The sequence below is a fragment of the Apodemus sylvaticus genome, chromosome 2 (genome assembly GCF_947179515.1).
Source record: "Apodemus sylvaticus chromosome 2, mApoSyl1.1, whole genome shotgun sequence".
Lineage (NCBI taxonomy): Eukaryota > Metazoa > Chordata > Mammalia > Rodentia > Muridae > Apodemus > Apodemus sylvaticus.
The window spans coordinates 73,285,212-73,418,491 of record NC_067473.1 but is presented as its reverse complement, the minus strand read 5'-3'; the positions used below and the strand labels follow the sequence as shown (position 1 = coordinate 73,418,491).

Below are 133,280 nucleotides of genomic sequence, written 5' to 3'. Positions count from 1 at the left end.
CACATGCTTGTACATTCAACGTGTATAACCACTGCACCAGCATCTTCCAGGGACAACTGCTTTCTTAGCACTCTTAGGTTTTCTTGATTGTTCTTGTCTGTCTACTAATTCTCCCTGGGAAGAGGTGGAATTGGTGTTCTGATATTCAATTTGAAGTGGTCTGGATTCTCCCTGTTAACTTTTTTCAAAATGTAAAAGGTCTTATTTTGTGCTGTATACTATTTTGTTCTTTAACATTTTCCTCAACTTTGGTTCTTTTTTCCTTCTTTTTCTTTTTTTTTCTTTTTCATAACAGGGTTTCTCTATGTAGCCCTGGCTGTCCTGGAACTCACCCTGTAGACCAGGTTGGCCTCAAACTCAGAAATACACCTGCCTCTGCCTCCCAAGTTTAAAGGTGTGCGCCACCACCGCCCGGCGGTTCTTTTTTTCTTTAAGCAGCTGTATCTGTTATTCCCATCTGGAATAGCCTGCCGCTGTGCATGCCAGACCTTATGTGCCTTGCCTCCACTCCACTGTGGAGAGGATGGTGGGTAAGTGCATGTCAGCATTGCACTGTTAGGAAACAACCCAATGTACTTCAGCCACGGGATTCCTCACAACTCAAATGAATAACCACATGTGCACTCATTTGTATATACCTATTCCATACAGAACATGAACTCATGTATAGAGAAACTGCTTAGTAACCAACTAAACTAAGACGTAAGGTTTTTAAAAAAATATGTGTTTCTTTTATCTTAAGTATAGGAGTATAAGTATTTGCTTGCATGTCTGTATGTATATCACATGTGTGCCTGGTGCGCAGGTTGGTCAGAAGAGTGTGTCAGGTCTCCTGGAACTGGAGTTCAGGACAGCTGTGAGCCACCGTGTGGAACCAATATGTGTTCTCCGCAAGAGCAGCCAGTGCTGTTAAACAGCGGAGCCACCTCTCCAGCCCCAGAAACAAGCTTTTAAAATGTGAACCTAGTCAGGCATGGTGATGAATTCCTTAAATCCCAGCACTTGGGAAGCAGAGACAGACAGATCTCTACAAATTTGAGGCCAACCTGATCTACATAGTGAGGGCCAGGAAAGTCAGGGATACAGAACTAGAGATTTAAAAACAACTAACTAAATAAACAAATGTTTATTTATGTTATCATATGTTCTAGAACAAAGCAGTCTAAAGCAGTGTGGACCAGTGCGCACAGCTGGGTGGATATAGTGTAATGACAATCTGATGGGTCCTTGAAGCTTGATAATGTAAGACCCGGGATCGATGCAAAAAGCAAGAGGATTTTTATTTAATATCCAGCACACTGGGGCCGCCCTGCACATGGAGACAGAACAACCACAAATGCCCCTGGCTGTGTGGGCCTTTTATACAGTTCTCAGGGAAGCCACCATTAGGCACAATGTGATTGGCAGAACAGTGTCACCTTTAAACAGTGTTAATTTAAACCTTTAAACAACGAATTGGTTGTTAGGGGATGAGGTAGGTGGTCAACAGACTTTAGCCTTTCCTAGCCGCAGGGACCTTCTTGTGGGCTGAGGAAGTAATTTAGCCTCTCTTCTGGGAGGGGGGAACACCTGCCTTTCTGGGAGGGGCAAGTGTTCCTGACCTTTCCAAAGTTCCTGAGTTAACCCTTTCAATAACAGGTTTTCGATCAATGATCTTTGTGCCTTGCGTCTTCCTCTTAGAACTATGGCTCTTGTTTGTGTTGGAGAAAATTACAGCTAGGGAGTTAGAAAATTGAGTCATGGCTGTTTTGTGATCCATCAGCCAGCACAGGGAATCATTGCTCACCTTAGAGCAATGGATTTCCAAGGGTAGATGTTCAAATGCATAGAAGGTAGATTTAAAGGCATGTGCACATGCACACATAAACATGCATTCACATATACAATGTGTATTTTGTGAGAGTATGTAGGGTGCTGGGAATAGATCCCAGGGCCTTGTGATTGTTTGCCAAGTGCTCTACCACCGTGCTTCATCTGCTTCCAAGAAAATACATTTATAACATTTTAAATATTAGAAATATTAAACACTTTTAATGTTGGAAATATTTTTACTATTAGAAACTCTATACTTGAAAGAAGCCTTAGTTACCAGTGGATTTATGATACGTTAAAAACAAACATGGAAAATATATGTCTTAGTTTTCTCTCTCTTGCTGTGATAAAATGGTCTGACTAAAATCAGCTGGGGCTAGAGAGGTATTGAGACTACAAGAAATGGAGGAATTCAAGCAGGAACTGAAATAGAAGCTGTGGAGGAACACTGCATACTGGCTCGCTCTCTAGCTCCTGCTCAGCTAGCTTCTCAGTACAGCCCAGGACTTTCTGCCTAGGGATAGGTACCCCTCAACAATGGAATTGGCCTTCCTATATCAATTAGCAGCTAAGACATTTCCCCACAAGCTAATCTGGTTGAGGCATTCCCCAGCTGAAATTGCCTCAGATAACTCTAGATTGAGTCAAGTTGACAGCTAAAGCTAGGAGACTTCACACCTTGGCAACCTGATACATGAACACATCACCTTTCTTTTATTTATCTCCAAGATGTCATATTAACATCATGATATAAAATACAAGTTTAAGAGTCCCAGAGTATTTAAAAATTCCAATACCTTAAAAGTCTGATGTATCTATAGGTATTAGAAGTCATTAGAAGTTGGTTTAATACTAAATTTATTTAGCAATATAATAGTAGCAAGTTCTCCCTTAGGCCTATGACCTGTCTAGCTAGCTAAAGGCAGTTGGCCAGTAATGGCACTAGTTACAGGTTTCATCTTGTGGAGTGGAACTTACATTCGAGGAGAAAGTGGTTGGTTCCCCATGACATCATGCCCCCACTGCACCAGTGGGCACCTCATCAGGCTGTTGGTACTGTAGTTCACACAATTCACAGATGGGTAAGACTTATGATTACCTTCCTCTTCCAGGAGCTTGCAGAGGACCTTCTAGCATCCAATAGAATGAAGCTTCCAGGTGAATACCAGGTTGATTTCTCCATGTTCTGTAACTAAGAATGTGGTATTCAGTCAGAATGGCTAATATCAAAAACTCAGGTGACAGTAGGTGCTGACGAGGATGTGGAGAAAGAGGAATACTTCTCCACTGATGGTGGGATTGCAAGCTGGTACAGCCACTCTGGAAATCATTTTGGAAGTTCCTGAGAAAATTGGTGGAGAATCCAGCTATACGACTCCTGGGCATATACCCAGAGGATTTCCCAGCATGTAATAAGGACACATACTCCACTATGTTCATAGCAGCCTTATTTATAATAGTCAGAAGCTGGAAAGAACCCAGATGTCCCTCAACAGAGGAATGGATACAGAAAATGTGGTACATTTATACAATGGAACACTCAGCTATTAATGAATTATGAATTTATGAAGTTCTTAGGCAAATGGATGGAACTAGAAAGTATCCTCCTGACTGAGGTAACCCAATCACAAAAGAACACACATGGTATTCACTCACTGATAAATGGATATTGGCCCAGAAGCTCAGAATACCCAAGATACAACTCACAGACCACATGAAGCTCAAGAAGGAAGATCAAAGTATGAATATTCTGGTCCTTCTTAGAAGGGGGAACAAAATACCCACAGGAGAGATACAGAGACAAAGTGTGGAGCAGAGACGGAAGGAAAGACCATCCAGAGACTGCCCCACCTAGGGATTCATCCCATATACAGTTACAAAACACAGACACTATTGTGGATGCCAACAAGTGCATGCTGACAGGAGCCTGATATAGCTGTATCCTGGGAGGCTCTGCCAGTGCATGACAAACACAGAGGGGGACACTCTCAGCCAGCCATTGAACTGAGCACAGAGTCCCCGATGGAGGAGCTAGAGAAAGGACTGAAGGAACTGAAGGAGCTTACAGTCCATAGGAGGAACCACCCAGTATTCCCAGAGCTCCCAGAGACTATACCACCAACAAAAGAGTGCACATGGAGGGACCCATGGCTCTGGCTGCATATATAGCAGAGGATGACCTTGTTGGACATCAGAGGGAGGAGAGGGCCTTGGTGTTGATGTCCCAGTATAGGGGAATGCCAGGACAGGGAAGTGGGAGTGGCTGTGTTGGTGATCAGGGGGTGGGGGTGGGTTAGGGGGTTTTGGGGGGAGGTAAGCCAGGAAAGCAGATAACATTTGAAATGTAAATAAAGAAAATATTTAATAAAAACAAACAAAAAAGAATGTGGTGTCTACAGCAATAGAGTTTTACCATCAGATAGCATTGGTAAAGACTTTTAATGGAATCCTAAAGCAATTAGATGCCTTCCTGCATCAGTTAGCAATCAAGAAAATGTCCCACAGACATTCCCAAATGCCCATGTGACTGATGCACTCTCCCACCCGAGACTCCCCAAGGTAACTTTGTGCTGGGCCCAGTTGACAGCTGTTGCTACCCAGAAGTAAGTACAGACAGATCCACGTTTGTTTGGGCTGAGTAGCTTTCTGGTAGTTTAGTTTTCATTAAGAGTAAGGCAGTTCACAGATAATGTTGCCTCGTGTTTTGTTAAACAGCCGTCGCTTTGGAGAAATATGTTTCTTAGAGGTTAGGATTCTTGCTTTCAAACTTTACATTAAATATTTATGTATTATAAGAAACTACAGAACTATTTTGATTAGTCTGAACGTTTTCATTGAAATAAATCTTGACTGTGACCAAAAAAAAGACAAAAACCAAAATAAAATAAAAACAAACCCAGATGAGACTGTGTAAATAGTCTTCTGAGGGTCAGTGAAAGGGCAAGGGGGGGCAGGAAAGGGGAAATCATTTGAAATGTAAATAAAGAATATATCTAATGAAAAATGTAAATAAAGAAGAAAAAAAAAAAAGAAAGTCCATGTGGAGGAAAAAGGCCAAAAGATGCTGTTTTCCATGTGGTAGACTTTTTATAATATTAGAACTTTCTGAAACAAATTTCAGTTCAGTGGGTATGGATTTCAAGAGTGGTTTTGCAATGTGACTCAAATGGTATTTATTATTTGGTTCCAGAGTAACAGTGTGGGGCCCAGGTTGTCACAGGTACAACATTTGACTACAGGACAAAAGATTTAGCTCCAGGAACCCTCTGAGGAACTGGTGTCCTGCAGTAAACTCCAAGTGTACCGTCAGCTTGATTCATTATATCTCCAGGTTCAGGGGTATAGAAATATTTTTTGGGGGTTCTTTTAGTGCCCTCTTTGCTCCCAAATACCTGTAGGCAGCTTCTACACCCATTTAGCTCACATAACTCCCAAATAAAAGACACAGAGATATGGTATTTTTCTTAACCAGAGTGCTTCTGGCACTCTGCTGGGCAGGTTCTAGGCGATTCTGATGCTCTAAGGCTCTCAGTGCCCAGATAAATGCCCTGTTACTTGCCGTCTCAGTCTCCTTGGCTCTCTCTGCTCCAGATGTGTCCTCAGGGCTGCTCTCTCATCGGGACCTCATGGTGAGACGTCCTGGTGGCTCCACATGGTCTTTCTCCACCTTCTCTCTCTTCTCTTCTCTTCTCTCTAGCTGGGACCCTCTTGCTGGGATCTGATCCGCCTCTGCTGTCCTCTTCTGCCCAGTCATAGAGATGATGGAAAACAATTTTTACATGACATTAACACCAGAGATGCCTGACCATACCATCGTCTGTACTGTAACCATATGTCTGGTTATAAAAATCAACATCTGAATATATAGTGCACAAGGCCAACCTCCGGCAGAGGGACCCTCACAGAGAGCGGTGCGGGGGAAACAGGCAGAATAGATGGGCAGTGGTCTAGTGGATCTTCTTAAACAGTGGAGCGTTTCAGAACAAGAATTGTGGTTTTAGAACATGGTCATGGTTTTTTTGTTTTCTTTTATTGTGTGGTTTTTTTTTGCTTGTTTATTTGAGATAGGGTTTTACTATGTAGTTATGGCTGTCCTGGAATCCACTATGTAGACCACTTTGTAGAAATCAAAGAGATCCACCTGCCTCTGCCTCCCTTGTGCTGGGATTAAAGGCAAGTGCTACCATGTCTGGTCAAGTTCATATTCTAAGCATAGTGTGGACTAAGGCAGGCTTTCTTTTCTAATCATTTTTTCCAAGTATATAACATGGAAGTATAGACTAAAAAGGAAAGTTGTCAAATGTGTGTGAATTCCAGAATGGTTTGGGGTGTGATGGCTGTGCTTATTCCCTGATCCGGATGTCTCCAGACATCCTGAACTGTCTGGGTCTGAGCTGGGGCCTGAACACTTGACTTTTACAATGGCACCCTTCCTTCTCCCCATGCTCTCACCACCGTGTGCTGAGGGGGTTTAACTGAGGTGGGAAGGCTCGTCTTGAACGTGGGCCACACCGTAGTGAACGAGCATCAACATGCTTCCTTTCTGCGAGATCATATGACCAGCTTCTTCCTGTTTCCTCCGCCTTGTCGTCCCCAGCAGGATGGACTGTGTCCTCCTAGACTGTAAGCCAGGACAAACCTGTCCTTCTTTGACTTGCTTCTGTCAGGTACTGTGTCATAGTGAAGTAAAAGTCACTAATACAGGGAGAGAATTCAAAGAGTACAGGAAGGTGAGGCTCAAAACAGGGATATTGTGGAGTCTCTTCCTGACAGCCATGGCTGAAGCCTGCCAGCATCTTCTGATGTCATTGCTTAGGAGTTCAGACTTTAAGACAGGGCTTATGTAACCTTACTGTGGTTTCAGAAATATTAACAATCTCTCAGAGCTCTAAAAATCCCCTTCTGATCAGTGAGTGTCCTCCCCACATGTCCCACACCACTCGCCTGTGTTCACTCATCATTTCAACACATTAATTTCTGCCTTTTTTTTATTCTTTCTTAAATGCATGTGTTTGTGCAGAGGACAGAGGGAAACATCAGGTGTTCTCTTCTCAGGTTCTTTCCAGTTTGCATGTGCATACCACACAGGCACACACACACACACACACACACACACACACACAGACTAGAAATGCAGAAAAGAGAGAATTTCACATAGAAGAGATAGAAGCAAAAATGCCCTGGTAAGGGTGAAGGAACATGGGTTCTACTGAAAAAAAGCAAGAAGAAAAATAAAAATGTTCAATATCTGATGACCCACATGTGGAAAATTATTCTGAAAGATATTTTAGAGAGAAATCAAAGTTTGTAAAAAGAAAAAAGGATAGATATTTAAAGAAAATAAAGCAGCTGGGCAGTTATGGTATATACCTTTAATCCCAGCACTCCAGAGGCAGAGGCAAGTGGATCTTTCTGACTTGCAGGCCAGCCTAGTCTACAGACCAAGTTCCAGGACAGCCTGGACTACACAGAGAAACCCTGTCTTGACCAAAAACCAAACCAAACCAAAGCAAAATGAAAGAAAGAAGTATTGTTACTACCCCAGGAAAAGCAAACAGTTCAATACAAATTCTTAGGCCTACTTAGGCAGGACATTCATACTCACTATTACACATTCATCATAACAACACAAAGTATTGAAAGTGACACACTTCTCTACAAAAGGATGCTAATAGTTTCTAAACTTGATTACTTTCAACTTAGCTGTACTCACTCAATCCCACAGTACCAGAAGAAACAACCAAAACTATGGAAGAGCAGCCTGTGCATGACAGGAAGACTATACGGAAAATTGCAGGGTTTTATTATAAGCCTAAAACAATGTTTGACTCTGAACAATAATTGTGGACCATACTTTGGTATAAGGACAAACATATGCAACTGTGGACACATTCAGGATAAAGGTCACAGTAGGGCTGTCTCCATAGAGGCTCTTTGTGGTCCTCAGTCTATGTTGTCCTCATGATGGTTCACAGAACTCCTTCATTGTCCAATCAGGATCTGGGAAGTCCATACTTCTTCTCCTGCCCACACCCTTAAGATATAATCACAGATACTTGGGCTGGAGAGATGTGTTCAGATATAAGTACTTGGGTATCTCAAAAACTTAGGCACAGTTCCTTCCACTGAGACTTTGTGGTATATAACATAAAGTGTGGCATGTAAATCCCAGAGTCCCTGTAGTAGTAGTAATAGTCGTGAGTGTATGTGTGTGTATGTGTGTTTGTGTGTGTGTGTGTTTGTGTGTATGCATGTGTGTGTTTGTGTATGTGTGTGTGTGTATGTGTGTTGTCTGTTGCTCCCACAGCCTATAGAAAGGAGGAAGAATGTGAGCAGGTAGATCTGGGGACTGACAAGGAGTTCTCTAGGTTGAGTTTGCAGGAGAATTAGTGCTTGTCTTGTCAACTCTCTAGAAATAAGTATAAACTTCCAGTATATTGTAGGAATGCTATATATGTGAATATAAAAGGTAACTATTGGACCCCTGACATAGAGCAGAGAGCTCAGGGGTAGAACATCTGGCTTCAGGGCATGTAGCTTCTAAACCAGTAAGGTCCTGGGTTAAGTCTGGGTGCTTCCTGCTAAGTGGTTTTTTCCCTTCAGAAGCTGTTGCTCAAACTCATTTCTGCTTCTTTCATTTATTCAATTCTCCTTGACGTTTCAAAGGCAGAGCAGATAGCTACAGAAAGAACTGAATCCCAGGAATGAGCCAACAGAGGACTCACTGTGAAGTCCATCCAGGTCACAGTCACTCTATTATGACCCTGACAGTCTCTCAGGAAGTGACCCTGAGACTCTCTCAATGCAGGAAATCCAGTCTGAAGAAGCCTGAAGGGTCAATGAGGCTTGAATAAGAACACCTCCCCCATAGACCTATATATTTGAAAGCTTAGTCACCAGGGTATATTAACTATTTGAGAAGGATTATGAGTTATGGCCTGAGGGAATAGGTGTGGCTTTGTTGGAAGCATGCCATTGTGGGTAGGCTCTGGGATTTAAAAAAAGTCCACATCAGGCCCAATCTCCCTGCCTCATCTGTTTGCCTGAGGATCAAGGTGTAGCTCTCAGCTACTGCTCTAGCACTATGTGTGCTGCCCTAGTAACTACCATGATGGCAATGGACTAAGCCTCTGTAAGCAAGCCCCCAATTAAATGCTTGCTTTTTTATAAGTTGCTTTGATGGTGGATCATTGTTGGCTTAGATTTCTCAAAACCTGCTTTTAATGAGGGTTCTTAAATGCTTTAACTGCCCCTGTAGCCTACCACCCACCAGAGGTAGTTGAAAGGAAAGGTGTGGATCTATTTAGAAATATTAAGAAACATATATTTTTGGAGTAAATCCAATCTGCATTGTCAGGATATCAGCAGTTCAGGTCACAGGAATCAGCAGTGGCAGCTCTATCCACTCACAAACCATTCATTCATTCATCCATTCATAAATCAGCAATGACAGGTTGATCAAGAAGAAACTTGGCCCAAGTCAGTGGAAGCAGTAAGAAGCTGCCAGAATACCACCAGAAGTCTTTTGGTGTGTTTCTCTCTATGAAGTCATAACAAATGATGAACAACAAAGAATGGTAAGGCGAACCAATACCACTCTCCAGAAATTTCTACTTCAGATCATGGTGTTTCTTCACAGCAGTAGAACATGACTAAGGCAGGGGTTGAGTTGGCTTCTTCCTCAAGCAACCCTTCTCACCTCTCTAAGAATCTCCGTCTCACCCCCCAGCTTGGGCACACTGTCCTCCACTCGCCTCCTGCTACTTCTATGGCAATATGACTCCTGGACTGGTCTTCTATTTGTAAGAAGTCTCTTTGAAGGATTAAACAATGTCCATGAGTTCTATCTGTGTTTAAACCGATGGCCAGGGTGTGATAAACTCCTTGAGTGTTCACTCCTCATTTCAATATAATTGAATGAATGAATAGTGAACAGCAGAGTAAGCTCCCTTCTGAGCCACTGGAGTTATAAAGATCCTGTGACCTTTTAGTCACAGGAGGCTGCAGGTCCAAGACCGGTTTTCTTACTCCTGGGTTCCCACTGACCCCATCCTTAAGACTTTAGCTTTTCCCTCTTCCTGCTTACTGCCAGCGATGTCTGAGGCTGTGGCCTAGGAACTGTTTCTCATCATGCTGCTGATGTTCAGCCACCAGGCTGCAGAGACCAGGGGAAAAATGAAAAATGAAAAATGGCTATTGGGAGTAGAAGATGGTTTAATTGCTGTGGAATACTGTTTCTCAAAGAGTTAAGTAGGGAGCTGGGGAGATAACTCATTGATTAAGAGAAATGAGTTCTCCAGAGGACCTGAGTTTGATTCCCATATGGTGGCTCACAACCACCTATAACTCCAGTTCCTCTTTGGGTCTCCACTGGCACCAGGCATATAATGTGCTGCATAGATTATCTATCCATGTATCTATGTATCTATCTATGTATCTATCTATCTATCTGCAGGCAAAGCACTCATACATATAAAATAAAAGTAAAACAAAATCTTTAAGTAGAATTATCATATAATCCAGCAAACATACTCCCTCGCACATCTGTAAAAGAATTGAAAATAGGCACTCAAATACTTGCTCATGAATGTTCATAGGATCAATACTCACAACCATGGCCACTCCATGGAAGCAACCTACGTGGCCATCACAGACATTGTTTTCATTCTTCAAAGAGAGTTCTTTCAGATAGAAGACCAATCTAGGAGTCATACAAAACCTGAAAATGTTATGCTTCAAAAAACTACATAAATAAATACATACATAGTTACAGTTATGTATAGTATGACTTTGTTTTTTAAAAAAAACAAAACACTTGAAATCGAAATTCACACAGACAGAAAACAGATTGGTAGTTTCCAGGACATTGCATGTAAGGGAACGGGAAGTGATTACTAATAGTGCAGGTGTTCTTGGTTGAAGAAAAGCATTGAAACTAGGGATCACAGGTGGTTGCCAACACCATGAATGAACTAACCATCACTGAACTGTACACTGTAGAAAACTTAGTTTTATATCATGTGAATTTCCCCTTGATTTAGTTTAACAGACAAGATGAGGCTACTGAAGAGACCTTAATCCTGTTGGCAGAGTGGGGCACAGTGCCTGTATGCAGGCTAGCTTTGACTAGGAGATGACCCTTGGTCACTGGAAAGAACAAAATAGCTGGGCCTGGATACTGAGAAGTGGGCAGATGTCCTAGAGTAGGTGGGCACAGCTCCTTGCATTGCCCGTATTTTCTCAGTGCAGTCAGAAATGAATTGAAGATGTGAAGGAGCTGTGGCAGGTTTGGGGAGAGAGGGAAAGCAGGAAGCATTGCTCCAAGAGAGTAGAGATGTTGTTGGGAGGCTGGTCAGCAGGCAGCACTGGGCCCCTGCAGCTCTTTTGCAGGTGTAGGAAGTAAGCATTATCAAGACTGGTATTTTTAAAGAGACAAAACACAGAGATTGACTTAGGGAAAGGCTTGTTGAGTAAAGGGCAAGGACATCAAGGGGAACATGGGAATGAGGTTATGGTGATGGACACTGGATGCATAAAGAACAAATAGGAACCTGAGTGGACAGGGATGGTGCTAAGGAGATGGACTCATAGTTACACTAGAATCCCTTTCTCACACCCAACAGAAGCTTGTATGTGTGCAGAGGTCTTGACTTCTCTCTCAGCCTGTGGGATGGCTGTTTGCTGTTTGTGGCTGGGTCATCTTGAGACTCTAGCTGGGAACCATGGCCTTGGATGTTCCTCTGTTTCCTTCTGGTGCTTAGAAGTCATGCATGCTATGCTATGAGAAAGTTAAAAGTTTTTAAAACTCCACCTCGGCCTTGGAACCCCTGATGTCAGCATGTCTCCTGTGGGGTGTGTAATGCCCACATGGCCCATGTGTATATTCTCTTCTCTGAGTCAGGACTTGTCCAGAAAAAGAAACACTTCTGGTATTTATTGCTCTACCTGGGCTGACCTTCTGATCTATGACCCTTTGGGACAGTGTGCCCGTCCTGTGCTTCAAAGTTAGAATCCTTTGCCTCAAAGTCAGATACTTTTCGCTAAGGTTCCCTGAGTTCAGTTCTTTCCCCAAACTATGAAATATCTTTGGAGAGAATTGGACAGAACAGAGGGGAGAAAATGGGCAAGGAAGACCCCAAATAATATGGTGGCGATAGGGATGGGGAAGAAGAGAATGTTGTAACAAGTTCAGTGCCATTGAAGCTTATTGAAGATGAGGGAGAAGGAATGGAGGGAAGAGGAGGAAGAGGAGGGAGACTTTTCAATCAGATGCCTCAAAAGAGTCCTAAGAAAAATGAGATGTAAAGATTATGCAGAGAAACCTTCTGGGAACCAGTATGAAGATGGGGGCTCTGTGGAAGAAAAGGTCCAAAAGTCACTGTGAGGTCATATTTCCTTATCACCAAAACTTTCTTAGGATTCATAAAAATTCTGTTCACAGGAGAGATGGTGTTTCAATGCAGATAAAATGGTATTTATTAGATACCCTTAACAAGAATGATGGTAAGGCTTAGTGGTGAGGATCCTGACTGTAGATCAAGTGGTCTCTAGTTCAAATTTAGGTGCCCCCAGTGAAATTTGCTTTTAGTGTCCTACAGAATAGACAGTACTTTAGATTACCTTGTGTCATCACCCAGTCAAGAGCACTGATAGAAGGTGGTAGGAAAGAAATAGGGGCAGGCTAGGCAAGAAGGAGGCTAGTCTATTGAGCTGGAGTGGTGGAATGTTCCAGAACCAGAAATGTGGTTCTAGAACATGACCATGTTACTAAGCATTATGTGAATGACTTGGGTAGACTTGCTATGTCATGCTCTTTTCTTTCAGGAATACAACATGGAAGTGTGTTGGGGTTGATCTGATGGTGCTATGTACTCAAATGCTAAATACTGGCCCACAAGATCTGGTTGCAGTCCCAACAAGCACACATAGAAACCAAATGATATAGCATAAACTTTGCTTGCCAATCTCTTTTAACTGGTTAAATAAAAGTGGCTGACAGCCAATTAATGAGGAGAATAGAGGTAGACAGGGCTTCGTTTACTGGGATGGGGTTGCAGGTAGGAAACATAGGAAACATGAGAGCAGAGGAGGGGAGGGGAAAGGAGGGGAGGGGAGGAGAGGGAGGGAGGGAGGGAGGGAGGAGAGAGAGAGAGAGAGAGAGAGAGAGAGAGAGAGAGAGAGAGAGAGAGAGAGAGCGCAAAAGCAGCCTAGGGAGACTCAAACAGTAAGTAAGTTGGGAAGCACAGCTGGGAAATAGCCAGTCTAGCATAGAAAAATAGATTAGGGGTAATCACCTAGCAAATGTGATAAAGCTGTTTAAATAAATCAATAGGTCTCTGTCCTACTGTGGGACTGACTGGGTCATAATAATTAATAAGGGGTGGCAGGATCCTTTCAGTTTCCTTCTGTACCATGGAGCTGACCCTGTGCCACAGCTCTCCATACCCAAATTCCTCCTGGAAAGAACTGGTCTCCCAGGAGTACCAACGTTCAGGCTTACAGGAGGGACAAGCCACACTCAGAGACAGCAAGACCAGCTAACACCAGAGATAACCAGATGTGGAGAAGCAAGGGCAAAAACATAAGCAACAGAAACCAAGGCTGCTTAGCATCATCAGAACCCAGTTCTCCTACCACAGCAAGCCCTGGATACCCCAACACATCAGAAAAGCAAGATTGATTTAAAATCACATCTCATGATGATGATAGAGGTCTTTAAGAAGGACATAAATAATGCCCTTAAAAAATACAGGAGAACACAGGTAAACAGGTAGAAGCCCTTAAAGATGAAACATAAAAATCCCTTAAAAGAATTACAGGAAAACACAACCAAACAGGTGAAGGAATTGAACAAAACCATCCAAGATCTAAAAATGGAAATAGAAACAATAAAGAAATCATAAAGTGAGGCAACCCTGGAGATAGAAAACCTAGGAAAGAGATCAGGAGTCATAGACACAAGTGTCACCAACAGAATACAAGATATAGAAGAGAGAATCTCAAGTGCAGAAGATACCTTAGAAAACATTGACATAACAGTCAAACAAAAAGCTCCTAACTCAAAAGATCTAGGAAATCCAGGACACAATGAGAAGACCAAACTTAAGGATAATTGGTATAGAAGAGAGTGAAGATTCCCAACTTAAAGAGCCAGTAAATATCTTCAACAAAATTATAGAAGAAAACTTCTCTAACCTAAAGAAAGAGATACCCATAAACATATAAAAAAGCCTACAGAACCCCAAATAGATTGAACTAGAAAAAATAATTCCTCCTGTCTCATAATAGTAAAAAACCAAATACACACAAAAAAAGAAAGAATATTAAAAGCAGTAAGGGAAAAAGGCCAAGAAACATATAAAGGCAGACATATCATAATTAAACCAGACTTCTCACCAGAGACTATGAAAGTTAGAAGATCCTGGGCAGATGTCATACAGACCCTAAGAGAATACAAATGCCAGCCCAGGCTACTATACCCAGCAAAACTCTCAATTACCATAGATGGAGAAACCAAGACATTTCATGACAAAACCAAATGTACACAATATATTTCCACAAATCCAGCCCTACAAAAGATAATAAATGGAAAACTCTAACACAAGGAGTGAAACTACACCCTAGAAAAAGGAAGAAAGCAATCTTCTGTCAGCAAACCCAAAAGAAGGTAGCCACACAAATGTAATTCCTCTAACAACAAAAATAACAGGAAGCAACAATCACTATTCCTTAATATCTCTTAACACCAATGGACTCAATTTCCTAATAAAAGATATAAACTAACAAACTGGATATGTAAACAGGACCCAGCATTTTGCTGCATACAGGAAATGCCCTCAGTGATAGACACTACCTCAGAGTTACACTCTTCCATTGCTGGTGGGATTGCAAGCTGGTACAACCACTCTGGAAATCAGTCTGGTGGTTCCTCAGAAAATTGAACATAGTACTATCTGAGGACCCATAAAATAATCAAGGGAAGTAGAGGGTGGGAGGGACTTGGGAGGAAGAGAAGACAGGGAGGGGAAAAAGAGGGGAAGAATCAGGTATGGGAGGAGATGTACAGAGGGCCAGGAAACTGAACAGAGGAAGTACAGGGACAAAGAGTGCAACAGAGACTGGAGGAAAGGCCATCCAGAAACTGCCCACCCCCCTCCCCGGTCCATCCCACATACAGACACCAAACCCAGACACTATTGCAGATGCCAAGAAGTGCTTGCTGACAGGAGCCTGATACAGCTGTCTTCTGAGAGGTGCTGCCAGTTTCTGACCAATACAGATGTAGATGCACAAAGCCAACCATTGGACTGAACACAGGGTCCCTAGTAGAGGAGTTAGCGGAAGGACTGAAGGAGCTGAAGGGGCCTTATCTGGCATCAGTGGGAGGGTTGTGAAGGTTCAGTGTCCCAGTGTAGAAGAATGCTTGGGTGGTGAGTCAGGAGTGGATGGGTGGGTGGAGGAGCACCCTCACAGAAGCAGGGTAAGGGGGGGTGGAATAGAGGGTTTGCAGAGGGGAAACCAGAAAGGGGATAACATTTGAAATATAAATAAATAAAATATCCAATTCTTAAAAAAGAATTAATAGGGTTATTAAATATCCAACAACAACAGAAGTGTAGACTAAAATAAATGTTTTCAAATGTGTCCGAGTTCCAGAATGATCTGAGAGTGTGGCTTGTGCAGATTCCCTAATCTCATCTCCAGACTTTCTTTCTTTCTTTCTTTTTTTAATTTTCAGTATTGTTTGTTTACATTCCAAATGCCTTCCCCTTTCCCAGTTCCCCTCTCCCCTTAAGTCCCATAAGCCCTCTTCCTTCCACCCATTCCCCCAATCACCCCTCTCCCATTTCTCTGTCCTGGTAATCCCCTACAATGCTGGTTCAAGCCTTTCCAGGACCAGGGCCCTATCCTTACTTCTTCATGGGAATCATGTGATATGTTAATTGTGTCTTGAGTATTCAGAGCTTCTGGGCTAATTAATATCCACTTATTAGTGACTGCATTCCATGTGTATTCTTTTGTGATTGGGTTACCTCACTTAGGATGATATTTTCCAGTTCCAACCATTTGCCTAAAAAATTCATGAATTCATTGTTTTTAATAGTTGAGTAGTACTCCATTGTGTAAACATACCACATTTTCTGTATCCATTCCTCCATTGAGGGATATATGGGTCCTTTCCATTTTCTGGCTATTATAAATAAGGCTGCTATGAACATAGTGGAGCATGTGTCCTTATTGCATGCCGGAGAATCCTCTGGGTATATGCCCAGGAGTGGTATAAAAGGGTCCTCCTGAAGTGTCATGCCCAGTTTTCTGAGGAACTGCCAGACTGATTTCCAGAGTGGTTGTACCAGCTTGCAATCCCACCAGCAGTGGAGGAGTGTTCCTCTTTCTCCACATCCTCACCAACACCTGCTGTCTCCTGAGTTTTTAACCTTAGCCATTCTGACTGGTGTGAGGTGAAATCTCAGGGTTGTTTTGTTTTGCATTTCCCTAATGACTAATGATGTTGAACATTTCTTAAAGTGCTTCTCAGCCATTTGAAGTTCTTCAGGTAAAAATTCTTTGTTTAGCTCTGTACCCCATTTTTAATAGGGTTATTTGGCTCTCTGGAGTCTAACTTCTTGAGTTCTTTGTATGTATTGGATATTAGCCCTCTGTCGGATGTAGGGTTGGCGAATATCCTTTCCCAATTTGTTGGTTGCTGTTTTGTCCTTATGACAGTGTCCTTTGCCTTACAGAAACTTTGTGATTTTATGAGGTCCCATTTGTCAATTCTTGATCTTAGAGCAAAAGCTATTGTTGTTCTGTTCAGGAACTTTTCCCCTGTGCCCATGTCCTCAAGGGTCTTCCCCAGTTTCTTTTCTATTAGTTTCAGTGTGTCAGGTTTTATGTGGAGGTCCTTGATTCACTTGGAGTTGAGCTTAGTACAAGGAGATAAGAATGGATGATTTGCATTCTTCTGCATGCTGACCTCCAGTTGAACCAGCACCATTTGTTGAAAAGGCTATCTTTATTCCACTGGTTGGTTTTAGCTCCTTTGTCGAAGATCAAGTGACCATAGGTGTGTGGGTTCATTTCTGGGTCTTCAATTCTATTCCATTGATCTACCTGCCTGTCACTGTACCAATACCATGCAGTTTTTCACACTATTGCTCTTATCTCCAGACTTTCTGATTCATTAGGTCTGAACTGGGGTCTGAGAAGTTAACTTTTCAGTAGCATCCTTCCTTATTTCATTTTGAAACCTTTCTGAGATGCTACATGATTTTTTTTTGGGAAACAGATTTAGATTTACTAGTTAAGTAGAATTACCACACATGGTTATCAATCTGAAATTTCTAACTATTACATGCCTTTAATGACTGAATGTTCCCACAAGTTAAATAACACAAAGCAACACCATTCTTCCTAGACAGGCAGCATCGAATAACAGAACTCTAGGATTCATGGTGAGCAGATCACCCAGGGTTCAGGAAACCTGCCTAGAGCAGATGGAATCTCATTTAGGCATTCTCTACTTTACATCACAGTGGCAGGAGCCCAAGGGCCCTCGATTCCAGGGCTGTCCCTGTGGGGTTTGGGATCACTGAGTATTACAGAATGTACTGTTGTAGGAGAGATGGAAGCAGAGCCCACGATGTTCCAGATAGTTTCTCATCATCTCCTCCCGAGTGCTGATCCTTACAGCCTCCCGTCTCAACACTCATGGCCAACACACATAGGGTCCTTCGCTTCCTTCAAATTTCCATTCACAAGGACATCTTAGCCTGTATCTGTGTCTGAAGAACTCACTACTACAGTTTCTACCTCCTGAATGTTTCTGTAGAGAGTGAAATGGAGAGTGGAGGGTATTTGAAGTAGCGCCATGACTTCTGGGAAGCCACTGTGACCTAGCGTGCTGTGTAAGGCACTCTGAGGCAGGAGGTTTGTAACCACTCTCTGTGGCTACACTTGGCCATGTGTTCATGACCAGCTTCTGTAGCATGAGTGTTGGTTAACAACTACATGCAAATATACCTTTGGGTTTCCCTTTCATTGTGTCGTTCTAACAATGAATAACAGCAGACTCTCTCACCCCTGTGAACACTTTATCTCTCCTATAAAAGAGACTTCTGGAGGCCAGCAGATGCTGGTCTCTCAATCCCAACTTAGGGCAAGGCAGTGGGCAAGGCAGTCCATGTGTACCCTGAAATACATCTTGCCTTAGCTGGACAATTGTAGATTTTTTTTTTTGTTGTTTCTCCTGTGATTCTCAGGTTTAACAGTGTCTGTAAGAGTATTTTCTAAAGCCGGGCAGTGGTGGCACACGCCTTTAATCCCAGCAGCTGGGAGGCAGAGGCAGGTGGATTTCTGAGTTCGAGGCCAGCCTGGTCTACAGAGTGAGTTCCAGGACAGCCAGGGCTGCACAGAGAAACCCTGTCTCAAAAAAACAAAAAAACAAAACAAAAAAAAATAGTGTTTCCTGAAAGGTTTAACTGAAGAGGGATCTATGTGGCATCGTCCCAAGGGCTTGGTCCCCAGACTAAAAGTGGAGATGGGCACAAGCATTCCCCTCTGGTTTCTGACTGTGACGCCATCTGGCCATCTGCCTCACACCCCTGCTGTCATGTCCCCACCACCGCATGATGTCCTGAATGTCCTCAAATTATAAGCTAAAATTATAAGCTAACTTTGCTTCTTGTCAGGTATTTGGTCACAGCAGCAAGAGAAGTAAGACATCCAGGAAACTGGACCAAGGCTTGGGGCTGTGGCACGCCTGGCCATGCCATTCACAGGCCTTAGAACTGGTTGGCAGGAGGAATGTGGAAGTGTTTGGAGATGTGGCCCAGAGAAGCCCTGTGATGCTCTAGGCCCCAGTTAAGAGGAGCAGAGATGGTGGGGATGCTGAGAACCATGCGAAGAGAAGCCCAGGTTGTGAGGTTTCAGAGGAGGACGAGGAGGACAAGGATTCTCAGAAGCTGGCTAGTGGCCATCCCTTCATCTGGGAAATAATCTGGCTTTGCTCTGTGTCACCCTGGCCTGAGAACTTGAATGATTGCTGGATTCAAAAGTAATGACTAATGGGATTCAAGCTGTGTCAGTGTTTCTGTCCATTGCTGTCATCAGGCGCACACTAAGAACTGGAGCAGAATAATAAAAGCATGCAGTGAAGGGCAAAGGTGCGGGGACGTGGAAGCTGCAGATGGGTGGAGCAGAACGCAGGTGAATGGCATCGCACCCCTGACAAGGGCCCAGAGTTCTGCAAAGGGACAACTGCACAGGCGCTCTGAGTGCAGACCTCACTCAGCACAGGCTTCAGCTTGGGCAGATGCAAACTCAATTCAAAAGAAAGGGCCTAAATTGAGAACAGTATCTGTGGTTTCTTATTTAGAAACAGAGACTGGAGCAACTTGTGGTCCCAGGGGAGCAGACTTCACCTCAGGCTGGCAGCAGAACTTGGAACCATGGCTCACGTGGTACTGGTTTTGCAGATATGAAGGATGCAAAAATGAGATGGCTACTTAAGTTTGCACCAAGGTTGCAAAGAGAGCAGTCACTGTATGGTAGGTTCTCTGTAAGGAGGCCCAGAGACAACATTGCATAAAGCTGGGAAGCCAGAGCTTGAGCTGGCTCAGCAGTTAAAAACACTGCCTGCTCTTAGAGAGGCCTCTGGTTTGATTTATAGCACGCACATGGTAGTTCACAGCCACCTGTAACTCTGTCTCCAGGAGATCCAATGACATCTTCTGGACACTGTGGACATTGCATATGGTACACATGCATACATACATACATACATACATACATGTAAATATTCATACACTTAAAAATAAAAGAAATCTTTAAAAAAATTAAGCTGAGAAATTAAAGTCTAAATTGCAATGGAGACCCTGAGGTGTAGAGAAACTAGGACTATGAAATGATTCCTCAGGAAAGCAGGAGGCAGAGACTGGAGCCAAGCAAGACAGAGCTTATGTGTGCTCCGGGGAGCAGTCAGGAATATAATGTTGTTCAAGAGTATTGGCACATAGTGTCCATCATGAGCCTGATACCAGTGAGAATGTCCCCATAGGCCCATGTGCTTGATCCCCAGGTGGCAGAACTGTTTGGGAATGATTTGGAGGTGTGGCCTTGTTGGTGTGTCACCGGGGATGGGCTTAGAAGTTTCCAAAGCTCACATCATTCGCTAGCTCTCTTTCCTTCTTTATCCTTCCCTCCCTTCCTCTGCCCCTCCTTCCCTCCCTCCTTCCTTTCCTTCCCCTCCCTCCCTACCTCATGTTGTGGACTGAGATGTGAACACTTGGCTACAGCTCCTTCCATGCTTGCCTTCCTGCTGCCGGGCTTTTCACCGTGGTGTTCATGGACTAACCAAACCTCTGATACCATAAACTCCCAATTAAACGCTTTCTTTCATAAATTGCCTTGGTAGAGGTGTCTTTTTACAATTGAATAGTAAGACATTGTAGAGTGGAAATATGTAACTTCATTTTTTTAAAATTTTATAGTTACTCCTAGTTAAGAGATTACCTTGATTCTCCAAAGAAACATTGAACTTTTGTGTAGTGTTGACAGTGTTCAGGCTTTAGAGACTGACTAAAGCTGCTGTGCATTATGAGAGAGGCATGAGATTTTGGGAACCAGGGTGTAGTGTACAGTTCACAGAGGGTGCAGCAATGTTACTTAATCTTGATTGTCAGCTTGGTTAGATTTAAAATCAACATTGAAACACAAATCTAACAAATCTAGGTGTATCCATGAAACTGTTTAAGTATGATGTCATTGTCTTTTTTAAAGCAAAGCTTCTACCCAAAGTTGTCGCCCCACTTAACACTGTCTAGATGATCCATGAATACAGTTACCTAATCATCATGATAGGAACATAGAAGACAATTCAAACACAAGTTGAGATGGAAATGTGTTTGAAGAAATGAGTATAGCAGAAGGCACATGACTTACAATCGTAATCTACAGAAGCCGGTCAGCTACCGATTTCTAGACTGGATTAAATCAGATGAACTATAGAATAGTGAATTTATTTCAGGGCACACAGACAGACTAGAAAATAGAGCCAGAATGGATCCATCACGGAAACAGGAAGGACATACAGAAAAGAGGGGAGATTTTTTTTTCTTGATAAACTTTAAAAAATAGTTCACTTCTAAATATAATTGTACAAGATCTTTTGGCAAATACAAAACCCAGTGTCATAGTTACTGTTTTATTCCTGTGAGGAGATACCATGGCAAAGGCAGCTTATAAAATGAAACATGTAATTGGGTGCTTGCTTACATTTTCAGAGGATTAATCCATGATCATCATGTAGGGAGGGGGTGACTGGTAGGCAGGCTTGGTGCTGAGAGCTTACATGATCTACAAGCCTGCACCTTCATCAGGCCTTAGAAACCTCAAAGCCTGACCCCAGTAGCACACTTACCTCAAAAATTCAATACCTTCTAATTCTTCCCAAACAACTCCAGTCACTGGGGACCAAGAAGTCCAATGTTTGAGTTTATGGGGGCCATTCTTCCTGAAACCATCACACACGTCAGATTAAAGTCATGCATGCTTTGGGGTTAGATCTGAGGGGCAAAGTGGGGCCCATAGCTTCAGCATTACCTAGTTCTAAACCAAAGGCCCTCTTTATCCACCTGTTCTGCTATCTTCCTGATGCTTCTCAGAGCTCTTCAACGAACCACTCCTGCCGGAAGAGACATTTTCACTAACTATCTGACAACCCACCTTAGAGTCTAACATGCAAACCATACATGGGCTGGAGAGGTGTTCTCACATGCAGGTACCACATGTGGCCCAAAATACATCAGGGCCCCTTCATACCAAGTGCTTGTTGCTTTACTGAGAAGTCAGACATATAAATGTAAAGAGCCTTGTAATAGCTTGTGTCCCTCATGTCTCCACGGAGAGTGCTCACATGACGACGGCAGAACTGGAGACACTGTGGGCAGGAGACAACCTCTCTGGGCTGTTGTGGTGGCAGTACTACAGGTTTTGCCAAGTCCCATAAGACAACAAAAAGCATAATAAGTTTTAGGAATGTAAAAGGTGAAAGACACTTATTAGACATGCCTGAGAGGGAAGGGACATAGCTCAGGTGTAGAACATTTGACTGCAGATCAAGAGGTCCCTGGTCCAAATCCTGGTACCCCCTACCATATATTTATATCGCACACACTATGTTTCTTTCATTCACTCCTCAGTAGAGCGAGGAGCTCCAGGCTCCATTGAATACCTGTCATGTAGATGGATGGTCTCCTCCAGTCTCTTCCTGCAGGCTGAGCGTCCTTCTTGTCATTAATGTCTGTTTCCTTATTCCAGCACATATCTAGCTTCTTTGGTTCTCTTGAGTTCATCAAGACAAGACAAGGACTAAAACAGAAAATTCTTCTGCAGTTTTCCAGGCACAGGAGTTGTAGAGGCAGACAATGGCCAGGGACCAGAAAGGAAAGCTTAATTACAAAAGCATTTCCCTCCTTAGCTATCTGGTAAACCTGTGGCCAAGACTAAGGAGACAAAGCAGAGAACTGGGCAGTCTGTGTAGAGTGGGCATCTCCTCTGTGGGTCTCTCTCCTTCCGGAGCCCAGTGCTCGTGTCCTTCATCCTCAGAGGCTAGAGCCTGCTCAGCTGCTGTGCCAGGCAGAGAGATCATGTAGGGTTGCAGGTGATGGTGTCAGCGATGGCCCTGATCAAACTATTGAATGACAGCCCATCTGTCAGGGCTGTCTGGGGGCTGAGGTGGAAGATAGTTGGGCAGTTCAGAGCTACCCCAGGACAGCAGAGTGATGTGGGCTCAGGGTCTGCTCCGCTCCTTTTCTTGGTGATGATGCTATTCAAGGACGGACCTAGAAAGCTGCAGAGCTGAGGAAGGCATCTCACCAGTCAAGTCTGGCAGCTTCTGGAAAGTGGGTCTGTGAGCATCTGTAATTTCACTTTATAGTCAGTCATAATTTATCACCACAGAGATGAAGATTATTAGCTGTGTACACTTGTACCAGTGGGGGTATAGCTCAGGGGTAGAGCATTTGACTGCAGATCAAGAGGTCCCTGGTTCAAATCCAGGTGCCCCCTTATTTATGTCTGGTTACTGACTTACCATTCATCTTAGGCAGGCCACCATGATGTTAGAAAGCCTTCATTAGCTGAGCCCTCTGGAATCAGTGTTATTGTGCCCCCATTTACTGCCATTGATTACACTTATAAGCATCCACTGGCTCAAAGGCTGGAACCCCAAGGTACGTGGTTAGTCCACTGCACACTGCAGAGCTCTTATCTCTGCCGAGGCCTGTCCAGCCGTCTGTATTCTTTCCCTCATCCTCACTGGGATAGTTAGTTTTAATTGTCAATTTGACACAATGTAGACTCACTTGGAAATAAAGTCTCAATGAGGGATACAGTGCTTAGTTTAGGTTGGCCTCTGGGCATGTCTGGAGGGGATTGTCTTGAGGACTAAGGCACTGGATGTTTGGAGACGCAGCGCTATTCCCTAGGCAGGGATCCTGGAGTGTGAGTGTAGAGAGTGAGCGTAGCCCTGAGAAGCATGCATGCACTCATTTTTCTCTGCTCTTAACCATGGAAGTGACGTGACTCACTGCTTGAAGCTCCTGTTGTCCTCACTTCTCTGAAATAAGGGACTGTCACCTGAAATTGTGTGAACTTTCCAATTTTTTCAAAGCCTACTTTTAATGATGGTTCTTAAACACTTCATCCTTACTGTAGGCCCTCCACCCAGCAGAGGTACTGGGAAAGAAAGGAGATGGTGGAAGTGGACCTGCTTAGAAATGGTTCTTTGGAGCAATGCCCATCTGTGTTATCTGGAAATCGGCAGTTCAGTTCACAGGTCAGCAGCAGCAGCTCCAGCCACTCAAAAATACTTTATGGATATATCAGCAGTGCAGTTCAGTAGACCCAGGATAGCAAACAGGAATCAGCAGTGGTGGCCCTATCTAGCAGAGACAGCCAGGCCTCACTCAGCCTTAGCATGAATCGGTAGAAGGTACCCGCAGGAATGCCAGGAAAAGTTGTCCCCTGTGCCTCTGTCAGGGAAGTAAGGATCAGCAAAGATGTGAGACCAAGCATCGCACAGCTAGCCATCCCAGCAAGCCAAACTCAGACTCCATCGCTGTCTGTGGAGTCACATTTATACCCTCCAAACATCCTGTGTCCTCCACGGGTCTTGTCTCAGCACCTGTCTGTCTTGATGACATCACGGTCAATCAGCTTGAGTCATCAATCAAGCTGCGGCACACCATCAGAAGGTTTCTGGTGCTTTTCTCTATGGAGTCCCAACAAATGCAGCTCCAGCTACACAATGTAAGGCGGAGCAATCAGCAGTGGATTGCTGAACTTTTTAGTCACTAACTCGATAATATCAGCTGTTGAGATGCCAGAGGAGTGTCTGTTTAGGAAAATGATTTGTTCCTTTTGTAAGATTGGGACAGTAGGATGTCACTGAAACATCTACTGGATTGACTGGTTCGATTCCAAAGTACAGGACCTACAGATGCTCACTACTGGAAAGATAATGAGGGAATAGTATTTAAAGTGTGTAAAGAGACTGTCATGGTGACAAATTAGGATGGATGGAGAAATATATATATGAACTTGCAGAGCTGAAAGTCTGTTTCAGAGTAAAGCGATGACTCTGTGAGCTATTTGTGACAGGCTGTTCTTGTCATAGATTCTATGAGAAAAGTTTGACTTCCCATGAGAACTGAGTGGTTCAGAAAGAGAATTCAGAGGCAATGCAGATAGCACTTTACTGCTGAAAAAAGTGAAACAGATCTCTCTCCATGGCACGAGGCCTTGACTAAATCAGTTCAAGGAGAGTAGAGAACCCAGATCCCAGAGTCTTCCCATCAGATACATCTTGGCAGTGTAGCTTGGATGCTCCTTCTGAAGACTGATTTGACTGATGCTTGGTAAATTCTCTTACATGGAAAAGAGCATCCCAGAAAAACGAAGCCTGTCCACAGGAGCCCAGTATGCCCAGACCTGTGTCCTCAAGCAGCACTGTGGTCATGGCTCTTGAACAATAGTCACATCACTGGATCCTTGGGATTCTTTGGGGAGCTCTGCTGACAAGCCTTGAGTCCTCAGCCTGCTGCCTACACACACAGGTCCTGAGTGAGGAGAAGGTGGGGCCCCTGGCTTATTCTAGGAATTCAGATTGTGATCCATGGTGGAAAAGAACCTGTGAGATGAGTGAGGGGCCTCTGGGGATTGAGCAGGAGACACAGAGTCTGAGTCAGCTGGTGATGGGTCTGGTTTAGGGACATGTACAATATATTATAGGAATCTGCTCAGGGTCACACAGGTGAAATGCACTAGGGAAACCTCACACAGGGGTGTAACTTAGTTGACTGTTGGACTATAGACTCAGGTTCTGAGTTCTAATCCAGTTGACCCCTACTGCTGCTTCTCTTCATCTGCTAGCCTGTAATTGTCATCTCTCTATAGAGTTCTGCTTACAGGTCACCTCCAACACTGTCCCTCCTAGGACCCTATCAATGTGCATTGCAAACATCAGATATCAATCATAAGTGAGAGTCCCATCAATGTTTAATGATCTGTGTCTATTTCAGGAGTTCTTAATTAGTTGCTCCATAAACCTGACATTGTGGGGGGATATCCTGATCTGAGACTGTTGAGCTATTCTGAGGTGGGTCACTTCGTCCCCCTCTCCCCACTGTGCAGCACCAAACCCCGTCCTTTAGTCTTTTTTTTTTTTTTTAACATTTTCTGTGTATGACTGTTTAGTTGGCATGTATATCTGTACAACACATGGTTTCCTGGTGCCTAAGGGAATCAGAAAAGCATTTCAAATCTCTTGGACCTGGACTTAGAAATTATTGTGAGGTGCCAAGTGGGTGCTAGGAATCAAACCTGTGTCCTCTACAAAGCAACATGTGGTCTTAAGCATCAAGCCATTGCTCCAGGCTCCAGCCCTTTGGTCCTGTCTCACGGTTCCCCCTTTAGTTTTATCTCTGTTTTCTTGGTGGACAATTCTCTTACATTGGTTTCCACTTTGTTCTTCAGTCTACAAATCCTCTGTTCAGGGTTTAAAGTCCCCAGTGATATGACTGTATGACAAAATGAGTCTGCTTGTAGCCTCAGACACCAGAATAAAGGCCACGTTCACTTTGTCCTGCTCACTTGTGCCCTACCAGGTTCCCCTCATATCACATACAGTGTGCGTGTGAGAAGACACCCCAGTGGCTGGGGTTCACCACACAGAGGGAGGAGATCTGTTGTCACTCATCCCCTCAATCTCCAGTGTAAGATGCATCCCAGCTGGTGAGTGTGCTCCTTGGATCTCTAATCTTTCAGGTGACCAAGTCTTCAGGCTTATTTAGAAGAAGTGATTTCACTAATGCTTGGCCATGGCAACTTCAGTGGAAAGAACCAGTTTCTGCATCTAGAACCCTGCATGGAAGGAAGGCAGCGCAGCAAGTGCAGTGAGCAGCAGGCAACGTCCCTAAAGGAAGTGGGATAAAGAGTGGGCTGATTTCTGCATCAACTGCAACCTCCAGTGGATTACTCAGAGCTGGGGATTGTGGGTCCGAGGCTGCTCGTTGGCCTGGTGGGCATCCACTGGTAGTTGTTGGCTGGCACCTGCTCTATATGGTCAGGATCTGTGCTGTGGCAACAATGCTCCAGTGTTTGAAGTTTCACTCCACAGAACAATATTCCCAGCAAAGACCCCAACTTTTCACAGACAGCATTTGCTACAGTGCTGTGTGAAGAGCTGAGCAGAGCCTGACAGGGCTGGAGCTCCTTCACGTACCATGGACAGCTCCACAGTCAGAGGCATTTGCTGGAGGCACAGAGAGAGAATGCAGACCCTGTGTCCTCAGCTATTTCTGCAGGGTGCATAGGATTGTATAACACCGAAAGTGAAAACAATCAAATTACCACAGTGTTGCCTGGTGTGCTGCTCAGCAGGCGTTAGCACTTGCTGCGCAGTCCTGAGAATCTGAGGTGGATGTGTATCTGTATGTATTTTTTCTAACCCACATGAGAAGGACAGACATGTAGGCAATCATATGTGATCCAAGCAGTGGTACAGGAAGATGGGAGCTGAAGACAGGAGAATCTTTCTGGAAGCTCATGGAGAGTTAGCCTGGACTGTGCACCCCTGTTTAAGCAATATGGGGGACTCTGCAGAAGGTGAGGTCTGACACCTCAGACTTTCTTCACACACAATCCATGGTAAACACATGCTCTCATGTACAAACACATCATACATGCACACACACACACACACACAGGAACATATATGCTCATACCTACATACCACACAAGCAATTGTAAGCATACACACACAGATCACCAGTGTTGGGAATTTGCCGTGTCCCTGTCTCCCTTTAATACTAATTTTCATTAGTGGTGAGTCAGGTTTCCTAGGGCACTGGAGATGGGAAGTCACAGAGCATCCCTGGTGAGGCAGGGCATGGATGTGGTGCTAATGAGGGGAGTCTACACAGGTACCAGGGCGTACGTCACTGGCAGAGCAATTGCTTACAGTTCATGCAATCCCTGACTCAGACTGTACCCTGCCGGCCACACTGCTGGCCATGTCACTCTCCTGAGACCATCCACTCTCTGATTCTCACTTCTCCACAATTCTGAGGACGGAAGCCATTCTTCAGGTTATTTCTTTTGCTGATACATGGAGGGATTCTGTAAATGGAGACTGAGAGGGAGGAAGATGGGAGACAATGGAGGCTGCTCAGTCCCTGCTCAGGAAGGCCCATACGAGAGTCCCTGAATCATTAATGTGAACTCTGCTGTGGCTTGGTCATTACGAGTTGTGTCGTGGTTGGGCCTGATTTAGCCAATGTTTTTTCACATCTGCAGTGTAAAGTTGCTTGTATATAATTAATAGGTATAAACGAGTGTATGTGAAACATCCCTAGAGCTTTTTAGAGAACAGGTAGGTCATCCTAAGGGTTCCCAGAGAACCTGGTTTAGGTTTTCTTGAGTGGGAACTAAGGACATTTGCTTCTGGCCTACCCTATCCCACCTGCCGTGTGTTCTTAGAACCAACAAAGGGGTGTTTTGAACCAGCAAAGGGACTTTCAGCTTCATAGCCTGCCATGCTGGTCATTATTGTGGTTCACAGAGTCCTCAGCTGGGCAAGACTGTTGGTGACTTTACAAAGTACCTGCCAGTTCCACCAAAGGAGGCCGACAAGGGAGACGCTTCCTGGGCAGAACCAACTTGGTTCTCCATGTCTGGTGACTAACATGTCTGGTGTTTTTTAGCAATCACATTTTGTCAGCATGTTCTGAGGGGCAACTGAGAGTGATGGCAATGCCCTGTATTGTACTGGGGTCTTGGGACACCAGAGCTTAATTGGAACTGCCCTACTCAGGGGATTATGCTCATCCAAGAAGCCATAGATTGCTGAAGAAGACGCTTCTGTGCCAGGTGTGGGACATTTCCCTTTGAGTTTTAGGTCAAGGGTGTCCTAGAGCCCCAGACATGTTTCTTATTATCTTCTAGTGTCAAGTACTGCTGTTGAAAAGTTGACTACCACGATGATTTTCTTTTCCTATATCTATCATCTGCTCCTTGTAGCCTAGGGTTTTAAGATTTTCCCTTTGGTGTTAAAATTCTTTGATACTCCCTGAGTCATTTATCCATTGTGCTGAGTACTTGTAGAAATTTAGGATGGAAGCCCACATCTTCCTTTATGGGAAATTTTCTTTTATTTTGTTCTTCTATCATTTTCTGTTTCTAATCATTGTGTGCACCAGTGTTGGGGGAGGGGTGTGTAGATTCAGAGGCTTGTAAGTTTGTCCCTTTGTGTGAGAATTCTGTTAAGTTCTCCTAAGACTAAGTCATAGTCCTGGAAGACATCAAATTCCCTTGTATTATGCAGCCCAGAGAGCAAGGCTATGCAATTTATTCAAGAAACATCAACTAATGGAGATCTCCTAGCTTCACTGAGGTTTTGCCTAAGGTGGATGTGGTAAGTTAAGTATTAAAATCATATTTAAGCAAGGGGGCACCTGGATTTGAACCAGGTACCTCTTGATCTGCAGTCAAATGCTCTACCCCTGAGCTATACCCCCCCTTTACAGGCAAGGTAGCCTCTCATTAGCACATCTTCTAACTTGGCACCACACCCATGCTTGCTCTGTGTTCATGATCTACTGCTTCCTCTACTGATCTTGATCCTCACAGGATTTTTTTATTTAACTCTGCCCTTCACATTTCTCCTCTCCACCTTTGATTAGCGTGCCACAATGCATCCCCCTCTCTGGGTGTGCTGCAGACCTCAGCTTCAGATCTAGAAATATACTTAACTGTGGTGTTTTTCTTAAGTCCGGAATTAACTTTCCTTAAATGGCCTAGACAAGAGCCGCAGGTTCTGGGTCTTTCTTCATTACCCCAACCTGCAGCCCAGAGAGCACTTCATCCTTCAGGACATGGGGGGCGGTGCTCATTACTTCACTCCATCATTTATTCACTCAATAACACATGGAGCTCATTAGCCCTTATTTCTTATCAGCCATGATGAAGACGCAAAGAGAGATTAGTTATTTTCCTTGTTCCTCAGAGTCTTAGTATAGTCAAAGTCTTGGATTGGTCTTTCTCAGAAGTAGGAGAAGCCAAAGTTCAGATTAGGGGAAAGTGGAACTAAGGAGGCTCTAGAGGGCCTTCCTGAGGGGACAGCTGTGGAGAGTTTCCAGAGGAAGAAGACACTTCTCAACCTCATAGGACTCTTCTCTGTGGCCTTCTGCACTAAGTGAGCATTACAGAGCCATGCAGTGCAGCTTGTGCCATAACATGTGACCTGGATGGGCCTCACAGTGGGTCCTGTACTATCTCCTCTCAGAGAGAACAGAGGCCTGAGCAGAATACAGAGCACACGAGAACAGTCTGTGTTAACTAACACTTCACATTTGGTCATATAAAGAAGACAATAAGAAGGGAGCACCTGGATTTGAACCAGGGACCTCTTGATCTGCAGTCAAATGCTCTACCCCTGAGCTATACCCCCATCTGCTTCATGTATATCTCATAAACATCTCTGAAGCTGTATGGCCACTCCCCAACATGTGTACTTTCCAGTACTCTGAAATCATCAGCTTTGTCCTGTGAGGCCCAGCCCTAAGTCAACTCTGCACACCTGTTTGTCACCACCTCATGACCAGCAGCACCCTCCCATCCTATTCTACAGCTGAGACAGAACACAAACACCTGGAAGTCTGCGTTTATCTCATCCTGCAGACCCACCTTTACAGGCCACACTCAGAGGGCTAGGTGTCAAACAATTGATGGCTTTTGATGGAGAGAGAACTGTTTTCTTTAAGGGAGTGGCTCCTGGTAAGTCGATCTAATTGCAGTGGAACACTTCTGACCCAGAAGCATATGGACAGCACAAACTGGAGGACACAGAGCCTGGGGCACAAAGGTGGGATGGCTCTGTGAAGAGGAGTTAAAAGAAGGAGTTGAAGGTGAATATGATCAAAACACACCATATGACATCTCAAAGAATTAATGAAAATATATATTTTTCCCTCAGCAATAGGGTCTTACCATCTGGTTGTGGAGAAGAAACGATAGCCTTGGGAATAGCTGGTAACACATATGTTATGGGTTCAATCATAACTTTCAAAAAAAGTGGTAGAAAGGCCCACTCCATTAGATGGTGCCCCTATCTAATCCTGCTAACGTGGCCTTGAACCTGGGACTGGCTAGGTCATGGGCCCTAGGAGAAAGACTATTACTATTTTTCTAAAGGAACACAGCAATAAGATGGCCCCTAATGATGGACTGCTACCCCCACAGACCAGCGCTGTGGCCAGCTCACATTGGAGGAGCTTCCCCTGCAGTAGATGGAAGTTGACATGGAGACCCACAACTGCACAGTGCACAGAGGGTGAGAGAGTGCGGAGCACTCCGTGCGATGCCGTCCTCACACCCTACACTCAGGGTCAGCGTGCTGTGGGGAGAGGAGGCAGAAAGGCTGTAAAGCCAAAGCTGCTGGATGGCTCCCAGGAAACGCGCCATCCGTGTTGTATTTCATTTTGCCCATCTTTTCCTTTCCACTTCAGATCTGCAAAAGAGTGATCAGTGATAACCGTATGAAACAGTCGACACTAGGTTGTCTTGAAATCTCAACTGCTAACAATATTGATTGAAAACTCTATTTAGCCCATTGTAGATATTTAAAATAAGGACATATTTGCACTTATATTTTGCCAGAATTTGTTAATAATGCTAACATTCTTCCCCTCTGACACATTTTGAACTCTATTACACAATCTCATTGCTTTGAGCACTCCTCTTCCCCAGCTCCTGTTAGTATGGCCCATTACATCTCAAGTAGAACATTCAGCTGCTATTTATTACTTTCTTACATTTTTTACTTATTTACATTTTGCTCAGTGCCCCCTCCCAGTCACCCCTCCTACCATCCTTTCCCTCAAATCCCATTCTCCTCTGGAACAGGTGGGGTCCCTTCTATGTCCCCCACCCTGGCACTTAAAGTCTCTCCCAGGCTACATGCACCGTCTCCCACTGAGGAGAGACATGGCAGCCTACCTAGAAGACTATATCCCTCGTACAGGTAATAGATTTTGGGATATCCCTGTCTCCACATGGAGAACAAGCTGCACATCTGCTACATATATGAGGGGAGGCCTAGGTACAGCCTGTGCGTTCAACTGCTTTTCTAATGTAACGTAGAGTCATCTCCCATATTCCTCTAAGAAGCAGCAGCAGCAGGTCCCATTGATAACACCGGCCCCAGTATCAACTTTTCTCTTACTATTCTGTTACTATAGTGTCACATACATGGTTACTATACTACACTATTCCCACGAACACACATGATCAAGGTAAATTATTATAATAGAAAGCACTTAACTGGAGGATTACTCACACTTTAAGTTTAGTCCCTGATGGCCATGGTGAGAGTCATGGTAGCAGGTAGGCAGCCTTGTCACTACAGCACTAACTGAGAGTTTACATCTGACGCACGAGCAGGAAGCAGAGGGTAAGACTCATGGGCCTGATGGAGATTTTGAAACCTCAAAGTACACCCTCAGTGACAGATTTCCTCCTACACAGCCACAGCTCCCAAACATCCCTAAACAGTTCCACCAGCTGGGGACCGAACATTCAAATATATGAGCCTATGGGGGCCATTCTCATTCAATCATTTTATTGTATGAAAAATATTTAAATCACATGTACAGACTATCAGTATAGCATGTTGGAAGAACTAGAGGCCTTATCACATATACAAAAGCTAGACATTTTACTTCATTCACATCTTATAGGAAGGGTTCCATTCCCAAAGGAAAATATGTCATTTTGACAAGAAATGTTGAAGAACTTGAAATCTGAAAAGAGACACTTCTGCACAGAAGAGATGGTGGACAGGGAGAATTACCTGGTGAAGGAGGAGGGATCCAGAGTCTTGTCTGTGCATCTGCTGTGTGGGCAGCCAGAACAAAGGGAGCAGGAACCTGGGCCACTACAGGAAACAAAGTACAGTTGTTCATTACTGATGATCTGTGCATGGAACATTGTTCAGAAAGGTATTTTGTAAAGAACTCAACATGTATAGAAGACGTTGAAAGAAATGAAAAGGTTTAAACATGAGGCTGCCATGAAATTGAGGAAAAAGAAAAGTTCCACCAGATATCTTCCTCCTGTTTAGAATGACTGACACCAATCGTACAGTGTTAACAAATCATCATGATATAAACATCGAGTCATCCAAACAAAATCTGGGACATGACTGTAACGGGAAAGTCAGAATGGAAGAGGATATGAAGTTATGGTCTCATCCACAAGTCGGTTAGTTACTGATATGTACACATGATGATATAAGAGACACCACGTTCACTAAGTACACAGGACAGACTAGCAGAGACAGCTAACCCTTTGGGGAAGGACTCCTAATGGATGACAGGAGCAATCAACTAAACCAAAGAATTTGGAGTACATGTGGTTGGTTTCTTAGTAACCTTTTAAAATTAATGTTGAGTTTTCAAAATAATTGAATTGTGCATACATTTTGTTTTTAAAATAGATGAAAACAAGTTTGTGTAGTGGTGACAGGTTTGAAGGCTCAGGGAGAGGCCATAGTGTCAGGATTCTCTGTCCCCTGCTGTGCTGATGCAGCTCCACCAGAGGCCAGCTAGGAAGCCGTTGTGTTGCATGTGGGTTGTAGTTGAGTTGAAGGTTGAAGCAGCACCAGCTGAAGCCTCCTGCCTCAGATAGGACCTCAGCAGGAGAATGCTGGTCATTCCTGAGGACATGACAGTCAGATGTGCAGAGGCAGCTCAGGGCTGGGCCTCAGAGGAGGAAGAAGATGATGGCAGAGCTCTGGCAAGTGCACGTCAGATGTTAGCAGCCTTGGAGTGGCCATGCAGTTCAGAGTGCCTGTGAGGCATTAATGAACAGGTGGGGGTATAGCTCAGGGGTAGAGCATTTGACTGCAGATCAAGAGGTCCCTGGTTCAAATCCAGGTGCCCCCTACCACAAGGTTGTTTTTACTCCTGGACATATCGCACACAAGGCTGTTTTTACTCCTGGACATATCGCGCGCGCGTGCGCGCGCACACACACACACACACACACACACACACACACACACACACACACACACTTCTGTTTCTTCTATTTATTCCAGTCATGGACCTCAATAGACTTGGGATCTACAGACCAGCCTGTCATGTGTGTATAGATGGTTGTCTCCCATCTCTTTCTACATGCCGACTGTCCCTCCCACTCCTATTATGTCTCCCCTGTTCCTGCATATACCTAGTTTCTCTGGTTCTGTTGGCCGCTAAATGGCACAGCAGTTACAGTGACAGCCAGTGTCATCCAGGGACCAATAAGGAAAGCCTATCCATAAAAGGATGTGCCTCTGTGTGTCTCAGGTAAACCTATAGTCAGAACAAGGGATACAAGTCACAGAATCAGGTTGTCTGTGTAGGGTGGATGTTTTCCCTGGGACCTTCTCTCCTCCTTCCAGAGTACACTGCTCACTTATTTCACCTTCAGAGGATAAAGGCTGTGTGAGCTGCTATCACAGGCACAGAGGGATCCTGCAGTGTTGCTGCTGACAGTGCTAACTAGGTTCTGTGACAAGTCTGAATTACAGCCCATCGATCTTCAGGGAAGGAAGAGAGGTGTGTCTGGGAGCCCAGGTATAAGGCAGCTGGCCATCTCAGGGCTACCCCAGGACAGCAGTGTGACATGGACTCAGGGTCTGCAGGCTGCTCCTCTCCTTTTCTTGGTGATGATGCTATTCAGGGATGGACCAGGAAATCTGCAGAGCTGAGGAAGGCATCTCACCAGTCAGGTCTGGCAGCTTCTGGAAAGTGGGTCTGTGAGCATCTGTAATTTTACTTTATAGTCAGTCACCACTCAGATGAAAATTATGAACTGTGCATGCTATTAGTAGTGGGGATATAGCTCCGGGGAAGAACATTTGACTGCAGATCAAGAGGTCCCTGGTTCAAATCCAGGTGCCCCCTTTTCATGTGTTTTTGGAAACTGCCTGACCACATTCACAGTATAGACCTACTTTCTCTTTTGACTCAGGTGGCTTGACACTCACCTCCGTGAGACCACAGCTGTGTTATCGCACACCAGATCCCTTTTGTGGCAGGCAACTGTGTCTGGTCACCCGGTGTCAGCTTTTCTGGTGAGCAAGTCTCCACTTTTTTTTATACTATATATTGAGTTCCCAAAACCTAGAAAAGCTAGGTTTTATAAGAAAGCACCTTCAGTGGTTCTCAGAATATAGAATTCAACACACAAGATGCACTGGGCAGCCTCAAAGTACTGTAAACTAAATGAAGAAGGGGATAGAGGGATGGTATTTTCCTAGAGTTGGAGACATTCAATAGGTGCATCAGAGCTGGAAATGTGGGATTCCAGGCTCTCATGGGGAGAATAAAAGCCTTAGATTCTATAGATCACAGAGTTTCCAAACTGCTCATGGGCGTGGTTTGTATCCAGTGGTGACTCGTGACTGGCAACTGTTCCACAGGCTCAGCATCTGTGTTGTAGCAGCCATGTCTCCCTATGTAAGTGTTAGTCCTTAGAATGAGTTTCCCACAGAAGATCCTGACTTTCTTGGCAGCTCTTGCTACAACTTAGTGTAAAGGGCCAAGCAGAGCCTGACCCTGCTGCAGCTCTGTTTTGTGACACGGGCAGCTCCTCTGCCTGTCCTTTTCCTGAAGACACAGGGACCATGCAGACCCAACTGTCCTCCACTGTGCCTCGGCTCTTTCTACAGTGACAGAGATTCTAACCCAAACACAGACTCAAATGAGCACAGTGCTGAGGTCAAATCAGCACAGTTTCTCTGTCTCTGGTGTGTATTGTCATGTCAGTGACAAACTCCATTGATGGTTTGGAGGATCCTGGCCCTTTGCCAAACTTGAAAAAGAAGTTCTGTGAGTCACATGAGTCTTTATTGGCATATTTTCTTGTTACAAGTAACAGAAGCTAAGAAGATCCAGTGTTGAATTCACGGATCGTCTTAAATATTCATCTGAATCCTTGTAGTGTGTTGGTGGTTAGTAGTCACAAATACTAATTGTATATTTTGAATAATACAACCATATTTTCCTAAAAATAGGTCCTTTGAACACCTCTACCTCCCCTATGTACACACTGTAGTTTTCTCTCACAACTGGATATTGAGGTTTTTCCTGAATTGAGCAATGGAACCCTCCTGCTCTGTCTCTGCAGTGCTGTGTGAACCTCCTGATATCTGCCTATGTGTCTGTAAGAACTTACCAGTGAGGCTTCTAAGCTTGTCATTTTTGTGTGTAATGTTGGACTACTCTGCAAAAATCCTTGTTGTATGAGGAAAGTATTCCATGGAAGTATATTTCCTAGATGAATTCTGAATGAAAATTTTTCCATGAAGATGCATTCTGTGATTTTCCTCATCATCTTTTGCAAATCACAGAAATTGAGCTAGGGCCTCTCTGAATCCTTTCCATGTTCTCCATCTCCAGAGACTCCATTTTGTGACTATGAATCTTTCTTACATCTTTGTTATCTGTGTGGGTATGTGATGGTTTCTAGAAGGATTCACAGGGCAGAAATGCCTGTGAACTAGAAATTTCTCATTTCTTTGGGGACTCAGTTATGTCCTGTGATGTCCTGCTGAAACAGACAAATGAGTGGATGCTTTGCTGAAGAAGACAGGTGAAGGATGTGTGATGATTAGATAGGGTGTTAATCTAACCCCACAGTCTGTGTAACAAAGCTTTTGCATTGGTTCACCTTGCACCACATTTCTGATCTTTGCTTCTTGTGACTTCACACAGAGTTACTTGCCAAAGAACTTCTCACAGTATTTCAGCTGCTTCTGCAGACTCATGTTGATTTTGCGGAGCCTCTCGGTTTTTTCTGGATCCAACTGCCACTGCTGCTTTGTGTTTTATATTTCCAGAGTGCACTGGACTGGTGACAACAAAGGTTGAAGTTGTCCCCAAATAACCACTTCTAAGCAGGACTGCAACCCCTGTTCTCTATTGTTGTTTTCCACTAGCTACAGTAGGTGGTCTAGAAAGGAGGTTGAAGCATTTAAGAACCCTCATTAAAGTGGGTTTTGAAAAACCCAAGCCTACATTCTGCAGGCTACGCTCTGACTGTTTGAGTAACCAGTCTTTGTACTTGGTTCATGCTGAGGCTGAGCTGGTGGTTTAGGGTCAACATGTAGTTAACTCTTTCTCAAATTTGGAGGACTTCATTCAAATTTTGGACCAGAAAATAATAAGACAGGAGACCAGAGGGTGAAGAATCACGGAAGGGATTCCCAAGACAGGAATGTGCTGATGGCTAGAGTGGAGCGGGAAGTGAAACAGGGTGGGGATTTCATCCAAAACCCCAGGTGGAAGCAGAGCAGGACTGCAGCTCTGTCCTTGATTCTCCACCTGAGGCCACAGATACTGGCCAGCAAAGGGTAGAGCGTGCTGTGCATGAAGGGACTCTGGGTGCCCTGTGGTAGGTGTGTGGGGAAGGATATGGAAATTCAAACCTGGTAGAGTCCAGTCTGTAGGAGGTGGGTCAGGTGCTCTTGCACATTGGAGATTAACCATCAGCAAGTGTAATAGGTCCTTGTGTGAGGCAGTGCAGGAGACCTGTGCTAATGAGAAATTATGCATAGTTTTCAAGACACAGGAGCTTTGTCTCAGTGTGCTCTGAGACTCTGACTCCTGCTGATCATTGGATATCACCCAGGATCTTGTCTCATATTTCAGTGACCATAGTCTGAAGATGTCTTAAGTCATATCTATGGACTCTGCTTTCCCTTAGTTATTTTTTATTAGATATTTGCTTTATTTACATTTCAAATTGTATCCTCCTTCCACATTACCCCTCTGAAAACCTCTATCCCATTCCCCCTCCCCCTGCTTACCCCTCCCATTTCCTGACTTGCATTCCCCTATACTGGGGCATCATCAAGTCTTCACAGGACCTATGGCCTTTCCTTTCATTGATGTCTGAAATGGTCATCTTATGCTACAAATGTGGCTGGAGCAATGGGTCCCTCCATGTGTATTCCTTGGTTGGTGGTTTAGTCCCTGGGAGCTCTGGGAGTCTGGTTGGTACATATTATTGTTCCTCCTGCAGGGCTACAAACCTCTTTAGCTCCTTGGGTCATTTCTCTAGCTCCTCATTTGGGGACCCTATTCTCATTCTCTTTGTTGGCTGTGAGCCATGGGTTCTAATAAGGATCAAAGTATCCATAGTTTAGTCTTCTTTCTTCTTGAGCTTCCTGTGATCTTTGAGTTGTATCTTGGGTATTCTGAGCTTTTGGGCTAATATCCACTTATCAGCAAGTGCATACCATGTGTGTTCTTTTGTGATTGTGTTACCTCACTCAGAATGATAGTTTCTAGCTCCACCCACTTGCCTAAGAATTTCAAGAATTCATTGTTTTTTTTATTCGATATATTTTTTATTTACATTTCAAATGATTTCCCCTTTTCTAGGCCCCCACTCCCTGAAAGTCCTGCAAGCCCCCTTCCCTTCCCCTGTCCTCCCACCCACCCCTTCCCACTTCCCCATTCTGGTTTTGCCGATTACTGCTTCACTGAGTCTTTCCAGAACAGGGGGCCACTCTTCCTTTCTTCTTGTACCTCATTTGATGTGTAGATTATGTTTTGGGTATTCCAGTTTTCTAGGTTCATATCCACTTATTAGTGAGTGCATACCATGATTCACCTTTTTGAGTCAGGGTTACCTCACTTAGTATGATGTTCTCTAGCTCCATCCATTTACCTAAGAATTTCATGAATTCATTGTTTCTAATGGCTGAATAGTACTCCATTGTGTAAATATACCACATTTCCTGTATCCAATCCTCTCTCAAGGGACATCTGGGTTCTTTCCAGCATCTGGCTATTATAAATAAGGCTGCTATGAACATAATAGAGCATGTGCCCTTATCACATGTTGGAGCGTTTCTGGGTATATGTTCAGGAGTGGTATAGCTGGGTCCTCAGGTAGTGCTATGTCCAATTTCCAAGGAACTGACAAACTGATTTCCAGAATGGTTGTACCAGCTTGTAATCCCACCAGCAGTGGATTGAGTGTTCCTCTTTCTCCACATCCTCTCTAGAATTTTCTGTCCATTGAGTTTTTTTTATCTTGGCCATTCTGACTGATGTGAGGTGGAATCTTAGGGTTGTTTTGATTTGCATTTCCCCCTTGATTAAAGATGTTGAACATTTCTTTAGGTGTTTCTCACCATCAAGTATTCCTCAGTTGAGAATTCTTTGTTTATCTCTGCACCCCATTTTTAATAGGGTTATTTGGTTCTCTGAATTCCAACTTCTTGAGTTCTTTGTATATATTGTATATTAGCCCTCTATTGCAGTAGGATTTGTAAAGATCTTTTCCCAATCTGTTGGTTGCTGTTTTGTCCTATTGACAGTGTCCTTTGCCTTACAGAAGCTTTGCAATTTTATGAGGTCCCATTTGTCAATTCTTGATCTTAGAGCATAAGATATTGGTGTTGTATTCAGGAAAAGTTGCCCTGTGCCCACATGTTCCAGGTTCTTCCCCACTTTCTCTTCTATTAGATTCAGTGTGTCTATGTTTCAGTGTATATGATTTTATGTGGAGATCATTGATCCACTTGGACCTTAGCTTTGTACAGGGATATAAGAATGGATGAATTTGCATCCTTCTACTTGTTGACTGCCAGTTGACCCAGCATCATTTGTTGAAAATGCTGTCCTTTTTCCCACTGGATGGTTTTGGCTCCTTTGTTAAAGATCAAGTGACCATAGGTGTGCCGGTTCATTTCTGTGTCTTCAATTCTATTCCATTGATCTACCTGCCTGTCACTGTATCAATACCAATGCAGTCTTTAAAACTGTTGCTCAGTAGTATAGTTTGAGGTCAGGCATGGTGATTCTGCCAGAAGTTCTTTTAATGTTGAGAAAAGTTTTCACTGTCCTGGGTTTTTTGTTATTCCAGATAAATTTGGAAATTGCTCTTTCTAACTCTATGAAGACTTGAGTTGGAATTTTGATGGGGATTGCATTGAATCTGTAGATTGCTTTAGGCAAGATGGCCATTTTTACTATATTAACCCTGCCAATCCATGAACATGGGAGACCTTTCCATCTTCTGAGAACTTCTTCAATTTCTTTCTTTAGAAACTTGTAATTCTTGTCATAAAGATCTTTCACTTGCTTGGTTGGAGTCATCCCAAGGTATTTTACATTATTTGTGCTGTTGTGAAGGGTGTCATTTCCCTATTTTCTTCCTCAGCCGGTTTATCCTTTAAGTAGAGGAAGACACTGATTTGATTAAGTTAATTTTATATCCAGGCACGTTGCTAAAGTTGTTTATCAGGTTTAGGAGTTCTCCAGTGGAATTTTTGGGGTCACTTAAGTATCCTATCCTATCATCTGCAAACAGTGATATTTTTGACTTCTTCCTTTCCCATTTGAATTCCTATGACCTCCTTTGTTGTCTAATTTCTCTGGCTTGGATTTCCACTACTAACTGAACAAGTAGGGAGAGAGTGGACAGCCTTGTCTAGTCCCTGATTGCAGTGGGATTGCTTCAAGTCTTAGTTTGATATTGGCTACTAGTTTGCTGAATATTGCTTTTTCTATGTTTAGGTATGGGTATTGAATTGCTGATCTGTCCAAGACTTCTATAATGAAGAGGTGTTGGATTTTGTCAAAATGTTTCTAAGTATCTAATAAAATGATTATGATCTAATGATCTAGACTTAGGAAAGCTACTTGTTTCAACTGTTTAGTGGCGGTGGCGACTCTGCAGCAGTGGCTGGTCCAGCTGAAGGGCCATCAGCAGTGGAACCAAGGCGACACAGGGTCCAGTTAGGCCCTGAACCCACGACCACTCACCTTCGCTGACCAGCCGGGCTGCAAGCAGCTGCGGATTTGTGGCGCCTTTTGCTGCACGGAAGCCACTTCAGAACTCGGCCTCCCGCCTGTCAGGAGAGGCTCACCTCCATCTTGGTTTCGGACTCCAGAGAGATCGGACAGACTGAGGTACACAAACATAACCTGAGGCCAACACCACGGGGGTCTGAGCCCGACGGGCGTTGGCCTGCACCCAGGCCCTGGGCTGTTCAGGGGGCCATCGGGGTGCCAACTCAGCCAGGAGGTTTTTTTGCCCGGGCAGGCGCGCGCCGCCATTTTGCCTACAGGACGCCAGAGAGCTCTGGCAGGCAGAGCTAGCTAACAGGCATAGCCTGAGGCTAACAAAGCGGGGGTCTAGGCCCCAACAGGCCCTGGACTGACCCCAAGAACTGGGTGGCTAGGTGGGCCATCTGTGTGTCAACCCGCCCAGGAGGTTGTTAGCACAGCAGACTCTCCAGGTGCTTTCGGGGAGCGCGAGCATGCACACCCGCCATCCTTGTCACCTGGCTGACCCAGTTGACAGTCATAGCCTGAGGGGAACTTTGCTCGGACCTTGGCCTCCCAGGCTTTTGCCTCGATCCAGGGCCTGGGGGGCCAGGCTAACCTTGTGTGCACCAGCCCGGTTGGGGGATCGGCTGCCCAGCGGAGTGATTAGCACACAGGGGAGGTCCTGGCAGCATACACCATCGGCGCTCCCTGGGGGTGCACACGGGCTCCATCTGGTCCACAGACACAATCTGGGGCAAAGCACACTAGACCTGCAAGGGCACCCAAGAGGAGGACAGCACAGCAGCAATCTGCTACAGGGGAAACCCAGCCATATAGTGTTGCAGTAATAGCCCCAGAGTCCATCATGAGGCCCAAACACCAGCCAGGGACAAGACCAACTAAATCCAGAGAACAAAATGGCAAAGGGCAAACGCAGGAACGCTACTAACAGAAATCTAGGCAATATGGCAGCATCTGAACCAAACTCTCCAACATCAGCAAGTCCTGGTTATACCAACACACCAGAGAAACAAGATTTGGATTTAAAATCACTGATCATGATGCTGCTAGAAGAACACAAAACGGACATAAATGAATCTCTTAAAGAAATACAGGGGAACATGAATAAGCTAGAAACCCGTATAATGGAAACAGAAAAATCACTTAAAGAAACGCAGGAGAATAAGGCTCAAGAGATAGAAGCCAATAAAGAAGAAAGGCAAAAAAAAAAAAAAAAAACAAAAAACAAAAAAAAACTTAAAGAAATGCAGGAGAACTTGAGTCAAGAGGCAGAAGTCATGAAAGAGGTAACACAAAAATCTCTTAAAGAATTACAGGAAAACACAAACAAACAAATGATGGAACTGAGCAAAACCATCCTGGATCTAAAAACAGAAGTAGAAACAATTAAGAAATCACAAAGGGAGACAACTTTGGAGATAGAAAACCTTGAGAAGAAATCAGGGGCCATAGATGCAAATATAAACAACAGAATACAAGAGATGGAAGAGAGAATTTCAGATGCCGAAGATACCATAGAAACCATTGACTCAACAATCAAAGAAAATGCAAAATGCAAAAAGCTTGTATCCCAGAACATCCAGGAAATCCAGGATACAATGAGAAGACCAAACCTAAGGATTATAGGTATACATGAGAGTGAAGATTTACAACTGAAAGGGCCAGCAAATATCTTTAACAAAATTATGAAAGAAAACTTTCCCAACTTAAAGAGAGAGATGCCTATGAATATACAAGAAGCCTACAGAACTCCAAACAGACTGGATCTGAGCAGAAATACCTCTTGCCACATGATAATTAAAACCCCAAATACACTAAACAAAGAAAGAATATTAAAGGCAGTAAGAGAAAAAGGCCAAGTAACATATAAAGGAAGACCTATCAGAATTACACCAGATTTCTCACCAGAGACCATGAAAGCTAGAAGATCCTGGGCAGATCTCATGCAGACTCTAAGAGAACACAAATGTCAGCCAAGACTACTATACCCAGCAAAACTCTCAATCATAATAGATGGAGAAACCAAGACATTCCATGACAAAACCAAATTTACACAATATCTTTCCACAAACCCAGCATTACAAAGAATAATAGGAGGAAAACTCCAATAGAAGGAGGGAAACTACACCCTGGAAAAAGTAAGATAGTAACCTTCCTTCATCAAACCCAAAAGAAGATAATCACTCAAATATAAAAATAACATCAAAAATGACAGGAAGTAATAATCTCTATTCCTTAATATCTCTTAACATCAATGGACTCAATTCCCCAATAAAAAGACATAGACTAACAGACTGGATAAGGAAACAAGACCCTACATTTTGCTGCATACAGGAAACACACCTAAATATCAAAGACAAAAACTACCTTAGAGTAAAAGGCTGGAAGACAACTTTACAAGCCAATGGTCTCGGGAAACGAGCCGGAGTAGGCATTCTAATATCAGATAAAATTGACTTTCAACCTAAAGTCATCAAAAGAGACACTGAGGGACACTTCTTGCTGGTCAAAGGAAAAATCCACCAAGAAGAACTTTCAATTCTGAACATCTATGCGCCAAATGCAAGGGCACCCTCATTCGTAAAAGAAACTTTACTAAAGCTCAAAGCACACATTGCACCTAACACAATAATTGTGGGGGACTTCAACACTCCACTCTCCTCAATGGACCGATCAAGAAAACAGAAACTTAAACAGGGACACAGTAAAACTAATTGAAGCTTTGGACCAATTGGATTTGACTGATATCTATAGAACATTTCACCCTAAAGCAAAAGAATATACCTTTTTCTCAGCACCTCATGGTACCTTCTCCAAAATCGACCATATAATTGGTCACAAGACAGACCTCAACAAATACAAGAAGATCGAATTACTCCCATGCCTCCTATCAGATCACTATGGTGTAAGAGTGGTTTTCAATAGCAACAAAAACAACAGAAAGCCCACATACACATGGAGGCTGAACAATACTCTACTCAATGACACCTTGGCCAAAGAAGAAATAAAGAAATTAGAGACTTTTTAGAATTTAATGAAAATGAAGGCACAACATACCAAAATCTTTGGGACACAATGAAAGCAGTGCTAAGAGGAAAACTCATAGCCCTGAGTGCCTCCAAAAAGAAAATGGAGAGAGCATATATCAACAGCTTAATGACACACCTGAAAGCCCTGGAACAAAAAGAAGCTATTTCACCCAGGAGGAGTAGAAGACAGGAAATCATCAAACTCAGGGCTGAAATCAATCAAGTGGAAACAAAGAGAACCATACAAAGAATCAACGAGTCCAAGAGCTGGTTCTTTGAGAAAATCAACAAGATAGATAAACCCTTAGCCAGACTGACCAAAGGGCACAGAGAAAGTATCCAAATCAACAAAATCAGAAATGAAAAGGGAGATATTACAACAGAAACTGAGGAAATCAAAAAAATCATCAGATCCTACTACAAAAGCCTATACTCAACACAACTGGAGAATCTGGAGGAAATGGACAATTTCCTAGACAGATACCAAATACCAAAATTAAATCAGGACCAAATAGATCATCTAAACAGTCCCATAACCCCTAAAGAAATAGAAGGGGTCATAGAAAGTCTTCCAACCAAAAAAAGCACAGGACCAGATGGTTTCAGTGCAGAATTCTATCAGACCTTCAAAGAAGACCTAACACCAATACTCTTCAAACTATTCCACAAAATAGAAACAGAAGGAACCCTACCCAATTCCTTCTACGATGCCACAATTATGCTGATACCAAAACCACACAAAGATCCAACTAAGAAAGAAAACTTCAGACCAATCTCCCTTATGAACATCGATGCAAAAATAGTCAACAAAATTCTTGCCAACCGAATCCAAGAACACATCAAAACGATCATCCACCATGATCAAGTAGGCTTTATCCCGGGGATGCAGGGTTGGTTCAATATACGGAAATCCATCAATGCAATCCACTACATAAACAAACTGAAAGAAAAAAACCACATGGTCATTTCAATGGATGCTGAAAAAGCATTTGACAAAATTCAGCATCCTTTCATACTTAAAATCTTGGAAAGAACAGGAATTCAAGGCCTATACCTAAACATCATTAAAGCAATATACAGCAAACCGGTAGCCAGCATCAAACTAAATGGAGAGAAACTTGAAGCAATCCCACTAAAATCAGGGACTAGACAGGGCTGCCCCCTTTATCCTTATCTTTTCAATATTGTACTTGAGGTACTAGCTCGGGCAATTAGACAACATAAGGAGGTCAGAGGGATACAAATTGGAAAGGAAGAAGTCAAACTATCATTATTTGCAGATGACATGATAGTCTACCTAAGTGACCCAAAAAACTCCACTAGAGAACTCCTACAGCTGATAAACAACTTCAGCAAAGTAGCAGGTTATAAAATCAACTCAAGCAAATCAGTGGCCTTCCTATACTCAAAGGATAAGCAGGCTGAGAAAGAAATTAGGGAAATGACCCCCTTCACAATAGCCACAAACAGTATAAAGTACCTTGGGGTGACTCTTACCAACTGTTTAGAATAATAGAGAAATATAAGTTAGGAGTCAGTCATTTATAAACACACCTGCAGTAATGTTAGGTACTAGTTAATTACAGAAATAAGCTGTATTTAGCCTCCTGCATATAATTTCAAAGTTAAACACAAAGTAAATATCTAGAAACAAGCAAAGTTTGTCTATTCAGATATACTTCATAGAGCTGAAGGTTCTGACATGTAATATTTTAATAATTAAAGGCTTCTCAGACAGACAGACAGGCAGACAGACAGACAGAGAGACAGACATATGAATTTTGGGCAGCACCCCAATTCATCTTCAATCAGAATATATACACAGAACTTTGAACCTCAGTTTGCTTGAATTGTGGCAAAAATGACAAAATGAACTATTTGTATGAAAATGTGGCCATGCTATCAGAAATATAAACCTGCAGTTGGCCAACAGCACAATGGAGGAGGGTGGGATCAGCATGGTTACTCTGTGATTGTAGAACTAGGGACTGACACAGGAACTGTCTATGGTAAACAGACACATGGCTATATGTTTCCATGGTCACAGATCCAGCATGGTTAGGCTCTGGTTGGCCCGTCATGCAGAGCTGTAGCAACCAACATCTGTCAAGAAAGTCAGGATCTTTATTGGGAATTTATGCCAAGAGGTAACACTTAAAATATGGACACACGGCTGCAATAGCACAGATGCAGAGCCATTAGGACAGATGTCAGTCATGAACCACCATTGGATACAAGCCAGGCCAATGAGTACCTTAGGAAAAGTGTGATCTATGGAATCCATATGATCTTATGTTCCCATCCCCTGTGAAAGCCTGGATTCCCACATTTCCAGCTCTGATGGAACAATTGGACATTTCCAACTCTAATGTATAACCATTGTAGTATCCCCTACTCTATTTCATTGAGTGTCCTTTGCTGATGCCCAATGCATTCATTCATATGTTGAATTCCATATACTGAGAACCACTGTTTGTTTTCTCTAATAAAATCTAGCTTTTATAGGTTTAGGAACCTCACTATACATTCTAAAAATGCTAAACACTTGCTCACACGGAAGCCTTGAGATTCAATGAACACACAGAACCAACTATCATATGAAAGTCATATGATATGATGGTAAAAGCACAGCTGTAGTTTAAATGAGTTGAAAGTCCATCCATGTGGCAAGAGAGAAAGTGCATCTATATCAAGTATGTGGACAGTTTCCAAAATCACATGAAAAGGGGGCACCTGGATTTGAACCAGGGACCTCTTGATCTGCAGTCAAATGCTCTACCCCTGAGCTATACCCCCATGGACACCAGTTTACACAGTTAATAATTTTCATTCTCAGTGGTGATATAATATGATGGACTATAAAGGTAAATTACAGATCCTCACAGACTATATCCCAGAAGCTCCCAGACCTGACTGGTGAGATGCCTTCCTCAGCTCTGCAGATTTCCTGGCCCATCATTGAATAGCATCATCAGGCATGGAAATGGAGAAGAACAGCCTTCAGATACTGAGCTCCCTTCACACTGCTGTCCTGGGTTAGCTCCTGAGCTGGCCAACTGCCTTCCACCTGAGCCTACAGACACCCCAAATATTGCTTACCAGCAGACAAATGTACTATCACTCAGAGTTCTCACAGGACCCCAGCTGACATTGTCAGTTCAAACACTGTAGGATCCCTCTCTGCCTGGTACATGAGCTCAGTCAGTCTTTGGCGTCAGAGACTGAAGTGAGCAGTGTGCTCTGGAAGGGGGAGAGAAACTCACAGGGGAAATGTCCACCCTTTACACACAGTCCAATTCTGTGACTTTCATCCCTAGTTCTGACTACAGATTCACCAGAGAGACACAGAGAGAGGCACATCCTTTTATGGTTTGGCTTTCCTTATTGGTCCCTGGACGCCAGCTGTCTCTATAACTGCTGTGCCTAAAAAGTCCCTAAATTCTCCCCTATTGTACACACCTTCTATTTAGAGGCCAACAGAACCAGAGAAATTAGGTCTATGCAGGAACAGGGAAGACAGATAATGAGAGTGGGAGAGACACTCAGCATGTAGGAAGAGATGGGAAACAGCCATCTGCACACATGACAGGCTGGTCTGTAGATCCCAGTTCTATTGAGGTCCATGACTGGAATGAATAGAAGAGACCGAAATCTCTCTCTCTCTCTCTCTCTCTCTCTCTCTCTCTCTCTCTCTGTGTGTGTGTGTGTGTGTGTGTGTGTGTGTGTATGTGTGTGTGTGTGTGTGTGTGTGTGTGTGAGTGAGTGATATGTCCAGGAGTAAAAACAACCTTGTGGTAGGGGGCACCTGGATTTGAACCAGGGACCTCTTGATCTGCAGTCAAATGCCCTACCCCTGAGCTATACCCCCACCTGTTCATTAATGTCTCATGGGCACTCAGAACCTGCATGGCCACTCCCAGGCTGCTAACATCTGGTATGTTCGCCCTTACCAGTGCTCTGTCATCATTGGCTTCCTCCTATGATGCCCAGCCCTAAACTGCCTCTGTGTATCTGACAGTATGTCCTCATGAATGACTGGTGTTTTTCTGGCTTAAAATATAGCTGAGGCAGGGGCATTAAATTCAGGAGGCTTCAGCTGCTGCTACTTCAACTTTTAACCCAACTAAAAGAGCCATTTGCGTGTGAGGCACTGACACACTGCTTTGTGTGTGAGGCAGGAGTGGACAGAATAGAAAGTTCTCTGTCTGCTGAGAACTCCTTGGTTAGATTTTCTAGGAGGGACAAATAAAACATTCCTGATTATTAACCAAGGGAAATTGGTCTAAAGTTCTCTTTCTTTGTTGGGTCTTTGTGTGGTTTATGTATCAAGAGTAATTGTGGCTTCATAAAACGAATTGGGTAATGTTCCATCTGTTTCTATTTTGTGCAATAGTTTGAAGAGTATTGGAATTAGGTCTTCTTTGAATGTCTTATAGAACTCTGCATTGAACCCATCCTGTTCTGGGCTTTTTTCCCCCTTGGGAGACTGCTAATGACTGCTTCTCTTTCTTTAGAGGTTATGGGATTGTTTAGATCATTTATCTGATCCTGATTTCACTTTGGTACCTGGTATCTGTCTAGAAAATTGTCCATTTCATCTAGATTTTCCACCTCTGTTGAGTGTAGGCTTTTGTAGTAGGATCTGATGTTTTTTTTTTTTATTTCCTTGGTATCTGTTATGTCTCCCTTTTCATTTCTGATTTTGCTGATTTGGATATTCTTTCTGTGCCCTCTGGTTTGTTTGGCTAAGGGTTTATCTATCTTGTTTGTTTTTTTTTTTTTCAAAGAACCAGCTTCTGTTTTTGTTGATTCTTTGTATAGTTCTTTTTGTTCCTACATGTTTGATTTAAGCCCAGAGTTTGATTATTTCTTGCTGTCTACTCCTCTTGGGTGTATTAGCTTCTTTCTGTTCTAAAGCTTTTAGGTGTACCGTTAAGCTGCTAGTGTATGCTTTCTCCAGCTTCTTTTTGGAGGCACTCAGAGCTCTGAGTTTCCTTTTAGCACTGCTTTCATTGTGTCCCATAAATTTGGGTATGGTGTGCCTTCATTTTTATTAAATTCTAAAAAGTCTTTGCTTTTTTTCCTTATTTCTTCCTTGACCAAGGTATCATTGAGTAGATCCTTGTTCAGTTTCCATGTGTATGTGGGCTTTGTGTTGTTTTTGCTGCTATTGAAGACCAGCCTTAATCCATAGTGATCTGATAAGAGGCATGGGATTATTTCAATCTTCTCATATCTGTTGAGGTCTGTTTTGTGACCAGTTATATGGTCAGTTTTGGAGAAGGTACCATGAGGTGCTGAGAAAAAGGTATATTCTTTTGATTTAGGATGAAATGTTCTATAGATATCTATTAAATCCATCTGGTCCATAACTTCTGTTAGTTTCCCTGTGTCTCTGTTTAGTTTGTGTTTCCCTGATCAGTCCATTGATGAGAGTGGGGTGTTGAAGTTACCCACAATTATTGTGTGAGGTGCAATGTGTGCTTTGAGCTTTAGTAAAGTTTCTTTTATGAATGTGGATGCCCTTGCATTTGTAGCATAGATGTTCAGAATTGAGAGTTCTTTCATGGTATATTTTTCCTTTGATGAGTATGAAGTGTCCGGCCATGTCTTTTTTGGTGACTTTTGGTTGAAAGTTAACTTTATCCAATATTAGAATGGCTACTCCAGCTTGTTTCCTGGATCCATTTGCTTGGAAAATTGTTTTCTAGTTTTTTATGCTGAGGTAGTGTTTGTCTTTGATGCTGAGATGGGTTTCCTGTATGCAGCAAAATTCTGGGTCTTGTTTGCATTTCCAGTCTGCTAGTCTATGTCTTTTTATTGGGGAATTGAGTCTATTGATGTTAAGAGGTATTAAGGAATAGTGATTGTTGCTTTCTGGTTTTTTTCTTTTTTCTTTTATGATATTTTTATGTTTGTGTGGTTATCTTCATTTGGGTTTGTTGAAAGGTGATTACTTTTGTGCTTTTCCTAGGGTGTAGTTTCCCTCCTTGTGTTGGTGTTTTCCATCTATTATCCTTTATAGGAATGGATTTGTGGAAAGATATTGTGTAAATTTTGTTTTGTCATGGAATACCTTTGTTTCTCTATCTATAGCGCTTGAGAGATTTGCTGGGTATAGTAGCCTGGGCTGGTATTTGTATTCTTTTAGGGTCTGTACCAGATCTGCCCAGGATCTTCTTCCTTTCATGGCCTCAGTTGTAATTCTGATAGGCCTGCCTTTATATGTTACTTGACCTTTTCCCCTTACTGCTTTTGATAGTCTTTCTTTGTTTTGTATATTTGGTGTCTTGATTATTATGTGATGGTAGGAATTTCTGTTCTGGTCCAGTCTATTTGGAGTTCTGTAGACTTCTTGTATGTTCATGGGCATCACTTTAGGGAAGTTTTCTTCTTTATTTTTGTTGAAGATATTTACTGGCCCCTTAAGTTGAGAATCTTCACTCTTTTATACCTATTTATTGGTATTTTCCTTAGGTTTGGTCTTTTCATTTTTTCCTGGAAGCTGTTTGCATTTCCTTTGAATGTTGTGTCAATGTTTTCTGTGGTATCTTCTGTACCTGAGATTCTCTTTTTTATGTCTTGTATTCTGTTTGTGATGCTTGCGTCTCTGACTCCTGGTCTCTTTTCTAGGTTTTCCAATTCCAGGGTTGTCTCACTTTGTGATTTCTTTATTGTTTCTTTTTCCATTTTTAGAACCTCGATGGTTTTGTTCATTTCCTTCGCCTGTTTGATTGTGTTTTCCTGTAATTCTTTAAGGGATTTTTGTGATTCCTCTTTAAGGGCTTCCAGCTGTTTACCTGTGTTTTCCTGTTTTATTTTGAGGGAGTTGTTCATATTCTTCTTAAAGGCCTCTATCATGGTGATGAGAAGTGAGTTTAGATCCAATTCTTGCTTTTCTGGTGTGATGGTGTACCAGGACATGTTGTGGTGGGAGAACTGGGTTCTGATGATACCAAGTAACCTTGGCTTCGGTTGGTTTTGTTCTTATGCTTGCCTCCTGCAGTCTGGTTATCTCTAGTGGTACCTGCCCTCATTATATCTGACTGGAGCCTGTCCATCCTGTAATCCTGTCATGTCAGAACTCCTCAGAGTCAAGCTGTCTCTGCGATCCTGTGATTCTGGGATCCACTGATTTGAGATCCTGGGTGTGTCTGAGTTCGTGGGAGTAAAGCTGCATCTGGGACCCTAAGATCCGGATGTAACCAAGCCCCAGGGATCCTGTGATTCTGTGTTCCTGTGTATGTAAATGGGCCTGGAAGTGGAGCTTCTTCTTGGTGTTGTGGGACTGGCTATGAAGTTTGTACCCAAGGTCATCTCAGAGCACAGGCCCAAACAGGAGGGAATTAACCTGTCCCACAGTGTTCCTGTGTCCCTGGGTCCCTCTGTTCCAAGTCACTCCCAGTATTAGGACAAATGTTGTATCCTCCTCTCCTCTGATCCTATGATTCTAGGCAGGTTAGGACCTGATAAACCTTTTGTTACATCCTAAAAAAGTATATTCATTTCATTCTACCCTGCCATCCCATCTACAGCAATAGAAATCAGAGCTTCATTATGACAAGCCCCATATCTGGCACCACCTGAAGGAATGCTTTCCTTGGCTCCTTTCACCCTTCCAACCTTCATTCTAGCCCAATCCATTCCAATCCCCAAACACTAGGTAGGAAGGAAAGAAGGTTAGAGGGGAAAGGGGGAATAGACTCTTTAGCCTACCACCTACTGATTAGGGCCATCTAATTCCTGGAAATAAAAACAATCAGTGTCATCAGAATATCTTTAACCAGCACACCAGAAATAGCAAAAGCAACAGCACAAACCAGCAGCAGCTGGGGCATCAGCCGCTGCAGGCCCTCTCTGAGCTCATATATTTGTAGGCTCCAAAGATTCCCAGATTTCCAAACATAAACTCTCTGCTGCTGTTTGTTTGCAATACAAAGCTCCTCCTAGAACCTGAGACAATTATATTTAGTGGCTGTGGACAGGCTGAAGTAGCTCCAGATCCCACATCTGGATTAAAACAAAAACATAATCACATAAAAATGTTTTGGAAATTTTTGGTAAGAAACCAAACTCTCACTACACTGAGTATCCAAGTCTGCATCCTGCTAGGCATGGAGGGATTCTGCGTGTCCTAGGGTAGATATATGGGGCAGAACATGGTAAATATAAACCTGATAGAGTCCAGCCTGCAGGAGGCAGGTCAGGTCGTCTAACTCATTGGAGATCAAGCATCACCATGTATACTATACCCTTGGGTGAGACAGTGCCAATGACCTGTATTAATGAGGGAGTCAGCTTGGGTTCAAGAACAGCACTCAAGAACTTTATTTCAATCAAGCCATGCCCCAAAAGCTCTGACACTGTCTGATCATGTTATCAACATCTGTTCTGTATCAAACTTCAAGGATTACGGTCTCTAGATTTTCATCATTGTATCTGTAGACTCTTCATGATTTATTTAGTAGGAGATTTTTGTTTGTCTATCCTAGAGAGTCTAACCAAGGAGTTCTCAGTGGACAGAGAACTTTCTATTCTATCAAATCGTGCCTTGAACTCACCTGTGAAGATCAACAACGCAGCCACTGTGGTTATAGATGTCTCCTTTAGTTGGACTGAAGGAGGCTGAAGCAGCACCACCTGGGCTCACATGAATTAATGTCCTTGTCTCAGCTAGAATTAAGGCCTGGAAATAATAGTCATTCATGAGCACATGGCAGTCAGATGTGTAGAGGCAGCTCAGGGCTGGGCCTCAGAGGAGGAAGCAGATGATGACAGAGCTCTGGCAAGTGCACGTCAGATGTTAGCAGCCTGGGAGTGGCCATGCAGTTCAGAGTACCTGTCAGGCATTAATAAACAGGTGGGGGTATAGCTCAGGGGTAGAGCATTTGACTGCAGATCAAGAGGTCCCTGGTTCAAATCCAGGTGCCCCCTACCACAAGGTTGTTTTTACTCCTGGAGACTTCATGCACTCAGTCCTGTTTCTTCCATTCAGGCCTGGGAGCTCCAGACCAGCCTGTCATGTGGATAGATGGCTGTTCCCTATCTCTCTCTACATGTTTACTGTCCCTCCCCTTCTTTTTATCTGTCTCCCCTGTTCCTGCATGCACCTCGTTTTCTGGTTCTATTGGCCTGTGGATATGTAGATATCATGTTAAGTAGAAGACAAGAACTATAACAGAGAATTAGGGACTTTCTAGGCACAGCAGTTATAGTGACAGCCAGTGTTCAAAGACTAGAAAAGAACGCCCACCCACAAAATTATGTGCCTGTATGGCTCTCTGGTGAATCTGTAGTCAGAACTAAAGAGGCAACTCACAGAATTGGGCTGTCTATATAAGGTGGACATTTCTTCCACCTTATATAGAGGAACTTCTCTCCCCCTTCCAGTGACAAATGGTCACTTACTTTAGACTCAGAAGCTAAAGTCTGGCTAAGCTGCTGTTCCAGGCAGAGGATGCTGCAGTGTTGCTGCTGACAGTGCTAACCAGTGTGTGTGACAACTCTGAGTCATATCCCATTAGTCTTCAGGGAAGGAAGAGAGGGTGTCATGGAGCTCAGGGGGAAGGCAGTGGGCTAATTTAGGAGCTAACCCAGGAGCCTGAAGTGGCCCAGGGTCTTCAGGCTGCTCCTATCTATTTCCTTGGCTGATGGTGCTATTCAAAGATATGGGTGGGAAGGTGCGTATACCTAGTTTGTTGTGCTATAGGGAAGATACAGCGCTGATGAAGGCATCTCACCAGTCAGGTCTGGCAACTTATGGAATATAGGTTTTTGAGGATCTGTAATTTAACTTTATAGTTAGACCTAATATATCATCACTCACATGAAAAGTTTTAACTATGTACCCTAGTACCTGTGGGGGCATAGCTCAGGGGTAGAGCATTTGACTGCAGATCAAGAGGTCCCTGGTTCAAATCCAGGTGCCCCCTTTTCATGTGATTTTTGGGATTTCTTACATGTACTTCTACTGTCTACATCCATGGTATAGCCCTATACTTTGGAGCCACGCAAGTCTTCACATTTTGAATGTATAGTGAGTTTATTCAACCTGTAAAATCTAGGTTTTATTAGAAAGAATGATCAGTGGTTCAGCATATGGAATTCAATACACTGATTATTAGGCATCAGCAAAGGACACTCAAGAATATGGAGTTGGGGATCCTGGGCTGGTAATAAACCAAAGTGGTGATGTCCAGTTGTTCCATCAGAGCTGGGAATGTGGGAAGAGGCTCTCAGAGGGAAGGGAACATGGGATCCTATGGATTTCATGACTCACAGGGTTCCTAAGCTGCTCATGGGTCTGGTCTGTATCCAGCAGTGGCCATGACTGGCATTTGTTCTACAGGGTTAGCATCTGTGCTGTAGCAGCCATGTGTCCCTGTTTTAAATGTTACCTCTTGTAATACACTTCCCAACAAAGATCCTGTCTTTTTGGCAGCTGTTGCTACAGCTCAGTGTTAGGGCCAAGCAGAGCCTGACCATGGTGGATCTCTGCCTCACACCATGGACAGCTCCTCTGCCTGGCCTTCTTAGGAAAGAAGCAGAGAGCACAGGCAGTATTGTCTCCCAACTGTGCTGATGGCCTCAGTTGTTTCTAGTGTAGTGACAGAGTGTACAATGTGACAGACATTCCATCCTAAAACCAAACACAGACTCAAATCAGCACAGTGCTGGCGTCAGTGTCCCTGTCTCTTGTGTGTACTGTCATGTGTCCAATGGAGTGACAGACTCCATTGGAACTTTTGAGGATGTTGGCTCCTCCCCCAACTTGAAAGAGAAGTCCCACATGGCCTTTATTGGCAAATGATAGAGCCTAGGAAGTGATAGAGCCTAGGAAGATACTATGTTGAATCCAGAGATCTTCTCAAATATTCATCTGAAACCCTGTTGGTGGGTTATATTAGCAGCCACCAAATAACAACTGTATCCTTTATATTTCTAATAACATGACAGTGCTTTCCTAATAATAGTTCATATGGACACACACACACACACACAATTTTTCTTAAAACTTGATGTTAAGCCTGTGCTGTCTCAGTGGTGAATGAAGCAATGGTAACATTATGCTCTGTCTGCAATCCTTGTGAGAACCTCCTGTTTTTGCACACACATCTTTAAGAATTCACCAGTGACGCTCCTAAGCATTTTTGTGTGCAATGGTTTAGGTACTTGCACAAGTCTTGTTCTATGGGTGAAATATACGGTAGAAGTATATTCACTAGATAAAATCAGTGAATGAAAAGTTTCCCAAGAAGAAGCATTCTGTGATTGCCCTCATCATCTTATGGAAATCACAAAAGTTGTGCCAGTGCCTTTCTGAATCTTCTCCCTTTTGCAGTCTCCACAGTGTTCATCATTTGGCTGTAGTCCTCCCTTACGTCTTTGACATCTCTGTGGTCTTTTAGAGTCATTGTGATGGCTTCCAGTGTCTCTTATTGTAGGAAGTGTGTCACTGTGGGTTTGGAGACCCTCCCCCTCCCTGCAAGGCCATCTCTCCTGGCTGTAGTCAGATCAATATGCAGAGCTCTCTTCCCCAGCACCATGCCTGCCTGCTCACTGCCATGAGTGTCTTCATGAGGATAAGAAACTGAACCTCGGAAACCGTGAGCCAGCCCCAAGTAAATCTTGTCCTTTATAGAGGTTGCCTTGGTCCTGGTGTCTCTTCATAGCAATGGAAACTCTAATGGATACTCTCCAGTTGAGTTCCCGCAGATGGTGAGCTATAAGCACAATTTTCTTTATTAATTTATTGTGTTCTATTATCTGCCACCTGTCAACCATTATTCCACACCAATCCATTCCTACATCTTAACATTAGGTAGAAGAGAAAGTTTGAGGGGAAAGGAGGTTAGACCTCTTTAGACTACTTCCTGCTGATTAGGAGTGTTGAGTTCCTCAGTGGGGGGGGGGCAGTCCAGTCTTTGTGTCTGAATATCTGCACCAGCAATCCAGCAAACCAACAATCAGCAGTCCTGCAATCCAGTAATATAGCAGTTGAGTAATCCAGAAATCCAGCAATCATTAGCAAAAGCACCAACATGAATCAGAAGCACCAGGGGAAGCAACAGCTGCCAAAGACTCTCTCTGAACTTTCATATTTATACCCTTTCAAGAATCCCCAGAATTCCAAACATGAAATATTTGGAGCTGATGAAAATCATGCCCCTCTTTGAGCTCAAGACAGTTACAGTTAACAGCTATTGACAATTAGAGACATTCCTATATCCCACATCTGAGATTAAAACAAAACTATATTCATTAACCTAGTTGGGTTTTTAAGAAACCAAAATTCTCAATACGCTCACTGCAGTCTTCTGTATATGGAGGGATTCTGGGTGTCTTGTGGTAGACTATGGGGAAGAACATGGCAAATCCAAGCCTGACAGAGTCCAGTCTGAAGGAGGTGGGTCAGGTCCTCTAGCACATTGGAGATGTCACCATGTATGTCACCTTGGGTGAGGCAGTGCAGGTGACCTGTGCTAATGAGGGAGTCTACATAGGTACAAGAACAAGACTCAGGGACTTGATGTCAATCCAGCCTTGCTCCAAGACTGTCACCTGCTGATCACATGTTATCAATGACTGCACTGTATCGCTCTTCAGTCACTGTGGTGTCCAGATGTCCTTCATCATTTCTGTAGGTATGATTTACTTGTGATATGGAGATATGAGTGAATGACTTGGTTATTAAGCAGGAGTGTTTTATTCGTCCCTACTAGAGAATCTGACCAAGGAGTTTGGAGCAGACAGAGCACTTTCCATTCTGTCCACTCCTGCCTCCCACTCACCTCCAAAGGCTAGCTATGAAGCCATTGTGTTGCATGTGGGTTGTTACCCCAACCTGCAGGGGTTTTCAACGGGAAAACTAAGAGAGAAGGGAAGAGAATGGAAAGGGCCGGAGACGCGAAGAACGAGGCCAAGATGGGTTTTCTGCTCAAGGTCTAACAAATTGAATTGTATGGAATTCATACAAGCAGGGGAAGAAATAAGGCAAGTGGGATTTTCCACAAAGCCTGGGCATTGTGCCAAGTGTAAGATATTTTCCTCTGGCAGGGCACAGAGACCATCGACCACCAGATTTCTCCAAGGCCTGTAGCTGAGGAGAAGTCAAAACCTAAGTCCATGTTTAAAATGGAATCTGAACATAAAGTATAATCAGTTTGGCACCAGTCAGGTTGTAGTTGAGGCAAGTTTGAAGCAGCACCAGCTGCAGCCTCCTGCCTCAGATAGGACCTCAGCAGGATAATGCTGGTCATTCATGAGGACATGACAGTGAGATGTGCAGAGGCAGCTCAGGGCTGGGCCTCAGAGGAGGAAGCAGATGATGACAGAGCACTTGTAAGTGCCCATGCCAGATGTTAGCAGCCTGGGAGTGGCCATGCATGTTCTGAGTGCCTGTGAGACATTAATAAACAGGTGGGGGTATAGCTCAGGGGTAGAGCATTTGACTGCAGATCAAGAGGTCCCTGGTTCAAATCCAGGTGCCCCCTACCACAAGGTTGTTTTTACTCCTGGAGATATCACACACACACACACACACACACACACACACACACACACACAGAGTGGGGGAGGGAGAGGGAGAGAGAGAGACAGAGGGGAGAGGGAGAGAGAGAGAGAGAGAGAGAGAGGAGAGAGTTAGTTCTGTTTCTTCCATTTAATCCAGTTGTGGACCTCAATAGACTTGGGATCTACAGACCAGCCCATCATGTGTGTAGATGACTGTCTCCCATCATTTCCTACATGCCAACTATCCGACCCATTCTTCTTATCTAACTCCCCTGTTCCTGAACATGTCTACTTTCTCTGGTTGTGTTGGCATGTAGATACATAGATATGATATTAAATAAAAAGCAAGAACCATTAGGGAGAATTAGGGACTTTCTAGGCACTGCAGTTATAGTGTCAGCAAGTGTCCATGGACCAATATGGAAAGACTAACCATAGAAGTATGTGATTCTGTGGCTCTCTGGTGAATCTGTAGTCAGACCTAAGGAGGCAAGTCACAGAATTGGGCTGTGTGTGTACAGTGGACATTTTGCCTGTGATCCTCTTTCCCTCTTCTAGAGCCTACTTCTCACTGACTTCACCCTCAGAGTATAAAGGCTGTGTGAGCTGCTGTCCCAGGCAGAGAGGGGTCCTGCTGTGGTCCTGCTGAAAGTGCTAACTCGGTTCTGTGACAAGTCTGAATGACAGCCCATCTGTCTTCAGGGAAGGAAGAGAGGTGTGTCTGGGGGCCTAGGTAAAATGCAGTTGGCCATCTCAGAGCTACCCCAGGACAGCAGTGTGACGTAGGCTCAGGGTCTGCAGGCTGCTCCTCTCCTTTTCTTGGTGATGATGCTATTCAGGGATGGTCCTGGAGAGCTGCAGAGCTGAGGAAGGCATCTCACCAGTCAGGTCTGGCAGCTTCTGGAAAGTGGGTCTGTGAGCATCTGTAATTTCACTTTATAGTCAGTCATAATTTATCACCATTCAGATGAAGATTATTAATTGTGTACACTTAATGTGGGGGTATAGCTCAGGGGTAGAGCATTTGACTGCAGATCAAGAGGTCCCTGGTTCAAATCCAGGTGCCCCCTTTTCATGTGTTTTTGGAAACTGCCTGACCACATTCACAGTATAGACCTACTTTCTCTTTTGACTCAGGTGGCTTGACACTCACCTCCGTGAGAGTACAGCTGTGTTATCGCACACCAGATCCCTTTTGTGGCAGGCAACTCTGTCTGTTCATCCGGTGTCAGCTTTTCTGGTGAGCAAGTCTCCACTTTTTTTATACTATATATTGAGTTCCCAAAACCTTGAAAAGCTAGGTTTTATAAGAAAGCAACTTCAGTGGTTCTCAGAATATATAAATTCAACACACAAGATGCACTGGGCAGCCTCAAAGTACTGTAAACTAAATGAAGAAGGGGATAGAGGGATGGTATTTTCCTAGAGTTGGAGACATTCAATAGGTGCATCAGAGCTGGAAATGTGGGATTCCAGGCTCTCATGGGGAGAATAAGAGCCTTAGATGCCATAGATCACAGAGTTTCCAAACTGCTCATGGGCGTGGTTTGTATCCGGTGGTGACTCGTGACTGGCAACTGTTCCACAGGCTCAGCATCTGTGTTGTAGCAGCCATGTCTCCCTATGTAAGTGTTAGTTCTTAGAATGAGTTTCCCACAGAAGATCCTGACTTTCTTGGCAGCTCTTGCTACAACTCAGTGTAAAGGGCCAAGCAGAGCCTGACCCTGCTGCAGCTCTGTTTTGCGACTTGGGCAGCTCCTCTCCCTGTCCTTTTCCTGAAGACACAGGGACCATGCAGACCCAACTGTCCTCCACTGTGCCTCGGCTCTTTCTACAGTGACAGAGATTCTAACCCAAACACAGACTCAAATGAGCACAGTGCTGAGGTCAAATCAGCACAGTTTCTCTGTCTCTGGTGTTTATTGTCATGTCAGTGACAAACTCCATTGATGGTTTGGAGGATCCTGGCCCTTTGCCAAACTGGAAAAAGAAGTTCTGTGAGTCACATGAGCTACAAGTAACAGAAGCTAAGAAGATCCAGTGTTGAATTCACGGATCTTCTTGAATATTCATCTGAATCCTTGTAGTGGGTTGGTGGTTAGTAGTCACAAATACTAATTGCATATTTTGAATAATACAACCATATTTTCCTAAAAATAGGTCCTTTGAACACCTCTACCTCCCCTATGTACACACTGTAGTTTTCTCTCACAACTGGATATTGAGGTTTTTCCTGAATTGAGCAATGGAACCCTCCTGCTCTGTCTCTGCAGTGCTGTGTGAACCTCCTGATATCTGCCTATGTGTCTGTAAGAACTTACCAGTGAGGCTTCTAAGCTTGTCATTTTTGTGTGTAATGTTGTACTACTCTGCAAAAATCCTTGTTCTATGAGGAAAGTATTCCATGGAAGTATATTTCCTAGATGAATTCTGAATGAAAAATTTTCCATGAAGATGCATTCTGTGATTTTCCTCATCATCTTTTGCAAATCACAGAAATTGAGCTAGGGCCTCTCTGAATCCTTTCCATGTTCTCCATCTCCAGAGACTCCATTTTGTGACTATGAATCTTTCTTACATCTTTGTTATCTGGGTTTGTATGTGATGGTTTCTAAGAGAAGGATTCACAGGGCAGAAATGCCTGTGAACTAGAAATTTCTCATTTCTTTGGGGACTCAGTTATGTCCTGTGATGTCCTGCTGAAACAGACAAATGAGTGGATGCTTTGCTGAAGAAGACAGGTGAAGGATGTGTGATGATTAGATAGGGTGTTAATCTAACCCCACAGTCTGTGTAACAAAGCTTTTGCATTGGTTCACCTTGCACCACATTTCTGATCTTTGCTTCTTGTGACTTCACACAGAGTTACTTGCCAAAGAACTTCTCACAGTATTTCAGCTGCTTCTGCAGACTCATGTTGATTTTGCGGAGCCTCTCGGTTTTTTCTGGATCCAACTGTCACTGCTGCTTTGTGTTTTATATTTCCAGAGTGCACTGGACTGGTGACAACAAAGGTTGAAATTGTCCCCAAATAACCACTTCTAAGCAGGACTGCAACCCCTGTTCTCTATTGTTGTTTTCCACTAGCTCCCGCAGGTGGTCTAGAAAGGAGGTTGAAGCATTTAAGAACCCTCATTAAAGTGGGTTTTGAAAAACCCAAGCCTACATTCTGCAGGCTACGCTCTGACTGTTCGAGTAACCAGTCTTTGTACCTGGTCCATGCTGATGCTGAGCTGGTGGTTTAGGGTCAACATGTGGTTAACTCTCTCTCAAATTTGGAGATCTTCATTCAAATTTTGGACCAGAAAATAATAAGACAGGAGACCAGAGGGTGAAGAATCACAGAAGGGATTCCCAAGACAGGAATGTGCTGAAGGCTACAGTGGAGTGGGAAGTGAAACAGGGTGGGGATTTCATCCAAAACCCCAGGTGGAAGCAGCGCAGGACTGCAGCTCTGTCCTTGATTCTCCACCTGAGGCCACAGATGCTGGCCAGCAAAGGGTGGAGCGTGCTGTGCATGAAGGGACTCTGTGTGCCCTGTGGTAATGAGAATTTCTGCATAGTTTACAAAAACAAGATGCAGGAACAGCAGACTGAGAATTTTCCATTCCATCTACTCATCCCTCATACACACCTCCAAAGGTTTTGCATATGGCTCTTTTAGTTTGGTTAAAAGTTGAAGTAGCAACAACTGAAGACTCTTACATTTAATTCCCCTGCCTCAGCTAGCATCAAGCCAGAAACATGCCAGCCATTCATGAGGACATCTTGTCAATGTGCAGACGCAGCTCAGGGCTGGGCCGCACAGGAGGAAGCAGATGATGACAGAGCACTGACAAGTGCACATGCCAGATGTTAGCAGCCTGGGAGTGGCCATGCAGGTTCTGAGTGCCCGTGAGACATTAATGAACAGGTGGGGGTATAGCTCAGGGGTAGAGCATTTGACTGCAGATCAAGAGGTCCCTGGTTCAAATCCAGGTGCCCCCTACCAGGTTGTTTTTACTTTTGGAGATTTCACACACTAAGTCCTGTTTCTTCTATTGACTCCATTCATGGACCTCACCAGGCCTGGAAGCTACAGACCAGCCTGTCATGTGAACAGATATCTGTCACCTATGTGTTCCTATATGGTGACTGTCTCTCCCATTCTCATTATCTGTCTCCCCTGTTCCTGCATATACCTAGTTTCTCTGGTTCTTTTGACTTCTAAATAGAAGGTGTGTACAATAAGGGAGAAATTAGGGACTTCTTACGCACAGCAGTTATAGTGACAGCCAGCGTCCAGGGACCAATAAGGAAAGCCAAACTATAAAAGGATGTGCCTCTCTGGCTATCAGGTGAATCTATGGTCAGAACTATGGAGGCAAGTCACAGAATTGGGCTGTGTGTGTAGGGTGGACATTTGCCCTGTGAGCTTCTCTCCCCCTTCCAGAGCACACTGCTCACTTCAGCCTCAGAGGCTAAAGACTGGCTGAGCTGCTGACCCCGGCACAGAAGGATCCTACAGTGTTGCAGCAGACAATGTCAGACAGTGTGAGCTGGAGCCCTGCGAGAAGTCTGTGTGGCATCGCATTTGTCTTCTGGCAAGCAAGAGAGGGCTGTCTGGGGACCCAGCATTTACCTCCAGAGCTAACCTAGGACAGCAGTGTGAATTGATCTCAGAATCTGAAGGCTCTTCTCCTCCACTTCCTTGCCTGATGATGCTATTCAAGGATGGGCCTGGAAATCTGCAGAGCTGGGGAAGGCATCTCACCAGTCAGGTCTGGCAGCTTCTGGGATATAGTCTGTGAGGATCTGTAATTTAACTTTATAGTCCCTCATATTATATCACCACCAAGAATGAATATTATTGAATGTGTACACTGGTGTCTATGGGGGTATAGCTCAGGGGTAGAGCATTTGACTGCAGATCAAGAGGTCCCTGGTTCAAATCCAGGTGCCCCCTACCACAAAGTTGTTTTTACTCCTGGACATATCACACACACACACACACACACACACACACACACACAGAGAGAGAGAGAGAGAGAGAGAGAAAGAGAGAAAGAGACAGAGGGAGGGATATATATATATATATGGAGAGAGAGAGAGAGAGAGAGAGAGAGAGAGAGGGAGAGAGAGACAGAGGGAGGGATATATATATATATATGGAGAGAGAGAGAGAGACAGAGAGAGAGAGAGAGAGACAGAGAGACAGAGAGACAGAGGGAGAGAGAGACAGAGGGAGGGATATATATATATATATATGGAGAGAGAGAGAGAGAGAGAGAGAGAGAGAGAGAGAGAGAGAGAGAGAGAGAGAGAGAGAGAGAGAGAGAGTATTCTGTTTCTTCCATTCATTCCAGTCCTGGACCTCAGTAGACTTGGGATCTACAGACTGGCCCTTTAAGTTGGAAATCTTCGCTCTCATCTATACCTATAATCCTTAGCTTTGGTCTTCTCATTGTGTCCTGGATTTCCTGGATGTTTGGGTTACAAGCTTTATGCATTTTGCATTTTCTTTGACTGTTGAGTCAATGTTTTCTATGGTATCTTCAGCACCTGAGGTTCTTTCTTCTGTCTCTTGTGTTCTGTTGTTGATGCTTAGATCTATGACTCCTGAATTCTTTACTAGGTTTTCTACCACCAGACATACATCACTTTGTAATTTCTTTATTGTTTCTACTTCTACTTTTAGATCCTGGATGATTTTGTTCAGTTCCTTCACTTGATTGTTTGGGTTTTTCTGTAATTCTTTAAGGGATTTTGTATTTCTTCTTTAAGGGCTTCTGCCTGTTGTTCCATGATCTCCTTGTATTTCATTAAGGGATTTTTGTGTTTCCTCTTTAAGGGCTTTTACCTGTTGTCCGATATTTTTTTGTATTTCTTTAAGGGAGTTATTTAAGTCTTTCTCAAAGCTCTCTATCAGCATCATGAGATATGATTTTAAATCCAACTCTTGCTTTTTCTGTGTGTTGGGGCATCCGGGACTTGCTGTGGTGGGAGAACTATGTTCTGATGTTGCCATGTCCTATATTTCTGTTTGTAGGGTTCTTGTGCTTGCCTTTCACCATCTGGTTATCTCTGGTGCTGGTTGGTATTGTTGTCTCTAGCTGGAGTTTGTTCCTCCTGTGGGCCTGTAAGCTGTGTCCTTACTCCTCTGAGCTCAGAAGTGAAAGCACTGCTGGGAGATCTCTCTCTCCTGGTGGGCTGTGCACAGAAGACTGTGGAGTCTCCTGGCTCCCTGGTGCAAATGGTGGTGGAAAGACTTCTGTCCCAGCTGCTTCACTGATCTTATGCCCTGTATGCTCCTGGCTGTTCCCCTTCAGAGAGAAGGTGGAGATCTCACCTCTGCACTCAGAAATGAAAGTGCTGCTGGGAGATCACTCTCTCCTGTTAGGCTGTACACACAAGGCTGTGGAATCTCTGTGATGCAACCTTTGCATTGGTTCACCTTGCACCACATTTCTGATGTTTGTTGTGACTTCACACAGAGTAACTTGCCAAAGAACTTGTCATGATATTCTATATGCTTCTTGATGCTTCTACAGACTCATGTCAATTTGGCAGATCCTCTCATTTTTTTCTGGATCCAACTGCCACTGCTGATTCATGTATAATATTTGCTGAGTGCACTGGACTGCTGACAACAATGGTTGAAGTTGTCCCCAAATAACCACTTCTAAGCAGGACTGCAACCCCTGTTTCCTATTAAGTGTTGTTTTCCACTAGCTCCAGTAGGTGGTCTAGAAAGGAGGTTGAAGCATTTAAGAACCCTCATTAAAGTGGGTTTTGAAAAACCCAAGCCTACATTCCGCAGGCTACGCTCTGACTGAGTAACCAGTCTTTGTACCTGGTCCATGCAGATGCTGAGCTGGTGATTTAGGGTCAACATGTGGTTAACTCTTTCTCAAATTTGGAGGACTTCATTCAAATTTTGGACCAGAAAATAATAAGACAGTTGATCAGAGGGTGAAGAATCACAGAAGGGATTCCCAAGACAGGAATGTGCTGAAGGCTAGAGTGGAGCAGGAAGTGAAACAGGGTGGGGATTTCATCCAAAACCCCAGGTGGAAGCAGCGCAGGACTGCAGCTCTGTCCTTTATTCTCCACCTGAGGTCACAGATGCTGGCCAGCAAAAGGTGGAGCGTGCTGTGCATGAAGGGACTCTGGGTGCCCTGTGGTAGGTGTGTGGGGAAGGATATGGAAATTCAAACCTGGTAGAGTCCAGTCTGTAGGAGGTGGGTCAGGTGCTCTTGCACATTGGAGATTAACCATCAGCAAGTGTAATAGGTCCTTGTGTGAGGCAGTGCAGGAGACCTGTGCTAATGAGAAATTATGCATAGTTTTCAAGACACAGGAGCTTTGTCTCAGTGTGCTCTAAGACTCTGACTCCTGCTGATCATTGGCTATCACCCAGGATCTTGTCTCATATTTCAGTGACCATAGTCTGAAGATGTCTTAAGTCATATCTATGGACTCTGCTTTCCCTTAGTTATTTTTTTATTAGATATTTGCTTTATTTACATTTCAAATTGTATCCTCCTTCTACATTACCCCTCTGAAAACCTCTATCCCATTCCCCCTCCCCCTGCTTACCCCTCCCATTTCCTGACTTGCATTCCCCTATACTGGGGCATCATCAAGTCTTCACAGGACCTATGGTCTTTCCTTTCATTGATGTCTGAAATGGTCATCTTATGCTACAAATGTGGCTGGAGCAATGGGTCCCTCCACGTGTATTCTTTGGTTGGTGGTTTAGTCCCTGGGAGCTCTGGGAGTCTGGTTGGTACATATTATTGTTCCTCCTGCAGGGCTACAAACCTCTTTAGCTCCTTGGGTCATTTCTCTAGCTTCTCATTTGGGGACCCTATTCTTATTCTCTTGATTGGCTGTGAGCCATGGGTTCTAACAAGGATCAAAGTATCCATAGTTTAGTCTTCCTTCTTCTTGAGCTTCCTGTGATCTTTGAGTTGTATCTTGGGTATTCTGAGCTTTTGGGCTAATATCCACTTATCAGCAAGTGCATACCATGTGTGTTCCTTTGTGATTGTGTAACCTCACTCAGAATGATAGTTTCTAGCTCCACTCACTTGCCGAAGAATTTCAAGAATTCATTGGTTTTTTTTATTCGATATATTTTTTATTTACATTTCAAATGATTTCCCCTTTTCTAGCCCCCCACTCCCCGAAAGTCCTGCAAGCCCCCTTCCATCCCCCTGTCCTCCCACCCACCCCACTTCTCCGTTCTGGTTTTGCTGAATACTGCTTCACTGAGTCTTTCCAGAACAGGAGCCACTCTTCCTTTCTTCTTGTACCTCATTTGATGTGTGGATTATGTTTTGGGTATTCCAGTTTTCTAGGTTAATATCCACTTATTAGTGAGTGCATACCATGATTCACCTTTTGAGTCAGGGTTACCTCACTTAGTATGATGTTCTCTAGCTCCATCCATTTGCCTAAGAATTTCATGAATTCATTGTTTCTAATGGCTGAATAGTACTCCATTGTGTAAATATACCACATTTCCTGTATCTAATCCTCTCTCAAGGGACATCTGGGTTCGTTCCAGCTTCTGGCTATTATAAATAAGGCTGCTATGAACATAATGGAGCATGTGCCCTTATCACATGTTGGAGCGTCTTCTGGGTATATGTTCAGGAGTGGTATAGCTGGGTCCTCAGGTAGTGCTATGTCCAATTTCCAAGGAACTGACAAACTGATTTCCAGAATGGTTGTATCAGCTTGTAATCCCACCAGCAGTGGATTGACTGTTCCTCTTTCTCCACATCCTCTCTAGAATTTTCTGTCCATTGAGTTTTTTATCTTGGCCATTCTGACTGATGTGAGGTGGAATCTTAGGGTTGTTTTGATTTGCATTTCCCCCTTGATTAAAGATGTTGAACATTTCTTTAGGTGTTCCTCACCATCAAGTATTCCTCAGTTGAGAATTCTTTATCTCTGCACCCCATTTTTAATAGGGTTATTTAGTTCTCTGAATTCTAACTTCTTGAGTTCTTTGTATATATTGTATATTAGCCCTCTATTGCAGTAGGATTTGTAAAGATCTTTTCCCAATCTGTTGGTTGCTGTTTTGTCCTATTGACAGTGTCCTTTGCCTTACAGAAGCTTTGCAATTTTATGAGGTCCCATTTGTCAATTCTTGATCTTAGAGCATAAGATATTGGTGTTGTATTCAGGAAAATTTCCCCTGTGCCCACATGTTCCAGGTTCTTCCCCACTTTCTCTTCTATCAGATTCAGTGTGTCTATGTTTCAGTGTATATGATTTTATGTGGAGATCATTGATCCACTTGGACCTTAGCTTTGTACAGGGATATAAGAATGGATGAATTTGCATCCTTCTACTTGTTGACTGCCAGTTGACCCAGCATCATTTGTTGAAAATGCTGTCCTTTTTCCCACTGGATGGTTTTGGCTCCTTTGTTAAAGATCAAGTGACCATAGGTGTGCCAGTTCATTTCTGTGTCTTCAATTCTATTCCATTGATCTACCTGCCTGTCACTGTATCAATACCAATGCAGTCTTTAAAACTGTTGCTCAGTATTATAGTTTGAGGTTAGGCATGGTGATTCTGCCAGAAGTTCTTTTAATGTTGAGAAAAGTTTTCACTATCCCGGGTTTTTTGTTATTCCAGATAAATTTGGAAATTGCTCTTTCTAACTCTATGAAGACTTGAGTTGGAATTTTGATGGGGATTGCATTGAATCTGTAGATTGCTTTAGGCAAGATGGCCATTTTTACTATATTAACCCTGCCAATCCATGAACATGGGAGACCTTTCCATCTTCTGAGAACTTCTTCAATTTCTTTCTTCAGAAACTTGTAATTCTTGTCATAAAGATCTTTCACTTGCTTGGTTGGAGTCATCCCAAGGTATTTTACATTATTTGTGCTGTTGTGAAGGGTGTCATTTCCCTATTTTCTTCCTCAGCCGGTTTATCCTTTAACTAGAGGAAGACACTGATTTGTTTAAGTTAATTTTATATCCAGGCACGTTGCTAAAGTTGTTTATCAGGTTTAAGAGTTCTCCAGTGGAATTTTTGGGGTCACTTAAGTATTCTATCCTATCATCTGCGAACAGTGATATTTTTGACTTCTTCCTTTCCCATTTGAATTCCTTTGACCTCCTTTGTTGTCTAATTTCTCTGGCTTGGATTTCCAGTACTAACTGAACAGGTAGGGAGAGAGTGGACAGCCTTGTCTAGTCCCTGATTGCAGTGGGATTGCTTCAAGTATTAGTTTGATATTGGCTACTAGTTTGCTGAATATTGCTTTTACTGTGTTTAGGTATGGGCATTGAATTGCTGATCTGTCTAAGACTTCTATAATGAAGAGGTGTTGGATTTTGTCAAAATGTTTCTAAGCATCTAATAAAATGATTATGATCTAATGATCTAGACTTAGGAAAGCTACTCGTTTCAACTGTTTAGAATAATAGAGAAATACAAGTTAGGAGTCAGTCATTTATAAACACACCTGCAGTAATGTTAGGTACTAGTTAATTACAGAAATAAGCTGTATTTAGCCTCCTGCATATAGTTTCAAAGTTAAACACAAAGTAAATATCTAGATGCAAGCAAAGTTTGTCTATTCAGATATACTTCACAGAGCTGAAGGTTCTGACATGTAATATTTTAATAATTAAAGGCTTCTCAGACAGACAGACAGGCAGCCAGACAGACAGAGAGACAGGTATATTAATTTTGGGCAGCACCCCATTCATCTTCCAATCAGAGTATATACACAGAACTTTGAACTGCAGTTTGCTTGAATTGTGGCAAAAATGACAAAATGAACTGTGTATGAAAATGTGGCCATGCTATCAGAAATATAAACCTGCAGTTGGCCAACAGCACAATGGAGGAGGGTGGGGTCAGCATGGTTACTCTGTGATTGCAGAACTAGGTACTGACACAGGAACTGTCTATGGTACACAGACACATGGCTATATGTGTCCATGGTCACAGATCCAGCATGGTTAGGCTCTGGTTGGGCCTTCATGCAGAGCTGTAGCAACCAACAGCTGTCAAGAAAGTCAGGATCTTTATTGGGAATTTATGCCAAGAGGTGACACTTAAAATATGGACACACGGCTGCAATAGCACAGATGCAGAGCCATTAGGACAGATGTCAGTCATGAGCCACCATTGGATACAAGCCAGGCCAATGAGTACCTTAGGAAAAGTGTGATCTATGGAATCCATATGATCTTATGTTCCCATCCCCTGTGAAAGCCTGGATTCCCACATTTCCAGCTCTGATGGACCAATTGGACATTTCTGACTCTAATGTATAAGCATTGTAGTATCCCCTACTCTATTTCATTGAGTGTCCTTTGCTGATGCCCAATGCATTCATTCATATGTTGAATTCCATATACTGAGAACCAATGATGGTGTTCTCTAACAGAATCTAGCTTTTATAGGTTTAGGAACCTCACTATACATTCTAAAAATGCTAAACACTCGCTCACACGGAAGCCTTGAGATTCAATGAACACACAGAACCAACTAAAGTCATATGATATGATGGTAATAGCACAGCTGTAGTTTAGATGAGTTGAAAGTCCATCCATGTGGCAAGAGAGAAAGTGCATCTATATCAAGTATGTGGACAGTTTCCAAAATCACATGAAAAGGGGGCACCTGGATTTGAACCAGGGACCTCTTGATCTGCAGTCAAATGCTCTACCCCTGAGCTATACCCCCATGGACACCAGTTTACACAGTTAATAATTTTCATTCTCAGTGGTGATATAATATGATGGACTATAAAGGTAAATTACAGATCCTCACAGACTATATCCCAGAAGCTGCCAGACCTGACTGGTGAGATGCCTTCCTCAGCTCTGCAGATTTCCTGGCCCATCATTGAATAGCATCATCAGGCATGGAAATGGAGAAGAACAGCCTTCAGATGCTGAGCTCCCTTCACACTGCTGTCCTGGGTTAGCTCCTGAGCTGGCCAACTGCCTTCCACCTGAGCCTACAGACACCCCAAATATTGCTTACCAGCAGACAAATGTACTATCAGAGTTCTCACAGGACCCCAGCTGACATTGTCAGTTCAAACACTGTAGGATCCCTCTCTGCCTGGTACATGAGCTCAGTCAGTCTTTGGTGTCAGAGACTGAAGTGAGCAGTGTGCTCTGGAAGGGGGAGAGAAACTCACAGGGGAAATGTCCACCCTTTACACACAGTCCAATTCTGTGACTTTCATCCCTAGTTCTGACTACAGATTCACCAGGGAGACACAGAGAGAGGCACATCCTTTTATGGTTTGGCTTTCCTTATTGGTCCCTGGACGCCAGCTGTCACTATAACTGCTGTGCCTAAAAAGTCCCTAATTTCTCCCCTATTGTACACACCTTCTATTTAGAGGCCAACAGAACCAGAGAAACTAGGTCTATGCAGAAACAGGGGAGACAGATAATGAGAGTGGGAAGGACAGTCAGCATGTAGGAAGAGATGGGAAACAGCCATCTGCACACATGACAGGCTGGTCTGTAGATCCCAGTTCTATTGAGGTTCATGACTGGAATGAATAGAAGAAACAGAAATCTCTCTCTCTCTCTCTCTCTCTCTCTCTCTCTCTCTCTCTCTCTCTCTCTCTCTCTCTCTCTCTCTCTCTGTGTGTGTGTGTGTGTGTGTGTGTGTGCGAGTGAGTGATATGTCCAGGAATAAAAACAACCTTGTGGTAGGGGGCACCTGGATTTGAACCAGGGACCTCTTGATCTGCAGTCAAATGCTCTACCCCTGAGCTATACCCCCACCTGTTCATTAATGTCTCACAGGCACTCAGAACCTGCATGGCCACTCCCAGGCTGCTAACATCTGGTATGTTCGCCCTTACCAGTGCTCTGTCATCATTGGCTTCCTCCTATGATGCCCAGCCCTAAACTGCCTCTGTGTATCTGACAGTATGTCCTCATGAATGACTGGTGTTTTTCTGGCTTAAAATATAGCTGAGGCAGGGGCATTAAATTCAGGAGGCTTCAGCTGCTGCTACTTCAACTTTTAACCCAACTAAAAGAGCCATTTGCGTGTGAGGCACTGACACACTGCTTTGTGTGTGAGGCAGGAGTGGACAGAATAGAAAGTTCTCTGTCTGCTGAGAACTCCTTGGTTAGATTTTCTAGGAGGGACAAATAAAACATTCCTGATTATTAACCAAGGGAAATTGGTCTAAAGTTCTCTTTCTTTGTTGGGTCTTTGTGTGATTTATGTATCAAGAGTAATTGTGGCTTCATAAAACGAATTGGGTAATGTTCCATCTGTTTCTATTTTGTGCAATAGTTTGAAGAGTATTGGAATTAGGTCTTCTTTGAATGTCTTATAGAACTCTGCATTGAACCCATCCTGTTCTGGGCTTTTTTTTCCCCTTGGGAGACTGCTAATGACTGCTTCTCTTTCTTTAGAGGTTATGGGATTGTTTAGATCATTTATCTGATCCTGATTTCACTTTGGTACCTGGTATCTGTCTAGAAAATTGTCCATTTCATCTAGATTTTCCACCTCTGTTGAGTGTAGGCTTTTGTAGTAGGATCTGATGTTTTTTTTTTTTTTATTTCCTTGGTATCTGTTATGTCTCCCTTTTCATTTCTGATTTTGCTGATTTGGATATTCTTTCTGTGCCCTCTGGTTTGTTTGGCTAAGGGTTTATCTATCTTGTTTGTTTTTTTTTTTTCAAAGAACCAGCTTCTGTTTTTGTTGATTCTTTGTATAGTTCTTTTTGTTCCTACATGTTTGATTTAAGCCCAGAGTTTGATTATTTCTTGCTGTCTACTCCTCTTGGGTGTATTAGCTTCTTTCTGTTCTAAAGCTTTTAGGTGTACCGTTAAGCTGCTAGTGTATGCTTTCTCCAGCTTCTTTTTGGAGGCACTCAGAGCTCTGAGTTTCCTTTTAGCACTGCTTTCATTGTGTCCCATAAATTTGGGTATGGTGTGCCTTCATTTTTATTAAATTCTAAAAAGTCTTTGCTTTTTTTCCTTATTTCTTCCTTGACCAAGGTATCATTGAGTAGATCCTTGTTCAGTTTCCATGTGTATGTGGGCTTTGTGTTGTTTTTGCTGCTATTGAAGACCAGCCTTAATCCATAGTGATCTGATAAGAGGCATGGGATTATTTCAATCTTCTCATATCTGTTGAGGTCTGTTTTGTGACCAGTTATATGGTCAGTTTTGGAGAAGGTACCATGAGGTGCTGAGAAAAAGGTATATTCTTTTGATTTAGGATGAAATGTTCTATAGATATCTATTAAATCCATCTGGTCCATAACTTCTGTTAGTTTCCCTGTGTCTCTGTTTAGTTTGTGTTTCCCTGATCAGTCCATTGATGAGAGTGGGGTGTTGAAGTTACCCACAATTATTGTGTGAGGTGCAATGTGTGCTTTGAGCTTTAGTAAAGTTTCTTTTATGAATGTGGATGCCCTTGCATTTGTAGCATAGATGTTCAGAATTGAGAGTTCTTTCATGGTATATTTTTCCTTTGATGAGTATGAAGTGTCCGGCCATGTCTTTTTTGGTGACTTTTGGTTGAAAGTTAACTTTATCCAATATTAGAATGGCTACTCCAGCTTGTTTCCTGGGCCCATTTGCTTGGAAAATTGTTTTCTAGTTTTTTATGCTGAGGTAGTGTTTGTCTTTGATGCTGAGATGGGTTTCCTGTATGCAGCAAAATTCTGGGTCTTGTTTGCATTTCCAGTCTGCTAGTCTATGTCTTTTTATTGGGGAATTGAGTCTATTGATGTTAAGAGGTATTAAGGAATAGTGATTGTTGCTTTCTGGTTTTTTTTTTGATGATATTTTTATGTTTGTGTGGTTATCTTCATGTGGGTTTGTTGAAAGGTGATTACTTTTGTGCTTTTTCTAGGGTGTAGTTTCCCTCCTTGTGTTGGTGTTTTCCATCTATTATCCTTTATAGGAATGGATTTGTGGAAAGATATTGTGTAAATTTTGTTTTGTCATGGAATACCTTGGTTTCTCTATCTATAGTGATTGAGAGATTTGCTGGGTATAGTAGCCTGGGCTGGTATTTGTATTCTTTTAGTGTCTGTACCAGATCTGCCCAGGATCTTCTCCCTTTCATGGCCTCCTTTATATGTTACTTGACCTTTTCCCCTTACTGCTTTTGATAGTCTTTCTTTGTTTTGTATGTTTGGTGTCTTGATTATTATGTGATGGTAGGAATTTCTGTTCTGGTCTAGTCTATTTGGAGTTCTGTAGACTTCTTGTATGTTCATGGGCATCACTTTAGGGAAGTTTTCTTCTTTATTTTTGTTGAAGATATTTACTGGCCCCTTAAGTTGGGAATCTTCACTCTTTTATACCTATTTATTGGTATTTTCCTTAGGTTTGGTCTTTTCATTTTTTTCCTGGAAGCTGTTTGCATTTCCTTTGAATGCTTTGTCAATGTTTTCTGTGGTATCTTCTGTACCTGAGATTCTCTTTTTTATGTCTTGTATTCTGTTTGTGATGCTTGCGTCTCTGACTCCTGGTCTCTTTTCTAGGTTTTCCAATTCCAGGGTTGTCTCACTTTGTGATTTCGTTATTGTTTCTTTTTCCATTTTTAGAACCTCGATGGTTTTGCTCATTTCCTTCGCCTGTTTGATTGTGTTTTCCTGTAAATCTTTAAGGGATTTTTGTGATTCCTCTTTAAGGGCTTCCAGCTGTTTACCTGTGTTTTCCTGTATTTTTTTAAGGGAGTTGTTCATATCCTTCTTAAAGGCCTCTATCATGGTGATGAGAAGTGAGTTTAGATCCAATTCTTGCTTTTCTGGTGTGATGGTGTACCAGTACATGTTGTGGTGGGAGAACTGGGTTCTGATGATACCAAGTAACCTTGGCTTCGGTTGGTTTTGTTCTTATGCTTGCCTCCTGCAGTCTGGTTATCTCTAGTGCTGCCTGCCCTCATTATATCTGACTGGAGCCTGTCCATCCTGTAATCCTGTCATGTCAGAACTCCTCAGAGTCAAGCTGTCTCTGCGATCCTGTGATTCTGGGATCCTCTGATTCTGAGATCCTGGGTGTGTCTGAGTTCGTGGGAGTAAAGCTGCATCTGGGACCCTAAGATCCGGGTGTAACCAAGCCCCAGGGATCCTGTGATTCTGTGTTCCTGGGTGTGTAAATGGGCCTGGAAGTGGAGCTTCTTCTGGGTGTTGTGGGACTGGCTATGAAGTTTGCACCCAAGGTCATATCAGAGTACAGGCCCAAACAGGAGGGAATTAACCTGTCCCACAGTGTTCCTGTGTCCCTGCGTCCCTCTGGTCCCAGTCACTCCCAGTATTGGGACAAATGTTGTATCCTCCTCTCCTCTGATCCTATGATTCTAGGCAGGTTAGGACCTGATAAACCTTTTGTGACATCCTAAAAAAGTATATTCATTTCATTCTACCCTGCCATCCCATCTACAGCAATAGAAATCAGAGCTTCATTATGACAAGCCCCATATCTGGCACCACCTGAAGGAATGTTTTCCTTGGCTCCTTTCACCCTTCCAACCTTCATTCCAGCCCAATCCATTCCAATCCCCAAACACTAGGTAGGAAGGAAAGAAGGTTAGAGGGGAAAGGGGTAATAGACTCTTTAGCCTACCACCTACTGATTAGGGCCATCTAATTCCTGGAAATAAAAACAATCAGTGTCATCAGAATATCTGTAACCAGCACACCAGCAATAGCAAAAGCAACAGCACAAACCAGCAGCAGCTGGGGCATCAGCCGCTGCAGGCCCTCTCTGAGCTCACATATTTGTAGGCTCCAAAGACTCCCCAGATTTCCAAACATAAACTCTCTGCTGCTGTCCATTACCAAGCCTCTCCTAGAACCTGAGACAATTATATTTAGTGGCTGTGGACAGGCTGAAGTAGCTCTAGATCCCACATCTGGATTAAAACAAAAACATAATCACATAAAAAATGTTTTGGAAATTTTTGGTAAGAAACCAAACTCTCACTACACTGAGTACCCAAGGCTGCAGCCTGCTATGCATGGAGGGGTTCTGCGTGACCTAGGGTAGGTATATGGGGCAGGACATGGTAAATATAAACCTGATAGAGTCCAGCCTGCAGGAGGCAGGTCAGGTCGTCTAACTCATTGGAGATCAAGCATCACCATGTATACTATACCCTTGGGTGAGACAGTGCCAATGACCTGTATTAATGAGGGAGTCAGCTTGGGTTCAAGAACAGCACTCAAGAACTTTATGTCAATCAAGCCATGCCCCAAAGGCTCTGACACTGATCATGTTATCAACATCTGTTCTGTATCAGGCTTCAGTGATTACGGTCTCTAGACTTTCATCATTGTATCTGTAGACTCTTCATGACTTATTTAGTAGGAGATTTTTGTTTGTCTATCCTAGAGAGTCTGACCAAGGAGTTCTCTTCAGTGGACAGAGAACTTTCTATTCTATCAAATCGTGCCTTGAACTCACCTGTGAAGATCAACAACGCAGCCACTGTGGTTATAGATGTCTCCTTTAGTTGGACTGAAGGAGGCTGAAGCAGCACCACCTGGGCTCACATGAATTAATGTCCTTGTCTCAGCTAGAATTAAGGCCTGGAAATAATAGTCATTCATGAGCAAATGGCAGTCAGATGTGTAGAGGCAGCTCAGGGCTGGGCCTCACAGGAGGAAGCAGATGATGACAGAGCTCTGGCAAGTGCACGTCAGATGTTAGCAGCCTGGGAGTGGCCATGCAGTTCAGAGTGCCTTTCAGGCATTAATAAACAGGTGGGGGTATAGCTCAGGGGTAGAGCATTTGACTGCAGATCAAGAGGTCCCTGGTTCAAATCCAGGTGCCCCCTACCACAAGGTTGTTTTTACTCCTGGAGACTTCATGCACTCAGTCCTGTTTCTTCCATTCAGGCCTGGGAGCTCCAGACCAGCCTGTCATGTGGATAGATGGCTGTTCCCCATCTCTCTCTACATGTTTACTGTCCCTCCCCTTCTTTTTATCTGTCTCCCCTGTTCCTGCATGCACCTAGTTTTCTGGTTCTATTGGCCTGTGGATATGTAGATATCATGTTAAGTAGAAGACAAGAACTATAACAGAGAATTAGGGACTTTCTAGGAACAGCAGTTATAGTGACAGCCAGTGTTCAAAGACTAGAAAGGAACACCCACCCACAAAATTATGTGCCTGTATGGCTCTCTGGTGAATCTGTAGTCAGAACTAAAGAGGCAACTCACAGAATTGGGCTGTCTATATAAGGTGGACATTTCTCCTGTGAACTTCTCTCCCCCTTTCAGTGACAAATGGTCACTTACTTTAGACTCAGAAGCTAAAGTCTGGCTAAGCTGCTGTTCCAGGCAGAGGATGCTGCAGTGGTGCTGCTGACAGTGCTAAGAAGTGTGTGTGACAACTCTGAGTCATGTCCCATTAGTCTTCAGGGAAGGAAGAGAGGGTGTCATGGAGCTCAGGGGGAAGGCAGTGGGCTAATTTAGGAGCTAACCCAGGAGCCTGAAGTGGCCCAGGGTCTTCAAGCTGCTCCTATCTATTTCCTTGACTGATGGTGTTATTCAAAGATATGGGTGGGAAGGTGCGTATACCTAGTTTGTTGTGCTATAGGGAAGCTACAGCGCTGACGAAGGCATCTCACCAGTCAGGTCTGGCAACTTATGGAATATAGGTTTGTGAGGATCTGTAATTTAACTTTATAGTTAGACCTAATATATCATCACTCACATGAAAAGTTTAAACTATGTACCATAGTACCTGTGGGGGCATAGCTCAGGGGTAGAGCATTTGACTGCAGATCAAGAGGTCCCTGGTTCAAATCCAGGTGCCCCCTTTTCATGTGATTTTTGGGATTTCTTACATGTACTTCTACTGTCCACATCCATGGTATATTCCTACTTTCTCTCTGGAGCCAAGCAAGTCTTCACATTTTGAATGTATAGTGAGTTTATTCAACCTGTAAAAGCTAGGTTTTATTAGAAAGAATGATCAGTGGTTCAGCATATGGAATTCAATACACTGATTATTAGGCATCAGCAAAGGACACTCAAGAATATGGAGTTGGGGATCCTGCGCTGGTAATAAACCAAAGTGGTGATGTCCAGTTGTTCCATCAGAGCTGGGAATGTGGGAAGAGGCTCTCAGAGGGAAGGGAACATGGGATCCTATGGATTTCATGACTCACAGGGTTCCTAAGCTGCTCATGGGCCTGGTCTGTATCCAGCAGTGGCCATGACTGGCATTTGTTCTACAGGGTTAGCATCTGTGCTGTAGCAGCCATGTGTCCCTGTTTTTACTGTTATCTCTTGTAATACACTTCCCAACAAAGATCCTGTGTTTTTGGCAGCTGTTGCTGCAGCTCAGTGTTAGGGCCAAGCAGAGCCTGACCATGGTGGATCTATCTCTGCCTCATACCATGGACAGCTCCTCTGCCTGGCCTTCTTAGGAAAGAAGCAGAGAGCACAGGCAGTACTGTCTCCCTACTGTGCTGATGGCCTCAGTTGTTTCTAGTGTAGTGACAGAGAGTACAAAGTGACAGACATTCCATCCTAAAACCAAACACAGACTCAAATCAGCACAGTGCTGGCGTCAGTGTCCCTGTCCATTGTGTGTACTGTCATGTGTCCAATTGAGTAACAGACTCCATTGGAACTTTTGAGGATGTTGGCTCCTCCCCCAACTTGAAAGAGAAGTCCCACATGGCCTTTCTTGGCATATTTTTCTTTAACAAGTGATAGAGCCTAGGAAGATCCTATGTTGAATCCAGAGATCTTCTCAAATATTCATCTGAAACCCTGTGGGTGGTTTATATTAGTAGCCATCAAATAACAACTGTATGCTTTATATTTCTAATAACATGACAGTGCTTTCCTAATAATAGTTCATATGGACACACACACACACACACACACACACACACACAATTTCTCTTAAAACTTGATGTTAAGCCTGTGCTGCCTCAGTGGTGAATGAAGCAATGGTAACTTTATGCTCTGTCTGCAATCCTTGTGAGAACCTCCTGTTTTTGCACACACATCTTTAAGAATTCACCAGTGACGCTCCTAAGCATTTTTGTGTGCAATGGTTTAGCTACTTGCACAAGTCTTGTTCTTTGGGTAAAATATACGGTAGAAGTATATTCACTAGATAAAATCAGTGAATGAAAAGTTTCCCAAGAAGAAGCATTCTGTGATTGCCCTCATCATCTTATGGAAATCACAAAAGTTGTGCCAGTGCCTTTCTGAATCTTCTCCCTTTTGCAGTCTCCACAGTGTGCATCATTTGGCTGTAGTCCTCCCTTACGTCTTTGACATCTCTGTGGTCTTTTAGAGTCATTGTGATGGCTTCCAGTGTCTCTTATTGTAGGAAGTGTGTCACTGTGGGTTTGGAGACCTTCCTTTTCCCTGCAAGGCTGTCTCTCCTGGCTGCAGTCAGATCAAGATGCAGAGCTCTCTTCCCCAGCACCATGCCTGCCTGCTCACTGCCATGAGTGTCATCATGAGGGTAATAAACTGAACCTCGGAAACCGTGAGCCAGCCCCAAGTAAATCTTGTCCTTTATAGAGGTTGCCTTGGTCCTGGTGTCTCCTCATAGCAATGGAAACTCTAATGGATACTCTCCAGCTGAGTCCCCAGAAATGGTGAGCTATAAGCATAATTTTTTTATTACTTTATTGTGTTCTATTATCTGCCACTCTGTCAACCATTATTCCTCACCAATCCCTTCCTACATGTTAACATTAGATAGAAGAGAAAGAAAGTTTGAGGGGGAAGGAGGTTAGACCTCTTTAGAGTACTTCCTGTTGATTAGAAGTGTTGAGTTCCTGGGGAGGGGGAAGTCCAGTCTTTGCTGTCTTAATATCTGCACCAGCAATCCAACAATCCAGTAATATAGCAGTTGAGTAATCCAGAAATCCAGCAATCATTGGCAAAAGCACCAACATGAATCAGAAGCACCAGGGGAAGCAACAGCTGCCAAAGACTCTCTCTGAACTTTGATATTTATACCCTTTCAAGAATCCCCAGAATTCCAAACATGAGATATTTGGAGCTGATGATAATCATGCCCCTCTTTGAGCTCAAGACAGTTATAGTTAACAGCTATTGACAATTAGAGACATTCCTATATCCCACATCTGAGATTAAAACAAAACTATATTCATTAACCTAGTTGGGTTTTTAAGAAACCAAAATTCTCACTGTACTGAATAGCAAAGGTTGCAGTCTTCTGGATATGGAGGGATTCTAGGTGTCTTGTGGTAGACTATGGGGAAGAACAAGGAAAATCCAAGCCTGACAGAGTCCAGTTTGAAGGAGGTGGGTCAGGTCCTCTAGCACATTGGAGATGTCACCATGTATGTCACCTTGGGTGAGGCAGTGCAGGTGACCTGTGCTAATGAGGGAGTCTACATAGGTACAAGAACAAGACTCAGGGACTTGATGTCAATCCAGCCTTGCTCCAAGACTGTCACCTGCTGATCACATGTTATCAATGACTGCACTGTATCACTCTTCAGTCACTGTGGTGTCCAGATGTCCTTCATCATTTCTGTAGGTATGATTTACTTGTGATATGGAGATATGAGTGAATGACTTGGTTATTAAGCAAGAGTGTTTTATTCGTCCCTACTAGAGAATCTGACCAAGGAGTTTGGAGCAGACAGAGCACTTTCCATTCTGTCCACTCCTGCCTCCCACTATGAAACCATTTTGTTGCATGTGTGTTGTTGTTGAGGTGAAGGTTGAAGCAGCACCAGCTGAAACCTTCCTCAGATAGGACCTCAGCAGGTGAATGCTGGTCATTCCTGGGTACATGACAGTGAGATGTGCAGAGGCAGCTCAGGGCTGGGCCTCACAGGAGGAAGCAGATGATGACAGAGCACTTGTAAGTGCCCATGCCAGATGTTAGCAGCCTGGGAGTGGCTATGCATGTTCTGAGTGCCCGGGAGACATTAATAAACAGGTGGGGGTATAGCTCAGGGGTAGAGCATTTGACTGCAGATCAAGAGGTCCCTGGTTCAAATCCAGGTGCCCCCTACCACAAGGTTGGTTTTACTCCTGGAGATATCACACACACACACACACACACACACACACACACACACACACACACACAGAGGGGGCGAGGGAGAGGGAGAGGGAGGGAGGGAGAGAGAGAGAGAGAGAGAGAGAGAGAGAGAGAGAGACAGACAGACAGAGAGAGTTAGTTCTGTTTCTTCCATTTAATCCAGTTGTGGACCTCAATAGACTTGGGATCTACAGACCAGCCCATCATGTGTGTAGATGACTGTCTCCCATCTTTTCCTACATGCCAACTACCTGACCCATTCTTCTTATCTAATTCCCCTGTTCCTGAACATGTCAACTTTCTCTGGTTGTGTTGGCATGTAGATACATAGATATGATATTAAATAAAAAGCAAGAACTATTAGGGAGAATTAGGAACTTTCTAGGCACAGCAGTTATAGTGTCAGCAAGTGTCCATGGACCAATATGGAAAGACTAACCATAGAAGTATGTGATTCTGTGGCTCTCTGGTGAATCTGTAGTCAGACCTAAGGAGGCAAGTCACCGAATTGGGTTGTGTGTGTACAGTGGACATTTTCCCTGTGATCCTCTTTCCCTCTTCTAGAGCCTACTTCTCACTGACTTCACCCTCAGAGTATAAAGGCTGTGTGAGCTGCTGTCCCAGGCAGAGAGGGGTCCTGCAGTGGTCCTGCTGAAAGTGCTAACTCGGTTCTGTGACAAGTCTGAATGACAGCCCATCTGTCTTCAGGGAAGGAAGAGAGGTGTGTCTGGGGGCCTAGGTAAAATGCAGTTGGCCATCTCAGGGCTACCGCAGGACAGCAGTGTGACATAGGCTCAGGGTCTGCAGGCTGCTCCTCTCCTTTTCTTGGTGATGATGCTATTCAGGGGTGGATCAGGAGAGCTGCAGAGCTGAGGAAGGCATCTCACCAGTCAGGTCTGGCAGCTTCTGGAAAGTGGGTCTGTGAGCATCTGTAATTTCACTTTATAGTCAGTCATAATTTATCACCACTCAGATGAAGATTATTAATTGTGTACACTTAATGTGGGGGTATAGCTCAGGGGTAGAGCATTTGACTGCAGATCAAGAGGTCCCTGGTTCAAATCCAGGTGCCCCCTTTTCATGTGTTTTTGGAAACTGCCTGACCACATTCACAGTATAGACCTACTTTCTCTTTTGACTCAGGTGGCTTGACACTCACTTCCGTGAGACTACAGCTGTGTTATCGCACACCAGATCCCTTTTGTGGCAGGCAACTGTGTCTGTTCACCCGGTGTCAGCTTTTCTGGTGAGCAAGTCTCCACTTTTTTTATACTATATATTGAGTTCCCAAAACCTCGAAAAGCTAGGTTTTATAAGAAAGCAACTTCAGTGGTTCTCAGAATATAGAATTCAACACACAAGATGCACTGGGCAGCCTCAAAGTACTGTAAACTAACTGAAGAAGGGGATAGAGGGATGGTATTTTCCTAGAGTTGGAGACATTCAATAGGTGCATCAGAGCTGGAAATGTGGGATTCCAGGCTCTCATGGGGAGAATAAGAGCCTTAGATTCCATAGATCACAGAGTTTCCAAACTGCTCATGGGCGTGGTTTGTATCCAGTGGTGACTCGTGACTGGCAACTGTTCCACAGGCTCAGCATCTGTGTTGTAGCAGCCATGTCTCCCTATGTCAGTGTTAGTTCTTAGAATGAGTTTCCTACAGAAGATCCTGACTTTCTTGGCAGCTCTTGCTACAACTTAGTGTAAAGGGCCAAGCAGAGCCTGACCCTGCTGCAGCTCTGTTTTGTGACACGGGCAGCTCCTCCGCCTGTCCTTTTCCTGAAGACACAGGGACCATGCAGACCCAACTGTCCTCCACTGTGCTGAGGTCCTTGGCTCTTTCTACAGTGACGGAGATTCTGATCACCTACTCAAACTCAAATGAGCACAGTGCTGAGGTCAAATCAGCACAGTTTCTCTGTCTCTGGTGTGTATTGTCATGTCAGTGACAAACTCCATTGATGGTTTGGAGGATCCTGGCCCTTTGCCAAACTTGAAAAAGAAGTTCTGTGAGTCACATGAGCTACAAGTAACAGAAGCTAAGAAGATCCAGTGTTGAATTCACAGATCTTCTTGAATATTCATCTGAATCCTTGTAGTGTGTTGGTGGTTAGTAGTCACAAATACTAATTGTATATTTTGAATAATACAACCATATTTTCCTAAAAATAGGTCCTTTGAACACCTCTACCTCCCCTATGTACACACTGTAGTTTTCTCTCACAACTGGATATTGAGGTTTTTCCTGAATTGAGCAATGGAACCCTCCTGCTCTGTCTCTGCAGTGCTGTGTGAACCTCCTGATATCTGCCTATGTGTCTGTAAGAACTTACCAGTGAGGCTTCTAAGCTTGTCATTTTTGTGTGTAATGTTGGACTACTCTGCAAAAATCCTTGTTGTATGAGGAAAGTATTCCATGGAAGTATATTTCCTAGATGAATTCTGAATGAAAATTTTTCCATGAAGATGCATTCTGTGATTTTCCTCATCATCTTTTGCAAATCACAGAAATTGAGCTAGGGCCTCTCTGAATCCTTTCCATGTTCTCCATCTCCAGAGACTCCATTTTGTGACTATGAATCTTTCTTACATCTTTGTTATCTGTGTGGGTATGTGATGGTTTCTAGAAGGATTCACAGGGCAGAAATGCCTGTGAACTAGAAATTTCTCATTTCTTTGGGGACTCAGTTATGTCCTGTGATGTCCTGCTGAAACAGACAAATGAGTGGATGCTTTGCTGAAGAAGACAGGTGAAGGATGTGTGATGATTAGATAGGGTGTTAATCTAATCCCACAGTCTGTGTAACAAAGCTTTTGCATTGGTTCACCTTGCACCACATTTCTGATCTTTGCTTCTTGTGACTTCACACATAGTTACTTGCCAAAGAACTTCTCACAGTATTTCAGCTGCTTCTGCAGACTCATGTTGATTTTGCGGAGCCTCTCGGTTTTTTCTGGATCCAACTGCCACTGCTGCTTTGTGTTTTATATTTCCAGAGTGCACTGGACTGGTGACAACAAAGGTTGAAGTTGTCGCCAAATAACCACTTGTAAGCAGGCCTGCAACCTCTGTTCTCTATTGTTGTTTTCCACTAGCTCCAGTAGGTGGTCTAGAAAGGAGGTTGAAGCATTTAAGAACCCTCATTAAAGTGGGTTTTGAAAAACCCAAGCCTACATTCCGCAGGCTACACTCTGACTGTTCGAGTAACCATTCTTTGTACCTGGTCCATGCTGATGCTGAGCTGGTGGTTTAGGGTCAACATGTGGTTAACTCTTTCTCAAATTTGGAGATCTTCATTCAAATTTTGGACCAGAAAATAATAAGACAGTTGACCAGAGGGTGAAGAATCACAGAAGGGATTCCCAAGACAGGAATGTGCTGAAGGCTACAGTGGAGTGGGAAGTGAAACAGGGTGGGGATTTCATCCAAAACCCCAGGTGGAAGCAGCGCAGGACTGCAGCTCTGTCTTTGATTCTCCACCTGAGGCCACAGATGCTGGCCAGCAAAGGGTGGAGCGTGCTGTGCATGAAGGGACTCTGTGTGCCCTGTGGTAATGAGAATTTCTGCATAGTTTACAAAAACAAGACACAGGAACAGCAGACTGAGAACTTTCCATTCCATCTACTCATCCCTCATACACACCTCCAAAGGCTTTGCATATGGCTCTTTTAGTTTGGTTAAAAGTTGAAGTAGCAACAACTGAAGACTCTTACATTTAATTCCCCTGCCTCAGCTAGCATCAAGCCAGAAACATGCCAGCCATTCATGAGGACATCTTGTCAATGTGCAGAGGCAGCTCAGGGCCGGGCCTCACAGGAGGAAGCAGATGATGACAGAGCACTGACAAATGCACATGCCAGATGTTAGCAGCCTGGGAGTGGCCATGCAGGTTCTGAGTGCCCGTGAGACATTAATGTACAGGTGGGGGTATAGCTCAGGGGTAGAGCATTTGACTGCAGATCAAGAGGTCCCTGGTTCAAATCCAGGTGCCCCCTACCACAAGGTTGTTTTTACTTTTGGACATATCACACACTAAGTCCTGTTTCTTCTATTGACTCCATTCATGGACCTCACCAGGCCTGGAAGCTACAGACCAGCCTATCATGTGAACAGATATCTGTTACCTATGTGTTCCTATATGGTGGCTGTCTCTCCCATTCTCATTATCTGTCTCCCCTGTTCCTGCATATACCTAGTTTCTCTGGTTCTGTTGACTTCTAAATAGAAGGTGTGTGCAATAAGGGAGAAATTAGGGACTTCTTAGGCACAGCAGTTATAGTGACTGCCAGCGTCCAGGGACCAATAAGGAAAGCCAAACTATAAAAGGATGTGCCTCTCTGGCTATCAGGTGAATCTATGGTCAGAACTAAGGAGGCAAGTCACAGAATTGGGCTGTGTGTGTAGGGTGGACATTTGCCCTGTGAGCTTCTCTCCCCCTTCCTGAGCCCACTGCTCACTTCAGCCTCAGAGGCTAAAGACTGGCTGAGCTGCTGACCCCGGCACAGAAGGATCCTACAGCGTTGCAGCTGACAATGTCAGACAGTGTGAGCTGGAGCCCTGCGAGAAGTCTGTGTGGCATCGCATTTGTCTTCTGGCAAGGAAGAGAGGGCTGTCTGGGGACCCAGCATTTACCTCCAGAGCTAACCCAGGACAGCAGTGTGAATTGATCTCAGAATCTGAAGGCTCTTCTCCTCCACTTCCTTGCCTGATGATGCTATTCAAGGATGGGCCTGGAAATCTGCAGAGCTGGGGAAGGCATCTCTCCAGTCAGGTCTGGCAGCTTCTGGGATATAGTCTGTGAGGATCTGTAATTTAACTTTATAGTCCGTCATATTATATCACCACCGAGAATGAATATTATTGAATGTGTACACTGGTGTCTATGGGGGTATAGCTCAGGGGTAGAGCATTTGACTGCAGATCAAGAGGTCCCTGGTTCAAATCCAGGTGCCCCCTTTTCATGTGACTTTGGAAACTGTCCACATACTTGATATAGACGCAATTTCCCTCTTGACTCATGGCTAGAGATTCAACTCATTTATGCCACAGCTGTTATTACCCATCAGATCCTTCATATATGAGCTGGTTCTCTGCGTTCTTTGAATATCAAGGCTTTCATGCGAGTTAGTGTTCACCAATTTTAGAATGTATAGTGAGTGTCTTAAACCTATAAAAGCGAGATTCTGTTAGAGAACACCATCATTGGTTCTCAGCATATGGAATTCAACATATGAATGCATTGGGCATCAGCAAAGGACACTCAATGAAATGAAGTAGGGCATACTGACCTGCTTATACATTAGCGTCAGAAATGTCCAATTGGTCCATCAGAGCTGGAAATGTGGGAATCCAGGCTTTCACAGGGGATGGGACCATACGATCATATGGATTCCATAGATCACACTTTTCCTAAGGTACTCATTGGCCTGGTTTGTATCCAATGGTGGCTCACGACTGACATTTGTCCTAATAGCTCTGCATCTGTGCTATTGCAGCCGTGTGTCCATAGTTTGTGTCACCTTTTGGCATAAATTCCCAACAAAGATCCTGACATTCTTGACAGCTGTTGGTTGCTACAGCTCTGTGTAAAGGGCCAACCAGAGCCTAACCATGCCAGATCTGTGACCATGGACACATGTAGCCGTGTGTCCGTGTACCATGGACAGCTCTTGTGTCTGTCCCTTGTGCTGCAATCACAGAGTAACCAGGTTGACCCCACACTCCTCCACTGTGCTGTTGGCTAACTGCAGGTTTATATTTTTGAGAACACAACCACATTTTCTTACAAATTGTCCATGTTGTCATTTTTGCCACAATTCAAGCAAACTGTAGTTGGAAAGTATTCTGTGTGTATTTTCTGATTGGAAGATGGATGGGGGTGCTTCCTGAAGCTTATGTGTCTGTTGGTCTCTCTATCTGTCTGAAAAGCCTTTAATCATTAAAGAATATTAAGTTTCAGATCCTTCAGCTCTGAAATGAAGTATTTGAGGACCACCTTTCTTTTTTTTTATTCGATATATTTTTTATTTACATTTCAAATGATTTCCCCTTTTCTGGCTCCCCACTCCCCGAATGTCTCATAAGCCCTTCCCCCCATCCCCCCATCCACCCCTTCCCACTTCCCTGTTCTGGTATTCCCCTATACTGCTGCACTGAGTCTTTCTAGAACCAGGGACCACTCCTCTGTTCCTCTTGGACATAAATTAATATGTGGATTATGTCTTGGGTATTCCACATTTCTAGGCTAATATCCACTTATCAGTGAGTGCATACCATGATTGATCTTTTGAGACTGGGTTGCTTCACTTAGTATGATGTTCTCCAGATCCATCCATTTGTCTAAGAATTTCATGAATTCATTGTTTCTGATGACTGAATAGTACTGCATTGTGCATATATACCACATTTTTTGTATCCATTCCTCCGTTGAGGGACACTTAGGTTCTTTCCAGCTTCTGGCTATTAAAAACAGGGCTGCTATGAACATAGTGGAGCATGTGTCTTTATTGCATACTGGAGAATCCTCTGGGTATATGCCCAGGAGTGGTATAGCAGGGAGAACTACCTTTCTAACATATATCATTCTAAAGTCAGGCCTCATTTCTCAGGATGTCTTCCCTGGAAATATCTAATCATTATGAGTTTGGATGGTATCCATATCTTTTCCTTTTTTGTAAAATCATAAACAAAGCCACATTTCCAACACAAAACTCTTGTAGAATTCTATTTTGGTATTAGCACATCCTTATAGTATATGGGCTCATTAATTCCAGTTTTTTCTATAATCTTTTCTCTCTCAGCTGGTGTTCTTCCTTTTTGATTAAGAATATTTAAGCTTAACAAAGTACTGTGTAATTTGTTTCTGGGATGGAGGTGCCTTTATTCTTTCTATTTGTATTACAAGCATTTCCTTTACGGTATGATAAGATGTTTCTACAACTGTGTGTCCTGTATTATTGTATGCCTGCAATGTGCTTTATATTATAATATGCAAAGAATTCTTTATCTTAATATCAATATATGTAGAGACAGTATGAGTCTTAGTTTATAAGGTAGTCCTGTAATTGCCATTACTTCCAATAAACTCAGAATCAGCCTTTTCACAACTAAAAGCCCTTGCCCATTGAAACCCTGAGCTTGTATGAATCATACAGCGCACAAACTTTCCTGTTCTAAATCTGCAGAATGAAACAGCTTTCATTTATTTCCTTACCACTTAGGGTTACTTTCAGCAGGTAATAATAGAGTTTGGTTATTCAGGGAACGAGTAGGACATTGTCTTATAATTTCCATGGCTTCTTGTTAAGCAATAGAAAAAATTCTCATTAAAACTCTAATGCTAATGCTGGGGTCAGGAATGGCTTCACAAACTACACAAACACTGTTCTCAGTCAGACAGGGTTAGTTTAATTGAGCAAATGCCCCAGGACTGGTCAACCAGGGTTATGGTCTAGATTTAGGAACTGAACTATGAACCCAAGGGAAGATCCTACAGGGTTTTTAAGCCCCTAAACCACAAACATCTGTGCCAAGTTATTTCACCCATCAGGATTCAAGGATAGGGGATGTCCCTATCCTTGTCTTTGTTGTACATTTACCTTGGTCCAATTAGTTGGGGTGTCCACATGTTGCAGGGGACTTGCCTTGTCTAATATTCACATCCTAACTTGTCTATCAGGATGGGACTTGTCTAACATTCGTGTCTTAACTTGCCAACCAGGATGCCAGGTACCCACCTCCTTGGCTCTTTCTGCCAAGTAGGATGTCAGTTCCAGGGAGGTCTTGAGAACTTAAACCTTACTGGACCACTACTGAAAATGACAGTCTTTTCCATATAGTTTATTTTTTCCTTTGAGCCAGTAACCTGAAAAACCTTTATTTTGACCTCTCTCGCAGAGGAATAATATAACCACAAAGCTCACCATCACACCCTTTATGGAAATCAAAACAATCTAAAACCGATGAAATACGGTACTGTGTGTGCCTCTATTTAGGCATTTTTATCTAGCCAAGGAGGAAAAGACACCCAAAATTCTTGTCATAGACCTCATTAAAAGGAATATGAGCTTTCTCAGGCTAGATAAACAATCTTTATATTAACTTAACACAATTGATTCACCCTTCCATCTGTACCCACTTATATTCAGGCAGTTTGTCAAACCAGCATTTAAGCCCAGAATCCCTGCAGCACTGATGCTAGATAGAATTTGAGTATTCTGTTAAGACCTATTTTACCCACTAGGCTTCCTTAGTGTTCTCAGTCTTTCATTTGTTCCAACTTAGTGCACTTGAGTCACATGACCCAAATTTGGTGCTCTTGGTTACTTACTTAATAACAATAACAAAAAAAACAAACAAAAAATAAATAAAACTTTAACTTTTAGGCAAATAATCCAAGGTTTCTAGTGGATATACACCCAGTTATCATGTTGGTTCACCAATAATGATCACCCTGCTAGGCCTCTACACCAAGTCTCAGCAGGTCCAGCTCAGCACACAGACAGCTTGACTCTGCCATGGGTGGGCGTCTAGGTCTAAGAACACAGAACAAAGATACTAAGAATCACAGACAAAAACAATCACCACATACTTCGCCCCTCCATGTGCCTAGTTACAGATACCAGGTGTTCTTACGCTCTGCAGGAACCAGATATACCAGATTATAGCAAGACCCGCCCGGCTCCTGCCATCATTGAAGGAGCAGAGCATTTCTGGCTCTCTCTGTGGGTGGAGTAGGGTGGGGTGGAGGGGTGGAGAGACCTCTAGTCCCCAGCACTCTCGACTCATAGCATGTCTGCCAGCCAAATTCCACCTCATCAGACACCCTAGGGTCTCCAAGCCTCCCAGATGCTTGCAAGCAAACTGAAAGTTCAGACAGGCTTACAGACTCAGACTTTGACAAACAGCTAGACAAAGAACTGAGACCTCTCCATTGTGTCCCTACAGGAAGTCAGATTCCTGGCCAATGCACCAAATGTAAGACTCTGGGCAGTCTTAATTTACTGGAGAGACCCCTAGTGGACCACACAGAGAAGGGAATTGATGCAAAAAGCAAGAAGATTTTTTTAAATCTAATATCCACATGCTGGATTCGCCCTGCACATGAGGAGAGAAAGACTCCAAATAGTTTTTATACTGGGACATGTGTCTCTCTTATGTTTTGGTCTATCCTAGAAGCAGCTTAAAGTGTAAAAGATTATCCAGATGCAGGAAGTACTGTTGGGTAGTTGGTTAGGGTCCAAGCTTATTGTGAGTAACTATACAGTACAAATCTATTGACTTTTACCATGTTTGCTTTCCAAGGGCACAAAATATAACAGAGTATGCAATCAATTTTGACATTAGAACGTTTTCTAGTAAAAGCAGAAACATATAAGAAAGTTTCTTTATAATGCAGTCTAGCAAAGTAACTGTTACCTTAATATTTTACCTGTGCCCTAACATTTAACATGGTATTTTTCATGACCTTTTGAGGCTTCTTGCACATTTTCTACTAATAATTGGTTAATTTCCTTGTGACAGTTGGCCTGTCAAACCTGTATGAGACAGATACAAGTAATATATAATGTATAATTTCTATTTATGATTGCCTGTTGTTATTGCATATAAAATGAAGTTAATTCTGAATTATCAAGAATAAATTCAGCAGTTTCTATATGCAAAGCAATTCTTTTTACATATTGAGAGTCAGTAATTATATTAAGAGATTCAGGGAAATCTGATTATATCATAAGATGTGCATACACCTCTACTTTTTGAACTGATGTAATGGGCTTGGATGACTTGCTTATGTTGTCTGATTTATAGCCTGCCATTCACAATATATTTGTATCAGTGTAGAATCAAGATGCCTTGGGACTTGGCATTCCTTTTACAAAGTATGTTGGAGATTTCAATTAGTTCTGTATATAAATTGCAGATTTCTGCTTTGAGGATATTTGTTATTAATTTCTGCCAAATAGTTGCTACAAGCTGGTTACTAATTGTCATTGACTAGCTATAACGACATAATCTCAGCATTAGTAAAAGACACTACAGTTTTGGCCAGGCCTGTTCCTGACAATTGAGTTGTTCTACTTTTTATGATTAATCCAGAAACCTTGTTATGTGTTTAATTTTTTACTTTGTTTACGTGCTAAGAGAATTTATGTGATAATACTGTTATTCCTTTGCTTAATGAGTCCAGTAGTAGGATGAGTTGAAGGCAACATAATGAAAATATAATCAAGTTTAGGATTAATTTCATCCAGAAATGCGTCTTGCAGTCTCTGTTCTACCAGAGTGTGTGTCTCTCCCTCCCTCCCTCCCTCCCTCCCTCCCTCCCTCCCTCCCTCCCTTCTTCCCTCCCTCCCTTCCCACCTCCCTCTCCTCTCTGCTTTCAACCATCCTGCACTGTTTAAGTCCCAATCTCCTTGTAACTTTTGAAAGAAATTACTTAATTCATGAATAGTTAATCCAATTGTAGGCTGTCACCATTAATTTTTGAAAATCATTAAGAGTTTTTAATTGATTCTGAACATTCTGTGGTTGAATTCTGAAATGTGTTTTATAACCCATAGGGTTAATAGAATATCCTCTCTGTACTTTTTCAGGAACAATTTATAACCTCCAGCATGGCAGAATTCTTTGTGCTTCCTTAAATATTTTCTCACACATAAAAGTATGTGTGTCAGAATCAGGCAATAAAATATCACTCGTGTAATGATAATAGATTGAGAAAATTGTCTACAAATTATTTCTAGCACCATTCCCTCCTTAATTTCATCATGAGCTATCTCTGGGGCTTCATGAATATTAATTTGAGTATCCCATTGTTGTAAAAGATCCCTCTCCATAAACTTATGGGCATGCCAGCCACATAGGCTCTGAACGTCCCTGTTTGCCTTTCTGGTCCCACACATTAACCCATTATACACTTTTTTTTATTTGAGATAATTTGACATTTCCTATGAACTGTGCATAAACCTTCTGAAGTGGCCATTGAACTCCAGGATTTGGGAGAATGATAGTTACATCAAGATCCTGTACCCATCAAACAAACCTTCCATCTCTACACTATTCACTGCAATTTTAATTTTGATCTCTGATTATTAACTACTGTTTGCCATTTGGTTTCCAGAACTCCCAAATGCCACTGATTATTTACTGGAGTACCTTGCCCTTAATATAGGGAAACAATAGCAGTTGAGCAATTCTGTCCACTGTATTTAATTTAAACTTCTTTTTTTTTTACATATGCAATAATTGTATTTTCTTCCTTGAACTCCCCATCTGTAGGCTTAGATTTTTCAAACTCTACTATTAATAAAGGTTCTCTTATAGCTCCCCATCAAAAGGTAGGGAGAAAAGATGGTAAATAGGACAAGGGTATGTGGCAAAGAACTACTGTTTAGAAGTAGTTCTTTGGGGTGATTCAAATCTCCATTTGCCAGAATACCAGCAATCCAGTTCAAAGGGTGTCACCAAACACAAATCAGCAGCCACAGCACAATTTGACAGAAATGGCAAGGCCTCACTGAATCTGAGGGAGTGACCAGAAGTTCTGTGTGGTGCCTCTCTCAATGAAGTGAAGATCTTTGAAAATGTAAAATCAGTGAAAGGCTGCACAAGCCATGCACATGCCTGGTCACTGTCTGTTGTGACCTATTTATACTTTCCCCAAACATTTCGTGTCCTCCCCTGGGTCTTGCTTAGTAAAGCATTATGTCAGTCTGCATTGCATGACATGACCAGAAACTACCACTTCATCTCTCTATAATACTTGGATGCATAATGAATCATTGGAAAGCTAATCTAGTTCTTCCCGGGATCATTCCCAATTGTCCCTGAGGGCAACGGACCAGAAACACAAATGGTTATTTTGTAACATTAAATTTTTTGAGATAGGGCATGAGGTTTATCTGTGGCCAAATCTTTTTTAGTAGATATATTCTTTATTTACATTTCAAATGTTGTTCCCTTTCCTGATCCCCTGCCCAAAATTCCCATAACTCATCCCCCTTCCCCTGCCCACCAACCCACGCACTCCAGGTTCCTTGTCCTGGCATTCCCCTATACTGGGGCATCGAGCCTTCTCAGAACCAAGGGCTTCTCCCCCCTTTGATGACCTACAAGGCCATCCGCTGCTGCATATGCATGCAGAGCCATGGGTCCCTACATGTGTACTCTTTGGTTGGTGGTTTAGTTCCTGGTCACTGAGAGGGTATTGTGTGGTTCAAATTGTTGTTCCTCCTACGGCATTGCAAAACCCTTCAGCTCCTTGGGTCCTTTCTCTAGCTCCTCCATTGGGGACCCTGTGCTCAGTTCAATGGTTGGCTGAGAGTGTCCCCCTCTGTATTTGTCATACACTGGCAGAGCCTCTCAGATGACAGCGATATCAGACTCTTGTCAGCAAGCAATTGTGGGTATCCACAATAGTGTCTGGGTTTTGTAACTGTGTATAGGAGGGATCCCTAGGAGTGGCAGTCTCTGGATGGTCTTTCCCGGAGTCTCTGCTCTACCCTTTGCCATACTTTCTCCACATCCTTGCCAGCACCTGCTGTCTCCTGAGTTTTTGATTTTAGCCATTCTGACTGGTGTGAGGTGAATTCTCAGGGTTGTTTTGATTTGCATTTCCCAGATGACTAAAGATGTTGAACATTTCTTTAGGTACTTCTCAGCCATTTGATATTCTTTAGTTGAAAATTCTTTGTTTAGCTGTGTACCCCATTTTTAATAGGGTTATTTGGTTCTCTGGAATCTAACTTCTTGAGTTCTTTGTGTATATTGGATATTAGCTCTCTATCAGATGTACCGTTGGTAAAGATCTTTTCTCAGTCTCTTGGTTGCCATTTTGTCCTATTGACAGTGTTTTTTGCCTTACAGAAGTGTTGTAATTTTATGAGGTACCATTTGTCAATTCTTGATCTTAGAGCATAAACTATTGGTGTTCTGTTCAGGAAAATTTCCCCTGTGCCCATGTGCTTGAGGCTCTTCCACACTTTCTTTTCTGTTAGTTTCAGTATGTCAGGTTTTATGTGGAGGTCCTTGATCCACATGGACTTGAGCTTTGTACAAGGAGATAAGAATGGATCGATTTGCATTTTTCTGCATGCTAACCACCAGTTGAACCAGCACCATTTGTTGAAAAAGTTAACTTTTTTTCCTTTTTTTTAAAAATGTATTTTTATTGAGTATCTTTTTCATTTACATTGCCAATGGTAAGACCTTTCCCAATTTTCCCCCTCCCAAAATCCCCCCTCCCAACGATTCCCTACCCCTCCTCCCACCTCCTGCCACCATGCATATGCCCCTCTACCCGACACAGTCCTCCCTTCCCCCCAACTTTCCCCCACCACCGTCTGTTTCCCTTTGTTGTGGCCTCTATTGAGTCTTTACCTGACCAAAGACCACTCCTCCCACTGATGCCCAACAAGGCATTCCTCTGCCACATGTATACCCCTTGGTATATATACCCCTGGAACCATGTATACCCCTTGGTTGATGGTTCAGTCTCTAGGAGTCTTGGGGTGTCTGGGTGTCCAAAGTCATTGTTCTTCCCATGGGGCTATATACCCCTTCAGCTCCTCCAGACCACCCTCCAGATCCTCCGTTGTGGACCCCAAGCTCAGTCCAATAGTTGGTTGCTAGTTTCTGCCTCTGTATTTGTAAGGCTCTGGCAGGGCCCCTCTGGAGACAGCCATGGCATACTCCTTTTGGTACACGCTTCTTGTCGTAGTGTCAGGATTTGGTGACTGTTTATAGGATGAATCCCCAGGTAGGGCACTTGCTGGGTGGCCTTTACTTCAGACTCTGCTCCACACATTGCTTCCCTTGATGCTCCTGTGAGTATTTTGTTCCCTTTCTCAGAGGAACCATAGCACCCTCACTTAAGTCCTCCTTCTTCTTGAGCTTCCTGTGCTGGGTGAATTGTAGCTTGTGTATTTTGAGCTTTTGGATTAGTATCCACTTAGGTCCTTTGTCAAAGATCAAGTGACCATAGGTGTGTGGGTTCATTTCTGGGTCTTCAGTGCTATTCCATTGATCTACCCGTCACTGGACCAATACCATGCAGTTTTTATCACTATTGCTTTGTAGTGCTGCTTGAGGTCCAGGATACTGATTTCCCCAGAAGTCCTTTTACTGTTGACAATAGTTTTAGCTATCCTGGGTTTTTTGTTATTCCAGATTGCCCTGGCCTGCAGGGGTTTTCCACAGGGGACCCTAGGAGAGAAGGGCAGAGAAATAGAGGCAGGAGAGGCAAAGAATTAGGCCAAGGCCAACTTTGTTCAAGGCCCCCAAAACTGTATTTTCTCAGGGAATTTATACAGGCAGGGGAAGAAGTAAGACAAGTGGGATTTTCCACGTAACCTGGGCATTCTGCCAAAGTGAATCTCTGGCAGCTGTAAGATGTTTTCTTCTTGTGCCAGGGCACAGTGACCATTGACCACCCAATCTCTCCGAGGTCTGTAGCTGAGGAGAAGTCAAAACCTAAGCTTATCTTTAAAACAGACACTAAACATAAAGTAAGGTCAGGTTGGCTCCTGGCACAGATGAATTTGAGAATTGCTCTAACTCTATAAAGAATTGAGCTGGAATTTTGATTGGGATTGCATTGAATATGTAGACTGCTTTTGACAAGATGGCCATTTTTACTATATTAATCCTGTCAATCCATGAGCATGGGAAATTTCTTTCTTCAGAGACTTGAAGTTCTTGTTTGGTTACAGTAAAACCAAGATACTTAATATTGTTTGTAAGTATTGTGAAGGGTGCCATTTCCCTAATTTCTTTCTTAGCCTGTTTATCCTTTGAGTATACAAAGGCTACTGATTTGTGTCAGTTAATTTTATATCCAGCAAATTTGCTGAAGTTATTTATCAGCTGTAGTAATTCTCTGGAGGAGGTTTTGGGTTCACTTAAGTATACTACCATATCATCTGCAAATAGTGATAGTTTGAGTTCTTCCTTACCAATTTGTATACCCTTTGAGCTCCTTTTGTTGTCTAATTGCTGGAGCTAGATCCTCAAGTACTACATCGAATAGATAGGGAGAGAGTGGGCAGCCTTGTCTAGTCCCTGATTTTGGTGAGCCCACTGCTCACTTACTTTAGACTCAGGGGCTAAAGTCTGGCTGAGCTGCTGTCCCAGGCAGAGGATGCTGCAGTGTTGCTGCTGACAGTGCTAACAAGGCTCAGTGACAACTCTGAGTCAATGTCCATTAGTCTTCAGGGAAGGAAGAGAGGGTGTCATGGAGCTCAGGGGGAAGGCAGGAGGCCAACTTAGGAGATTGAAGTAGCCCAGGGTCTTCAGGCTGCTCCTATCTATTTCCTTGGCTGATGGTGCTATTCAAAGATATGGGTGGGAAGGTGCATATACCTAGTTTGTTGTGGTATAGGGAAGCTGGAGCACTGAGGAAGGCATCTCACCAGTCAGGTCTGACAGCGTCTGGAATATAGGTTTGTGAGGATCTGTAATTTAACTTTATAGTTAGACCTAATATATCATCATTCACATGAAAAGTTTTAACTACGTACCATAGTACCTGTGGGGGCATAGCTCAGGGGTAGAGCATTTGACTGCAGATCAAGAGGTCCCTGGTTCAAATCCAGGTGCCCCCTTTTCATGTGATTTTTGGGATTTCTTACATGTACTTCTACTGTCCACATCCATGGTATAGCCCTACTTTCTCTCTGGAGCCAAGCAAGTCTTCACATTTTGAATGTATAGTGAGTTTATTCAACCTGTAAAAGCTAGGTTTTATTAGAAAGAATGATCAGTGGTTCTCAGTATATGGAATTCACAACACTGATGATTAGGCATCAGCAAAGGACACTCAAGAATATGGAGTGGGGGATCCTGGGCTGGTAATACACCAGATTTGGAGATGTCCAGTTGTTCCATCAGAGCTGGGAATGTGGGAAGAGGCTCTCAGAGGGAAGGGGACATGGGATCCTATGGATTTCATGACTCACAGGGTTCCTAAGCTGCTCATGGGCCTGGTCTGTATCCAGCAGTGGCCATGACTGGCATTTGTTCTACAGGGTTAGCATCTGTGCTGTAGCAGCCATGTGTCCCTGTTTTTACTGTTACCTCTTATAATACAGTTCCCAACAAAGATCCTGACTTTTTGGCAGCTGTTGCTGCAGCTCAGTGTTAGGGCCAAGCAGAGCCTGACCATGGTGGATCTATCTCTGCCTCATACCATGGACAGCTCCTCTGCCTGGCCTTCTTAGGAAAGAAGCAGAGAGCACAGGCAGTACTGTCTCCCTACTGTGCTGATGGCCTCAGTTGTTTCTAGTGTAGTGACAGAGAGTACAAAGTGACAGACATTCCATCCTAAAACCAAACACAGACTCAAATCAGCACAGTGCTGGCGTCAGTGTCCCTGTCCATTGTGTGTACTGTCATGTGTCCAATGGAGTGACAGACTCCATTGGAACTTTTGAGGATGTTGGCTCCTCCCCCAACTTGAAAGAGAAGTCCCACATGGCCTTTCTTGGCATATTTTTCTTTAACAAGTGATAGAGCCTAGGAAGATCCTATGTTGAATCCAGAGATCTTCTCAAATATTCATCTGAAACCCTGTGGGTGGTTTATATTAGTAGCCACCAAATAACAACTGTATGCTTTATATTTCTAATAACATGATAGTGTTTTCCTAAAAATAGTTCATATGGACACACACACACACACACACACACACACAAAATTTCTCTCAAAACTTGATGTTAAGCCTGTGCTGCCTCAGTGGTGAATGAAGCAATGGTAACTTTATGCTCTGTCTGCAATCCTTGTGAGAACCTCCTGTTTTTTGCACACACATCTTTAAGAATTCACCAGTGACGCTCCTAAGCATTTTTGTGTGCAATGGTTTAGCTACTTGCACAAGTCTTGTTCTATGGGTAAAATAAAATATACGCAAGAAGTATATTCACTAAATAAAATCAGTGAATGAAAAGTTTCTGAAGAAGCATTCTGTGATTGCCCTCATCATCTTATGGAAATCACAAAAGTTGTGCCAGTGACTTTCTGAATCTTCTCCCTTTTGCAGTCTCCACAGTGTGCATCATTTCTCTGTAGTCCTCCCTTACGTCTTTGACATCTCTGTAGTCTTTTAGACTCATTGTGATGGCTTCCAATGTCTCTTATTGTAGGAAGTGTGTCACTGTGGTTTTGGAGACCCTCTCCCTCTCCCTGGAAGGCCGTCTCTCCTGGCTGTAGTCAGATCAAGATGCAGAGCTCTCTTCCCCAGCACCATGCCTGCCTGCTCACTGCCATGAGTGTCGTCATGAGGATAATAAACTGAACCTCGGAAACCGTGAGCCAGCCCCAAGTAAATCTTGTCCTTTATAGAGGTTGCCTTGGTCCTGGTGTCTCTTCATAGCAATGGAAACTCTAATGGATACTCTCCAGCTGAGTCCCCAGAAATGGTGAGCTATAAGCATAATTTTTTTATTACTTTATTGTGTTCTATTATCTGCCACTCTGTCAACCATTATTCCACACCAATCCCTTCCTACATGTTAACATTAGATAGAAGAGAAAGAAAGTTTGAGGGGAAAGGAGGTTAGACCTCTTTAGAGTACTTCCTGTTGATTAGAAGTGTTGAGTTCCTGGGGAGGGGGGAAGTCCAGTCTTTGCTGTCTTAATATCTGCACCAGCAATCCAACAATCCAGTAATATAGCAGTTGAGTAATCCAGAAATCCAGCAATCATTGGCAAAAGCACCAGCATAAACCAGAAACAACAGGGAAAGCAACAGCGGCCACAGGCCCGCTCTGAACTTTCATATTTATACATTTTCAAGAGTCCCCAGAATTCCAAACATGAAATATGTGGAGCTGATGAAAATCATGCCCCTCTTTGAGCTCAAGACAGTTACAGTTAACAGCTATTGACAATTTGAGACATTCCTATATCCCACATCTGAGATTAAAATCAAACTATATTCATTAACCTAATTGTGTTTTTAAGAAACCAAAATTCTCACTGTACTGAATAGCAAAGGTTGCAGTCTTCTGGATATGGAGGGATTCTGGGTGTCTTGTGGTAGACTATGGGGAAGAACAAGGAAAATCCAAGCCTGACAGAGTCCAGTCTGAAGGAGGTGGGTCAGGTCCTCTAGCACATTGGAGATGTCACCATGTATGTCACCTTGGGTGAGGCAGTGCAGGTGACCTGTGCTAATGAGGGAGTCTACATAGGTACAAGAACAAGACTCAGGGACTTGATGTCAATCCAGCCTTGCTCCAAGACTGTCACCTGCTGATCACATGTTATCAATGACTGCACTGTATCACTCTTCAGTCACTGTGGTGTCCAGATGTCCTTCATCATTTCTGTAGGTATGATTTACTTGTGATATGGAGATATGAGTGAATGACTTGGTTATTAAGCAGGAGTGTTTTATTCGTCCCTACTAGAGAATCTGACCAAGGACTTTGGAGCAGACAGAGCACTTTCCATTCTGTCCACTCCTGCCTCCCACTCACCTCCAAAGGCTAGCTATGAAGCCATTGTGTTGCATGTGGGTTGTTACCCCAACCTGCAGGGGTTTTCAATGGGGACACTAAGAGAGAAGGGAAGAGAATGGAAAGGGCCGGAGACGCGAAGAACGAGGCCAAGATGGGTTTTCTGCTCAAGGTCTAACAAATTGAATTGTATGGAATTCATACAAGCAGGGGAAGAAATAAGGCAAGTGGGATTTTCCACAAAGCCTGGGCATTGTGCCAAGTGTAAGATATTTTCCTCTGGCAGGGCACAGAGACCGTCGACCACCAGATTTCTCCAAGGCCTGTAGCTGAGGAGAAGTCAAAACCTAAGTCCATGTTTAAAATGGAATCTGAACATAAAGTATAATCAGTTTGGCACCAGTCAGGTTGTAGTTGAGGCAAGTTTGAAGCAGCACCAGCTGCAGCCTCCTGCCTCAGATAGGACCTCAGCAGGAGAATGCTGTTCATTCATGAGGACATGACAGTCACATGTGCAGAGGCAGCTCAGGGCTGGGCCTCACAGGAGGAAGAAGATGATGACAGAGCACTGGCAAGTGCACGTCAGATGTTAGCAGCCTGGGAGTGGCCATGCAGATTCTGAGTGCCCATGAGACATTAATAAACAGGTGGGGGTATAGCTCAGGGGTAGAGCATTTGACTGCAGATCAAGAGGTCCCTGGTTCAAATCCAGGTGCCCCCTACCACAAGGTTGGTTTTACTCCTGGAGATATCACACACACACACACACACACACACACACAGAGAGAGAGAGAGAGAGAGAGAGAGAGAGAGAGAGAGAGACAGAGAGAGACAGAGAGAGACAGAGAGAGACAGAGAGAGACAGAGAAACAGAGAGATAGAGACAGTGACAGAGACAGAGAGATGGAGGATGGAGAGAGGGGGGGGGAGAGAGAGAGTTCTGTTTCTTCCATTCATTCCAGTCATGGACCTCAATAGACTTGGGATCTACAGACCAGCCCATCATGTGAAGAGATGTCTTTCTCGCATCTTTTCCTACATGCCAACTGTCTCCGATGTTCCTGCACATATCTACTTTCTCTGGTTGTGTTGGCATGTAGATACATAGATATGATATTTAATAGAAGGCAAGAACCATTAGGGAGAATTAGGGACTTTCTAGGCACTGCAGTTATAGTGTCAGCAAGTGTCCATGGACCAATATGGAAAGACTAACCATAGAAGTATGTGATTCTGTGGCTCTCTGGTGAATCTGTAGTCAGACCTAAGGAGGCAAGTCACAGAACTGGGCTGTGTGTGTACAGTGGACATTTTCCCTGTGATCCTCTTTCCCTCTTCTAGAGCCTACTTCTCACTGACTTCACCCTCAGAGTATAAAGGCTGTGTGAGCTGCTGTCACAGGCAGAGAGGGGTCCTGCAGTGTTGCTGCTGACAATGCTACCTCGGTTCTGTGACAAGTCTGATGACAGCCCATCAGTCTTCAGGGAAGGAAGAGAGGTGTGTCTGGGGGCCCAGGTAAAATGCAGTTGGCCATCTCAGAGCTACCCCAGGACAGCAGTGTGACGTAGGCTCAGGGTCAGCAGGCTGCTCCTCTCCTTTTCTTGGTAATGATGCTATTCAGGGATGGATCTGGAGAGCTGCAGAGCTGAGGAAGGCATCTCACCAGTCAGGTCTGGCAGCTTCTGGAAATTGGGTCTGTGAGCATCTGTAATTTCACTTTATAGTCAGTCATAATGTATCACCACTCAGATGAAAATTATTAATTATGTACACTTAATGTGGGGGTATAGCTCAGGGGTAGAGCATTTGACTGCAGATCAAGAGGTCCCTGGTTCAAATCCAGGTGCCCCCTTTTCGTGTAATTTTGGAAACTATCTGACCAGGTTGATAGTATAGACCTACTTTGTCTTTTGACTTAGATAGCTTGACACTCACCTCCGTGAGAGCACAGCAGTGTTATCACTCACCAGATCCCTTTTGTGGCAGGTGGCTGTGTGTGTTCATACCATCTCAAGTCTTTCTGTTGAGCAAGTCTCCACTATTTTTAGAATATAGATTCTAAAACTCAGAAGTCTAAGTTTCTAAAACCTAGAAAAGCTAGGTTTTATTAGAAAGAACCATCAGTGGGTCTCAGAATATATAAATTCAACACACAGATTCATTGGGCAGCCTCAAAGTACTGTAAACTAAATGAAGAAGGGGATAGAGGGATGGTATTTTCCTAGAGTTGGAGACATTCAATAGGTGCATCAGAGCTGGAAATGTGGGATTCCAGGCTCTCATGGGGAGAATAAAAGCCTTAGATTCTATAGATCACAGAGTTTCCAAACTGCTCATGGGCGTGGTTTGTATCCAGTGGTGACTCGTGACTGGCAACTGTTCCACAGGCTCAGCATCTGTGTTGTAGCAGCCATGTCTCCCTATGTAAGTGTTAGTCCTTAGAATGAGTTTCCTACAGAAGATCCTGACTTTCTTGGCAGCTGTTGCTACAACTCAGTGTAAAGGGCCAAGCAGAGCCTGACCCTGCTGCAGCTCTGTTTTGTGACACGGGCAGCTCCTCTGCCTGTCCTTTTCCTGAAGACACAGGGACCATGCAGACCCAACTGTCCTCCACTGTGCTGAGGTCCTCGGCTCTTTCTACAGTGACAGAGATTCTGATCACCTACTCAAACTCAAATGAGCACAGTGCTGGGGTGTCTCTTTCTCCAGTGTGTATTGACACATCAGTGACAAACTCCAGTGATGTTTTGGAGGATACTGATGTGTCCCCAAACTTCAAAAAGAAGTTCTGTGAGTCACATGAGTCTTTATTGGCATATTTTTGTTACAAGTAACAGAAGCTAAGAAGATCCAGTGTTGAATCCAAGGATCTTCTTGAATATTCATCTGAAACCTCGTAGTGGGTTTGTGGTTAGTAGTCACGAATACTAATTGTATGCTTCCAATGATACAACCATATTTTTCTAAAATAGGTCACTTCAACCTGCCCTCCATACAAATGTACTCCACTTTTTTCTCAAACTGGGTGTTAAAGTTTGGCTGAATGTTGTGCTGAGTTGAGCAATGGAACCCTCTTGCTCTGTCTCTGCAGTGCTGTGTGAACCTCCTGATATCTGCCTATGTGTCTGTAAGAACTTACCAGTGAGGCTTCTAAGCTTGTCATTTTTGTGTGTAATTGTTTGACTACTCTGCAAAAATCCTTGTTCTATGAGGAAAGCATTCAGTGGAAGTATATTTTCTAGATCAAGTGTGAATGAAAATTTTTCCATGAAGATGCATTCTGTGATTTTCCTCATCATCTTTTGCAAATCACAGAAATTGAGCTAGGGCCTCTCTGAATCCTTTCCATGTTCTCCATCTCCAGAGACTCCATTTTGTGACTATGAATCTTTCTTACATCTTTGTTATCTGTGTGGGTATGTGATGGTTTCTAGGAGAAGGATTCACAGGGCAGAAATGCCTGTGAACTAGAAATTTCTCATTTCTTTGGGGACTCAGTTATGTCCTGTGATGTCCTGCTGAAACAGACAAATGAGTGGATGCTTTGCTGAAGAAGACAGGTGAAGGATGTGTGATGATTAGATAGGGTGTTAATCTAATCCCACAGTCTGTGTAACAAAGCTTTTGCATTGGTTCACCTTGCACCACATTTGTGATCTTTGCTTGTTGTGACTTCACACATAGTTACTTGCCAAAGAACTTCTCACAGTATTTCAGCTGCTTCTGCAGACTCATGTTGATTTTGCGGAGCCTCTCAGTTTTTTCTGGATCCAACTGCCACTGCTGCTTTGTGTTTTATATTTCCAGAGTGCACTGGACTGGTGACAACAATGGTTGAAGTTTTCGCCAAATAACCACTTGTAAGCAGGCCTGCAAACCCTGTTCTCTATTGTTGTTTTCTATTAGCTCCAGTAGGTGGTCTAGAAAGGAGGTTGAAGCATTTAAGAATCCTCATTTAAGTAGGTTTTGAAAAACCCAAGCCTACATTCTGCAGGCTATGCTCTGACTGTTCGAGTAACCAGTCTTTGTACCTGGTCCATGCAGATGCTGAGCTGGTGGTTTAGGGTCAATTCTCTCTCAAATTTGGAGATCTTCATTTAAATTTTGGACCAGTAAATAACACAGTAGGAGACCAGAGGGTGAAAATCACAGACTACATGACACAATACATGAATGTGCTGAAGGCTAGAGTGGAGTGTGGAGTGAAACCAAGTGGAGAATTTCAGGCAAAATCACAGGAGGGAAGGAGAGCAGGACTGCAGCTCTGTCCTTGATTCTGCAATTGAGGCCCCACAGATGCTGGCCAGCAAAGAATGTAGAGTGCTGTGCATGAACGGACTCTGGGTGTCCTGAGGTAGGTGTGTGGGGAAGGATATGGTAATTGGAAGCCTGGTAGACTCCAGGCTGAAGGAGGTGGGTCAGGTTCTTTAGCACACTGGAGACTAACCAGCAGCATGTGATATATTTATCCTTGGGTGAGGTAGTGCTGGTGATCTGTGATAATGAGAAATTCTGCATAGTTGGCAAGAACAAGACACAGGAACTTTGTCTCAATGTTCTCTAAGAATGTGACTCCTGCTGATAATTTGATATCAACCAGGGTCCTGTCTCATATTTCAGTGACATGGTCTCCAGATGTCCTTCATCGTATCTGTGGACTCTGTTTTCTCTTTATTATTAAGCAGGAGTGTTTTATTTGTCCCACCTAGAAAATCTGACCAAGGAGTTCTCACCAGACCGAGAACTTTCATTTCTGTCCAGTTCTAGTGACAGTGAGTAAGCAAAGGACACTCAAAAAAATGGAGTAAGATATACTGGCCTGGTAATTCGGTAGAGCGTGCAATGTCCAATTGTTCCATCAGAGTTGGACATTTGGGAATCCAGGCTTTCACAGGGGATGGGAACATAAGATCATATGGATTCTATACACCACACTTTTTCTAAGGTGCTCATTGGCCTTTGACACCTCCAAAGGTCAGCTTTTGCATTTGTATATGGCTTTTTTAGTTGGGTTAAAAGTTGAAGTAGCACCACTGTAGTCTCCTGAATTTAATGCCCCTGCCTCACCTAGAATTTAAACCAGAAATATACCAGCCATTCCTGAGGACATGGCAGTCTGATGTGCAGAGGCAGCTCAGGGCTGGGCCTCACAGGAGGAAGAAGATGATGACAGAGCACTGGCAAGTGCACGTCAGATGTTAGCAGCCTGGGAGTGGCCATGCAGGTTCTGAGTGCCCGTGAGACATTAATGTACAGGTGGGGGCATAGCTCAGGGGTAGAGCATTTGACTGCAGATCAAGAGGTCCCTGGTTCAAATCCAGGTGCCCCCTACCACAAGGTTGTTTTTACTCCTGGACATATCACAAATTCACAGTCCTGTTTCTTCCATTCACTGCAGGCCTAGGAGCTCCAGACCAGCCTGCCATGTGGACAGATGGCTGTTCCCTATCTCTTCCTACATGCTGACTGCCCCCCCTTCTTATTATCTGTCTCCCCTGTTCCTGCACAATCATAGTTTCTATGGTTCTCTTGGCTTCTAAATAGAAGGCATGTACAATAGGGGAAATGTGCCTCTCTGACTATCAGGTGAATCTATGGTCAGAACTAAGGAGGCAAGTCACAGAATTGGGCTGTGTGTAGGGTGGACATTTGCCCTGTGAGCTTCTCTCCCCCTTCCTGAGCCCACTGCTCACTTCAGCCTCAGAGGCTAAAGACTGGCTGAGCTGCTGACCCAGGCACAGAAGGATCCTACAGCGTTGCAGCTGACAATGTCAGACAATGACAGACAATGACAGGCCCTGCGAGAACTCTGAGTGATAGTACATTTGTCTGCTGGTAAGGAATATTTGGGGTGTCTGTAGGCCCAGGTGGAAGGCAGTTGGCCAGCTCAGGAGCTAACCCAGGACAGCAGTGTGAAGGGAGCTCAGCATCTGAAGGCTGTTCTTCTCCATTTCCTTGCCTGATGATGCAATTCAAGGATGGGCCTGGAAATCTGCAGAGCTGAGGAAGGCATCACACCAGTCAGGTCTGGGAGCTTCTGGGATATAGTCTGTGAGGATCTGTAATTTAACTTTATAGTCCATCCTAATCTATCACCATTGAGAATGAAAACTATTAACTGTGTACACTTGTACCCATGGGGGCATAGCTCAGGGGTAGAGCATTTGACTGCAGATCAAGAGGTCCCTGGTTCAAATCCAGGTGCCCCCTTTTCATGTGATTTTGGAAACTGTCCACATGTTTGGTGTAGACACACTTTCCCTCTTGCATCATGGCTAGAGATTTAACTCATCTATGCCACAGTTGTGCCATCAGATCCTTCATGTGCCAGCTGGTTCTGTGTGTTCATTGAACCTCAAGGCTTTCATGTTAGCGAGTATTTAGCATTTTCAGAATGTATAGTGAGTTTCCTAAACCTAAAAAATCTAGGTTTTATTAGAGAAAACAAACAGTGGTTCTCAGCATATGGAATTCAACATATGAATGCATTGGGCATCAGCAAAGGACACTCAAGAAAATGGAGTAGGGGATACTAGCCTGGTAATTTAGTAGAGTTGGAGATGTCCAATTGGTCCATCAGAGCTGAAAATGTGGGAATCCAGGCTTTCACAGGGCATGGGAGCATAAGATCATATGGATTCCATAGATCACACTTTCCCTAAGGTGCTCATTAGCCTGGCTTGTATCCAACAGTGGCTCATGACTGACATCTGTCTAATGACAGCATCCGTGCTATCGCAGCCGTGTGTCCATAGTTTGTGTCACCTTTTGGCATAAATTCCCGACAAAGATCCTGACATTCTTGACAGCTGTTGGTTACTACAGCTCTGTGTAAAGGGCCAACCAGAGCCTAACCATGCTGGATCTGTGACCATGGACACATGTAGCCGTGTGTCCGTGTACCATGGACAGCTCCTGTGTCTGTCCCTTGTGCTGCAATCACAGAGTAACCATGCTGACCCCACTCTCCTCCACTGTGCTGTTGGCCAACTGCAGGTTTATATTTCTGATACCACAGCCACATTTTCATACAAATAGTTCATTCTGTCATTTTTGCCACAATTCAAGCAAACTGCAGTTGAAAGTTCTGTATTTTCTGATTAGAAGATTATTGGAGGTGCTTCCTGATGCTCATGTATCTGTTGGTGTGTCTGTCTGTCTGAAAAGCCTTTAATTATTAAAGAATATTACATTTCAGATCCTTCAGTTCTATGAAGTAGTTGAGGGCCATCTTTCTAAAGTATATCTTTCTAAAGTCATGCCTCATTTCTCAGGATGTCTTCTCTGGAAAGATCTAATCATTATAAGTTTAGATGGTATCCATATCTTTTCATTTTTTGTAAAATCATAAGCAAAGCCCCATTTCCAACACAAAACAATTGCAGGCTTCTATTTTCATGTTAGCACATCCTTATATGGGATGATTTAATTCCAGTTTTTTCTATAATCTGTTGTCTCTAGGCGGCTCTTGTTCCTTTTTTATTAAGAATATATAAGGTTAACAAAGTAGTATGTAGTTCGTCCCTTGGGTGGGGGTGTCATTCTTTCTTTTTTGTATTATAACACTTTCCTTTAAGGTATGAGAAGATATTTCTCCAACTGTGTGTTCTGTAGTATCATATTCCTACAATGTGCTTTATATTATAATATGCAAAGAATTGCTTTATCTTACTGTTGATATATGTGGAGACAGTATGAGTCTTAGTTTATACAGGTAGTCCCATAATTGCCATTACTTCCAATAAACTCAGAATCAGCCTTTTCAGAACTAAAAGCCCTTGCCCATTGAAACCCTGAGCTTGTATGAATCATACAGCGCACAAACTTTCCTGTTCTAAATCTGCAGAATGAAACAGCTTTCATTTCTTTCTTTACCACTTAGGGTTATTTCCAGCAGGTAATAATAGAGTTTGGTTATTCAGGGAACAAGTAGGACATTGTCTTATAATTTCCTTCTTGTCAAGCAATAGAAAAAATTCTCATTAAAACTCTAATGCTAATGCTGGGGTCAGGAATGGCTTCACAAACTACACAAACACTGTTCTCAGTCAGACAGGGTTAGTTTAATTGAGCAAATGCCCCAGGACTGGTCAACCAGGGCTATGGTCTAGATTTAGGAACTGAACTATGAACCCGAGGGAAGATCCTACAGGGTTTGTGATCCCCAGTCCACAAAAATCTGTGCCAAGTTATTTCACCCATCAGGATTCAAGGATAGGGGATGTCCCTACCCTTGTCTTTGTTGTACATTTACTTTGGTCCCATTAATTGGGGTGTCCACATGTGGCAGGGGATTTTCCTTGTCTAATATTCACATCCTAACTTGTCTATCAGGATGAGACTTGTCTAACATTCGTGTCTTAACTTGCCAACCAGGATGTGGAGACAGTATGAGTACCCACCTCCTTGGCTCTTTCTGCCAAGTAGGATGTCAGTTCCAGGAAAGTCTTGAGAACTTAAACCTTACTGGATCACTACTCAAAATGACAGTCTTTTCCCAATAGTTTCTCATATTAAGACATGTGTCTCTCTTTTGTTGGGGTTTATCCCAGGGACAGCTTAAACTGTAAAGTATTATGCCCATGTGCAGGAAGTACCGTTGGGTAGTTGGTTTGAGGCCAAGCTTATTTTAGATAACTATACAGGACAGTTGTATTGACTTTTATCATGCTTTGTTTCCAAGGGAAGAGAACATAACAGAATATATAATCAAGCTTGGCATGAGAAAGTCTCTTTGTAACAGCAGAAACGTATGAGAAAGTTTCTTTATAATGTAGGCTAGCCAAGTAACTGTTACCTAGGCCTTAACATTTTACCTAAAATTTACCATGGTGTTTTTCATGAACTTCTGAGGCTTCTAACACATTTCCTACTAATACTTGGTTAATCTCATTTCCTCACACCAATGCACCTAGAAAACCTGTATGAGACCAATATGAGTAATATATCATGTATAGTTTCTATTTCTTATTGCCTGATTTGGTTGCATAAATAACAAAGTTAATTCTGAATTATCAAGAATAAATTCATCAGTTTCTATATGCAAAACAAGAGATTCAGGAAAATATGATAACATCATAAGAAATGCATACAACTCTGATTTTTGAACTGAAGTTATGGGCTTGGATGACTTTGCTTATGTTGTCTGCTTTATAACCTGCCGTTCCCAATATATTTGTATCAGTATAGAATCAAGAAGTGTTGGGATTTGGCATTCTATTTACAATATGTTGGGGAATTCAAAAATTCTTTGTATAAAGTACAGATGCCTGATTTTAGGATATTTGTCATTAATTTCTCCTAAAGAGTTGCTACAAGCTCATTACAAATCTTAATTGATTAGCAGCATCCTCTGGAAGTGGCATGCTTGGTTTTCTGAGGAACCGCCAGACTTTTTTCCATAGTGGTTGTACCCAGTTGCAATCACACCAGCAGTGGAGGAACGTTCTTCTTTCTCCACATCCTTGCCTGAGCTAATGACATAATCTCATCATCGGTAAAAGGCACTACCATTTCTGCCAGGCCTGTTGTTGACAATTGACTTGCTCTACTTTTTATGATTAATCCAGAAACCTTTTCTGTGTAAGTCTTTAAATTTTTTACTTTGTTTACGCGCTAAAAAAATTCATGTCATAATACTGTCATTCCTTTGCATAAGTCCAGTGGTAGAATAAGTTAAAGGCAAAATAATGAAAATACAATCAAGTTTAGGATCAATTCAATCCACATATGCATCTTGCAGTTTCTATTCTACTAGAGTTGTGTCTCCCTCCCTCCCTCCCTCCCTTCCTCCCTCCCTCCCTCCCTTCCTCCCTCCCTCCCTCCTTTCCTCCATCCATCCCTCCCCTGCCACACCTCACTCCCTCTCTCAGCTTTCAACCATCCTGGACTGTATAAGTTTCAATCTCCTTGTAACTTTTGAAACAAATTGCTTAATTCATGAATAGTTAATTCAATTGTATATTGTCACCATTAATTTTTGAAAATCATTAAGAGTTTTTAACTGATCTACAGATCTGAACATTTTGTGGTTGATTTTTTTTTCTGCATTCTTTGTTTACATTCCAAATGATTTTCCCTTTCCTGGTTCCCCCCTCCCCATAAGTTCCATAAGCACTCTTCCATCCACCCATTCCCCAATCAGCCCCCTCCCACTTCTCTGTCCTGGTAATCCCCTACAATGCTGCATCAAGCCTTTCCAGGACCAGAGCCGTCTCCTTCCTTCTTCTTGGGAATCATTTGATATGTGAGTTGTGTCTTGGGTATTCAGAGCTTCTGGGCTAATATCCACTTATCAGTGACTGCATTCCATGTGTGTTCTTATGTGAATGAACTACTTCACTTAGGATGATATTTTCCAGTTCCAACCATTTGCCTAAGAATTTCATGAATTCATTGTTTTTAATTGCTGAGTAGTATTCCATTGTGTAAATATACCACATTTTCTGTATCCATTCCTCCACTGAGGGACATCTGGGTTCTTTCCAGCTTCTGGCTATTATAAATAAGGCTGCTATGAACATAGTGGAGCATGTGTCCTTATTGCATGCCGGGGAATCCTCTGGGTATATGCCCAGGAGTGGTATAGCAGGGTCCTCCAGAAGTGTCATGTCACTGTCTCCACCCAGGGGTAAGGCCTTTGCCATTTGGGGGTGCTTTCCCCAAGGCCTGGAACTTCCTGCTCCCAGCTTCCGTTTGTCAGGGCACTCTTGGGCTCAGTGGCCTCTCTCCTTGTATATGTGCACTGGTCCTTTTCTGTCTGTCTTCTCTGCTTTCCTTAACTACTGTATCCAGGACTTGCTGTAGATTATTTCCTTATTGCTTTTATTTCTCTTTCTCTGCTCCTTCTCTTCCTCTATCTTCCTGTAATGATAGACTTTCTCAGCAATCTGCACTAAATCCATCAATGGCTTATCTTGTCTTTCTAGCCTCTGAAGCTTTTTCCTGATATCTCTATTAGCCTGGTCTCTAAAAGGCACCATCACAGTAGTTTTATGCTCCTTGATGCGGGGGTCATAGGGTGTATATTGGAGGAATGTCTCCATGAGCTGCTCTAGAAAGGCTGTGGGTGACTCATCTGGTCTCTGCTCAACCTCACATACCTTGATCAGATTTTTGGGTCATTATGTGGCCCCCTTGAGACCTGCCAATGAACCTGCAAGTACCTCTTACCTTTCACCATATTAAAATCCCAGTCAGGTCTACTCAGGGAAAGCCCACTGTCCATGACAGCTTGGTCAATTGATGGTGTCCCCATGTCTGAGGGGGCATTCTTTCTGCCTTCCTACATTATAAATAAAGCAGTCTCCAGGAAGTTGGGGGTCTCCTCCCACCTGTCCCTCCAGTAAAGGGGAGTGCAATGGCCCAGGTCCTATATGGGCTGAGGATCCCAGAACCAGTACCAGTACTGGCGGGGCCATGGGGCAAGGTTAGGTAGACATGGATGAGGATGGTCTTAGAGGATCAACTTCTCAGGTCTGGACCCATCCTCTTGCTCTTCCTCCTTCCTGAAGGTCAGAACCTGTGAAGTGGGTCTTGAGGAAAGAAAGGTTTTTATCTGGGGGGAGGGGGTCTCTACTAGATTCTTTTAGTTCAACAGACTATCACATATTGTTGAGCCAATCACAGCCCAATCATCTGCCCCGGTGTAGGAGGAGCTTCTCCAGTGGGAGTGGTAGCTGAACTCCAGTTGGTTGGACTAAGTGGAAATTCCTGGTTCCTTTGGAGATTTACCCTGTGGACCAGGCTGGCCTCGAACTCAGAAATCCGCCTGCCTCTGCCTCCCAGAGTGCTGGGATTACAGGCGTGTGCCACCACTGCCCCGCTAGATTCTTTTAGTAACTATATAGGGCACTTGGTCTGGGTTCCTGAAGAATCCTGCCCTAAAGACTCTCTGGTCTACTGCTTTGATCACCTGCAAGTCGAAGGTCCCTATAAGTGGGTCATTTGGAGAAGCCGAGAGTTCCTAACTTGTCTTTCAGTCTGTCCAATGTCTAAAAAAATGTCGCCAGTCTAAGTCCAAGAACACAGAATGAGATACCAGCAAACACAAAGAAAAACAATCAGCACACAGACAGCTCGACCCTGCCATGGGTGGGAGTCCAGGCCCAAGAACACAGAGAAAGACAATCAACAAACAGTTCACCCTTTCCAAGGATGCTAAACAAAGTTGTCTTGTTCTTTCAGTCTCTGAAACAAACCAGGGGTCCCTGCCAATACAGCAGGAGCTAGATAAACCAGGTTAAAGCAAGACTTGACTCCCACTGACATTATCTTGCTGTTTCCAGAAGGAGTGGAGAATTCCTGGCTTCCTCCAGGGGGACCTGAAGTGTCCTCAGGCCTCCTGCAGTCTCAATATTAATGCATGTCTGCCCACCACACTTGACCACACTAGACATCTTATGCTTTCCAAGCCTCCCAGACACTTGCAAGCAAACCAAAAGTTCATACATGCTTACAGACTCAGACGTTGACAAACAGTGAGATAGACAAAAAATATGGTATGCACTTGAGACCTCCGATCCACCACTCTCCAGGTCAGATTCCTGGCCAATGCACCAAATCTAAGACTCTGGTGAGCCTTAGCTTACTGGGGACCTCGTGAGTGAACAATGTGAAGTCGGGAATTGATGCCAAAAGCAAGAGGACCCTGCACACGGAGAGAGAGAACGACCCCATGAAGCTTGTCCAATGAGCCTTTATACAGTTCTCGAGGCAGCAACCATTAGGCACAATGTGGTTGGCAGAACAGTGTGACTTTTAAACTAATTGGTCTATAGGGAATGAGGTAGGTGGCCAAAGGTCATTTCATGGAATGTGTCTAAGAGCTCTGGGCCTCCCCTACCAGCAGGTGGTAGCTGGTGGTCTGTCCTTCCTCCCTGTAATTATCCCCTCCCTTCCAGAGGGGAGGGATAACCTTGTTCATTATGACCTTTCTCACCCTCCAGGAAGACCTGGCAGATACGTCCTTGGAAGAGTTTGTGACCCACACTGACAACCACAGCCTGCACAGCCTGGTTCAGGAGTGTGGGAGGAGGTACTGTGCCTTTCTAGACACTGGGTAGCCGTTGTTGACTGTGGAAGAGAGTCCTAGCACCATCAACCTTCTTACCTTTTACAAACTTCTCAAATGTTTCCATTTTTTTCTAGAAAAAGTGTTCATAATGGATTTGAATATAATATGCAACACGAAACCCAATATCTTGTAGGAAGAGACATCAGAGCAAAGAAAGAAAGACGTCACACACACATACTTACAGGTAGTTCTAAATGACCCAAAGGAGAAAGACCCAAGAAATGGGTTTGTATATGTGAGCATATGGGCAAACTCATTGTCCCTAGCCTTCATCCCTCAACAACAAATCTGTAAGCTACTCAGTTATTTCCTACTGAGCACATGAGTACATGGCTATCTGGGGTTCTTTGGGAACCCAGGAAAACATCAACAAATTCCCTTACTATATAGATCTATGACTCTAGAGAACCCTGACTAATACAGAAGTTGGTACTGGGAATGGTTCTAGAGGAGCAGAGATGTATAAGGATGAATCTTTCAAAAAATCTGGAGTTGGTTTCATAATTCACCAGCAACTTCAACTACTGAAACCTCTCCAGATTCCGTTCCCTCCTGGGAGCTCGGAGACCCGTGATTGAAACTGTATCAAGCTTAAAGAAGCTAATGCTTTTGATTATTTTGATGAATTAAGTCATTAGTTGTACAAAACTTTCTACAAGTTGGGGAAAAAATGGAAAATGAATTTGCTGGCTGGTTGCTCTTAGCATCTCTGGGAAAAAAACAATGAAGGAAAAGGAGGAGTTGTGTGATAAAATCGAATGGCTCCAGGCACAAGTAAAGAATCTAAAAGTTGTTAAGTGTGTCCTTGAAGAGAATCTTCTCTTTAGCAGCCACAGAGCTCAAGTTGCAGAAAATCAAACTGAAGCCCTCATTATAAGGTTGGCAGAATTACAGTGAAAATTCAAGTCTTAGCCTCACTGGGTGTCAACAGTTAAAGTAAGGGCATTAATTGGCAAAGAATGGGATCCTATAACTTGGGGTGGGGATGTGTGGGAAGACCCTGTTGAAGCTGAGAATTTTGAATTTTCAGATTTTCAAGGGTTTGTCCCACCTGAGGAAGTAGAACCCTTAGCTCCACCCCTGAAATAATACTTTCCGTACACAAGGAAATTAATCCCTCAGAGCCTAATAAACCAGCAGTTACTTTCACTGAAGAAAATGCCAGACAAGACAATACTGATGTTTCAAGGCTCACCAATAGTTTCTTCTTGACCTATAAACCAAACTCAAGACAAAACAGGCCCCTAGAGGGGAGGTAGAAAGTGTAGTCCATAAGGAAATACACTATACTACTAAGGAGTTTAAAGAGTTTGCTAATTCATTCAATCACAAGTCTGGGGAATATGTGTGGGAATGGATTTTAAGGGTGTGGGATGATGGTGGAAGGAACATAAATCTAGAGCAGGTTGTTTGTTGACATGGGCCCTCAGAGTAGAGATTCTAGGTTTAATATGGAAGCTTACACAGTTAAAAATAAGTTGTCAGAAATTTGTTTGAATGGTTGGCTGAAGTGTTTATCAAAAGATGGCCTACAGTAAAGGAGTTGGAGATGCCTGATCTATCCCTTGGCTTAGTGTTGATGAAGGGATTTTAAGGCTTATTAAAATGCTAGAGTGGATACATCATGTAAAACCTAATCCCTCACAATGGGAAGGTCCAGAAGATATGCCCTTTACCAGTCCTATAAGATGCAAACTGATGAGAGGGACACCAGCACATTTGAAGAGTTTTGTTCTTGCCCTTTTCCTTGTGCCAGACCTTAGGATTGCTGTTCAATTAGATAAATTAAATTCAATGGGTTTAATTAGGCCCCGAGGTAACAAAGGCCAGGTGGTAGCGTTGAATCTCCAGAGACAAGGTGATCACAGTTATTATGATGGACAGCACAGCCAAAATAATGTTTATAATAACATACTCCATAATGATCAGCACAGAAGAGGTGAAATTTATAATGGCATGACTCGTTTGGACCTCTGGTACTGGCTAATCAATCATGGTGTTTCCAGACACGAAATAGGAAGCCTACTACATATATGTTTGATCTGTATAAACAGAAAAATCCTCAAACAAATTAAAGAAAGGCTACACTGGATTGTAGCAAAAGGCAGTCTCGTCCAGTGAATCAATTTCCAGACTTGATCTAATTTGCAGATCCAGAATCCCTTGAACGAAGGGGTGGTCGGGTTCCCCTGAGGAAGGATCTTGATACGACACCAAAAGTTTTGCTGTTAGCCTTTTCCCAATTCTTCCCCAGAGGGACATGCAACCTTTTACAAGGGTAACTGCACACTGGGGTAAAGGAAATAATCAGACTTTGCTGGTTCTATTGGATACTGGTTCTAAATTGACACTGATACCAGGAGATCCAAAGAAACATTGTGCTCCTCCAGTTAGAGTAGGAGCTTGTGGAGGACAGGTGATTAATGAAGTTTTGACTGACGTGCTGTCCAGTAGGTCCAGTAGGCCCCCAAACACATCCTGTGGTCATTTCCCCAGTTCCAGAATGTATAATTGGGATATATACTCTCAGAAATTGGTAGAAGTCTCACATTGGTTCCCTAACCTGTGTAGTGAGGACTATTATGGTTGGAAAAGCTAAATGGAAGCCTTTAGAGTTGCCTCTGCCAAAGAAAAGAGTGAATCAAAAACAGTATCGTATTTCTGGAGGAATTGCAGAAATTACTGCCACTATCAAGTACCTGAAAGATGCAGGGGTGGTGGTTCCCACCACATCTCCCTTTAACTATCCCATCTGGCCAATGCAGAAGACAGATGGATCATGGAGGATGACAGTTGACTGTGGAAAACTAAATCAGGTAGTAACTCCAGTTGCAGCTGCTACCAGATGTAGTTTCATTACTTGAGTAAACACATCTTCTGGAACCTGGTATGCAGCTATTGACCTGGCAAATGCCTTCTTCTCAGTACCTGCCCATAAGGACCACCAGAAGCAGTTTGCTTTCAGGTGGTAAGGCCAGCAGTATACCTTTACAGTTTTGCCTCAAGGACATATTACCTCTCCTGCCCAGTGTCATAACTTAGTTAGAAGGGACCTTGATCATTTGTCTCTTCCACAAAATATCACATTGGTGCACTATATTGATGATATTATGCTGATTGGACCAAGTGAGCAGGAAGTAGCAACCACTTTGGACTCATTGGTAACACATGCATATCAGAGGATGGGAAATAAATCCAACCAAAATTCAAGGACTGTCTACCTCAGTGAAATTCTTAGGAGTACAGTGGTGTGGGGAACGCAGAGATATTCCTTCTAAGGTGAAAGATAAGTTATGGCACCTGGCCCCTTCTACCACTAAGAAAGAAGCACAATGTTTAGTGGGTCTATTTGGATTCTGGAGACAGCACATTCCTCACTTAGGTGTGGTACTCAGGCCTATTTATCAAGTGACTTGGAAAGCTGATATCTTTGTGTGGGGCCTGGAACAAGAGAAGGTTCTTCAACAGGTCCAGGCTGCTGTGAAGGCTGCTCTACCATTTGAACTTTATGATCAGCAGACCTAATGACACTTGAGGTGTCAGTAGCAGATAGAGATGCTGTTTGGAGCCTTTGGCAGGCCCCTGTAGGTGAATCACAGAGGAGACCTTTGGGATTTTGGAGCAAAGCTCTACCATAGTGTGCAGACAACTATTCTCCCTTTGAAAAACAGCTCTTGGCCTGCTATTGGGCCTTAGTAGATGCTGGACGTTTGACAATAGGACAGCAAGTTGCTATGTGACCTGAACTGCCCATCATGAGCTGGGTGTTATTAGACCCTCCAAGTCATAAAGTAGGACGTGCACAGCAGCAGTTTATTATCAAATTGAAGTGGTATGTACGTGATCGGACCAGAGCAGGTCCTGAAGGCACAAGCAAGTTACATGACGTTGCTCAAATGCCTATGTTTTTCTATTCCTATTACAATACCATCTGCTGCCAATAGTGCACATATAACCTCATGCTGTGTTCCCTATGATCATCTGACTGAAGAAGAGAAGAGTAGGACTTGGTTTACTGATGGCTCTGCACGTTATGCAGGCACCACCCAGAAGTGGACAGTTGCAGCATTGCAACCCCTTTCCAGGACAACCCTGAAAGATAAAGAAAAATCTTCACAGTGGGCAGAAATTCGGGCAGTACACATGGCATTACAGTTTGTTTGGAAGAAGAAATGGCCAGAAGTATGATTGATCACTGACTCATGGGCTGTAGCCAGTGGATTGGCTGCATGGTCAGGGACTTGGAAAGATCATGATTGGAAAATTGGTGAGAAAGACAACTGGGGAAGAAGTTTGTAGGTAGATCTCTCCAAATGGGCAAAAGATGTGAAGATATTTATGTCCCATGTAAATATCCACCAAAAGGTGATTTCATCTGAGGAGGAGTTCAATAATCAAGTGGATAAGATGACCCTTTCTGTGGATAGTCTGCCTCTTTCCCCAGCCATCCCTGTCATTGCCCAATGGGCATGTGAACATAGTGGCCATGGTGGCCGAGACAGAGGTTATGCTTGGGCTCAGCAACACGGACTTCCACTCACCAAGGCTGACCTGGCTACAGCTGCTGCTGAATGCCAGATCTGCCAACAGTAGAGACCAGCAAGCACTAAGATGGCACCATTCCTCGAGGTGACCAGCTAGGAACCTAGTAGGAGGTTGACTACAGTGGACCACTTCTTTTGTGGAAAGGACAATCTTTTGTTCTTACTGGTGTAGATACTTATTCTGGTTATAGATTTGCCTTTCCTGCATGTAATGCTTCTGCTAAAACCACCATCTGTGTACTCACAGAATGCCTTATCTATTGTCAGGGTATTCCACATAGTATTGCTTCTGACCGAGGGACTCATTTCACAGCCAGAGAAGTGCAACAGTGGGCCCACGATCATGGAATTCACTGGTCTTACCATGTTCCCCATCATCCTGAAGCAACTGGTCTGATAGAAAGATGGAATGGCCTTTTGAAGACATGGTTACAGTACCAATTAGGTGGCAACAGCATGGAGGACTGGGGCAGAGTTCTTCAGAAGGCAGTACATGCTTTGAATCAGCATCTGATATATGGTACAGTTTCTCCCATAGCCAGGATCCATGGGTTCAGGAATCAAGGGATGCAAAAGGGAATAGTTCCACTCACTATCATTCCTAGTGGCCCTCTAGGAGAAGTTTTGCTTCCTGTTCCTACAACTCTAGGTTCTTCTGGCCTAGAAGCTTTGGTTCCAAAGGAGAGAGTGCTTCTACCAGGACCCACAACAAACATTCCATTGAAATGGAAACTCAGACTCCCCCCGCCCCCCCTGGTCATTTTGGGCTTCTAATGCCCTTGAACCAACAGGCTAAGAAAGGAATAACAGTGTTAGGAGGGGTGATAGATCCAGATCACTATGGGAAAGTTGGATTGCCTTTCCACAATGGAGGCAAGCAGGATTGTCTTTGGAGTGCAGAAGCCCTTAGGGCATCTCTTAGTACTACCATGCCCTGTGATTAAAGTCAGTGGAAACTACAACAGCCTGATCCAAGAAGGATGACATCCCGAGGGAGGAAACAGGACAGGGAATTAAGGTATGGGTCAAGGAAAAGAGCCAAGGCTTGTTGAGGTGCTTGTTGAGGGTGAAGAAAATACAGAATGGGTAGTAGAGGAAGGTAATTATAAATACCAGCTAAGGCCACATAACCAGTTACAAAAAATGAGGATTATGGAATAATAAGAATGCTTCTGTCTTATTTTGTTAAGAATACATTTATCTTTCTTCCAATTTCTTTAACATCAATTGGTATTTAAGTTTTCATCACTAAAGAAGGAGACAATAAAAGAATGTTCTCAAGGGACATTGCCCATTGTAAATTTACAAATGCCTTTGCAATTGTACTAGGAATAATTATATCATATTAGGCGTATTCATGACCTTGTTATTGTTTCATGTGAACATGAGATATTATTTGTATCAAGTTGACACGGGGTGGATTGTAGTGGCTATTCCTGGTTGTCAACTTGACTATATCGAGAATGAACTACAATCCAGAATTGGAAGGCTCACCTGTAATCCTAATCTGGAGGCTGAGAGATACAAGTTTCTGAGCTGGATCTTGGCATGGAGATCTTGAGGCATAGTGGCTATGAATTCCAGAAGATTAAGACCAGGAGATCTCTGAGTTCAAGGTCATCTGGGATTAAAGGCGTGGTGTCACACATCTTTAATCTGGGCCACACCCTCTGCTGGAAGAAAGAAGATTTACTCTCTTCTACACCTTCCTGCCTTGTGGGACTGAGCAACTGCTAGATCCTTGGACTTCCATCCATAGCTGCTGCTGACCATTGTTGGAATAAAGGCTGTAAGTCATCAACAAATTCCCTTACTATATAGAAACTACCCATACGTTCTCTGACTCTAGAGAACCCTCACTAACACACAGATCTTTAAGCTGCTCATTTATTTCCTACTGAGCACATGAGCACATGGCTGTCTGGGGTTCTTTGGAAACCCAGTATTAGAGACTGGACCCCAGCTCCTTCAGGAGACAAATGAGATTCTTCCCACGTCCCATGGCAATGGTTCTGCTGCGCCCAGAGCCAAGCTGAGTGCAGACCACAGGACTTTCTCTGCCTAACCTGGGAAAGTTCCCAGCAAACCAGGAGCAGTTGTTCACCCAGGAGTAGGAGTCTGTTGTGGAACTTGTTTGGGAGTGGTGGGCTGCCCCCAGTGAGCAGAAAGAAAGGCTGTGTCCTAAGGCTGGAGAGTCAGTGTGCTGTGCTCCTGGAAACGCCATAGCTTCCCTGTTCCCAGCTCAACCTGGATTGGAATCACCTTGAGGATGACTTTCTTTCAGGGCTTCCCTGTCCTTCTCCCCTGTTCTTCACCAGCTTTTCTAATCCTTGTTCTAACCCACTCTAGCTACCTCCTTTTTTAAAAATATTTATTTATAATACACTCTCTGTCTTCAGACACCAAGCAGAAGGGGGGTCAGATCCCATTACAGATGGTTATGAGCCACCATGTGGTTGCTGGGATTTGAACTCAGGATCTCTGGAAGAGCAGTCAATGCTCTTAACCACTGAGCCATCTCTCCAGCCCCTCTACCTACCTCTTGTACCAGGTAGGGGAGAACAACTTTGCAGCTTTGTTACTGGGAAGAACCTATACAGACCTTCCAAAGGTAATTTAGGCCCCTGCCTGCCAAAGATTCTGAGTGTTTCCTTGAACCATGTTCCAGGAGTAAGGTCTTGTATTAGTCAGGGTTCTCTAGAGGAACAGAACTTAATAGAGCATGCGCGCGCACGTGCACGCACACACACACACACACACACACACACACACACACACACACAAATGCCTAGAAGATAGAAAAGGGATTTATTAGGATGGCTTACAGTCTCGGGTCCAGGCAGTCCAACAATGCCTGTCTACCAATGAGGTCCAAGAATCCAGGAGTTGTTAAGTCCATGAGTCTGGATATCTCAGCTGGTCTGTAGTGTACACTGGGATCCGGAAGAAATATGCTCTAATGCCAGTGAAGGAATGCAGATGACAATGAGAATGAGAGGAAAGAGGCAAAGAGAGCAAGGTTCCTCTTCCATGTCCTTTACCTAGGCAGCCAGCATAAGGTGTGGCCCAGGTTAAAGGTGAATCTTCCCATCTTAAGGACCCAGATTAGAAATGGGTCTTCTGCCTTCAAAGCATTTAATTAAGGGGAAAAATCCTCATAAGTGTGCCCAGGAATTTGGGTTTTACTTAACTCCACATATAGTCAATTCCACATGTAAGAAATTGAAACCAAAATATTTACCACAAGCCACAAAATGAATGTCTAATTCCAGAACCGCAGGGTCTTCGGTACGTCACTCAAAAACACTTTTGGGAGCTAAAGGATTTCCTAGATGCTTTCTAGCTCCTCCCCATATGAACCTGTCCAGAGACCAACTGGACAAGAAAGATAAATTAATAAACCTCGAGTTCTTTAATTTCCACATTGGGTGGCAGGACAGACACCTACGGGGCTCAGACATTCTGCCCCTCATGGTCACGTGAGCCAGTGTCTAACACAAATCTCTGAATGTGGTGTTGTTTCCTTTGCCCTGGAGAGCTGAAGAGCATCAGAGCCAAAGCTCAGCTGAGGCAGAGCAGACGCAGCAAACCTCAGCTCTGCCGCGCTCGCTCTCTTCGTGAGTGAGAAACAAGGGGTGGGGGGTGAAGAAATGTCTGGAGATGAGGTGAGGAAAACTAGTGCTTTGTAGTTGTGAGTTTCGCAATGTTCATTTAAACTCAAGCTATGGTCTCTGGGTCACCTTGGATGGTAGATTCCAGCAGGGCAAGGTGGAGGTGCCCCTGAGCATCGGTGGGTAGGACAAGGCCCAGGGAAGAGGCTGTTATCATCCACTTGTCAGGACCCACAGGAAGTAAAACACCAAGAGTGACCCCTGCTGTAAAGCTACACACGTCAGTTAATAAAATACATGAATATAATTCCATGGACAGCAACAGTGCTCCACCTGTGCAGCACGTTACTGACAGGAGAAGCTGCTGAGGAGACCACGCCCCTCTGTACTTTCTGCTCTGATTTTCTGTAAAATTAGAAAGGTTGAGTCTGGATACACAACTCTGCAGTGAAGAACATCAGCTGCTCTTTCAGAAGACCCAGGTTCATTTCCCAGCACTCACAGCCATCTGTAACTCTAGTCCAACACTTTCTTCTAGCCTCTGCAGGTACTGTAGCACACAGCACACATACATATTACAGACTAAACCATCTATACACGTAAAAGAGAATATTTTTCTTTTATTTTCTATATTCTTTGTTTACATTCCAAATGATTTTCCCTTTCCCAGTTCCCCTGTCCCCATAAGTCCCATAAGCCCTCTTCCCTCTGCCCTTTCCCCAATCATCCCCCCTCCCACTTCTCTGTCCTGGTAATCCCCTACATGGCTGCATCAAGCCTTTCCAGGACCAGGGCCAAAAGAGAATGTTTTCAAAAAAACTGATTTTTAATAAAGTTAATTTAAACTCAGCAGAGGATAAAAAGGGCTGAGACAGGGCAAGAATCAGGGTAAAGGGGGTGAAACAGAGAGAGGGGTTGAGGAGGGATGACGACTGGAGAGAAGAGGAAATAAAGAGCAGGGGAGCAATGGTCGCCCGCACGTGACAAGTGGATCCCTGTAAAAGCATAGGAGAGGCCGCCTAGGGCAGCAGCCGGCAGTGCTGGCGGGATGCTGGGAGGAGGTTTGTTTCTATTTCTCTGTATAAATGTCTGTGATGTGCGCACACGACTGAAGGCTGCCGAGGAAGCCAGCAGACGCCTGAGATGCCCTGGAGCTGAAATTTCAGGAGCCGCGAGCTGATGTGTCGCTGGGGAAACGGTTCCTCAGGAGGAGCAGAAAGTGCGCTTAACTGCTCAGCCATTCTCCAGCCCACACATAAGTCTGAAATGACCGCGGAGCCTGGTTCCACCCGCGGTGCTGACGGTTCTTTCTCCGGCTGCGCACTGCCGCTTACGGCACAGAGAAGGCTTTTACCCCACCATGGCTCTCAGCACGTTTCTCTTCCTATGGCTACTTGGTTTATGGCTGTTGCTCATCCACAGAACCCACCTCTGGCTTCTCTAATCGCCCATGTAATCCACAGGGGATGGATGGCAGGCAGATGACAGACACGTGCTTAGATATGTAATATAATGGAGGGGGACATTTCACAAATACACATAGCAGCAGCAGAGTGCGACTCTGATATTTTGGAGCCTTCAATTATGTGTCCTGTATTATTTAGTAAGCATACTATTATCTAACAACATACCTACTAATTTAAATGTATAGCTCCTATGCCAGTGTTATTAAAAATTTCTAAAGAGACACAAATAATAAATCAGTACAGTAGACTTTTAATCCTAGTACTTGAGAGGCACAGGCAGACGTTTATGAGCTGTGAACATCCTGATTTACATAGAGGTAGTGTGGAGGTCAGCCAGGGTTGAAAAGTAAGGTTCTGTCTCAGCAACAACAAAATTTAAAAGAAGTGACTAAATGAAATCACAAAAATCACTCTATGCAAAATTAGACAAAAATTAAGGCTGGAAAAACCTAGAAGTATCAATAGCAGATACATGATGATTATTTTAATTCAATAGTAGCAATAGCTGCATTAAATTAATAGTCAAAATATTTTGAAACCATAGTCTGTTAGACTATTATAAAATAGGATCCATTTATATGATGCTTTTGAATTTCCTAATTTAAAAATACAGACATAAAGTTAAAACTAAGAGAACACTAAATTCAAACAACATTCAGAGAAAACTAAATAGTGTAACAGAGGCAAACTTCAGAACATAGGCTATTACCAGGATTCCAGGGGAGATACTAGGACTCCATACACAGTGATGGAGATGCCACGTCTCTAAAATGATGCAAGAACTCAAATTTCTCAAAAGAAATGAAGAGAAATGGAAAGAGCTGGAAGATCACAAGCACAGGAATCCATTGTTGTAGGCAGAGATTGTAACATGTTTCTCAGTAATGGGTACAATGAGCAGATAGAAAACCATTGTTTGTAGATAGCTTGAGCACTACCCTGACCCACTTGACTTGTTTGTTTGTATGAGACACTCTGACCACTGTCAACAGAACACATACTCTTCCCACAGAATTTTCAACCAAACAGACCATATCCTTGTCTTCACAAATACTAGTGAATAGAAATGTGTCATATGTTTGCAAACTACAGCAGGAGAGGGCAGACCCTTTAAGAGGCAGGGCCTTGTGGGATGTCAGCAGGTCACTGGGACAATTCTGTGATGTGGATTGTGAGTCTCTACCCTCTTTCCTCTCTCTCTTCCATCCTGTCTATGATTTCCTCTACCATAGGCACCTGCCATGCTGTCCTGCCCACCACAGGCTCAAAGACCGTGGCCATGGGTCAGAAGTTCCTAATTGATGAGCAGAAAAAAAAGCAGAAAGGAAACCTTTCCTCTTTTTAAGTCGATTGTCTCAGGCATTTTGTTTCAGTGATGGGAGGCTGACTGACAGATGAGAGGGACATGGCGTTCCCACTCGCTGTCCATGGGATGTAAAATTGTACAGCCGTATAGTGAGGAGGGAGGTGCTGCCTCAGGCTAATTTGCTCAGATTTGGAGATTATAAAGCAGCAGTCTTTTTTCCATTTAAACATGTTAGTATATCCTGCATGGTTTAGAAATTAAATCCTTTATAAATGGCCTTGGTGAAAAAATTTAGATTTAAAGATTATTTTAGCGAATAAACAAAAGCTATAAAGAGCCGTGTTTTGGGAGGAAGGCCTACAAGTCGACATCGCAGCATTTTTAGGTCCTGCGGCAGTAGAATGCAGGAAAACAACCCGAATTTTCACCGCCAACAGTGGAGGGAACACACGAGCAGCTGCTAGCGGCCCTGCCCAGTGCCATGATGCACAACCGTAAACACAAACAACTGCACAGATGTGGATGAATTCCATGTGCATCGAGGAAGCTGAAGAACAGACACACTCTTTCTAAACGAGGACAGAGGTCCATCTCATTTCTCCATGGTTGGTCATGGTAAAAGTCTAAATTTTCTAACATAGAGAGGAAATGCGATGACGCTAAAACTATAGAAAAATAAGGGCATAGTGACTGCAAAGGATAGACAGTAATTCCAGTCTGCCGGGTTGGGGAAGAGGGCTTGGCAAACAAGCAGGAGGGCGTGGCAAGCAAGCAGGGGGCGTGGCAAACTGGTAGAAAAAATGAGGCAACCCAAAAGGAATTTAGACAGGGCACAAACACTTAGTAATTAGTTAGAAACATGCATCCCTGTTGAAAACATGAAACAAAATGTGTTTAATCTGGAAACATAACCGTATTTTTGGTAGAAGCACTCTCTATGATAACAATAACCATTATTTCAAAACCGATGCATCATATACACTTTCAATATCCATTTGTAGTTTCTCCGAATGAAATCTGATAGAGTGGGTTTGTTGATTGCCTTAGCTAGGGTTACTAATGCTGTGATAAAATACCATGACGAAAACAACTTGAGGAGGAAAGGGTTTTTTCTGCTAATGCTTCCACATCAACAGCTCATCATCAAAGGAAATCAGGGCAGGAACTCAAACTGGGCAGGAACCTGGAGGCAGGAGTTGATGCAGAGCCCGTGGAGGGGAGCTGTTCACGTGTGAGCTCCCAGGGCTTGCTCAGCCTGCTTTCTCATAGAACCCAGGACCACCAGCCCTCATCAACCATTAACTAAGAAATGTCCTGCAGGTGTGTTATGCATGTTGGGGTTCAGTGTGGTTCCCTGTCCTGTCTCCTCCCTCAGGGTGTCCAGAAGCTGCTACAGCAGGCTGGCAGGATGGAGTGAGAGGGACGAGATGGTGAGTTATCTCAGCTGACTGTTCACAGTCAGTTACAGATGGAAGTCCTGTTCTACACTCTCCCCACTTGCACTTGACAGAGATAAAGTGAGACAGAGCCCACCTACCCCGAACTCCCCTAGTGTGCTTCAATTCGGGCCTGTGAGCTCACTTCAGGGTCTGACTTGGTAATGGACTGGACTTCTGCAGAATAAAACACTCTTGGCATTTACACACTGTTTGAGTCTAGGGTATCATTCTTTGGTGAATCATGGACCCTTCCAGAAGCAGAGTCCAGAACAGTAGCAGGATCCCTGTCCCGCAGGGAGTCAGTGCCGGGGGTGGGGGGGGGGTGGGGGGGGTGGGGGGGAGTTGTGTGTGTGTGTGGGGGGGGAAAGGCCGTCTCTGACTAAATTAAACAGCTCTATTAGCTTGTGCACATAACTTTATTCTGGGTGGGCCTATGCACGTATATTTTATTAAGGTGGGAAAGGGCTATATATGAACTTTGGAGAGTGGGAAGGAGTTTTTAGGGTGAATGAAATCATCGGCTGGAGTTTAAAGTTCTGTGAATGCCTCACTTGTACGGAGAGCCATTCCAGAAACCCCAGGCACCTGCTGGGCAGGTTCTTATCTACACCTATGTTAGTTTTTAAAGATTTATTTATGTATTATATAGTGTTCTGCCTGTATGCATGCCTGCAGGATAGAAGAAGGTAGCAGATCATATTATAGATGGTTATGACCCACCATGTGAGTGCTAGGAATTGAACTCAGGACCTCTGGAAGAGCGAGCATCTGTGTGCTTAGCCTCTGATTCATCTCTCCAGCACTGGGCAGGTTCTATCAGGAAAGAGACCTTTGGCCTTGTAGGCTTGCCAAGGACTATGTGACATTCCTCAGGTAGAAGATTGGGGGTTAGGCTCCCTGGATTAGGCAGGAATAGGAAGCCCCACTAGGTAAAGGGAGCCCTCTCTTTTGCCCAAGCTCAGGGGAGCTGTATGGACACGGCAGGTTTAGCAGTTAAGTATCAAGTAGGGAGGTGCAACACACAGGCTTGCCTACAGCCTGATCTCATAAAGACATTTTCTCAATTGATGACTTCTCTTATGACTAACTTGTGTCAAATTAACATAAAACTGTCAATATATTGATCTCTACTGGTTGGTTTTGTGTGTCAACTTGCCACAGGCTGGAGTTATCACAGAGAAAGGAGCTTCAGTTGTGAAAGGGCCTCTGAGATCTACTTGTGGAAGATTTCCTCAGTTGGTGATCAAGGTGTGAGGGCCACTTGTGAATGGTGCCATCCCTAGGCTGGTAGTCTTGGGTTCTATAAGAGAGCAGGCTGAGCAAGCCAGGGGAAGCAAGCCAGTAAGAAACATCCCCTCCACGGCCTTCGCATTAGCTCCTGCATCCTGACCTGCTTGAGTTCCAGTCCTGACTTCCTTTGGTGATGAACATCTGTGTGGAAGTGTAAGCAGAATTAACCCTTTCCTCCCCAACTTGCTTCTTGGTCATGATGTTTGTGCAGGAATAGAAACCCTGACTAAGACACCACACCTTTAAAATATGACTGAGGGCTTGTCTGGAAGATTGGAGGCACATCTTTTTTTCAGTGTAGGGAAATCATACCCAGGTCCTTATACTTGACAGACAGATGCCCCGATGATGAGCTATGTTCCTAGAACCAGATAACACTGTAATAACTGTAGATAACTAGATAATGTTAGTTCTACTTTATTAGGCATTAAATCCATTCCAGAGAAATACATACACACTTTTCAGTATAAAAGTGGAAAATATTCCAGATGAAGAGAACCCCACATAATTCAAAACAACACCAAAGTAAAAGTCGAAACAATTATTGCACATAGAAGTGAAGCGTCAACAATTTTAAAGCTCTTTAGGGATGTATTTATTAACCAAAAAGGGCCCTTTTAATCCTTCTTGTAGTAATATTGTTGGAAAAATGGGCAGAAATAAATGTAATGTCAAGTGTTTTAGGAAATAGATGATAAGAATTAAATTCTAAACCATGATAGGTGGGGGGTGGGGAAGAGGCTTGGCTTTATAAGCACATGTGAGCTAACCCAAGGAAGATTTGTGTGAGGACCTTGGTTAGCGATAGTTGCTTTATGATGAATAAAGTTGTCATAGTTGAAAATGGTGGTAGCTCCCCTTTTCTTCTTGGAAGGTGCTGGCCATCAGCCTAAGAGAACAAGGGGGAGCAGTGGTGGGGAGCGAGGTTCCAATGGCCGTGAGTATGGTGGAATGACCCCTGGAGACCACTGCAGCTAGGCAGGTTCAAGGAGAGGGTATATAAGGGCTTCTTAAAGGGTACATGTAGAAAGGATTGATTGGTAATAGCATCAAACGATCAGGAAGAGCTGGTTGGTTATAATACAGCACCTAATGATCATGTGGGCAGGAAGCCAGAGTGGGATGCGTGCACTGAGCCATGCAGCCTTGCAGACAGCTCGGTACAAGGTCACCTTTCAGCCAAGGCCAGACAAGTCCAGCCACCTGTGTTCAGGGACACTCTCCAGACAAAGACAGGCAGAGACAGAGAAGACCCATTGAGAATGGGTGACATACAGAAGATATAGTCCTTAAGGAAGTGCTGAAAGTCCTCTGTCTGGATCAGCAGGCATCAGTAAGGGAGGGTAACACTGGGCCTGGCTTGAGCATCTGAGACGTCAAAGCCCACCCAAAGGCACACTTCCTTCCAAAGGCCACACCTACTCCAACATGGCCACGCCTCCAGGAATGGCAGTCCCTGTGGGTCTATGGGGCATGACTTCACAAAACAAAGAGGGCTACGTGAAGCCCTGTTGTTTCTATGCCAATCAGTCAGTCATAACTAAGGAAACCCTAGCTATGGTAAGAAATAATCTTAAAATACAATACTTAGACTAACGAAAAAGAAATAAATGTTATCAATCCTATTCAGCTGGTGCCCCTGGCTGTCTACTTTTGTTTCAGATCCTCTGGTCCCCTAAAACTCCTCCTGACACCACTCACAATTGGGCCATAAATCTGGTGTGCTACAAATTTTGTCTCTAATAGAAAGCACTAAGATACTTGTCCTCTGCCGGCATGGCCAACCCATATGACAGACAGAAATGACCGTTCCCCAACAAGGATCCGAAGGGGCCACATAAGACAATGGGTAAAGGACGGACCAGTGTGGCTCCATCTTGTTACAGGGTCAAAATAAGTTCCTCTCTCTTTACTGTGAATTTTAAGTTTCCATTTCCTGGAATTTGGCTTGTTCCCCATCCTGACTGGGCTTTGACCTCTACCATCTACAAAACCAAAAGATGTCCTGTCAAGTAATCTTAAATGACTTCTGTATTTTGCTTTCCAAGTCCTTTTGGAAGTCCCCCAAGCCTTGGAGACCCCCAGCATTGTGCGTTTGAGCTGTAAACCCGCACGTCCCTGTCTTTGGACTTGTTCTCTGAAATCCTGCCTTAGAGAGACAGCAGCAGTACTGCCTTTGCTATGCACAGAAGTAAAACTTGCTTTAATTCAATCAGTAAAGGCCAAAGGTGCTTTCATTTTGCTTTCATTTGGTGGGATCAACAGACATCCTACCATTTTGGTCATTTTGAGGTTAAGAGGCTTGACAATTGATTGCCTCCTTCACTTGGCAGCTTCTATAAATATGCTGGATTTAGTGTCACACCAAGCCCAAATTCTCTGTGTCCCAAAGTGCTTGGTGTTTTCAGCAGTAGACCATTATTTAGATGTTAGAAATAGAGCCAGGCATGGTAGTCCTTGATCTCATCATTTGAGATAAGAGACAAGAGAAGCTATTTGAGTTCAGTGGCAGTCCAGCGATGTCTATGTAGCAAACCCTGGCCTGTGAAATTAAAACAAATTAAAGGTTTGAAATGGACAAAATAATTATTGATTGAATAGTTGGAAACATTGGGTAGTAAAATCACATTTTCAGAGGTCTCCTTTAATTTGGGCTCAGAGTGAGGTCCGTGGTTCTCATAGTGTGAAAGCAGAGACATTCTTTGATCTATCCTATTCTCATTCCACTGGTTTTCAACAGTGAATCAAATCTCAAAAATCTTGGACCTAACATGGACCAAATAAAATTATGTCCTAATTACTATTCCTAGTGCTGTGATGAAACACCACGACCAAAGCTAACTTGGGAGGAAAGGCTCTATTTGGCTTGTACTTCCCTATCACTGTTTATCGTGGAGGGATAACAGACTCAGGTAGGGAAGGAACTTAGAGACAGGAGCCTATTCATAGGCCACGGAGGAACGATGCATACTGGTTTGCTCCTCATGGCTTGCTCACCCTTTCTTATAGAACCCAGGGCCACTAACCCAGGTGCAGAACCACCCACAACAGGCTGGATCCTTCCCCATCAATCTCCAATTAAGAACATTCCCTACAGACTTGCCTACAGCCCAGTCTTAGAAAGAAATTTTCTAAACTGAAGATTCTTCCTCTCTGATGAATCTAGCTGTGTCAAGATGACATAAAACTAGCTAACATGTCATATGCTTTGCATAAATGGGGAAATTAGTTTTATATATATATGGACAGCCCAAAAGCATTTTAAGTTCACTTGCAGTGTGTGTAAACAGTTGAATGCCATATCGGAATCAATTCTCTGGGGGCCATTGAAATAGGAAAATTAAAAAATATTTTTAGGAAAATCCTTGGCCTTTTGGAGTCTGACAGTATCAGTTTCTATATCAACCTGAAACGAAAGGCAGACGAGGATTCTGTTAATCCAGTGAGACGCTGAGCATGCCGCAGTCGTTCCTCTGTGCTGCCTTCCTTGCAGATGAAGGCTGCATCCTAGGGATGGATTTTAATATGGAGATGGAGCTTGAAGAAATGTATGGTGGTTCCAAGGACCAGCCTTGCCTTGGAGAGGGTTCTGAGGAAAGGGTGTTCAGGAACGGTTAGTGACTCAAATTCAAATTGTCGCGTACAGGCTTCTAGCCTGTATTCTGCTTAAGACAGTTCTCTCTGGAGATCTCCAAATAGCTCATCCAGACAGCTCAGCTCTCGAAGACCAAAGTCTAGACCTTTATTTATATAACAGTTCAATTGTCCGTCCCAGGTTCCCTTTTGATTATCAGCATTCTGTAACCCTAGCCCCTTGACTCCTAGGAAAAGACTATAAGCACATTTTTTTAACATTGCAAATGAATTCATCTATCTGCCTGCCTTTGTAAGCACAGACAATAAGTTTAGCTGGGTGGAATCCCATTCTGAAATTACCATTCCCACCACGCCTGGACCTAAACTCACCCTATCCCAGGCTGACCTTGAACTCAGGAATCTGCCTGCCATTGTAAGTATAAACAATACACTTAGCTGGGTGAGATCTTGCCCTGTGATCTCCACTTCCTAAATCTCTTTTATCCTCCCTGAGTGTCTGTCTGACAAGCTGACTCATAATGCATCTTGCCTTTGTTTTTTTAGGTGCATGAAGCTCCTAATACAATTAATATTGCATCTTTATGTATTTTGCATAGTTTAGAAATTTTATAGTTTTGAACTCATATTTTCAGAGTTCTTTCCCACAACTTTAAGGCTGTCCTGAAGGTCTCAGCATTTACTATTGTTTGCTAAGGACATAAACAAACCCTTTATCTTCCTGACTCCTGTGGTCTCTGATTATCATGGAGTCATTAACCTTGGCAGAGAGGATGTTTCTGGATAACTTGGGTAGGGAGAAAATTTCCTGAAGGAGGAACATGAAGGAAAAATCTATTTTATAATATAAGTATTTATAATATATTATAAATACTGATGTATATTTACAATATAAATATTTATTATATATATATACAAACAAGCCTCATACCCAGGAAATGATGTGGAGGCCCACACCCTGTTGGCTCGCCTTCACAGTGGGAAACCATGTCACACAGTTCCTTCCACATACATGGCCATACAGGACTCAGCACGGTGGCATGGGGGTTGTATGACAGGATAGAGCAGTCTTCCTGGGATGTCAGCTGATTTAAAGGTTCAAAGTAGGTCTCCCTGTTACCATAGAACCTGCATGGCATCATGATGTAATGTTTGTGATCATGACTTTGTAAAAGGATGGCTCTCTCTGCCAGTCCTTGTTCCAAACCACACGGAGATCTCTGTATTTATGAAAGGCTTAAGGTACAGTAGCTGGGCAGATTCTGAGCTATGCTAACTCCACAGTGCTGGCCGGGTCTACTCCCCAGTCATGTGGCCTGCTATCTGCCCTCTTAGTTCGCCCTGTCTTCTTTGTTCATCCGTGTCCTGTTGGCAGCTCTCCAGTCCCCACCTGACACCCTCTCTCCCTCTCTCCCTCTCTCCCTCTCTCCCTCTCTCCCTCTCTCCCTCTCTCCCTCTCTCTGTCTCTCCCTCTCTCTCCCTCTCTTCCTCTCTCCCTCTCTCCCTCTCTCCCTCTCTTCTCTCTGGGCCCAGAGGTCCAGCATTTTCCTCTCCTGCCCAGCTATTGGTGATTCAGATCTTTGTTGACCAATCAGAAAGTGATGGAGTTTACAAAATACTGAGTCAGGAGATGCTTCATAATAATTACAATACCAGAGTCTGGACTGCAGCCCGATCTATGGGTACAGAAATTAGAATTTAAATACAAAAAGTCCTCCACATGACTTCTTATAAGAAGAGAGATTTGAAGGTTGAAACAGGAGCATTGAAATAAAATGTAGAGGGAAGCTGTTCTGCTGCAAAATCTTACAGTACTGAGTATCTAACCCAGCCAAAGATTATTATCCATTAAGTAGTCCCTACATTCTTATAATGAAAATAAAACGACAGTTTTCACATTTCCCTTCTCCCTCCCTGTCTCTCAGCTCTTCAGCATCTTTTTCTTTAATGATAACCATTTATAGATAAATGTGTAAATGTGTGTCTGCACTGTGCTGAGTGTGCAGTGATGCTTGCTTCAGGTCCGAGCACTGGGTGTTAGATCACCAGGTAGGGGACTCATTCCTGGGACAATGAATGCTCCCTCTGAGCTGTTCTTGTAAGTTGCTGGGGTCAAGAGTGACTCCAGGCATTGGTCTGCTGCCCCTTCTTACTGCAGGTCCTCAAGATCTACATTCTTTACAGCTGCAGTGAAACCACCTGGCCTGCATGAGCCCCTTAAATGTTGAGATAAGACCACTGTCTTCTTTGAGGACTTGGTATGTTCCAGGTTATGAATAGATTGCTTTATTCTCTGATCCTGAGGTTTAGGGTGTGTCCTTGGCTGCTCTGCGTCATGTTCTGACTGGGCTACTTTCCTATCAGCCTTTGCTCTGGTGTTCTATCATTTAGGTTTCGCCCAGGATTTTTTGATTTCAGGGCTTGGCCAGGGCTACTTTTGTCCTAGGTTTGAGCCCATGCTCAAAAATTCACATATTAAGTGGTAGGACTCCTGTGTATACACACCAAGGCTTACTGCGGGAGTTTCTCACAAGTTTTGAATCCCCAGATCAATCCACCAACAGGCAAATGAACAAGGAATGCAATAAAGGCTTTGGTTAAGATGATCCAGTTACACTAGAAATCCTGTCTCCATCCCTGGAAAGTCTGTTCTAAGTCACTGATGTCTGTGAACTGCAAACACCCTTCCCTCTCATGCTGCCTCAAGTGCACTGGGTTCAGAGTCTGCAAGGCCCTGTCCAGGAGTGCAAGCAGAGTAAATAAAACCTGAGCCCATGGATGTCTAAGTGTAAGGAAGGATGTCTAAATGACTCAAGACCTTGGTGTTCTTCCAAGGCCTGTGGCACTGGGAACATTGTCCAGGGATGGAGACTAGGGAAATGGGAGGCAGAGATGTGTGTAGTGGGATAGTGAACACAAACCAGTCACCTGTGTGCCCAAGATAATCAGGGCAAGCCCAGGCTCACGTCAGGTCCTCTAACTCAAGGGACACAGAACGCTTTACTGCTCCTTTGACGTGAGTCTGTACCTGTGTTGGGGAACCATGCATGGAATATCACTGTGAGTGCATTCTTCCGCTGAGAATCACTGGAAAACACTTTCCAGATGCCTGGTGCCCTGTGGCCCACACCGAACCTACTCTGACTTCTCTGCCCTCCAGCCCTTCATAACTCCTCTAAAAACTGTTGCATTTTGGCACCAGAAGGGGCTGGTTACTGTTCCTACAGTTTAGAAATTTTAGCCCCATGATTTTGGGACCAGATAGGGCTCCTGCTTCCTTGTCCCTTTCTTTTTCCTTGGGAGACTCCAGCTAAAGGCAAAGATACAAAGCATGGGCAGAGGCACACTCATCTTCAGGATGAGCCGTGAGCATACAGATACGTGCCATGCACATAGACACAGCAGGTGAGGAAGAGATGTGCTAGCTGCCCACACTTGCTGTTTGTAACCATCACAACCTGTTTTAAGAAGTTCAGTTAAGGACTTAAAACCATCATTCAGAAATACAGAGAAAGAGCCGAAGTAAACATTTCAGGAAAAAACCATGGTAGCAGATGAACCTTATATATTTATTAAAATCCTTATACACAATGCTAGAGCATGAAATGCCCGATAAATGACAAGATGACAAGGCTTCTAAACTGTGTTATATATAGAAATGAAGGTAGAGGTTTATAGAAATCAGGAAATAAGTCTGGCTACTTCTTAGGCTCTGGGGAGACTTAGGAAGCATGGGCAACTATGTCTCAACAGTTACCACCAAAGGAGGGATTTCAGGGTTTCCCATTACACAGTTGAGTTAAAATTGGTTCTGTGGTCCTGGGTCATCACATCCTTAATTCGATGGATTACTCAGAGTTTTAATTGGGTCTGGATGAGGATCGAGGTCAACAGGGAGTGTCCAGGGAGCTCAGTATCCTGAGCTATCAGGATAAGGGTTTGGAGCACAGTCTTTCAATTTGTGAGAGCGATGTCACATATCAGACCACCAATGCTGGTCATTGTAGTGATTACAACTTCCTCTAAGGTCTTGGTGTCGGCTAACACCCACCCACAGGATCATCATGCTCTGGATCTCACAAAGACAAGATAGCAGCTGGGCACATAATGGCTCCTGAGTGCGGCCCACACACCCACTGTGCCAGTCTGCCCAGACTGTTTCTCTAGTGTGCTCCACACATTTGATGGTTCTGGATCCTCTGAGGTGAGTGTAACTCCTGGATTTGATGAAGGCTGTGGCTCACAACCCTTCTTGGTGGCATGGAGACTCCAGCTTACACTGCTATGAATTGAGGGTCAGTCATCAGTTTAGGAAGACTTGTGAATGCATCTAAGATTTTTAGTGACCTAAGTCTAACCTGGGGGGCCGGGTATAAGATGAGTCCTGATAAGGCCAAGTGCAATCCAGACATTCTTTATATTTAGGTGGTTTGGCCATTACGGGTCGTCCTTGTTCCAGTTAAGGCCATGGTTGTGGGCCTGGCTTCTTTGCAGTGAGCATAGTACTGAGTCATATGACGAGAGGGTGCGGCCCACACACCCTTGAATTTAAGCTGGGCCCAGTGTGCTCTACTCAGGCCAGGGTCCCACTGATGTCACTTTATGGCCTCTGCCATCACTGCACTCGTTAGACCAGCTCCCCTTGTGGTTAGGTTGTGTCCAACCTTCCTGGAGTGGAGGGTATGGCCTTGATCACACTGAGGTCAGCTTCTCCTTGATCATTGGAGGGCCTCATCTAGGAAGACCTGGCATGGATTTCTGAGTGTGGCCCCCACACCTTTGATTCAAAGGTGTCCCCTTATGTTCATGTGTGGCCAAGACCACTTGAAAGCAATGATAGGATCTTAACAACTGATGTGAGAGTGTTGGAAGAATTCCACACACAGCCCATAAACCATGATGGTACACAAGGGGCTTCTAGATTATCATTGATGAGTGTTCATAGTTTATGATCTGATGTCAGTCATCTGTGCAGGAATGGTTGCCAGTGAGTCCAAGTATTTTGTATGATATGGCCTGGATCACAAATGAGGCCTTGGCTTGTTCAGGTTGTGGTGATGGTGTCATCCTTGTTCACATGTGTTAAGGATGAAGCCTGGATTGAATGAAGTGTGTATATAGTGTAATCCACACATTGGGTAATCAAGATGCCAGTTTATCAGTCAGTACAGTATGCGAGGTTTTGTGAGTCAGAGACTATTGATGAAGAAGCTAGGATATATCTTCAGTGATGAATCGATGCATAAATAATCATAGTATCAATAGAAATTAAGACCTTGACTCATATCACGTCATGGTACACTAACCACCATGTTTCATTTTAGGCTTCACCAGGCCACACTTCTTGGTTTGGGCCAAGTCTTCTTTGGGTTAATTCAAGATTATTTCAGTGTTACATGTAGGTCCAAACTTCAAGTTCAGGGTCTGGCCTTTACACATTTTCTTTTCATATGGCCTGTCTGTCTCCAGAGTCAGGGTTTGGATTATCAGTATTCTTTTTCTTCCCTTGGTCCAGGCCTCTTTATTTGAAGGACTGACCTACATCTGTATCCCCTTCTTGCTTAGGGCCCAGGCTTCTTAGAGGTCAGGGCAAAGGTCCACATCTCTTCTACTTTGGGCCTGGGCATACTGAAGATTATGGATAGTCCCAGGCCATATTTTTTATGTTGGTTCAGGCCTCTTCAGGCTTAGGGTTCGGTCCAGACCCGTAT

The 133,280-nt window shown here is 43.6% G+C and overlaps 25 non-coding genes across 25 annotated transcripts; 19 read left to right on the top strand and 6 right to left on the bottom strand.

The window, feature by feature from the left end:
* The first annotated feature begins 22,809 nt into the window (after positions 1-22,809).
* Trnac-gca (transfer RNA cysteine (anticodon GCA)) lies at positions 22,810-22,881 on the top strand. Its single transcript has one exon. It is a non-coding gene; the product is annotated as a tRNA-Cys (tRNA).
* A 5,936-nt stretch (positions 22,882-28,817) lies between these two features.
* On the bottom strand, positions 28,818-28,889 carry Trnac-gca (transfer RNA cysteine (anticodon GCA)). The gene has a single exon. It is a non-coding gene; the product is annotated as a tRNA-Cys (tRNA).
* An 860-nt stretch (positions 28,890-29,749) lies between these two features.
* On the bottom strand, positions 29,750-29,821 carry Trnac-gca (transfer RNA cysteine (anticodon GCA)). The gene has a single exon. It is a non-coding gene; the product is annotated as a tRNA-Cys (tRNA).
* A 3,421-nt stretch (positions 29,822-33,242) lies between these two features.
* Trnac-gca (transfer RNA cysteine (anticodon GCA)) lies at positions 33,243-33,314 on the top strand. Its single transcript has one exon. It is a non-coding gene; the product is annotated as a tRNA-Cys (tRNA).
* Positions 33,315-45,976: 12,662 nt separating this feature from the next.
* On the bottom strand, positions 45,977-46,048 carry Trnac-gca (transfer RNA cysteine (anticodon GCA)). The gene has a single exon. It is a non-coding gene; the product is annotated as a tRNA-Cys (tRNA).
* A 1,000-nt stretch (positions 46,049-47,048) lies between these two features.
* Trnac-gca (transfer RNA cysteine (anticodon GCA)) lies at positions 47,049-47,120 on the bottom strand. The gene has a single exon. It is a non-coding gene; the product is annotated as a tRNA-Cys (tRNA).
* A 4,994-nt stretch (positions 47,121-52,114) lies between these two features.
* Trnac-gca (transfer RNA cysteine (anticodon GCA)) lies at positions 52,115-52,186 on the top strand. The gene has a single exon. It is a non-coding gene; the product is annotated as a tRNA-Cys (tRNA).
* A 926-nt stretch (positions 52,187-53,112) lies between these two features.
* Positions 53,113-53,184, top strand: Trnac-gca (transfer RNA cysteine (anticodon GCA)). Its single transcript has one exon. It is a non-coding gene; the product is annotated as a tRNA-Cys (tRNA).
* Positions 53,185-56,673: 3,489 nt separating this feature from the next.
* Positions 56,674-56,745, top strand: Trnac-gca (transfer RNA cysteine (anticodon GCA)). The gene has a single exon. It is a non-coding gene; the product is annotated as a tRNA-Cys (tRNA).
* A 1,017-nt stretch (positions 56,746-57,762) lies between these two features.
* Positions 57,763-57,834, top strand: Trnac-gca (transfer RNA cysteine (anticodon GCA)). Its single transcript has one exon. It is a non-coding gene; the product is annotated as a tRNA-Cys (tRNA).
* Positions 57,835-60,679: 2,845 nt separating this feature from the next.
* Positions 60,680-60,751, top strand: Trnac-gca (transfer RNA cysteine (anticodon GCA)). Its single transcript has one exon. It is a non-coding gene; the product is annotated as a tRNA-Cys (tRNA).
* An 886-nt stretch (positions 60,752-61,637) lies between these two features.
* On the top strand, positions 61,638-61,709 carry Trnac-gca (transfer RNA cysteine (anticodon GCA)). Its single transcript has one exon. It is a non-coding gene; the product is annotated as a tRNA-Cys (tRNA).
* Positions 61,710-68,402: 6,693 nt separating this feature from the next.
* On the bottom strand, positions 68,403-68,474 carry Trnac-gca (transfer RNA cysteine (anticodon GCA)). The gene has a single exon. It is a non-coding gene; the product is annotated as a tRNA-Cys (tRNA).
* A 990-nt stretch (positions 68,475-69,464) lies between these two features.
* Trnac-gca (transfer RNA cysteine (anticodon GCA)) lies at positions 69,465-69,536 on the bottom strand. The gene has a single exon. It is a non-coding gene; the product is annotated as a tRNA-Cys (tRNA).
* A 4,962-nt stretch (positions 69,537-74,498) lies between these two features.
* On the top strand, positions 74,499-74,570 carry Trnac-gca (transfer RNA cysteine (anticodon GCA)). The gene has a single exon. It is a non-coding gene; the product is annotated as a tRNA-Cys (tRNA).
* A 915-nt stretch (positions 74,571-75,485) lies between these two features.
* Positions 75,486-75,557, top strand: Trnac-gca (transfer RNA cysteine (anticodon GCA)). The gene has a single exon. It is a non-coding gene; the product is annotated as a tRNA-Cys (tRNA).
* Positions 75,558-78,687: 3,130 nt separating this feature from the next.
* Positions 78,688-78,759, top strand: Trnac-gca (transfer RNA cysteine (anticodon GCA)). The gene has a single exon. It is a non-coding gene; the product is annotated as a tRNA-Cys (tRNA).
* A 1,035-nt stretch (positions 78,760-79,794) lies between these two features.
* On the top strand, positions 79,795-79,866 carry Trnac-gca (transfer RNA cysteine (anticodon GCA)). Its single transcript has one exon. It is a non-coding gene; the product is annotated as a tRNA-Cys (tRNA).
* A 2,849-nt stretch (positions 79,867-82,715) lies between these two features.
* Trnac-gca (transfer RNA cysteine (anticodon GCA)) lies at positions 82,716-82,787 on the top strand. The gene has a single exon. It is a non-coding gene; the product is annotated as a tRNA-Cys (tRNA).
* Positions 82,788-83,676: 889 nt separating this feature from the next.
* On the top strand, positions 83,677-83,748 carry Trnac-gca (transfer RNA cysteine (anticodon GCA)). The gene has a single exon. It is a non-coding gene; the product is annotated as a tRNA-Cys (tRNA).
* Positions 83,749-94,319: 10,571 nt separating this feature from the next.
* Positions 94,320-94,391, top strand: Trnac-gca (transfer RNA cysteine (anticodon GCA)). The gene has a single exon. It is a non-coding gene; the product is annotated as a tRNA-Cys (tRNA).
* A 3,502-nt stretch (positions 94,392-97,893) lies between these two features.
* Trnac-gca (transfer RNA cysteine (anticodon GCA)) lies at positions 97,894-97,965 on the top strand. The gene has a single exon. It is a non-coding gene; the product is annotated as a tRNA-Cys (tRNA).
* A 1,059-nt stretch (positions 97,966-99,024) lies between these two features.
* Positions 99,025-99,096, top strand: Trnac-gca (transfer RNA cysteine (anticodon GCA)). The gene has a single exon. It is a non-coding gene; the product is annotated as a tRNA-Cys (tRNA).
* A 3,406-nt stretch (positions 99,097-102,502) lies between these two features.
* Positions 102,503-102,574, top strand: Trnac-gca (transfer RNA cysteine (anticodon GCA)). Its single transcript has one exon. It is a non-coding gene; the product is annotated as a tRNA-Cys (tRNA).
* An 808-nt stretch (positions 102,575-103,382) lies between these two features.
* On the top strand, positions 103,383-103,454 carry Trnac-gca (transfer RNA cysteine (anticodon GCA)). The gene has a single exon. It is a non-coding gene; the product is annotated as a tRNA-Cys (tRNA).
* The last annotated feature ends 29,826 nt before the right edge of the window (positions 103,455-133,280 follow it).